At 39.1% G+C, this 144179-nt stretch overlaps 5 protein-coding genes across 8 annotated transcripts in view; 1 reads left to right on the forward strand and 4 right to left on the reverse strand.

Annotated features, from left to right (window-relative positions):
• Positions 1 to 10151: 10151 nt before the first annotated feature.
• FNIP2 (folliculin interacting protein 2) lies at positions 10152 to 87767 on the reverse strand. Its single transcript, XM_083367883.1, has 18 exons — positions 87464 to 87767; positions 58857 to 58983; positions 52599 to 52721; positions 52038 to 52138; positions 51877 to 51948; positions 49538 to 49632; positions 47125 to 47196; positions 44741 to 44864; positions 39540 to 39741; positions 37990 to 38078; positions 33503 to 33649; positions 33243 to 33412; positions 30464 to 31679; positions 27760 to 27916; positions 25210 to 25410; positions 21412 to 21527; positions 15597 to 18103; positions 10152 to 10267 (listed from the first exon to the last, which is right to left on the reverse strand). Exons 1-17 carry the CDS (start codon positions 87574 to 87576, stop codon positions 18025 to 18027), a joined length of 3204 nt encoding a protein of 1067 aa, XP_083224009.1. The 5' UTR covers positions 87577 to 87767; the 3' UTR covers positions 10152 to 10267; positions 15597 to 18024.
• A 9085-nt stretch (positions 87768 to 96852) lies between these two features.
• On the forward strand, positions 96853 to 108492 carry PPID (peptidylprolyl isomerase D). Its single transcript, XM_083367951.1, has 10 exons — positions 96853 to 96996; positions 99923 to 100063; positions 100887 to 100993; positions 102133 to 102321; positions 102798 to 102920; positions 103262 to 103368; positions 105355 to 105493; positions 107358 to 107444; positions 107756 to 107798; positions 108248 to 108492. Exons 1-10 carry the CDS (start codon positions 96912 to 96914, stop codon positions 108334 to 108336), a joined length of 1110 nt encoding a protein of 369 aa, XP_083224077.1. The 5' UTR covers positions 96853 to 96911; the 3' UTR covers positions 108337 to 108492.
• A 192-nt stretch (positions 108493 to 108684) lies between these two features.
• ETFDH (electron transfer flavoprotein dehydrogenase) lies at positions 108685 to 124543 on the reverse strand. Its single transcript, XM_083367950.1, has 13 exons — positions 124256 to 124543; positions 121183 to 121329; positions 119804 to 120033; positions 119335 to 119416; positions 116481 to 116599; positions 116218 to 116295; positions 115559 to 115705; positions 114986 to 115126; positions 113139 to 113282; positions 112788 to 112956; positions 111807 to 111989; positions 109779 to 110000; positions 108685 to 109616 (listed from the first exon to the last, which is right to left on the reverse strand). The coding sequence occupies exons 1-13, from the start codon at positions 124287 to 124289 to the stop codon at positions 109453 to 109455; spliced, it is 1860 nt and encodes a 619-aa protein (XP_083224076.1). The 5' UTR covers positions 124290 to 124543; the 3' UTR covers positions 108685 to 109452.
• A 3349-nt stretch (positions 124544 to 127892) lies between these two features.
• RXFP1 (relaxin family peptide receptor 1) lies at positions 127893 to 128747 on the reverse strand (the record flags this gene model as incomplete). Its single annotated transcript, XM_083368070.1, is given in 4 exon segments — positions 127893 to 128240; positions 128437 to 128520; positions 128524 to 128575; positions 128671 to 128747. Coding segments are annotated over 4 exon segments (561 nt in total).
• A 6002-nt stretch (positions 128748 to 134749) lies between these two features.
• Positions 134750 to 144179, reverse strand: part of TMEM144 (transmembrane protein 144) — a 23337-nt gene continuing 13907 nt past the window's right edge. For 3 of the 4 annotated variants that reach the window (XM_083367339.1, XM_083367338.1, XM_083367340.1), the window contains 6 exons: positions 142952 to 143037; positions 142596 to 142714; positions 140949 to 141068; positions 140082 to 140179; positions 137723 to 137776; positions 134750 to 137155 (listed from right to left, as the gene is read on the reverse strand). In XM_083367339.1, coding sequence (XP_083223465.1) covers positions 137072 to 137155; positions 137723 to 137776; positions 140082 to 140179; positions 140949 to 141068; positions 142596 to 142714; positions 142952 to 143037 — 561 coding nt within the window. In that variant the 3' untranslated portion in view covers positions 134750 to 137071. The remainder of the gene's footprint in view (positions 137156 to 137722; positions 137777 to 140081; positions 140180 to 140948; positions 141069 to 142595; positions 142715 to 142951; positions 143038 to 144179) is intronic. The other variant, XM_083367341.1, reaches the window with a different exon arrangement.

Here is a 144179-nt window from a genome sequence, read left to right on the forward strand (position 1 = left end):
ACAAGAAGCATATTCTTGCTTTCTGGGCCAAATAATTGCTTACTGCTTATCTTGTAGATTTAGAGGAAGAATTCTGCTGAATTTGATGCATGAAGCAACATAGAAAGTGAACAGTAAATTGCTATCATTAATTTCATTAGTTGGCTAGAAAAATTAAGAGAGCAAGTACAGGTTTATTTTAAAAAGCAGAATTAGCAGCTTGTTCTCTACAACAGGGTTTAAGAATGTCTTAAGAGGCATTTTTCTAGTTCTACTATCATATTTGAAAATGAGAATGATTTGGAGAAAGATTATTAATAGCAAAAACAAACAAAAAAACCCAACCCCTAATTATCCCAGGGAATAATAAAGCTACCATCTATCACTAGGATCATCTCATTAGTGACCACTTCCTGGGATAAAATATATATCTTTCCTTAAGCAAATATTAGCTGCTCATAAAGTTGGGGGTGGGGGTAATTCAAATCTATTTTTTTCTATTGAATTCTATTAGTAGCTATCATCCAGTTTTTCACTGTTCAGAGTGGAGAAGCTTTTGTTCTCCTTGTCCATTCCTAATAAGCATGTCTACTATTAATAAAAAACTAAAAAGAAAATTATTACCTAATGATTATTTGATGTAACTGTTGTATTTCCTGTAGTACTTTATACGCATGCTAAGATTCAAATAAAAAACTTAATTCTTTACATTGAAATTTATTATTTCAAATACAAGGTTTCAATGTACCAAACAGAAGACAATCAAAACCTTCAGCAGTCCCACAATTACACTAATTCTGTTCTGCTTTTGTGTGCCCAATTCTCATTTGAAGGGAAAAGATGATTTAAAACACATATGGGCACATATACTGCACCTGTCAACAATTCCACAAAGCTTTTATCTTTTTCTGGTTACATGCCAGCAAACACTTGCTCCCATGAGATTTACAGGATGTGCTAGCAGAAGTGACATGTGTGCCTCCATATAATCCATTTCTTTAAACAAATTGGACAATTTCAATATTCCCACTGATTCTACTTTCTTCAAAAGATGGGTAGAGAAAGAAACCCATTTTAGCTATGTTCTTGGACTAAGATGATTAGCCAACCGTTACGTGCTATGCCACTCTGAAATACATCAGAGCAAATCTTTGAAAATCTTAAAACCTAAGTTCACACCTGTGTATATAGCACTGATACACAAATAATACAGCAATAAATCTGGAGTTTAATATGGATAGTGACTTGAAACAAATTAAGGTTGAAACTTTGTCAGTGAACAGATTACTTTTAATTTACCTTTAAATTAAACCCAGTTTAATAAATAAATCTGATTAAAACTCATACTGCAGTTCTACTCTTATATCTGACCAATACATAATTAATATTATAACTACTGGTGCAAAGTTAATGAAATGGAGACTGATAGACTCCCCAAGTTATGCCTACTAGAGCAAATAAAACTACAATCACCAATCTCCTGGATCACCAAACTAACAAATTTTGTAAGAAGCTGTGGCCTTCCCGTCTCTTGCGTAACAGGAGAACAATCCAAAAAAAGAGTTGCCCAAAGAATTAAGGATATAGACACACAAACTGATATAGCTATCCTTGTTAAGGTGGGTAACTTGAAATGGCTGAGTAAATACAAATGAACTTTTCAAGTAGATAGTTATTTGAAGTCACAACTCCCAAAACATCTCAGGGAGATATTTACACAAGTGAGATTCAAACAGCTTGACACAATGGTCAGATATGGGAGATTTCATGCTATACCGTACAATGAACGTCTCTGCATTTGCAGAGCAGCAGAGGTAGAGGACCTGGCTCACATCCTATTTGACTGTTGCCTGTATAAGAGGGTGAGAGACAGGTATCTTGGTCTATATACCAAACGAATGACCCATTGGGATCCCCATATCAAAACAACTTACTTTATGTCTGGCCAGAACTTGAAAATAACATTTAACGTAGTACCTAAACAAAATGGTCCAGTTGAGATCTGCATATGTGGGGCTGATTGGGGTAGATTGCAAGGGCGACTCCGAAATATAATTTTATCATATTTTATTTCTATCTTAAATTATTGTACATTATTACAATTTTATTTTAGATTGTATTTTATTACCATTTCACTTTAAATCGTATTTCATTCTAATTCCATTTTAAATTCTATTTTATCAAATTCTATTTTAAATTGCTTGTATCAAATTTTAGTAACAATTTGTGCTGGAAATTTGCACTTTGATATGGCCCAAGGGCTAATCAATAAAGTTGTTGTTGTTGATAATTAATATATATTAATAAAACCTCCCAATCACAAGACATTAGCTCTATTCTTATTCTTCCACTCTGCAGTTTGAATATAAAGTATAAAAGACTAAAAAGAGATTTTTGTAGACATCCCAGCCTTTGAACTAACCAAGGAAATGAAACAGCAAAGTTTCGCTGTCGGGAAAGCTTCCACGCCAGCCGCCTTTCTTTCCTCTCGCTTTGCCTCTTTTTAACCTCACACACACACCACTTTCTGTAAGGGGAGGAAAAAGGATCACTCACCCTCCATGTTTATGTGTCTCCCACCACCACCATCAGCTTCCACACCCCATGGTCCAACCCAGCCAATCAAGCCATGCTCTGGCTGTGGTGCTTCGGTGCCTCATGGCTCCTCCTAGAGGAAGCAGACAGTGCAGGAGGGGACCCCGGTCACACCGTACCGCCAGCAGGGCATTTTCAAAAGCAAAGAAGGATAGGAAAGGCAACAATAGGAAAAGAATGCAACTCTGGAAAATCCGTTGAAAAAAGGTGCCGGAACTCCATTCCAGTTTGTTCTATGACAAAAAAGGCCTATTTTTATATATGGCGTATTAATTAATTTTTCATTTAGACTGCAACCCAAAAAACACTTCCTGAGGTGGACTTTCTCTTTTTAAAAATAGAACAAAAAAAACCCCAACTAAGAAAAACAGGAAAAAAGCCACACGCAAGTATGTGTAAGTGTAGTTTCTCTCTCTCTCTCCATCCATCTGCCCACCCACTCACCCACAAACTAGTTTCAATAAAGAATAACCATATTTTATTTTAACTGTCCTTGTATAATTTAGATCTTTAAGCATCTTCTTCATTATTGTAACAGGTCTTCGATCCACTGAGTAATTTGGGCTGTAAATTTCCCTTTCCATTGTTAAAGGGCTAGCCTTTTAGCAGTAAATACAATGAAACTCCAATTTTCATGTAACGTTTGAAAAGAATATGAATGTCTAGAAGTATTAAATCTTGTCCTAAGGTCACATTAATATATGAATCTATTTCTTCTCAGAACATAAAAACTTTAGGACATTGAAAACCATGTTTCAATTAAGCATCCAGTGGGATGGACCCATGCCATGCAATATATACCTGAAATATTTTTTTGCTATATAACCTTAAATATGGTGAGATTTTGATATTCAAGTTACAATATTTTCCCATTATTTAAATAAAATAGTGGTTCAGTTCCCTGTTCCATCCAGAGTTTATATCCAACCAGTATATTGTTAACAAATATTTGTAAAGACTGTGAGCTTTTGGTCTCATGTGATTTAGTGATCCACTTTAATAATGCAAATGTCTATGAGTCTGGAAATACACCAGCCCAAATCAAAATATTAATGTAACTGTAAATACAGCTAGTAGGTGACAACAAACACTATGTATATTTTAACACCAAAAATGATTAAAACTCATCATTATTATCCAGTGACTAATAAAAGGAAAACTCCTAGCATCCATGCAAATTTTTCATATAGCTATTTCTCCATCAATTCTAAGATCTAAATTATCCCATACAATTTAGTGTAGAAAAAAGTTCAAAAAACATTTCATAACATCACAAATTTCAAAATAATATAATAGTGACAGAAAATATATCATCTATTGGATTTTGAACCTAAAACTGTGCAATTAACTAAAACACCTTTTTTTAATAAAAAAAATGTAAGACTTTTAAAATACAGTGATAATAATTCATATGATTTAGTTTAAGTGCTCAAAACCTGAAGCATATCTTAATATAGAAAATACATTTTTTCTGGCATTTAGTAACGAACTGTTTTTGTTAGAATTTACCCAGAAGATTCCCATATGATGTAGACTTTTGGCAGATTGTTGTAAGACTAGATGTAATAAATCCAATTTATTACTAAAGATCTTAACTTTGCTAAATTGCTCATTATGTGCATTTCATTATCTGCAATTCTTCAAAACATCCACGCCCTCAGCATTAGCTTAGGGGCCCAACAAGAAACAGATGCATGTGATTTAATGAGTTTGCCAGCATACAGATTACTAATATGTCATTAAGCTAATCTTATGTCCTCCTACAAGTAGGTCAAAGCTCTTTAACTCTGTTGGTCAATCTGAAGCTTTTTTCCCCTCTGCAACAATCCCATCTTGCATATTTTAGTTTCATTAAGTTTCTTTCATGAATGCAGTAATAATACAAAGCCTCACTTTTACCTGTTGATCATTCATTGGCCTAGCATGTGATTTTTCTGTTTTAGATGTTAAATGTATATGTTTTAAAGAAAAAAAATGATATTAATAAGCTGAGGTCTATCAAAGCATATTCATTATAAACTAAATTGAGGCATTGTTAAAATCTTTTTAAAAGAAATTCCCATAAAGCACTAGATTTTATTGTGTAAGCCATTATACTTCACTGCAATTTTCTTCTTTCCAAATTATTTAAGTGGCATCAATCACACTCACCATGAAATATCTATACAAATTTATTTTAAAATGTAGTACACACAGTAATACAAATAGACATGACTGATAAAAAAAAGAGTTGGCTGATCTTTGCATTCATATAAACCTGGGGTGTCAAACTGCCGGTCCGCGGGCCAGACGTGTCATCCCAAAACCGCGCCCACCCCATTGCTGGCAATGGAGAAAAAGCTCCGATACATTGTGCGACATCACGTACATCACGAGTTTGACATGTCTGATATAAACAAAAGTGTATAGTAAATGATCCGCCCTCATCTTTTGGGAGGTATCGAAGGGCTGACCAACGACCTCTCCTGTGGTGCGCTTGCGTTGCGTTTCAAGACGAGAGGAGCAGGACAAATTTGGGGATTATGGATTCGCTGAGTGATTCCTATTCTTCATTGCTGGATGAAAGAGGGCACAGTAGTGCTGATGATATTTGTCGCAGTCAGGATAACAACTGTCCTAGGTGTGCAGAAAAAGTGGCACCAAAACCAATGAGAATTCCACTGTCTCAGGTGGATGATGAAGGAAATGACAATGGCAGAAACACATCCACCAGTTTGGAGAAATTTCCTTTAGATCCATTGAAATCTGCTTTTGATGAGACTTGGAGAAGCATGCCTTTCCCTGAGGTAAAGAAGTCATTCTCTTCTTTGACTGACAAATTATCGGCAAGCTGTGGAAATAGTGATCCAAGGTTCCATGGAGTGGATGTCTCTACTTTGGCATTTAATTCAAATACAATTTTTGGAGACAACCTTTGGAATGTGCCACAGAATTCCAGGAGTTGCTCACTATCTATCCTGGATAACAATTATCCTGTCCAGCAATGTGAGGAAACTGCAAGACCACACAGTGATAGTATATTGAGTGGACATGTGACTAAGAGAAAAAAATGTAAAACAGGCTTTCCTGCTATATTTGGAAACAACTTAGACACAGAAGTCTCAGACATTGATAAGCTGTAGGTGACAAAAGAAACAGGGTCTCTTGTTAAAGAGAATCTTGAAATCAGTCATGTTGGTAAACTTATTGCACTGAGCACCAAAGGTGAAAGCTGTATAAAGATCAAAGCCAATGAAACAAAACCCCTGGAAAATGATAATGCTGAAACAAAGAACACAATGTTTTTATCAGCTTGAATAATGATAATAATCAAAGACCAGATGTTGCAATGTCAAAAACCCGTGAACTGAACAGTAGTAAGATAAAACTTCCTAAGTCTGCCTGTCATGTGGGAAATTCAGATCATGATAGGAAGGAGAACTGTAGTTCCCAACACTTAGGCCAAACAACAAGAAACAGAAGAACCTTTGTGATAGAGCCAAATGTAAATAATTACACAACTCAAGAAATTGAAAAAGGAATATTCTTGGAAAAAATGAACCATTTGGAGAATCGATCCCAATGTTCAGAGTCTAGATCATTAAGCAATGAAATTCAGCAAAATGAGAAAAGCTGTAGTTATAGTACAAAATGCCTTAATAAAACCAAAAATTGTAGAACCATTTGGTTAACGACGGCATTGATTCTGAGCCATTCCTTCAAGGTCCAGGGGAATGTGAAATCACTCAAACCAATCAGACAAAATGGAGCTGTCTTCAAGGAAAACACTATTTCTGCAAGAGAAGAGAAGGATCACACAGAAGTGTTGGGAAAAACAAGTTCAGAAAATGCAGCCCTACAAAGTACTGAAAGATTTGACCAATTCCAGCCCTTCTCCAATATGTCCAAGTCAACGAAGAAAAAAAGGATGTTTCCATTGTAGAGCTTAGCCGGAATAGAAAATTGAGGCTGCTGACCCTTTTACAATTACCGACTGCCAAAACAAAAAATAAGAAATTGACAAAAGGAACTGAAATGTCCAGGAAAACCAAGAACATTAAAAAAGGAAATTCAGCCTAGATTTAGTAATTAGTCTTTAGACAAAGAGCAACACAATTGTTTCCTAAATATAAGTTTTTTCTTAATTTACCTAGTTTTAGCTACTTAATTTTCAAAATAAAATTCTTTTTTACAAATAAAAAAGTGTATAGTAAATGAGCACAAATACTGGGCTGCCTTGATTTATTCATTCTACAATACTTAACATCCATACAGCATCTACTCTTCTTAATACATCTCATCTCAGACTGCACTTGGGGGTTCAATCAATCAGAATAGAGTTGGAAGGGGCCTTGGAGGTCTTCCATTCCAACTCTCTGCTTGAGCAGGAGACCCTGTACAATTTAAGACAAGTGGCTGTTAGGTTGAATGTGGTCATTAAATACTCTCCCTCCTATGAAGGGCTAAGCATTCGAATGAGACAAACAAGAGGGCTTTTTCCCCACATAATGTTTTGACAAACCAGTTGAAGATCTGATGGGAGAAATAAATTTAAAATACACTTTCAATTTAGAGCAAGTCAATGATGTGATACTACTACTCAGCTCAGACAGTCTGTTTGCAATTTAATGTCTATACGTCTGATTTTCGGCACTTCTGTGATCAGTTTGCACCTGTGCTTTACATTCTGACTTCTGACTACTGAGGAGATAGAGTAGTGAAGACTTATAAACATTGAATATGTGGAGTTTTACTTTAGGTAACATTTCTTAATTTATTAACAATGTAGTTCCTTGCTTGGCTGCCATAAATTATGAAACAATAGAAAATGAAGGATCTATTCCATACACACCCTCACACACCTGTTAGAAGCAGGTAAAAAATAATCCCCTTCATGGATTACTGCCTTGTCGTGGCGAAGGGGCTTGTGTAATTCAATGAAGCTATGAGCTATGCTGTGCAGGGCCACCCAAGACGGACAGGTCATAGCAGAGAGTTCTGACAAAACGTGATCCACTGGAGAAGGAAATGGCAAACCACTCCAGTATCTTTGCCATGAAAACCCTATGGACAGTACCAAAAGGCAAAACGATATGACGCTGGAAGATGAGCCCCTCAGGTCGGAAGGCGTCCAATGTGCTACTGGGGAAGAGCAGAGGGCTAGTACTAGTAGCACCAGAAAGAATGAAGCGACTGGGCCAAAGTTGAAAGGACGCTCAGCTGTGGATGTGTCTGGTGGTGAAAGGAAAGTCCGATGCTGTAAAGATTTTTTCTCCATAGGAACCTGGAATGTAAGATCCATGAATCAAGGAAAGCTGGACGTGGTCAAACAAGATGTTCTGAACCAGCCCTCTTCTCGCACCCCTAATCAAAAGAAGAGTCTGGAAAGCGTCCAAGACCAAAAGGCTTCTGCCAAGTTTTAATTACACTGTTACAAGAATACAAGAGCTTGACTTCTCAAACGGAAAAGTTGCTTTCAGCAACCAGCCCCTCCCCAAACACTTCTTTTATAGAGAGCTCAGGGCGTGGTCTCCCTGTGCCTCCTCCCGAGGAGTCCCATAGCCTTTCTTTGTTTGTCCCTGCTCGTCTGCCTCCTGCGTCGGGCGTCCTTGAACAGGGCCAGCTGTGGGTCATCATCCTCCGCACTCTCGGGCTCACACAGCTGAGAAGAGGTTCCCGGCTGAGGACTCTGCAAAGTCTCCAAATCATCATCAGCCGGTTCGTTTCCCTCCTCCCCCACATCTGAGTCCTCCGATACATCGGACCCGGCTGTCGGACCCACAGGCTGGCCCTGAGTCACAACACAAGAGATGACAAGACTGAACATTGACATCTTAGGAATCAGCGAACTAAAATGGACAGGAATGGGTGAATTTAATTCAGATGACCATCAGGTATACTACTGCGGGCAAGAATCCCTCAGAAGAAATGGAGTAGCCTTCATAGTCAATAAAAGAATAGGAAAAGAAATACTGGGATACAATCCTCAAAATGACAGAATGATCTCAGTTCGAATCCAAGGCAAACCATTTCATATCACAGTAGTCCAAGTCTATGACCCAACCACCAGTGCTGAAGAGGATGAAATTGACCGTTTCATGAAGCCCTGCAGCACCTTATAGAACTAACACCAAAAAATGATGTCCTTATCATCATGGGGGATTGGAATGCTAAAGTAGGAAGCCAAAAGATAACTGGAATAACAGGCAAGTTTGGCCTTGGAGTACAAAATGAAGCAGGGCACAGGCTGATAGAATTTTGTCAAGAGAATACGATGGTCATAGCAAACACTCTTTTCCAGCAACCCAAGAGACGGCTTTACACATGGACATCACCAGACGGTCAACACAGAAATCAGATTGACTATATGCTCTGCAGCCAAAGATGGAGAAGCTCTATACAGTCAGTAAAAACAAGACCAGGAGCTGACTGTGGCTCAGACCATGAGCTTCTCGTTGCAAAGTTTAGGCTTAAATTAAAGAAAGTAGGGAAAAGCGCTAGGCCAGTCAGGTATGAATTAAATCATATCTCTGTTCAATGTACAGTAGAGGTGACAAATAGATTTAAGGAATTAGATCTGATAGACAGAGTGCCTGAAGAACTATGGACGGAGGTTCGCAACATTGTACAACAGGTAGCAACCAAAACCATCCCAAAGAAAAAGAAATGCAAGAAAGCAAAATGGCTGTCTGAGGAAGCTTTGCAAATAGCTGAGGAAAGGAGGGAAGCGAAAGGCAAGGGAGAAAAAGAAAAAGGAACAATTAAATGCAGACTTCCAAAGAATAGCTAGAAGAGGTAAGAATGCCTTCTTAAATGAACAATGCAAAGAAATAGAAGAAAACAATAGAATAGGGAGGACCAGAGACCTTTACAAGAAAATTGGAGAGATGAAGGGAACATTTCATGCAAAAATGTGCATGATAAAGGACCAAAATGGAAGGGACCTAACAGAGGCAGAAGAGATTAAGAAGAGGTGGCAAAATTACACAGAAGAACTATACAAGAATGAGCTTAATGTCCCTGATAATCACAATGAGGTGGTCACTGACCTCGAGCCAGACATCCTAGAATGTGAAGTGGGCCTTAGAAAACCTGAGCAACAACAAAGCTAGTGGAGGTGACAGTATTCCAGCTGAGCTATTCAAAATCTTAAAAGACGATGCAGTAAAAGTGCTACACTCAATTTGCCAGCAAATTTGGAAAACTCAACAGTGGCCACAGGATTGGAAAAGATCAGTTTACATTCCAATTCCAAAGAAAGGCAGTGCCAAAGAATGTTAAAACTATCGCACCATTGCACTCATTTCTCATGCTAGTAAAGGTATGCTTAAAATCCTACAAGCTAGACTTCAGCAGTATGTGGATCGAGAACTACCAGAAGTACAGGCAGGATTTCGAAGAGGCAGAGGAACTAGAGATCAAATTGCCAACATACGCTGGATCATGGAGAAAGCTAGAGAATTCCAGAAAAACATTAACTTCTGCTTCATTGACTATGCTAAAGCCTTTGATTGTGTGGATTATAACAAACTGTGGCACATTCTTAAAAAGATGGGCATACCAGACCATCTTATTTGTCTCTTGAGAAACCTATATGTGGGCCAAGAAGTGAGAACTGGACACGGAACCACTGATTGGTTCAAAATTGGGAAAGGAGTCCAGCAATGCACACCCACACCCCCAAATTGAGACATGGTAACTGTCTATTTCTGTTCTGAACCAGCCCTCTTCTGGCCTTGTAGTAAGGCAAACCCCTATTAAGAAAGAAGAGACTGGAGAGCGTCCAAGGCTAAAAGGCATCTGCCAAGATTTAATTACGCAGTTAACAAAAACACAAGAGCTTGTCTTCTCAAGCGGAAAAGTTGCTTTCAGCAACCAGCCCCTCCCCAAACACTCCTTTTATAGAGAGCTCAGGGCGTGGTCTCCCTGTGCCTCCTCCCGAGGAGTCCCACAGCCTTTCTTTGTTTGTTCCTGCTCGACTGCCTCCTGCGTCGGGCGTCCTTGAACAGGGCCAGCTGTGGGTCATCTTCCTCCGCACTCTCGGGCTCACGCAGCTGAGAAGAGGTCCCCGGCTGAGGGCTCTGCAAAGCCTGCAAACCATCATCAGCCGGTTCGTTTCCCTCCTCCCCCTCATCTGAGTCATCCGATACATCGGAACCGGCTGTCGGACCCACAGGCTGGCCCTGAGTCACAACACTATCCCGCACCGCAGGGCCCTTCCCCCGGGTCTGCCGATCCGGATGCGGTCGGGATGGGAACTGTTCGTGAAAAGCAGTCACCAACGCAGGGGCATGAACGGCGGTCGCGTCTTCCCATGTGAAGTCCTCCGGCCCGTACCCTTTCCACTCGATCAGGTACTGGAAGCGACCTTTCAGCCAGCGGGAATCCCTGATGCTGGCGACCTCGTACTCGGGGGTGCTGTCGCCATCACGAGGTCCTGATGGGGGAGGTTCCGCTTGGCGAAGTGGACAAGCCGGTTGTTCGGGGACCAACAAGGACCGATGGAAGACGGGGTGCACGCGCAGGGAACGTGGCAGAGTTAAACGATAGGCGACCGGGTTGATGACGGCCTCGACTGGGAACGGTCCAAGGTAACGGTGGTCCAGCTTCCTCGCCGGCCGAGTGGATGGTAGGTTCCTGGTGGACAGCCAGACCCGATCCCCCACCGATAATGGAGGCGTATCCCTTCTCGACCGATCGGCGAACCTCTTGTAGTCGGCCTTGGCCTTCTCCAGCTGCCGACGCACCAACCGATGGATCGCCTGTAATTCCGCCATGAATTCGTTCGCTGCCGGCTCCGGTGAGTCCACGGGAGAAAGGGGGAAAAACCTGGGGTGATAACCCACGTTGGCCAAGAACGGTGTCATCTGCGTGGAGGTGTGCTGCGAGTTGTTAAAGGCAAACTCGGCTATGGCCAAATAGTCCACCCAATTGTCCTGCTGCAGGTTAACATAGCAGCGCAGATACTGCTCTAAGATGCCGATGACCTTCTCGGTACCCCCGTCGGTCTGAGGATGATGCGCGGACGAGAGGCAAACCTTAATGTCCAATGCCCGCATCAACTCCTGCCAGAAGCGGGCTGTAAACTGGGCCCCCCTATCGGAGACGACCCTATCGGGAAGGCCGTGCAGCCGGAACACCTGTTGGATGAACATGCGACTAGTGGCGCGAGCTGACGGTAAGCCGCGACAGGGGATGAAGTGCGCCATCTTGGTCAACATGTCCACCACCACAAACACTGTCGTGAAGCCGGAGGATGGGGGTAGGTCCGTCAGAAAGTCCATGGACACAGCCCCCCAGGGTCTCTTGGGCGTTGGCAAAGGCTGCAGTAAACCAGGCGGGGCCCCTGTCGCTGACTTGGCCTGCCTGCAAGGAATGCAGGAGGTGACATAAGACTGGACATCGTGTCGGACTCGGGGCCACCAGAAAGTACGGGAGACCAAGTTCAGAGTCTTGAACAGGCCAAAATGCCCCGCAGACGGGTTATCATGACACTGGCTGAGGACGAGTCCCCTGAGTGGCCCTCCTGGAACATAGAGCCGGTCACGATAATACAGGAGTCCATCCGCGACCGACCAAGGCGAATCTGGCCCCACCTCTTCCTTCCGCTGAGCCACCCACGCCTCCTGCTGCTGCGCCTCCCGGATCCGAGCCCGTATATCCACCGGCTCCCGCACCGCAGCAAAAGACTCGACGGGGATCACTGTCCTGGGCGGAAGCTTGTCTTCCGCTCGGGTGTATTCGGGCTTTCTGGACAGAGCATCCGCTCTCTGGTTGTGCCCGCTTGGTATGTACCGCACTCGGAAGTCAAACCTCGCAAAGAAGAGGGACCACCGGATCTGGCGTTGATTCAAATTCCGAGCGGTCTGCAGGCTTTCCAGATTCTTGTGGTCCGTCCGGACCTCGATCTGATGCCGCGCCCCCTCCAGATGATGCCTCCAAGCCTCGAACGCCGCCTTGATGGCCAGCAGCTCCTTCTCCCAGATGGTATAGTTGCGCTCCGAGGGGTTCAATTTCCGAGAGTGATACGCGCAAGGGAAAAGGGTACCGCTGGGCGTCGTTGCCTGGAGTAACACGGCCCCAATGGCAATGTCGGAGGCGTCCGCCTCCACGACAAACGGCCGTTGCGGGTCGGGATGTTTCAAGATGGGCTCCTTCATGAAGGCGTCCTTCAAAGCCTGGAACGCCTGTTGTTCGGGGGCGTTCCACTGGAACCGAGTCTTCTTCTGCAGGAGCCGGGTGAGGGGGGCTGTCAAGGCAGCAAAGCCAGGGATGAATGTCCGATAGTAGTTGGCAAATCCAAGGAGTCGCTGAACGTCCTTCACGCGACGCGGGGGTTGCCAACTCTGCAACGACTCAACTTTACTCGGCTCCATGGCGATGCCCTCAGGAGAAATGCGGTGACCCAGGAAATCGATGGTCACCTGGTAGAACTGGCACTTCTCCAACTTGGCAAACAGCCGATGTTCCCGGAGGCGCTGCAGGACCTGACGGAGATGCTGATGATGCGCTTCACGCGACGGGGAGTAAATCAGGATGTCGTCCAGGTAAATCACGACAAACTGGTCCAACAGATCCCGAAAGATATCGTTCATAAAATGCTGAAACACAGCGGGGGCGTTGGTCAGGCCAAACGGCATCACCGTGTACTCGAAATGTCCATAGCGAGTACCAAACGCCGTCTTCCACTCATCACCCGGCCGAACACTGACGAGGTTGTAAGCTCCACGCAGGTCCAGTTTCGTGAAGATCTTAGCCTCCCGGAGTCGGTCCAAGAGCTCGGGGATGAGGGGCAGCGGGTAGCGGTTACGCACCGTGATGGCGTTGAGTTTCCGGTAGTCACAGCAAAGCCGTAACTCGCCCGACTTCTTTTTGACGAAGAGCACGGGCGCAGACACTGGCGAGGACGAGGGCCGGATGAAACCACGAGCCAAATTCTTTGTCAGGAAGTCCCGCAATGCAGCCAACTCGGGCTCCGACATGGAGTACAAACGCCCCACTGGGAGAGGCGCATCAGGGACTAGGTCAATGGAGCAGTCGTAGGGCCTGTGCGGGGGTAACTGGTCCGCCTCTGACTCGCTGAACACGTCAGCAAAGTCGGACAGTTCGGGAGGCAAGGAAACCCCTGGGGAACCCTCCACCTGGCCGGCACAGATATGGCGGGTGTGGTCCACGCACTGCAAACTTGGGAAGGTGACCAAGTTCTGAGACCAATAGATCTGTGGATCATGCGCCCGGAGCCACGCCAGTCCCAGGACCACGGGGAAGTGCAGATCCGAAGTGACGTAGAACTGAATGGCCTCCACATGGGTACTGATGGCCATACACACGGGTTGCGTGGCGGCCGTAATAGGCCCGGACAGGAGCACTCGACCATCGATGGTCTCCACAAGCATGGGCGGATCCACTGGACACTGGGGAACAGCCCATTTGGCCACAAAGGCCGAATCCATAAAGTTAGTGGTAGCCCCAGAGTCAATTAAGGCATGGACCGGAATCCCCTCTGGCTTGCCAGGAAGGATCAGACGTGCCTCCAGAATCAAATGCCGTGGAGGTTCACAGGCACCGTCGGAACGGCGTCGCTCGGCGTGGTCGTTGTGGGTCGCCCGATCTTTCACACCGTCTAGATCGGGCTCGGGCCGTTTCCCGACAGCAAAGCAGGGGACTTTCTCGGGGCAGGCTTGGTCACTGACGCCCGCTGACGCTTCTTCGGGCAAGAAGCAGCCAAATGTCCAGGGTCCCCACAGTAAAAACACAACCCCTCCGATCGTCGTCTGTCCATTTCCGTCACCGATAGACGGGACCTGGCGGCACCCAGCTCCATTGGCTCCTCCCTCTGGACTGGGGGCACACGCTCAACAGGAGCGGCAGGGGTCTTTGGGGTGGCACGGCGACTCTTTCGCTGCTGCAGCCGGGCATCGATCCGCAGACAAAGATGGATCAGCCCATTCAGGTCTGAGGGAATGTCCACGCGGGCCAGCTCATCCAACATCTCCTCTGACAAGCCATCCTGAAAGGCATCCACGAGCGCAGCCTCATTCCAGGCGGAATCCTGGCTAAGCAACCTGAAATCGCTGATATAGGCCTGTAGAGGGCGCTGACCCTGCCTCAAAGCTTTCAGGCGTCGGGTGGCAGTCTGCGCCTTAATCGGGTCCTCGTACATGAGGCGCATATGGTCACAAAACCCCCCAAAGTTATCCAACAAAGGGCTAGGCTGTGCCAACAGAGGCGTGCCCCAACGAGCTGCATCTCCCGACAGAAGGCTCAACACGAATCCCAACTTATCTCGGTCAGTGGGGAAATCAGCTGCTCTCACGCTGATAAAAAGCTGGCATTGTCCCAAGAAGGCAGGAAACAGTTCTGGAGTACCAGCAAATTTATCCGGCATAGCTATCTGACATTTCCTCCTGGGTGGGGGTGCAGCATGTACCTGAGCTTGCAGTTGAGCCACCTGAGCTGCCAGCAAAGTGAGTTGCTGGGTGAGCTGGGCATTCTCGGCAAGAAGCTGCTCCATCGTAGTAATAAGGGGTGGGTGGCTGAAAGCAAACTGTTCTGAACCAGCCCTCTTCTGGCCTTGTAGTAAGGCAAACCCCTATTAAGAAAGAAGAGACTGGAGAGCGTCCAAGGCTAAAAGGCATCTGCCAAGATTTAATTACGCAGTTAACAAAAACACAAGAGCTTGTCTTCTCAAGCGGAAAAGTTGCTTTCAGCAACCAGCCCCTCCCCAAACACTCCTTTTATAGAGAGCTCAGGGCGTGGTCTCCCTGTGCCTCCTCCCGAGGAGTCCCACAGCCTTTCTTTGTTTGTTCCTGCTCGACTGCCTCCTGCGTCGGGCGTCCTTGAACAGGGCCAGCTGTGGGTCATCTTCCTCCGCACTCTCGGGCTCACGCAGCTGAGAAGAGGTCCCCGGCTGAGGGCTCTGCAAAGCCTGCAAACCATCATCAGCCGGTTCGTTTCCCTCCTCCCCCTCATCTGAGTCATCCGATACATCGGAACCGGCTGTCGGACCCACAGGCTGGCCCTGAGTCACAACAATTTCTAACCAAAATAAGAAGCTTCTAGTTAGTGACCATACTCACATGTAGTGCCTGTATGTTCTTTGGAGATATCCTATAGAATGGTGTGTCTTTCCTTAATAAATAACATGTTACTTAACTCAAGTAATTCAGTTTATTGACCCAATTTGTGAAAGAGTTGTTGCGCTTGGAAAAGCACAACTGTTATGCTGGCATTTTGAAAGTCCATTTCTCTTCAGCAATTATCAGTTCCAGAACAGTTCCATTTCAGATGAGATTCCCAGAATATGGCAAGTCTTTAAATATTAGACATAAACATACAAAAATTTTAAATGCATTCATTTATACAGGCAGTCCTTGACTTACAATTCATTTTGTGACTGTTCAAAGCTAGTTTTCTGCTAAAAGTGAACTATGACTGTGTTTCACACTTATGACCATTGCAGCATCCCCATGGTCACATGATCAACATTTGCGTGCTTGGCAATTAGGTTATATTTATGACGGTTGCAGTGTCCCAGGGTCATGTGTTGACCTTCTGCAACCTTCTGACTTGTCAAGTCAGTGGAGAAGCTAGATTCCCTTAACAGCCGTGTTACTAGCTTAGCAACTGCAGTGATTCACTTGACAACTGGGTTAAGAAAGGTTGTAAAAAAAGAGCCATGGTGGTTAGAATGCGGTATTGCAGGCTAATTCTGCTGACTGCCAGCAGTTTGATTCTCACCAGCTCAAGGTTGACTCAGCCTTCCATCCTTCCCAGGTGAGTAAATTGGGGACTCAGATTGTTATGCTGACTCTGTAAACTGCTTAGAGAAGGCTGTTAAGCATGACAAAGCAGTACAGAAGTGTAAGTGCTATTGCTAAAATGGGGCAAAACTCACTTAACAAACATCTCACTTAGCAACAGAAATTTTGGGCTCAGTCGAGGACTACCTGTATTACAAATTACTTATCCAGTTTAAAAATAGGCTAACAGTGTTTCTTTCTGCTTCCATTTAAAAAAAAAACATGCATGCTTTGTGTTGGAAAATATAATGTATGGATATCTGAAAATATATGGCCATAAGCTTGCTTATTTTTATTTTACATATAAAATACTGTTATACCGTTTAAAAACTTGAGAATCTTTTGAATTGAGGACATTATTTCCTATTATTCCCATATAGCTGAATTACAAGTTTCAGCATCCTTCACTAGAGGCAATGTTGATAGGGAAGCTAGAGGATAACAACAATGGAAAGGCTACAGGGTTCTAATCCCCAAGCCAAGTAAAATCCTAGATTTGAAACCCATGATGCACAAGCACAGAGATGCATGTATTACTTTAGACAACTAGGGATGGATGCCATTTATGCCTGGTCTCATGAGTTCCTCTAGATTCAGAACAGTGGAAGGCACTGAAAACCTAGTATAAAATGTTCCATAGGATTGTTCATGTATCTGTAGTTATCCTAATTAATTACTGAGTGACTGTCATTATATTTACCTTTCTCTTCCCACATGACCATCTGGAATTTCTTCTGAACAGTTCAATCATTTACCTTAAAGGTGAATCCTGTTTATACAGTTTAGCTAGAGTTATCAGGGCAATGATACAATTACCATTCAAAATAAGCTATCCAGTGTTTATGCTTTTTTTTGCTGGTAACACAGGGTAAATTTCCACATTTCATCTACTTTTTCACATACCCCAGAAATTAGAATTCAAGATAAGGCCTTCAAGAGGTAGCATTTGCAATAAGGCAAATTTGAAGCAGACTTATGCCAGTTTCAAGAATTTCCCCCCACTTTTATTTACTGATGACACAAAAGTTATTTTTTCTTTTTCTCTTTCTTTCTTTCTTTCTTTCTTTCTTTCTTTCTTTCTTTCTTTCTTTCTTTCTTTCTTTCTTCCTTCCTTCCTTCCTTCCTTCTCCTCTTCCCCCATCTTCTTTTTGAATAAAACTTAAAAATCTTTTGGCTTTCTTTCCCCATTTGAAAAACTAGCCAGCCAACCAAGTTGTTACCTAATAGCTGAATTCTGAGCCCTTCTTCTAAAGAGAGGCAGTTCTGTGCAGACGGATATATTGGTTTATCATATTATTTATATAGACACAGGAAAATATACATTCAAACTATTTGCTTAGACCCCCTTATTGAAGAAATTCAGAAAAATATGACAAATGCCAAAAGAAGAAAATTGTATTTTTTGATAGTCTGTTTAGTTAGCTGCTATATATAAACAACATATCCATCATTAATGTTTAATCCTTCCATTCATTAAAATACAAGGATGCATGAACAATATAAAAACCCTGAATCTCTTTTACATCATGTAAACTAAAAATTCACTGATAAATATCCACAGAAAAGGCAGGAAACCAAATGAGACATAATGAACTGCTGTCACAAAATCTCTTCTTTTGTGTCTATTATTCACTCCCAAATCTTTGAGAGATTAGAGTTTATCTTTAACTTAGAGGAGTATTTGAGCTACATATGCTGAATGAGTACTTGCTATAGCAGCCAGCAGTGGTAAGTCATTGGATTCAATCCTAGAAATGAAAATGAGAAAGTGTTAATATTTAAGCTACATAAAGTTAGTTAGGCATTCCAATGAATTGGGACTGAGTAACACTGTATTTAAAAAACAAGTCTTCCATTCTATACGTACTCACCTTCTTGAACATCATGAGTGTCTTTTCTTTAAAAAAATTATGTTCATATTTTTATTGATCTGGGATCATAAATAATAAAGAAGATATTCACATTTAAATATTCTAAAGCAGGGGTCTCCAACTCCCGGTCAACAGTCTGTTGGGAACCAGGCCACACAACTGGTGGGTGTGCAAAACCATTCCCTCCCCCCTCCCTCCCTACTGCTGCCAGTCTGTGGAGCCGGAAAGGTTGGGGACCGCTGTTCTAAGGCTTTTCAAATTATATCATTGATAATCTCTGTACCAGTAATAGAGATGAGAACACATACTGGGGAAGAACAGAAGTCAAATTGAGCCATTAAACCAAGAACAGATATCTTGCAGCCCACTCCCAGACCACTGATTCTGTTTATGATTCTGTTGCCAAATTGTTGCTTTTAATGTGCCTAGGAATTAAACACACAGGCAGTGATCACAATAATTGTATTCAATTAGCTTATTATATCTCTAACTAAATTAAAAACAAATCAAGTTTAGGATTTATGTACAGAGGAAGACTTCATACTGATGGTAGAAAATGCTGTTGATGTGGCCCAATACTGGGCTAGTATCATTTAGTTTTAACTCTATTTATAGTACAAACTTTTTACACGTGCTTTTATAATCTATTTTATATCTGTTTGATTTGCTCAACATTGAAAAGTATATGTCTACAATTTGACAGTGCTTCTGACATGAATAAAGCATTTATACTGGCACCACTCACTTTTTTATGGGGTGTGTGTGGAGGTGGCCTTCTGGGATACTATATAAAGGTCAAGTAAATATTGGGCTTCCAAGTAGTAAGGACTCATGGCAGCAGGTTAACCATCCCTACGGGAAGTGCCATAAGTGGGAATGACATTTTGGTGGAATTGCCAGGTGGGTTCTGGTGGACAAAAATTTCTTCAGAGGAAGGAGAGATCATTGGAATAATCTATTTGTACTCTGAAAGAGCTGCTCCAGGTGAGGAGACCATAGGAGTTCAGCTGCTTATGGTCAATAGCAAGTTGAGCAGGTTGGGAGTTTAAGGGATTTACAATGTGTCCTTAAGTGCTGTGCAACTTCAATAGAATTTGACTGGCAAAAGTCTTTCTTAACCACTTTTAAACTTAATTACTTGATAACCTAAGAAAAATATTCCAAACAGCAGTGAAGATCAAGGATACATGGTGAATGCATTTTTTTTTAGATTTGAAGAAAGGGGAAAAGTTATTTTAAATAATTTTAACTTAAAAGCAAAAAAACTTAGCAACACTGGAATGCAATTTTTTTAAAAAAAAGATAAAGGGGATGATGTAAACACACACACACCTAAAAAAAATTTCTGGTGAAAATGCTTTTGGAAATAGCAATAGCAATTAGCTTAACAGACTGGATCTTTGTGGGAATGCTGATAAGTTATTAAGGACAGTACAAGTAGTCCTCAATTTATGAGCCAGAGTTTTGGTTATTGAACAAAGCAGTCATTAAACGACACAGCCAAGTGACCGCTTTACTAAACGACTGCAATCCCATCTCTCACTGCTGCAGTCATTGAATGACCACATGAGTTGTTAAGGAGGCAGAGTAAAAGAGCTGCCTGCTAAAAGAGGGAAGGTACCTTTCTTCTGTGTGCAGAAGAAGGACCTCTTCTGGTGGGCTGCAGAAATGAAGCTCAGATTTTTGGGATTCAAGCTTCATTTCTGCAGCCCCTTGGAGAGGTGTCCCCTGTCTGCGTGTGGAAAGGAACATGCACACTGGGCTGGAGAAACAAAGCTCAGGTCTTCACAATCCCTGCTTCATTTCTGCAAGAACTGCAGGAATTCTTCTCCTCTCCTCTCCATGTGCAGCAGGAAATTCAAGTGCTGGGCTAGGGAAAAACAAGCAGGGTTCCTGAAAATCTGAGTGTCAGACTGGCCACAGTTCACTCCCTAAGAAAGAATGACCCTTGACTTCATAGATGTTAGAGAAAAGGTACTTTTACTAGAGATACTGAGTGCAGCGTGAGGCAAGCTCTAAAGAAAAACCACGCAAAAAGCATATAATGAAAGCAACCACCAATGTCCAAAGCCCTCCCCCTGGCCAGAGTAGTCCAATACAATCCTGGTCCGATGTTTTGTGAAACTGGTGCCCCAGCAAATTCCTTTCCCAGGGCTGGCATCCTTAAGGGCAGGCAGATGGCTTGGTTTGGCACCTCTGGTTCCTGTTAGTGTCCATACTCCCCAAATTCTCACAGCATTCTCACACCTTCAACGCTCTTCCCCTTCCAAATGTCCCCTCTCCCCCGGTTATGGCAGTTGCTAACAAGCTTCAAAGAAAGCGAAGTCAGGCATTTGACACGGAGCTTCTTTTCTGTAGCCTGACAAAGGATTTCTGCTACCACCACCCTCAATACATGGAGGGGAAGGAAAATTCTTTGGCAGGTGGCAGCAACTTGCAATCTTCCCTGCCAGAAGGGAAACCTGAAGATCCAATCCTTGATCCTCTGTTGTACTGAAAATATCGTTAGTAACCATGACTAAAATTATTCCTCTAAGATGCTCTTAGGACAATGAAAAGAACATCCTCCCCTTTTAATTATTCAGAAATAAAAGTGCAGCAATTATTACTTCAGGTCAGGAATATATAATGCTGTCTGATGAATATTACACTACACCTACATCTCCTGACATGCTTAAAAACAAGATTTCTGATCTTAAAGACAGAAAAAATTAAAATGGATACATTTCCCCTTCTCAATCCATTTTTAAATTTATATATTTTAATTCGTTAGACTTGTTGCTTTGCGTGAACAGTATTGATCAATCAATCAAAATGAAGTAATGGGACCGACCCTCCAGTGGTCATCAGCTTTCAGCTTAATAGTCTGTGATCTAATTATTATTTTTTTCCGATGTTTTGTCAGGAATTGTGGCTGGCATCTTCAGAGGTGAAAGTCACCAGTTCTGTAGTGGACTTGTTGGCAATTCACAGGCAACTCCTTCCTCAATTCAATATTGACAGAGTGCTCTACATATGAGAGAGTCCTTGAGAGCATCTGCCTTTTAAAATTTCATTTTATTGAGAAAGTAAAGGAGGACTAGAAATTTCATTTAATATAACAGCTCAGTTTGATTTCCAGATGGTCAATGCAACTTTTACAGATATATAAACTAGCCTTAGTTTTTAACTTTAGTAGTACTCACCCCAATACCACTCCAAGCTCTTTCACATGAACTCTGGTTTGTCCTCGCAGATATTTAGATAGCATTGTGCTTTTATGGTACATTTCCTGTAGGCGATCCTCAAGGTGCATCATACACTGTAAATGGAATGAGAAACCCAGAGATAAAATCAAATACTTTATAATAAAATCTGCAACTTATAAATATAAAAATACTTTGTTGAGGCCACATTAAAGTCCAGTATTTTATTGATTTCCCCTTCATGGACTACTGCCTTGTCGTGGTGAAGGGGCTTGCATAATTCAATGAAGCTATGAGCTATACTGTGCAGGCCACCCAAGACGGACAGGTCATAGCAGAGAGTTCTGACAAAATGTGATCCACTGGAGAAGGAAATGGCAACCCACTCCAGTATCTTTGCCATGAAAACCCCATGGACAGTACCAAAAGGAAAAGACGCTGGAAGATGAGCCCCTCAGGTCGGAAGGCATCCAATATGCTACTGGGGAAGAACAGAGGGCTAGTACTAGTAGCGCCAGAAAGAAAGAAGTGACTGGGCCAAAGCCAAAAGGACGCTCAGCTGTGGATGTAATCTGGTGGTGAAAGGAAAGTCTGATGCTGTAAAGATTTTTTCTCCATAGGAACCTGGAATGTAAGATCCATGAATCGAGGCAAGCTGGACTTGGTCAAACATGGGATGACAAGACTGAACATCGACATCTTAGGAATCAGCGAACTAAAATGAACAGGAATGGGTGAATTTAATTCAGATGATCATCAGGTATACTACTGCGGGCAAGAATCCCTCAGAAGAAATGGAGTAGCCTTCATAGTCAATAAAAGAGTAGGAAAAGCAATACTGGGATACAATCCCCAAAATGACAGAATGATCTCAGTTCGAATCCAAGGCAAATCATTCAATATCACAGTAGTCCAAGTCTATGCCCCAACCACCAGTGCTGAAGAGGATGAAATTGACCGGTTCTATGAAGCCCTCCAGCACTCTATAGATATAGAACTAACACCAAAAAATGATGTTCTTATCATCATGGGGGATTGGAATGCTAAAGTAGGAAGCCAAAAGATAACCGGAATAACAGGCAAGTTTGGCCTTGGAGTACAAAATGAAGCAGGGCACAGGCTGATAGAATTTTGTCAAGAGAATACGATGATCATAGCAAACACTCTTTTCCAACAACCCAAGAGACGGCTCTACACATGGACATCACCAGACGGTCAACACAGAAATCAGATTGACTATGTGCTCTGCAGCCAAAGATGGAGAAGCTCTATACAGTCAGTTAAAAAAAAGACTGTGGCTCAGATCATGAGCTTCTCATTGCAAAATTTAGGCTTAAACTGAAGAAAGTAGGGAAAAGCACTAGGCCACTCAGGTATGAACTGAATCATATCCCTGACGAATTTACAGTAGAGGTGACAAACAGATTTAAGGAATTAGATCTGATAGACAGAGTGCCTGAAGAACTATGGAAGGAGGTTCGCAACATTGTACAAGAGGTAGCAACTAACACCATCCCAAAGAAAAAGAAATGCAAGAAAGCAAAATGGCTGTCTGAGGAAGCTTTGCAAGTAGCTGAGAACAGGAGGGAAGCAAAAGGCAAGGGAGAAAAAGAAAGATACGCTCAATTGAATGCAGAATTCCAGAGAATAGCTAGAAGAGATAAGAATGCCTTCTTAAATGAACAGTGCAAAGAAACAGAAGAAAACAATAGAATAAAGAGGACCAAAGATCTCTTCAAGAAAATTGGAGAGATGAAGGGAACATTTCATGCAAAAATAGGCATGATAAAGGACCAAAATGGCAGGGACCTAACAGAGGCAGAAGAGATAGCAAAATTACACAGAAGAACTATACAAGAACGAGCTTAACGTCCCTGATAACCACGATGAGGTGGTCACTGACCTTGAGCCAGACATCTTAGAATGTGAAGTGAAGTGGGCTTTAGGAAAGCTGAGCAACAACAAAGCTAGTGGAGGTGACAGTATTCCAGCTGAGCTATTCAAAATCTTAAATGATGATGCAGTAAAAGTGCTACACTCAATTTGCCAGCAAATTTGGAAAAGTCAACAGTGGCCACAGGATTGGAAAAGATCAGTTTACATTCCAATTCCAAAGAAAGGCAGTGCCAAAGAATGTTCAAACTATCACACCATTGCACTCATTTCACATGTTAGTAAAGTTATCCTTAAAATCCTACAAGCTAGACTCCAGCATATGTGGATTGAGAACTACCAGAAGTACAGGAAGGATTTTGAAGAGGCAGAGGAACTAGAGATCAAATTGCCAACATACGCTGGATCATGGAGAAAGCTATAGAGTTCCAGAAAAACATCTGCTTCATTGACTATGCTAAAGCCTTTGCGTGGATCACAACAAACTGTGGCAAGTTCTTAAAGAGATGGGAGTACCAGACCATCTTATTTGTCTCTTGAGAAACCCAGTGCTTTTTTTGTAAAAGAAAAAGGTGCCGGAACTCACACATGTCATACAACCTGCCTTGCCTACCCTACAAGGTTCCATCCAAAAATGGTGCTGGAACTCCGTTCTGAGCATTCTATGAGAAAAAAGCACTGGAGAAACTTATATGTGGGTCTGATTGGTTCAAAATTGGGAAAGGAGTCTGGCAAGGTTGTATACTGTTGCCCTGCCTGTTTAACCTATATGCAGAGCACATCATGAGAAAGGCAGAGCTAGATGAATCTAAAGTTGGAATTAAGATTGCTGGGAGAAATATCAACAACCTAAGATATGCAGATCATACCACTCTAGTGGCAGAAAGTGAAGAGGAACTAAAGAGCCTCTTGTTGCGGGTGAAGAAGGAGAGTGCAAAAGTGGGCTTGAAACTTAACATTAAGAAAACCAAGATCATGGCATCCGGCCCTCTCAATTCCTGGCAAATAGATGGGAAAGAAATGGAGGTAGTGACAGATTTTATTTTCCTGGGCTCCAAGATCACTGCAGATGGGGACTGTAGCCATGAAATTAAAAGACACTTGCTCCTGGGGAGGAAAGCCATGGCAAATCTAGACACCACACTAAAAAGCAGAGACATCAGCCTGCTAACAAAAGTGTGTATAGTCAAGGCTATGGTCTTCCCAGTTGCAATGTATAGCTGCGAAGGTTGGACCATAAGAAAGGCTGAGCACCAAAGAATTGAGGCCTTTGAACTATGGTTCTGGAGAAGACTCCTGCAAGTCCTTTGGACTGCAAGGCGATCAAACCGGTCAGTTCTAGAGATCAACCCTGACTGCTCTTTGGAAGGCCAGATCCTGAAGTTGAAATTCAGATACTTTGGCCACCTTGTATTTGTCACCATTTTATCTTTATATACTGTAATGGCTTATTGTTACATAGTGGGTTTTTTCTTTTTGATCTATCTTTTTTTATGCTTTATGCTGCCCAGAGTCGTTATGAATGTATGTATGTTTGTATTTAGGACACTATCCAGCGGCTGAAACTATTTATTTATTTATTTATTTTAATTCCATTTATATCCCGCCCTTCTCCGAAGACTCAGGGCGGGTAGCTCACATGATATAAAAGATGTGGCCACCACAGGGCTAATGTCAGAAAAGTTCCTGAAGAACAGTTATCAGTTCTTCAACAATTGCCAAGGTGAACTTTTAGATTAACATAGTTAGCGTGTAGGAAAAGAAAGCATTAGTCACCACAGTGCCTCATCTAAGTCTGAAAATCAGCGCAGAAATACATGCAGTTCAAAAACCTGGAGCACATCTTATCTTTTCTCTTTATCTATTTTTATTGTACATGAGTGAGTATAATAAATGAGTACTTACAAAGTCAGCAGAAAGATTAAGCTTGTAAAGTTGTAAAACAGACTGCAATAAAGATGATACTAGGCTGGAGACGAGGACATCTTTGCCTAGTTTTATACTGTCAGCCATCTTTTTCTGGCTAGTAGCCACCTGAACTGTCCATTTATCAGCATCTGCTATAATGTAAACAGCTTCTGCTATAGATTCATCTAGTACAGGATGCTGTAAAACAAAACAAAGTGAAGCAAGACATTTTATTTATGTATTGTTAAAAAATTTATAGAGCTGTCATCTTATGTCAAAATCTGGATGGCTCCTGTTTTCAGAAAAATGCCCTGTATTAAGGGTTATTTTGAATTCAAACTTAAGAATAAAACCTGCATTCTATCTAGCATAATAGAAGAAATATTTGGCAGCCTGTAAATATACTTAATTAGTCAGCTGTTATCTACTGTTTCTGGAAAGAATGTGCTCACAGCCAAATGAAGTGATAAGCTTGAGAGTAATTTATTCAATGATAAACCTCTACTGCCTAATAATAATAGATGTCAATGCTGCAAACATTGACATGTTTTTGCACTGACAATATACGAGACAGCCTTTTGTTTAAACTGCTTCGCTTTGAAGAGAGGGAAATTAATTAATATAAAGAGAAATATGCTTTTAAAATTAGAGTATCTTTTCAGATATATTTTGTGCTAGAAGGTTTGTTTCAGCACAAAGATTAGATACCTATATGAACAGGGGCCCTCTGTTTAACTACACAGGGCTGGAAATCTACATGGATATGTAGTGATTTCTGGACCAGTAGAAAGAGGGTAAATGCAGAACATACAGACAGCTACGCAGACTAGAAAGAGGCACAACTGAAAGCATGCTTTCTAGGCAAAAAGCAAGTTTTCATTTTCTAGCTGTTCCAATTAGGGATAGGAAGCCAGCTACATTGCCACAAACTAGTCACGACACGATTAGCCTAAATTAATACACACTTTTGACTTCAAATAATTAACATTCTGATTCACTTAAATTAAATCTCAATATTTTTTTTAATTCCATTTATATCCCGCCCTTCTCCGAAGACTCAGGGCGGCTTACAAGCTTAGCAGTAGCCTTCATTCTATGTATATGCCTGCTTATTAGGGCTTTCACACACACCCCAAGCGGCATTATTACAAAGTCAGCTTAATTGCCCCCAACAATCTGGGTCCTCATTTTACCTACCTCGGAAGGATGGAAGGCTGAGTCAACCTTGAGCCTGGTGGGATGCGAACCTGCACTAATTAATTTTAGTTAGACTAAACTGCAAACTCTAAGAATCAGGTTTGGATTGTAAAGGGAATCAGTGGTGCCTTTCTTCACTTGATCCAGTTCAATGTACTTTCTAGGCGCAGAGAAAGTTTGGAATCAAGGAGTTTCTTGATACTTTCCTAGAGAATTTTCTAGAGACATGCATTCTGCATTATAACTCTTAATATGACTGAATTAATATATCATCACTTAATATGACTGAAAGGCAAGGCAGACATGCTACATCTAGGAGAATTCCTCCTCCAAATTAAAATTTTGGAATCAGAAAGAGTTAATCTTCATTATTTGTTCCCAGTTATAAGGCAGATACCTTTGCAAGGTCACAAAGACAGGCCTGAAGGCAAGTGACTTTACTAGTTTGTTTCCAGCCTAAAAATATTCTTTCTTTCTCAGAGATGAAGATTTTATTTTGACTATAATTGACAAAAGGCACTTGCAGACCTATTCTATATCAGGTGGTTGAATAATTTAATCAATATTTTATTTATTCATTCCTGAAATTTATAGACTGCTCAATAGATCACAATTCTGGTGGCTTACAAAATAAAATGACACAAACAATACACATAACCTTAAAAAAAAGTCTGAAGAAACACCACCGTTTAGTAGACTATAAATAAGATCTGTAATCTACTCTAACCCAAGGTCTGAAGGAACAGCCAGGCTTTAAGAAAACATTTAAATAAGATCAGGATGAGAGCCAAAAAATCTCATGAGAAATGATGTTCCAGAGTCATGGCAGAGTTGGCACCCAGAGCATGCCAACTATGTCAGAAGATATGGCATGGATAAGAACTATTGAAGACAGGCAGCCTTTCAAAAAACAAGGCTTATGCCATGAAGGACTTTAAGGTGATAATCAGCATCTTGAATTTTGTTAATTGAATTGAACCAGTGCACTTCAAAAATCAGAGGTGTTACATGAGTATACCATGGTATAGTTATAACTGCCTAGGCTTGCTGCATTCCAAACTGCCGCAGCTTCTGTGTGATCTTTAAGCCTTAGGTAGAGTGAATTATAAGATTAACTATAAGATTTACAATTATAATGAAATGACTGCAAGAAAACAGCCAAGCTGAGACAGCACCAAGGACTCTTGAATTATAAGAGCCCAATTATGATGTAATCAGAATGTAATTATTCTTCTATCTACAAATAGCAAAAATTACAATTAATGTTACTAATCAAACAAAACCAGTAAGTTTTCCCTTCATGTTCTAAACATTATTCTTAAAGCTTTGCATAGAAATGGACAGACTTACATTTATGGCGTGATTCAACTCAGCTGATAAATGTTGCTTAAGTTGTTCATCAGAACTTATTCCATGCAGCACTAGATCAGGCATATAAGAGGTACAATAGCCCCCCAAAAGTGACCTTCCAAAATGTATCATGCTTTGAGTACTAACTGTGCAAAATCTGAAAATCAAGAATTTACTGTTTACTGAAAACATCTCCGCGTCCTACAAAAAATAATCAGCATGTGCAGCTATACTGGCAAGACTGTAACATGATCTGAATGGATGACATTATGATCTGCTTTGTTTTTCAAGGTTACAGCTCTAGAATGGCAATAAAATACCATTCACTCTGATATGTAAACTTCTATATTACTGAATCTTTCTCACAGAAAACTGAACACAATTGAATAGAATTCTAATGACTTAAAACAATGTCTCCAAAGTTCAGTCAGATGTAGCCTACATGGATCACTGTAACAGTATGTGTATATACAACAGTAATTCCATTAAATAATTAGATTTAATCATAGAAGTAAATTCAAAGATCTGTATCTTTCATGTGAGAACAGTTACTTGCTAATTACCCGATTCATCCTCTGCTATCCTCTTTTCAGAAGAAACTAATGATTTACTAAGACAAATTTCACACAATGCATAATGCATCCGATTACAATACTTCCGTTTCTGAGTTAGTAACAGCATAATTTGTCTATCTCCCTTCAAAGCCTATTAAACCAGTTCATAAATCCAAAAAATGTATCCTCATTTTTATAGTGAAAATTTTTAACGATCATTTGAGTCTATTAACAAAAAATGGAAAAATGTAATATAAAAACATGTACTTGAAACATATTTAAGGAAAGATGATGTCTTATCAATGTAGTGGAACATTCCGCCCCCATATACACATATATGAACATGCACAATTATCAACATACAGAATAATATATTAGTATTTTTTTTCCGGTCAAATTACATTCAGACAGCAAATCTTACATATAGTATACAGGTAGTCCTCGATTTATAAGTTCATTTAATGACCATTTGAAGTTACAATGGGTCTGAAAAAAATTATGTATGACCATTTTTCACATTTATGATCATTGCAGCATCCCCAAGGTCATGGGATCAAAATTCAGATGCTTGGCAAACTGACTAATATTTATGACGGCTGCAGTGTCATGCGATCCTCTTTTGTGACCTTCTGACGAGCAAAGTCAATGGGGAAGCTAGATTCACTTAACAACCATGTTACTTTTAACAGTTGCAGTGATTCACTTAACAACCATGGCAAGAAAGTACATACAATGGGGCCAAACTCGCTTAAAAAATGTCTCAATTTACAACTAAAAATTGGGGCTCAATTGTGGTCATACATTAAGGACTATCTGCAATGATAAATTAAAACAATTTTTAACATTACTTAATATTATTTTAATAACAAAAACAAGTAATCCTGAGTGCATATCGGTAAACTATATATACTTCCTAATAATTTGATGTGAGGATCATTACGTTGGCTTGCAAAGCCTTTCCAGATTAGACGTATTAGTTTGGGCTAATTATGATGAGCGTCCTTGGGGTAAAACTGAGTTTTGGTTACACTACAGCCTACTAGTCAAAATGTACTAAACTGACTAATACTGGTCTTACCATTATGTGGAAGTACTGTATGTGGCACAGACAAAGAAGGCTGGTCTATACTTTCAGTTACTAAAAGTATTTTGTGGTAACCTCAATGATCAAAGCCATAACATTGATACCAATAGCATCCGGTGAGGTTCATTGCATTTGTAAGACTGGATCATGAAAAATTAGTAACATATGGGAATTAACAAATGAAATGCAAGAAGGAAAAACAAGTATAAATTTTCATATAGTGTATGGGAATAAAATAAAATGTAATGAAAATGAATTATAGTAGAACTTGAGTAATAGAGTTGATGAATACTTGTAGGGAAATGATGGTGTAGATTTAATTGTATATGAAAAATGTAAATGTATGTCAGAAAACATAAATGGACATCCTGGCCATCATAGGTAGGTATGAAAATAGGAAATCATAGATAACATTGCTGAAATAAGTGCAAATAACTATGTATAGGAGTGAACTCTGTTTACTCTGTTATGAGGCAGTGATGGTTGGATATGTCAGGAGAAACATAAGTCAGTTGAATGTAGAGAGAAAAGGGTACCTAGACAATGTGTGCGATAATACAAGAGATAGTCAAGAATACCTGGGAGCTAAGTGTACGTGGATTAAACTTATAAGGACTTACTGAAAGCAAAGATACAGGATATGGTGGATTATATTAGTATAAAACAGTCTCAGCAATATTCTTTGATTTTTGTTCCTGCCTTTGATTTCTTTGGCTTACTATTTGTTCCTTCTTTTTTGCACTTGATACAAGTGTTTCTTCTCCAGAAAGGAAATAACAAGATGGAGCAGCATGTATGTAAAAGTAACAATAATAAGCATACTCATGTTATTAAGATTGGTATATATTAAAAACTATCACTATGTTACTCAGGTAAATGCACCTTTCCACAGCTTAAGATTGAAGTTTAATTTTCCATTGTTCTGCCTAAGCATCAGTTGAATCAGGTGGAGATGATTAAAAAAAACAACAGGTTACATCTTATATTGCCCATGCATCTCAGAACGGTGCAAGAAACAAAAACTAAAACAGCCCTCAGAGGTTCTGGTTATTATTTTTTTCTTTACCTTGGCAAAGCAAGTTCCACTTCTAAAAATTCTTCAGGTCTACAGTTAACAAGAGTGATTGACTGCTTGTCTGGAATGTACATGCAACCTTCATCATCACTGTCCCCAAGAGCGCTATCAGAACTTTCGTTTCTAGGAATGTTCTCCTCCGCTCTACAATGGAATTCGCTTTCGACATCCCCACAGGAGATTTTCTTGGTAACTGCTTGGCCAGACCTCTGCACATCAGTAGAACCTCCTGAATCGTAGTCAAGAGAATTTCTCTCAAAGTTTTCACAGCTTGTATTATAAGCTTGATCTGGTTTTCCCAGGTTTACCATTCTGTCAAGAATGGCAGATTGTGGAAGTGACAGCTGCCAAGGTGCCCCTGACATTTGTGTTTCACTAAGTTTCTGGCTAGTGCAGGTTTTAAGACATAAGTCAGATTTCTCTTGTGAGACCCTAGATGTTACATGTAATGGACTTGACAGAGTACATAGAGATTTAGCTTTACTTCTGCGTTTCTCCAGAGTTTTGTTTATTTCCATTCTTTGGGTTTCGGAATCGGATTCTGGTGAGGTGGAGCTTCCAATTTGGAAGGTAACTTTTTCCAGTTGAGAACACACCTGGGCAATCTTCTTGGAATGTGGAACAGCTGTCAAGTTTTGAAACAACTGCCCTGTAACACTGTGCTGCTTGTCCTCATTCATTCTTGCAGTTAAGTCCTCTAATAAACCATGCCTTCCACGTGCAGTGTCTGAATTAACTGAAGTTTTCCCTTTCTTAATTTCTCTTGCAATTCCTTTTGGAGAGCTAACTCTGGAGAAGCAAGGGGATGCTTCAGAACTGCACTTGGCATTCAGCCTCTCATGCTTGCCCTTGAAGCAAGCAGATTCAAAGCAGCATTCATGTTCTGCAGCAACATCAGCACCACCACCACCACTCTTTCGAGGCAGGACAGGAGGCACAAGAGCAGGTTCATTCTGAACTGTGACAACCACGTAATCAGATTCTTCAACTTCTCCCTTTTCTAGAGTCTTTATGATTTTCTCTCCATTCACAGCTTGCTCTCCTTTGCCAAGCTGCCCATTCCACAACAGATGATTCTCTTGCAACTCAGAGCACCGTAAGAAATACGTAAGGACATAGAGAATGCGCTGAACAAAATCCTTATGTTTTCCAACAATTACTGTCCTTGCCATTCTGGCTGGTGAACCTACAGCACCATATAAATCACCTAAATAAATACAGTGAGCAAAGAAAAAATAATTAATTAAAAAATTAATATACATCAAAGACCAAGGCCAAATATCTAATCTATTTGTTTAACCTAACCAGGGCTTTTTTTCTCATAGAACGCTCAGAACGGAGTTCCGGCACCTTTTTTGGATGGAACCTTGTAGGGTAGGCAAGGCGGGTTGTATGACATTTGTGAGTTCCGGCACCTTTTTCTTTTACAAAAAAAGCACTGAACCTAACTATAGAAAGAATGAAATCATTAAGATATTATTACTTCAGTTTAAATGATAAACCACACCTCAATAAAATGATCCTCTTTAGTAACTCAATTTTATTATATTTATTTCAGTAGAGGAAGATTAACACTCAACTGAATTTAATTTTCTAAAAATACTTTTTGCCAAATTATGCAAAGAACTGCATATCTCAGTTATGGCAACAAGATGAGGCAGCTAAAATCAATTGTCAGCATAGCTATTATGGTAGCAATTTCTAACTGCTGCTAAAATATAATCTTCTGATTTAAATACCAATAGCATAACTGTGAAATTGAGTTCTGGAAGATCTGAACAAGTCTATTTATCTAGAAATATTGAAGATGAAATATATTTGATATCCATTTACTTTAGGTAATTTATGATCAAGCCACATAATTTTAGACTATTTACAGAAAAAAGCTGAAGTTTTGTCAGGTATAATGACTGGATGTTCCACCGTTTAATTGTTGCACAGAAACATCCTTTTACTCTACTTTTATAAGCATAAAAATTGAATGCCTAGTCCAGATTGGGAGAGGGGTAATTAAATAATGTGACTTCCCATTTAGGATCCAGAATGATCTAATGTATCTGTCATGATGTTTTTACTAGGCTCTGAGATAAATTATTAATACAGGTCATGGCACTTAATGTGATTCAGATTATGTCTCTCATGAAAATATGTTTTGGCATTTATGTTTCATTAATAAGGATGTCAAGAGAGAATTAAACCCAATTTTGTAGTGTGCAAGCTATTTAGTAACCACTAAAGAGCATGCATCATGATAAAAACAGTCTGACTCACAAGACAACCTACCGTACTTTTATAATTTTCTAATTGGAAGGAACAAGCCATTATATTTGATACTAGATATTTGAATTTTGTTTACAAAAAAAGTCTGGAAAAGTGATTTATAATTGTTCAGTGGATTTCTGAATGATCTTCTGGAATATCATTCATAATAATCACTTATTACAAGTACATGCATGATCTACTTTAAAGGGATTTATTTATTTATTATTAAATTTATTGGTCTCCCATCTTACCACAGGGTAACTCTTGATTATCAAACCAAAAAAGACAGTCTTTCAATCAGAAATTGACTAAAAGCCCCGAATGTATGTTTGCATGTTTTTATGGCTGATTCTATTTATTTTTAATGTTGCCTTCTGTCATGAACATTTCATAGATTTCTAACTGTGGGAAATCCCACAGGATTTGGTGCCATAACAAATTAAAATAAATAAACATTTGTGCATGCCTAAGAGTCATCTTGATTTTAGATATAAAGTTTTGTACTGACCAAGCTGTGCCCAAAGTGGATTGTACGGATGTGATTTTGCCAGCATGTTCACAGATGGCGAGGCATGTTTCTCAGAGGAAACACTGATGGAGAGATGATCAACTGGCATCACAGTAGGGACCCAGGCCAAGTGATAGGTTAACACTGCTGTTAACAGAGCAGCAAAAAACCTATAAAAATAAGAAGCAGAAACAAAATTATATCTCTGCAATAAACCGCCCGTTCAAACTAGAGGAGCAACACAAAACAATATTACTCACTGGTTTTTGCTGCTCTGTTCTATCAAAACAGCAAATTCCTTGAGAAAGTGTTGGCATAACAGATTCTTTTCTGAAGCACAGGCCATCATAGTAAGCCACACAGGTTCTGCAATCCTTGGAACTGTGTATAAATTCCATATTGTGGTCCTACCAAAAGAAAAGGATCTTGTTAGCTTAAACAAGAGGACATGGTTCAAATATAAAAGTATTTTGCCTGCTCTTCCTTTGAATATGTATTTTTCAATTTATCATCATTCATTCTCTCTGTATAACCAAAACACCTCAACATACTTCTTTCATACCAGCCACTCACTTTTCGAGATTTATATTTATGTCTTAATTTTTTTTTAAATCCCATTTATATCCCGCCCTTCTCGGAAGACTCAGGGCGGCTTACAATCTAAAGTACAAATCTGAAGCTTGGCACTCTTGCCAAATGAATGACATTCTTGCCAAATTCTTGCTTTTCTTTCAACTCTAGTAGCTTCCCACATTGTACCAGAGGTGTATTTTGTGCTCAGCAGGGTAGAGACCCAGATTGATCTGAGGGTTCTGGAGCTCCAGCAATGCAAGTCTGAATGCAGTCTTTTGGCCAGGTAGTATTCCTCAGCTCTATCTACCACAAAAAGCAGCTGCTGAAATGGAAAAATAGGCAGTGCTGTGGATATCGCACGGTGCTCCTGAAGAAAAGGTGGCACATAAATTGTTAAGGGTCATTAGATGCCCTGTGACCCACTGGGTCATAGTTTCAGAGACATTTTCTGGGCAAATTCCTCAACACTGGCAGTTTCTAATATGCTGCCTTTGCTGCAAAAGTTTATAAAAATTCAGGGAGATATTCAGAAGAAGTATCTCCCTGGAAAATAGCCCACATTAAAATATATAGCATGGTCAAAAATCAGGAATGGACCATAAGAAATGTTTTATGAAAGTTTGTATTGTGTGATGAAAGGTTTTATGATAATATTTAGGTCATAAAACATTTTATAAAATTTCCCTGGATTTTGGACACATATTGTAAGTTACCCATTTGAGGAACTTTGATTCAAAAATTGTTTCTCTATAATGCACCATTTTGCCCAGTTAAAAGTTACCCACACACAAACGGGAGAATTTTAGTACTATATAGATTTTTTTTTATTAAAAATTACATTTACAATAGTAACAATGGAAAAAAATAAAAATAAAAATTAGAATGTGCAGAAAATAAAAAAAACATAAAAATATAGTAAAGAAAAAGGAATATAAAAAGTGACCTTTCTCCTTCATTACGAGTATAAACAATTTTAATAACTCATCACCTTCTCTTTAAATACAGCAAATGATCTTTTCTTCCCATGTCCCATCTATGATCTATAAATAAATCCTTAAAACCTCATTTTAGTCCTGATCATCTAAAGACCATTAAAGGTTACCAAAGAGAATAACATATCTACTTAAATCTTGATTAAATAATCCAATTTTATATTCTTGCCTTTTACTTCTAATTATCTTGATCTTTAGTTTCTTCAAACTATTTATTTAAATATGTCCTAGAACTTGGTTTTTCACTTTTTCTCTGTCCCTTCACAAATTCTTCAAAATTTCTAACAAGCCTCTTTTCAAAATTCAATGTACAAAAATTATCCAGGTCATTCTTTTGTTTTGTTATTTATATACCCCTTTTAATTATAAAAACATCAGTTTCTTTTGTATGTGCAGTGCAACTTTTTTTTACATGTCATTCTTATAGCTTGACATTTTCAAATCAGTTTCGATCTTGTCAGGTAAAAATTTGTTCCTCTTCCACAATATCTTTTAAACAAAGTCTTAGACACTCTTAAAGTTAACTTCTGGATCCACTATTCACAAATATTCTTCAATATTCTTCACTCTGTAATTGTAAATTGAATTTGAGTGTTCTCCTTTAAATGTAATCTTAATTCATTCTACTTCGCTTTAGTTTCCAATTTTTATCTTTAATTTTTTTTAAAATCAAAACAAAAACATTTTCCTATGGAAAGGATACTTTATAATTAATTCCAAAATCTTATTTCAAATTTATCTGAAATCTTAGTCCATTTGTAACTTTCTAAAATCAAAATCACTATTTTGCTTTTTATCCCATTTTTTTAACTTGTTAAGCTTGCAGTTAAAACTTCTTTCATTAAAGATTGAAGAAAACTCAGTCAAATTTGTCAATCCAAAGGTTCCTAACAGCTAAAAAACAGTTTAAAAGCAATTTCTGGAAGTGACTAGAAAAGCATGCAAATTTAATATCTTTTCAAAGGTGACGACCATGGTTTGAGCTATGACTATTTTCCTTGACTCCCAGAGAACTCCACTCGAGACTGCGATCTTGCGGTTTTCTCAACAGAACCAGCTGTCTGGAACACTGTGAACTCAAGTCCTCTCCTTCTCCGGAGAAGAATTATCAAAGACCCAGTCTACCTGCCAGCTCTTATTCCACTGCAGTTATCAGCTCTGCTTTTCATTTTCAATCCATCATTTGTTTCCTGAAAGTTTTAGGAACGGATCTGTGGAGATTCTCAGTCATCCAGTTCATAGTTATCTCAAAGGTGCTTTTTTCCTTCAAAAAGAAACTGGACTGGACTGGGTTTTTTCCTTGAGGAAGAAGAAAAAAATGTTTCGTTTCTCATCCAAGAAGGTTCATCATCCCCCCACCATCAAAACTGACAAAGCTTCTTGGGCGAGAAGCTAAATGTTTTCTTCTTTGTCTCCTCAAGGAAAAAAAAAACAGTCCAGTTGCCTTTTGAAGAAAAAAAGACACCTTTGAGATTTCAGGAAAGTGGCATATAAATCTAACCAGCATTGTGATAACTTGAAAAGTTACAATTACTCAGCTGCAACTTACTATTATTAAACATGCTACTGAAGAATTGCTAATCAACTATTTAGGCAAAAATGCTACTGGCCTCTATTCTATACAACTGTGTACCATTTATTTCTGGGACCAGAATGGCCTAACTAAGGGCTTAGAGCATGCATCTTGGGAAATTCTGGAAGCTGAAGTCCACACATCCTAAAGTTGCCAAATGTGAAAAACAATGGCTTAAAATATATACAGTAAAAAAAATGTTGACAGTGATCCCTTGACACTGAAGCATTTATCATAGTATAAATGCATAATGGAGACACTTATTATAACCAACCAACATATATTTAAGGAACAGCAGCTTTAAATTTTACTTTAAAAATTCTATCCAATAAAAATAGGAGCATCTGATAGACTCTAAAAAGGCTAAACAGAACTGGACCTCACTAATACCTGGACGGGAAACCATTACAAAATCCCAGGAATATTGGTAAGTAAATACTCAAAGGTGGCAATGGCAAACGACTTCTGTATTGCCACAAAGTAAATTGCATGGAAATATCCATGAAGTTATGAGGGTTGAAGTTAACAAGGCAGATTTGCTTCTTCAAAAACTATTCTATCCTGATATATTATAAAGCTATGGATATTCTGCTATAGGCAAAGGCAGTGGCATGCTGATATTTAATAATCAATTCTGGTAATTCCATTGCTACTGTACCATTTGTTGCCAAAAGTATATATTGCATGCTAGATATTGTGGCTCAGCTTTGCTTTTAATGCCTAAAACTTTTAACAATCAGCTCTCATAAGCCAATACTGGATAAAGGATTATGTTTCTGAACTGCAGATATATGTTGTGTGTGTTTCAGGAACAGAAATGACATCACCATCCCATAAATCACCATCCACCAATGATCTTTTGCCTCTTTCAGAAAGTAATGTTGCATACAAGATCATTTCTAGCATAAGTTAGCCTGAAGGATTTGAAGAAAAAGAGAAGGGGGAGGTCAACAAATAAAAGTAGGAATTCTCTATTTATTATCAACTTATTACAGAAATCAAGTTTGAAATATTTTCATCCTCAGTACCTGCACTGTAAATGTTTAGTTTCAAGTGAAGGAGATTCAATCTTCACTAAAATCTACACAAATATACAGTTAGTCCTCGACTTACAACAGTTCATTTAGCAGTGACTGTTCGAAGTTATAACAGCATTGGGAAAAAAAATGACATGACCATTTTTCACATTTACGAGTGTTACAGCATCCCCAGGGTCATGTGATCAAAATTCATGGCAACTGACATGTATTTATGACAATGGCAGCATCCCGGGGTCATCTGATCACCTTTTATGACCTTCTGACAAGCAAAGTCAATGGGGAGTCCTGATTCACTTTACAACTATGTTACTAATTTAACAACTGCCGTGATTGACTTAACAACTGTGGCAAGAAAAGCCATATAATGGAGCAAAATTCATTTAACAACTGTTTCGCTTAGCAACAGAAATTTTGGACTCAATTGGTCATAAGTCGAGAACTATCTATAGATTAGTGCAAGGACAAGAGTAAAAAAAAAAAGAACAGGTCTGAGTTGTGAAATAGATTAATCTTAAGAACAGATGCATATCTTGTCCATGCCAACAAAATTTGATGTAACAATAACTCACCTAAATTCATCCAGTGCATCCATAATACAGCTAATGTAAACTTGCACTTTTTGGTTTGTTTCTGTTATTTTTCTACATGTGATCATAGCCTTAGGGGGGAAAAATAAGAATGGGTTAAAAATAAATGCAAAGATGGTTCTTTCTGGATGTCTATTGAGACATCAAACCCGAGATACAGGTTTTTACACTTTCTTCTTTCTGGTATTTGCCTACAAAGAAAAGAATTCTAGAGCAGGTGCGTGCAACCTAAACCTTTAAAAAAAAATCTAGAGCTCTTTTGAAGCAGAAAGTATCCAAAAACTACAGAAGTAGGCTAGCCCCCCAAATGAAAAAAAAACCCGAAAAACTAGAAAATTTCAGCCCCACCCAAAAGTATGATACAGCCTCAACTAGTCTGCATTGTTCCCTTAACCATCTCAGTACAGCCCTTAGAACAAGGGTAGGCAACCTTAGCTCTTTTATGACTCGTGGACTTCAACTCCCAGAATTCTGGTAGTTGAAGTCCACTAGTCATAAAAGAGCCAAGGTTGCCTACCTCTGCCTTAAAACTTTCCCCTCCCGTAAAAAAGGAAAGGAAAAAGAAAAAAAAGTCAAGTAAAACATTTGCCACCTAAAAATGGACAGTCAGGTAGATGCATCGAAAATTCTGCTCAGGAAGCACTACCACAAGTCATGCACTCAAATAAAAAGGCTTTAAATAAACCTAAGTGGAGGGGAACACAATAGGACTTATTTAAAAATGAGGAGGAATGCTGGGTGCAATTTAAACCTCCTTCAGATTTATCACCGATATATCGTACGAAAGCACAGGAAAGGGGTATGTCACCAGCCCAGCCCCGGCCAGGCATGATTCACTGTCCTATTTTTTAATGGCTATAAGTACAATGCACCCATCTAGAACAAATGTTTTGTAAAGCTATAAATTTCTAATCTAGAAATTTGCTTGCATAGGAAACATATTGAGGGATATGCACGTACTGTTAATTCTACATGCAAACCCTTCTGTCAGTTATTTGGACTCTATTCACAGCATTCAGGAAAAATAGATACTGAAATTCTTAGATAGATAATAGTTTTTGGTAATTCAGCATGTATAGGAAAGAGCCTTGGTGGAGCAGTGGGCTAATGCCTCCTTAAGTAACACCAGCTGCCTGCAATTATTGCAGGTTCGCATCCCACCAGGCTCAAGGTTGACTCAGCCTTCCATCCTTCCGAGGTAGGTAAAATGAGGACCCAGATTGTTGGGGGCAATAAGCTGACTTTGTAATAATGCCGCTTGGGGGTGTGTGTGAAAGCCCTAATAAGCAGGCATATACATAGAATGAAGGCTATTGCTAAGCACATTGGTTTGTGCTTAAATTGTAAGCCGCCCTAAGTCTTCGGAGAAGGGCGGGATATAAATGGGATTAAAATTAAAATTTAAATTAAATTAAATTAAACTTCTGAAGAATTGAGTTACAAACTTTCTAGAGATAACCTAATACGTTATCTCTCATTCTTACTCACTTAGGGGTTGTAGGCACAGAAACTAAATTTGTTCACTGCTTTACCATTTCAATTGCCCTTTTCAGCTTGCCCATATGGGATTCCAATAAGGGGAAATGAGAGAAGAAGAAATCCTGGAAATTTCTCTGGGCCTCTTCTTTCTCAGGAAGGGTGAAAATGATGCTGATGGCAATTTTCTTCCTTCGAATCAGTGCAGGATTGAGGCCACAGCTTTCATCTGCCATGCTGAACGTTTCTTCAACTGACCTATTGGAGAAGAAAGTTGCACTCTACGTTCAGTTGTTAGCAAATGCCTGAAGTGTTTTAATTGATGCATAGTAAGGCGTCACACTCAGGAATTCCATTCAGTCAAACAGAACTGGGTCTTGATAAGCCATTATTTGTCTTAGACATGATTCATTCAATAAAGACTAATCAATAAAGAAAAACCATAAAGGCTAGGGTTCCACATATATTAAGGCAAAACTAAACCAATCACAGTGTGAGCTTAGAGAAGCATGAACCTAGCTGGAACTATCTCAGCCCTGTGAACATTTCAGTCAATTTCAACATTTCAGTTTATCTCATTTTCTTTTCAATATGTATTTCCTCTTCTTAAAAAGCAGTGAAGAAATGGCAATCTGATCCCCATTGCTTGTCTAATAAATGGTCAAAAAGGGAAATAATAATAATGGGGCACCTAGGATTGAAAGGACCGTGATGCCACCTGCACTTATTCTGTAAATAAACGATCTTTCTTAAGATAGGAACACAATTTAGATGTTTAGACCAAATTCAGAAACAGAGATTTTTTCCCTTTCATTTTTTTTAGAAGTCTTACCTGTTAGCTCATACACTCTATTAGTTATTATCCTAAGATTACAAGAAAGCATTTTATAGCAAAAATCATGTTAATTGATTTTATTATCATCGCCCTGATGTCTGTACTGAATGTAGATCAAAATCATTTTAATACTTTTGCAATATATATGATTGAATATATAATTATAAATACCAATAGAAATCAATGAGACTACACATATTGAAATGACTGATATTTAAAAATACTGTGTAATCACAATTTGCTTAAGATCCTAATACTAAAACATTACTGTATTTTATATATTTTATAGAGTGCTATGTCTACCAAATTCCTCTCAACCAGTTATTCAGTATTTTGTGTGTTTGAGAGTCTTACTAAAATAATCAATCCCACAGATTACTACCCTTTTCCTCTCTTTCATTAGGGATGAATGACACGACAATAAACTTGAAAATAATATCAAGAGACTATGAGCAGCTCTGCAAGAAAGTTAAGTATTAGCAGCACAGGTGGTGTTTTCATCTGTACTTCCAACAAAAGGTAATAAAGGATTTTAGAAACAAACCACTGGCTTAAGGGATGCTGCCACCAAAGAATTTTCGATTCCTAGACCATGTTTTGCATTACCTACATAAAGGATTTCTAGCAAGAGATGAATTGCGCCTCACCAGAACTGGAAAGAATGCATTTGGAAAACTACTGGCTCAGCTTATCCAAAGGGCTTTAAACTAAATCTGAAGGAGGAGGGTAACTAATGTTTGGGATCTTTAGCACCTAATCCCAAACATAAACCCCCCCCCCCCGAGACCCCAATCAAACAAGGAAGTAGTGAGTGATGAGAAGGAAGAAAAACTCAGATATAAAACGGGAGATGTAGGAAGCATACCCAGGGTCAGCCATAAAGGACTCAGATACCTATACACAAATGCTCAAAGTTTGAGGAACAAATAGGGTGGACTTGAAGTACTGGTACATGAGGGCAGGTATAGTGTAGATGCCATTATCGAAACCTGATGGGATGATACGACTGGAATGTACTGCTGGAAGGATATAAACTGTTCAAAAGAAACAGACCTAACAAATGAAGAGGGGGATTTGCATTATACGTAAAAGACCACTATACAACTACAGAAATGCATAAAACCAAAGATGAAAGCCTTTTTGAATGCATATGAATTAATGTAAGAGGAAAAAGAATGACATTGCCATAGGTGTATGTTATAGGCCACCCAAACAAGCAGAGGAAATAGATGAACTTTTTGCTAATCAGTTAACAAATGTATGTAGGAAACCTACCACGGTAGGTCAGCTACCCTGACATCAATTGGGAGATAAACTCTGCATCAAATGGGAGATCAAACATATTCCTTATGATCCTAGCTGACAATGTTGTTATCCAAAAGGTAGAAGAGGAACTAGAGGGTCAGCTATATTGGATTTAATTCTTACTAAAGAGAAGAAATGATAGGAGTTGAAGTTGCAGGAATTTTGGAGGAGAGTAACCATGTCACACTGGACTTCAATATAATGCAGACATAACAATAATCAAACTAGTGTTTCAGACTTTTAAAAAGCTGATTTCAACAAAGTTACAGAGAGTTTGGGAAGGATTCAATATATATGAAAATCTTAAAGGGAGAACAACTGAAGAAGCTTGGGAAACTCTGAAAAATATTATTATAAAAGTGCAATCCAGCACAATTCTTCTGAAAAAGAAAAATAGGAAATCCAAGAAGAAACCAGGATGGTTGCACGAAGAACTCTCTGATAAACTGAAAGACAAAAAGTATAAGTATAAAAAATGGAAAGAGGGACACATTGCTAAGGCAGAATACTAGCATAGAGCATATAGTCCGAATTTGCAAAGATGAAGTCAGGAAAGCTAAGGCTCAGACTGAAATGACTTACAATAAATGTCAAAAATAATAAAAAGTTTCTTTCAACATGTAAAAAAAAACAAAAAAGTCAAGGAAACAATCAGTCCACTAATGGGAGAAGATGGCAAGGAAGTGACAAGAATCAGGGAGAAAGCACTGCTGCTTAATTCGTTCTTTGCATCTGTCTTCACACAAAAAGCAAAAATAGCCCAACCTACCAAAAATAGAACCGTAAAATAGAGACTAGGAATACAAATTAAAATAGGCAAGAAAATAGTAAGAGAACACCTGTCTGCTTTAGACAAGTTCAAATCACCAGGATCAGATGGATTACATCCCAGAGTTCTAAAGGAGCTGGCAGACATGATCTCAGAACACTGAACCCTATCTTTCAACATCATGCAGCACAGAGGAACTACCAGAGGACTGGAAGAGAACTGATGTAGTTTCCATCCTAAAAAAAAGAAGCAAAAAAGGACAGATCCAGGAAACTACAGGCCAATCAGCCTGACATCAATACCTGGGAAGATCCTAGAAAGCGAAGTTATAACCAGAAGCTAATATGGGTTTGTCAAAAATAGATTATGCCAAATAAATCTTATTTCATTCTTTGACAAAATGACATCGTTTGTGGATCAGCGAAATACTGTGGACATAGTATATTGGATTTCGTAAAGCATTTGAAAAAAGTAGACCACAACCTTAAAAAATTTGGGATAGACAGCAACATCACTAAATGGATTTGTTAACCAGTTGAAAAATCACACTCAATGGTACTACATTTACATGGAAGGAAGTAAGCAGTGGGGTACCACAAGGCTCCGTCTTAGGCCCAGTTCTCTTCAATATCTTCATAAATGACGTAGATGAGGGAATAGGAGGGGAACTCATGAAATTTGTAGAAAACACTAAACTGGCAGGAATAGCCAATACCCCCAAAGATAAGCTCAAGTTCCAGAAGGATCTCAACAGACCTGACCATAGGCCCTATCTAACAAAATGAAATTCAATTGAGAGAAAAGTAAGGTTTTACATTTAGACAAAATAAAAACCCCAAATATAAAGAATAGGTGAAACCTGCCTCAATAGTAGTAACTGTGAGAGAGATCTTGGAGTTTTAATGGACAATCCCTTAAATATGAGCCAGTAGTGTGCCTTAGTAAGACCATATCCAGTTTTGATCACCACAATATAAAAAGCAGTGGCTTTTAAGAAGAGAGTGGACAGCCACTTGTCTGGAATGGTATACGGTCTTCTATTTGAGCAGGGGGCTGGACTAGAAGACCTCCAAGGTCCCTTCCAACTCTGTTATTCTGTTATGTTAACCAGCAGTTCCTGATGGGATGATAAAAACAGAGATAAGACTTTTAAGCTTTGAACAAGGGATTTGAAATAAATTGATCTAAAATGAACACAATTCTGGCTGAACAAGTAAAATGACTACAGAGAATATTGGCAGTATCATCCCATTTTAATTATGTTATTTTGTGTTGAGTTCAGACTTTTTCCCACTAACTCATAGAAGATTCCAAGATAGTGTTTGCATCTCAATACATGATTCAACTAATGACAGGCTAACATATTTCAAATGAGGGTTGAGTCTACCAGGAATATAATAGCAGAGCCTTCATAGCAATTGGGTGTTAATAATTACACATGAAGTATATGAAACACATTTCACTATTAGTGGTATTTCTTCCCATTAGATTGTTCATAGAGTTATAGGGTTGGAAAATAGATCTTTAGAGGTCTTGTAATCTAATTACCTGCTAGAATCTCATTGCATCCCAGACAAATGACTGTTCAACCTTTTCTTAAAAACCTTCAGTGATGGAGCATCCATGGTTCCAGGATGGAGACTGTAGCTCTTAGGACTAGGAAAGTCTTCCTTATTCTAAGTCTGAATCATCTTCTACAAAGCTCCACCCAAGTTGATGGTTTGTTAACCTCTTATGTATTTCATTCCTTATTTACCTTGAAACCTGGCTAATTTCCGTTGTGTTAGTTAAGCATTACTAATTACCGTAGTTCAAGGCAGAACAATTTACTAGGTCACCTAAAGTTCTGTTAATTAAAAGGTTCTCAACATATTTATTTGTAGCATCTTGTGCTCAAAGGTTCAGTAACCCTAAATCTGGATAGTGAGGAAAATTGCTGAACGACAAAAAAGTACTGATTCTATCTTGTTTAAAATGAAGCTCTTCCATTACAAAGTAGTGCAATTCCTTAAAAACAGAAAGGCAGCTTTACACTACTGAACTATGGTCCTTTGCCATAAACAAGATGAGCATAAAATTTTCATCTTTTCCTCTGCCCCGCCCTTCTTCCAGGGTGGATTGCTCTTTAGAGTAAATTTGCATATTTTAGCCAATATATGTGAACTTTCATGTAAACTCATTTAATTAGAGACATGAACAGGAAAATTAAAAGTATGGTAACTATTGTGCTGGTTTAGAGTAGTCCATAGCTTTGAATGCCCAAGACCGTGAGACCTATTTATTTTTTTAGACTGCAAATATAAACTACGTACATCTGTATTACAAGAAGAATGTTTACGTTAACCCACCTTCTAACTGTAGGTGTAATACCATTTTCAAAGCTTGTGGTTTGACTTCGAAGCCAGCGGCGCTGGTAACTTGAAGAGGAGCTGGGAGATGGTAATGGAGTCATCAAGAGACTACTCAGGGATGCTGTCAACAAAGCAAAAATGTCAGTAATTTTATCAGAATGCAATTTCTTCTGAACTTGAAGGTGGCCGAGCCATGCTTCTATTATAGACAGACAATAAATTTTTATTTTACGGACTGAACATAAGAAAGAACTGAATACTTATCTATACATGCAGTTCTCTATGTAGATCCTGTGAATTTATGCGCATAAATTAGGCAACATGGATTAAACAATTAGGAAATATAGCAATAGTTTCTGAAAAAAAATGAAGGTCTATTAAAGAAAATAGCCAATATTATTTCCTGTTTTAAATGAAAACTAGGGATTGACTTGGGAAGGGAGGAAATATTTTTGCTGAAGGAGATATCTCTTGACATAGCACTGAAGCTATCCTAGAATCTAGCAACAGATAGGTGTAGCTTAGACCAAAATTCAAGGCAGTAACTTTGGAAAACATCAAAAAGAATCCAGAGGTTATAGAAGACCACGTACCTTGAAAATAATAGAGTAGGACCTGAACTATTAGTTTGGGGAGCATATCAAGGACAACAATGCTGCTCTGAAAACAGCAATGGAGATAGGGCAGAAAACCCTTTCCATTTCAAATACATACACCTGATGTATTTGTTGAACTGAAACCACAAGTAGTTCTGAAATGAAATACAACATCTACTGACTTCAATTGCAGTCTGTTGAGTAAAACCTATGAACCCTATCCAGTCTTATTGCTAAAGAAAATATCCTCACAAAAGGATATTAATCTTAGCTTCTTGAAAAACCAGTAGTACAGAACCATATGTGGTGATGCAAGTTAATGGAGAAATTGTAACTTTAGGTACTGAATTAGCTGCATGACAAACTATCTTCAATTTTTACTTGAAAATATGTTGTTTCTATCTGAAAGATGTGGATTATTTCTCTCTTGTCCTCTGGTAAATGAAAGAGAGAAGCCTTCTCCTAGAAAGACTGAGACTACGCCATTCAAGCTTCAAAATTTGCAATCTGGAAGAAGTGAGCTCCTGAAGAATGAAGTTCATATCCAAGTGTCTAATCTGCAACTCTATGTACTGATTCAGAGTACTGTTGATGATGAGAACCAGATTGTGATGTTTCAGTTATGATAGTGTTCAAGGCATAGTGTTGACATAACAGAGATATTCCTCTTCTTTTACTCTATGTCTCTCAATGCAATAAGAAGTTAATAGCACCCAGCCTTTTCTTTGTGGGTAGAGAGGATTTTGATCAGTATTTCAAAAAAAAGCAAATACCGTTAAGTCTCATAACAGTCCTGGAATATAATCTCAAATTTAGAATTAAAGAGCTACAACGGCTTTAAAGACAGCTGTCTTTAGAGCTTGTTGCCAGAGTGGTTTGCAAACAGGAAGAATGGCTAGAGTAAGTCTGCTTCATAAATGGGTAAATGGCACATTCAGAAATTAAAATTTGTTCCTACAAAGTAGGCATTTGCAAATGGGAATCTTTAAGATCCAGAGTGAAGGACCAATTCCTGCAACAAGCGGAAAAAACAGAACTCCTTGCAGAAATCTTAATAACAACAGAAATGATTATAAAAGGAAAAGGAATAGTAGCCACAAGAGATCTAATATTAAAAAGAAAGAAAAAGATGGAAATAAGAGAATCATGACCATGTTGTAATTCTGGGAACTACAGTAAATGAGTAACAATTAAATGTATATGCATTGCAGCAAGAAGGGAACGTTACTATAAATAACAATGTAAAGCCTCATTTTGTCTTTGTTGTTGTTGTTGTTAGTTGCGAAGTCGTGTCTGACCCATCGCGACCCTATGGACAATGTTCCTCCAGGCTTTCCTGTCCTCTACTATTTATATGCTTGTAGCACTAAGAACCTGAAGGTGGCATAATGATGACATTTACATTTATCTCAAAATCAATAAACTGTAAATAGTAGAAAATCAAGACTGGCAAGTCTCCAACAATGAGTTTGGAAAATATCTAACAGTGGACATCGCACACACACAAAAAGATCAAGATACTTTTTGATCTATACCAAGGGTAGGCAACCTTGGCTCTTTTATGACTCGTGGACTTCAACTCCCAGAATTCCTGAGCCAAGGTTGCCTACCCCTGATCTATACTAACAATAAAGTGACAAGCAAGTAATTCCTGTTTCTAAACATACTATCAGTATTCAAAGGAAGAATGTATGAATTTCATCTCAAAATTAAATCTGAATCTACTGAGTGATATTTCATTACAGTGTTTTGATTACATTTCTGAAAGGAACAAAGGATAACCACCTGATCGAGCAATGCCACTGTCTCTGTCTTCATTTTGACCTCTACTCGGCATGTCAACAGGAGTGCTGTGTGCTGAATTAAAAATATCAAAGTTAAAGCATATATCCAAGTTATCTTTTCAAAAGATAAATCCTACTAGCAGTCGGATTCAAAAGTACTATTTTTAAAGCTCCAGAACATAGACAGGACTGGTCTGTTAAGTAGCAAATAATATACTGAAACTAATTTACAACAGTAGGAAGTATCATTTGAAATATCACATTTATTATCTTCACAGGGTTAAAGTGAGAAGTTCTTTGTGCTTGGTTGTTTTCTTGCAGATGTTTCATTACCCAACTAGGTAACATAATCAGTGCTAATGGGCATGGGAGTAGCTCCTTGTTTATGTTTACCTACACTGGCAGGGCAAGCTATTGTATATAGAAAATTAGTCTATAGGTTTGTAAGTCTTGATACTTAGAAAGCATCAAAGGCTCCAGAGAATTACTAATTTCAATGCTTATGTTGCCTCAAAGTTCTGTGAACGGGGCGTTCGCTACCAGTGAATTTCAAATTTCAAAATTGCTTTGACAGTGTAATCCATGAAGACTGCAAATACATATTTTCATGGAATGATCCTTAAGCATGGGAACCTGGCTGCTAGTCATGGTAGCAATATATTGCCTTCAGAATAGACAAGACAGTGCAACTGAACTTATGCTATCCACACGGTCTACACTTTGATATTTGTGGTTAGCCACTGGAGGAGTCGTCTTTGGTTTGATCCAGCACAACTAAAAGATGTATCTCCCTCATCATCAACCACATTTTAGAAAAACAAATGCCGACCACTTTCAGGATTTACAAAGTTTCTAAAAGCTCATAGTTAGAATCAATTACTTTGTTCAATTTATCAATTTATCTGCATGGAATACTGTTTAGAAGGAATATGTCACTTTGCACTGTTCTACAAATGCTTTAATGTGGTGTTTTTAATAAATTCTCTAGAAATTCTCATATTTTTACAAAAGTTGCAAGGTTGAAAAATATAATTAAAATTGAAAACAAATTCTTAAGGCATTATAGCACTTAACAGAATTAAGATATTTATTGAAGCAAAGCCTTTCATGTATGGGTTCACATATAACCTTTTCTTTATAAGCTACAAAAATGTACATGTTTAGGGAAAATTATTTAAATTAGATGCAACATTTTAGATACTATAGAATGTTAGCACATTTGCACTCAGCAATTACCTATTTTCAAAAAGCTTCTGGTTCAATAATCAATGCTAGGAGAGCAGCAAGTTGCAACACTCTACATGAAAGAAATATTTAAATAAATATAAATTGATATTAGAGAGATTACTAGATTTAGAGAGCATATAAAATTTGTGATCCTTCTAAGATTAAGTCACACACTTTTATAATTTGTCCACTTCCAAAATATTATTCCTTTATTAAGTTCATTACAGCTCATTGGGTGACTTTTTTAGTTGAAGCAAGGAAGTGGGAATCACAGAAGAAGTGTGGAAAATAAATACGCTGGCATTTATTGTATGTGCAAGAAAGAATAACTTCAAAAAAATAACCTGGAAAAACAATTCTCAAAACTAGAAAAACACAATTTTTAGCATCACATAAGTGCTATTTAAGGGACACGGTGGCTCAGTGGGTTAGGACGCTGAGCCTGTCGATCAGAAGGTCGGCAGTTTGGCGGGTGAGTGAGCGCCTGTTACTCGTCCCAGCTTCTGCCAACCTAGCAGTTCGAAAGCACGTAAAAATGCAAGTAGAAAAATAGGGACCACTACGGTGGGAAGGTAACAGCGTTCCGTGCGCCTTTGGCGTCTAGTCATGCTGGCCACATGACCATGGAGACGTCCTCGGACAAGCACTGGCTCTTCGGCTTTGAAACGGAGATGAGCACCGGCCCCTAGAGTTGGAAACGACTAGCACGCATGTGCGGGGGAACCTTTACCTTTTTAAGTGCTATTTCACTGAAAAATACTGTTGGTGAAGGGATTCAATTAATGTAGCCCAATATTTTAAGATATCTATCATTAGAGGCATCTTTTGCAATTTCATTCAATAATAAAAATAAGGACCAATTGTGTCATTCTACTTATAGAGAGTAGTTATTAATCCCATGGGAACAGATATTACAGCATCTCAAAGTGTAAATAGGTGCATCATGCTGTACTCAACACTGCACACAAACCTGCAAAGAAAGCACTTGGATGAGCCAGAACGCCCCTCCTTCAGGTATACTATGAAGCAACATGTTGCTACATGGTGGTAACACACCTGAAGTGGGCAATATGAGAAATATACAGTTCAAGGATCAGAGAAGCCTGAAATGTGAAGAACCAACCAAAGGATACGATCTCTATGCAGTTACCCCTGCACATCTGCTAATTTTAATTTGATATATTTACCTAGAGTACTTCCATTCTGACACTGGCCCAAGCCATTTGAATGCAAATTCAGCCTTGATTGATCTTGACTGATGTATTCAAAACTACCTTGCAAGCTTGAAAAAGAAAAGGCCATTCAAGAAAGGTATTAAACTTTCAACAAAACTTAAATTGCTAAAGAGAATTTTTCACTACTAATCGTAATTATAAAAACTGATGATTTTGCAAGATTTCTACTTTATCACCTTAAGGTAATCTATAAATTTTCTCTTATATGAAAAATGGAAATAAAAATTAAGCAATTGCATCAATTATATGCAAAAGTCTCTTAATGGTAATCAAATTTAGTATTCTCACTTGTAAAACATTCTGTATTGTAAAACATGGGCTAAATCCTCTCTATTGTTGATCCACATGGAGTGGCATTGTTGCTTAATGGAAATTTAAAAAACTGCCTAGGCAAAGAATACAGTGATTGATTTTGGCTCTATCACAGCCATATAAATATGCCAAAGTTACATCTTTTTCCCCCTGCCTGTTTCTTGTGGATTCAGCTGACCTAATTCTATTTTTGTTTCTCTTATCTGAGGGAACTATAATGGAAAATAAATTCTCACACTGTTCATGTTGCATTAGAATATATTTCTCCAATAATATTAGAAAATGTTGTGATAAGCAGTATTCACTTAACAAATGTTTTGCCTAGCTAGAGAAATTTGGGGCTCAATTGTGGTCATATGTCGAGGATACCTGTATAGTATACTTGGACATGTTTTGCAACTTGGCAAGAGAATTTTTGCCTTTCCTGGAATTTTAAAGTTTCAATTAGTACATTTTAAAATTTATACTAACTCAATTGTCTAGTTTAACCCCTCTTTTCTTTTGTTCCTTCACTTAGCATTCTATTTTAATATCATTTTTTAGCCAAAGCTGTTTGTATGTACTTTGTTTAACTATTCTAATCTTGTAAATTCAGCTTCGTATACATATCTACATATCTATTTCCTTTGTGCTGGTTCAGACATGTCAAACACAAGGCCCGGGGGCCGGATCCGGCCCGCAAAGTGGTTGCATGTGGCCCGCGAAGCCATCCTGGAAACAGTGAGGGAACGGCCCCCACTGCCTTGGCCCTGGCCCAGAGACCCTTCTCCTGCCAGAGACCCTCAGATCTGTCCCACTCCTGCCCAGGCCCCCATAGGCACCCTTGATGCGAACGATGTAGAGCTGGCCACGCCCACCCAGTAGGCCATACGCACTCTAGCCACGCCCACCCAGTAGGCCATGCCCACCCAGGCCACGCCCACCCGGCCCCCTGAGAGCAACCGCAATGCTGATGCGGCCCTCAATGAAATTGAGTTTGACACCCCTGTGCTGGTTAATGAACACAGTAAAGTCTTGCGATTTTATTCTTTCACTGGGCAATCTATTCATCAATGTATAGCTGCTTTTAATTTACCACATTCCATAATGACATAGTGAATGATTAATGTATTTAATTTATTTGATTCTGTGGCCAACTATAATAATTAGAAAACATAAATAAATATACAAACCTATAAAAATATACAAACCTATAAAAACTATCAATAAAACTACACTAAAATAAAAATTAACCATAGTCAGCAGCAGACGTCATCACTAGATGAGATTCAATGCAACCACTATGGAAGCTCTCACTATTATCAGACCCCCAGGCACAATGGAAACCACGAGGTGGGGTCCTAAAGGCTAGGTGGATCAGGGCTAATGCAAGATCTAAACTTTTTTTTTTAGGTAGGAATTTTTTCAGTTGTACTTTTTTGGTATTAGAGTTATAGTATGGATGATTTCAATCATTATGAAATTCCTTTCCCTGAAGAAAATTAGAAAAAATATCTACTTAATTTCTCTATCCACAAATTTGGTGAAGAATTTGAAAGGCCATTTCTCCTGACCCCATTTTCTACATATAAGGGGAAATATGATAAGAAAGGAGTATTAAATATGTTCACCATCTTCAGTAATTTATAAAAATAATAAAGGTGGGATTAAAATAAATTAAAATAAAACATTGTGTTCCCTTCTGTAGATCTCCATATACCAATGTATATTCCAATTCCAATCAAGTCAGTTAATATGTCATTTTAATCCTGGGCTAAATTTAGAGATTTTATATTATTACAAGTGTTGTGGTTCTGGACAGAAGTTTTGTTCTTCCTGTATATTGTTGATCTTTATTCTTATAAATAAAATTACAGTATACTTTATTATGAACTAGTTTTAAATGTTACTTTTACAAATAATATAAACTGAACATCCAAGGATTTTTTTTCTTAACAGTTAAGAATCTGAAATGAAACAGAAAATAAAGGTCGCCTTACCTATTCATACTTCCAGAGAAGCTGCCTACTCTAGCAGAAAACACTTTACTCATCATAAGTTGTGGAGGAGAACTGAAAGGATAAACAATGCCTTGAGTCAGTAATTCCAAATACAATTCCAACTCTGATATAATAACACGGAACTGGAGACACCAGCTCACCGTATGTAGTGAATTTTCAGTGTTGAGCCTTTGTAACTCATTGCTACCGAACCAAACATCATCTCACCCAGCATGTTGACGTCAGAAGCAGGCCTGACATACTACAAATAAAGAAGACAAGGGGTATACATGTGTCATAAACTGTAATATTCTAATTCTACATTAACTCAGCTTTACTCTACAAGCACATATTATTGCATGCCAGAAGAAGCAAACGCAAAGCGGGATTTTCTGAAGACTCCTCGCATTCTGCTGGATAGTCACCACCACTATGAGCTTCATTTATTTAAGACTTTTCTTCATTCTGATGGAATACATGTATACTTCTTGCCACATAGGAAATTAAGACACATATTTATGCGAAAATACATTTAACCTTTTATACTGCAATCCCAAATATAACAATTCATACATATTCCGTCCCTGCACCCATGCAAATTATAAAGCTCTTTTTTGCTATTATGGTCTTGTGGCAATAGGTAGAAATTCAATGTAAAGATTAATTTTCAGTTCATGCAAATTGGACTTGTATATGGATTTCAGCTGACACATTCAGGCTACCTGATATCTAGGAATATCTTCCTTGCCAGGTTGTCTGCTGTCCACCGAAGGGCTATGGGGGTAAGCTGTGTTAATACCACTGTTTTTTTGGCAGCACCCACCATCGGTTTTTCCAGAGGCATCCTAAGGGATTGAATGAATAGTAAAGATAAATCAGGTGCCAAATTGTGATTGGAGGGGGGGGGAAAGAAGGATAATTAGAACATTTGAAATTTGAAAGAAACTTCTGCTTACGTATAATGGTTATGAGAGAATGACCTTAGGAAATGAGGAATGGGATACTGCTTAGGAAACAATTAGACAAGATAGAGGGGAGTCCCCAGTAGCTTAATGATCAGAGAAAGAAACTTATGAAAGTTTTTACCCTAATTGATCAGTTGGTTAAAAGTGGTAGCAGGATTTTTGACTAGCAAGATTCTGTTAATGTAGCCTTAAAAGTACAATTAGAATACCACGTTGCGTTTTCTGTCTTATTTACTTGGGAGGACTGACATTACCCTTATAAAAGACTGTCATACAAACCCTTGTCTATTCATTAGTCATGGTAGATATCACTTATAATAAAATGCCCACCTACAGAACAAGTGAAGTCACTTTCTTTTTTATTTTATTTATTTTATTTTTTTAACCTCCCAAGCCACCCCACCCCACCCCTAAGATCAAGTGAAGTCACCTTCTGCTAACCACTTCAGTCCCCCAGGAATCTTTTCAATGCCCAGCTTGCCTTTGTGTTTTCATGAGCAGGTGGGCCTGCTTTCAAACAAAGCACTGGAGTGCATATTTATTCTCTAAGAGTGCACCTGGGACCATGTTTGAACCAGAAGAACGTCTATAAGTAAAGATGCTACAAGTTGTTCTTTTGCAACATGCCACCTCCAAATGTGTTTTGTTTTTTTAATAAAATGATCTTTTAAAAAAATAGCAAGCAGAATAGAAAGCCTAGTAGATACCAAGGAGGTGTTCATTGACAGCCTAACATTGATAGGGATTTCAGAACATCAAATCCAACTTCTACAAGTACTAGTCACTTCAGCAGTATTTTGCCACTGAAAAATAATAAAAATGAGTTGCTTGCAATTTTTTCTTACCCAAAGTATATGAACTGGGCTGAATTTAATATTGGTCAAAGCAAGCACAGGTAGTCCTCGAGTTACAAATGTAATGGAGACTGCCCATTACATTCATAACTCAAGGATTTGTAGGAGTGAATCTCATACCTTGAACACAATCACTCCCAATCACTAATTTAATATGTGGGCGAATGCACGGCTCGTTAAGTGAACATGAGGTATTTCACAATGGGGAACGCCATGGGAGGCCTAGTGATGGAACAGACCACCTGCTTCAGACAACCCAAGGCTGTTCCTGACCCACTGAAATACCTATTTTTCTCTCCACTGGGGTCCCCACAATTGCTCTACCCCCCCCCCCATCCTGCCCTGCTTGGTCACTTACCTTGTGAAGATGTGTCCCTTCTCCACCCTGTTTCTTTGTCTGCTCCCACGAGAACAGAGGGAGAGCAGGACAAGTGCACCCTGCTTGGCTTCTCTGGTTCACCGAACTGCCGCTCACTTTTGGAGTGGCAGGCAGCTTCGATGAGTCTCCTCCAAAGGCTTCCAGGCTCAGTGCGGAAAAGCGTTTCCACACTGAAGGGAGGTTTGGGGCAACAAAATCACATTGCTTCAAACCTCCAAACACTTTTCATGCAGAGCCTGGAAAGTTCTGGATGCCCTAATCTTGCAGGAAGTCAGGCATCCATTCTCTGCAAAAGTGGATGGGTGCCTGAGCACAAGATCATGGCCCCCAGAAGCTTTCAGCCTCTGGCCAAAAAGTGTTTATTCTGGAAAATGCCTCTGGTGCCCAGAATGGACCTCCGAAGCCACATGGCTGCCATACCCAACCTCTGTTCTGGGCAGCAGAGACATGGAGGAGGCATCAGATGCCCAGAACAGACCTCCAGAGCCATGTGGCTGCTGCCAACCTCCATTCTGGGCAGCAGAGGCCTGGAGGCCTTCAACGCCTAGAACTGATAGCCAGAGCCATGCAGCTACTGCCCCCGACCTCCGTTCTAGGTGGCAGAGGCATGGAGACCTGAGTAGACCTCTGGAGCCACACGGCCGCTGCCCCCAATCTATTCTGTCCCAGTGTCCACAAATACTGCTCAGCCACTTACTCGTGAGGAAAAACCCCTTTGCGTGGAAAGAGGCAGGGCTTGATAAGATAAATCCCTTTTATTTTGACACAGCCTTTATGGAACAAAACTCCAACCAGTCCTTTAGCTGTTGAATTGAACAAGATCAGTCTCTATGAGTTCTCAGCTGGAATGCTCAAGGTTTAAGTCACTCAAACACACAGAAATCTGAAAAAAGCCATAGCATGAACGGTTGCCTTCGGCAACCAGCCCTTCCCATGCCTCTCCTCTTTATAGTCCAGCCAGGATGTGGCTTATTAGTCTTTTATTTTTCCTGAAGGGCCACCTCACCACCCTTCACTATTCTGCATGCCTTTCCCCCTGTGCATCCATGCATCTGGAACAGGCCCCAGTTGCTCCTCCTCTTTGCTCAGTTCAGGCCCCCAACCCAGCTGTCTCTCTGCCTGAGCTTGAGTAGATGGGCCTGGTGTCACATCTAGCTCTGAGTCTTCATGAGCTTTCCACAGACTCGGATGTGACCCAGGCAACCTCTCCCCCTCATCCGATTCATCTAACTTGGATGCCAGATCTGCTGCCAGGCGAGGACTCACAACACTATCCCTCACCTCAGGATCCTTCCCCTGGATCTGCTGGGCCGGATGTGGCCATGAAGGAAATTGTTTGTGGAACGCTGTCACCAAGGAAGGAGCATGCATGGTGGTTGTGTCCTCCAAAGTGAACTCCTCCGGTCCATAGCACTTCCACTCAATCAAATATTGGAATCGGCCTTTCATCCAATGGGACTCTCGAATAATGGCGACCTCATACGCGGGAGCGCTGTCTCTGTCCCACTGTTCTGGTGGCGGATGTTCTGATCAGAGAAGCAGGCACGTCGGTTGCTTTGGGACCAAGAGGGACCGGTGAAAGATCGGATGCACCCGTAACAAACGTGGCAATGTTAACCAATAAGCGACCAGATTAATGACGCCTTCAATAGGGAAAGGGCCTAGGTACTGGTGGTCCAGTTTCTTGGCAGGTTGGTCAGATGGAAGGTGCCTGGTTGACAGCCATACCCTATCTCCCATAGCTAATGCAGGCATATCTCACTGTGACTGATCGGTGACTTTCTTGTAATCCACCTTGGCCTTATCTAATTGCTGTCACACCAATTGATGGATAGCCTGTAACTTGGTCAGATATTCAGTAGCTGTGGGAACTGGCACGTCGAGCTGCGAGAGGGGAAACAACCAGGGATGATACCCCACATTGGCCAGGAACGGTGTCATACGTGTGGAGATGTGCTGTGAAGTCTTAAAAGCAAACTTGGCTACTGCAAGATAGTCTGCCCAATTGTCCTGTTGCTGATTTTTGAAACAGCACAAATATTGTTCTAGGTTTCCGATTACTTTCTCAGTCCTGCCATCTTTTTGCGGATGATGCGCCAACAACAGGCAGATTTGTACATCTAGGGCAGGCATGTCAAATTTGTGTTATCACATAACGTCGTGTGACGTATCATGACTTTTCCCACATTGCCGGCAATGGGGTGGGTGCAGTTTCAGCATGATGCATCCGGCCCATGGGCTGGCAGTTTGACATGCCTGGTCTAGGGCCTTCATCAGCTCTTTCCAGAAATAGGCCTTAAATTGAGCCCCTCTATCCAAAATGACCCTATCAGGGAGGCTGTGCAGCCGGAAAACATGCTGGATGAACATGCAAGTGGTGGCACAGGCTGACGGCAAACCACGGCAAGGAATGAAATGTGCCATCTTGTTCAGCATATCCACCAGCACAAACGTTGTGAAGCCAGAAGACAGGGGCAAGTCCATCAAGAGGTCCACGGACACTGCTCCCCAGTGTCTCTCGGGTGTCGGTAAGGGCTGAAGTGGACTTGATGTGGACCCTTTCGCTGATTTGGCCTGCCTACACCTACATAAGACATGATGTAGGCCTGGAGCTCGTATCATACTCGGGGCCACCAGAATGTATAGGAGACTAAGTTCAGTGTCTTGTAAAGGCCAAAATGCTCCGCTGCAAGATTATCATGACACTGATTGAGAATAAGTCCTCTGAGTGGCCCTCCTGGAACACAGAGCAAATCGCAATATTTCAGGAGTCCATCCATGACAGTCCACGGGGAGTCTAGCCCCAACTCCTCCCTTCATTGAGCCACCCACATGTGGTGCTGTTTTGCCTCCTGAATCAGCCTGTAAATCTAGTGGCTCCCAAACTGCAGAGAAAGACTGCAGAACCATCCTAGGCAGAAGCTTGTCTTCCATATGGGAGTATTCTGGTTTCTTTGAAAGAGCATTTGCTCTTTGGTTGCGACCGCTTGGTATGAATGTAATGCGGAAATTGAACCTCGCGAAGAAGATAAACCACCAAATCTGTTGTTGGTTCAATTTCCGGGTGGTCTGCTAACTTTCCAGATTCTTATGGTCTGTCCGGACTTCAATCTGATGATAAGCCCCTTCCAAATGATGTCTCCAGGTCTGAAACGCCACCTTAATGGCCAGTAGCTCCTTCTCCCAGATGGTGTAGTTGCAGAGGCCTGGAGGCCTCCGATGCCCAGAATGGACATCCGGAACCATGCAGCCACTGCCGCCGACCTCCATTCTGGGTGGCAGAGGCCTGGAGGACAATATCAGCCTCCAAGCGCTCACTGCCTCCTGTGCTGGCCAACCCCACCCCCTGGGTTTATTTTGGGGGTAGGGCTTATATTATGTGCACCCTAAAAAATCAGGCTAAAGCTTATTTTCTGGGTGGGTCTTATTTTCAGGGAAACACAGTAGAAGGCATTTTAAAGATTTGCATCTGAATAATATGATGTTGAAGAACGGAACTGAAATCTGGGCTATAAATGTTATTGTTCAAGAAAAAAAATAGAAGGAAAAGAGAACTATAAAACAATTCTGAGATTTCAAAAAGGTAAAGTTTGAAGGTATACGTGGTATAACTGGAGAATAGTTATATTGTTTTGGAGTGGCTGTGAAACTTCTTTAGCATAGTCATTTCCCCCCGACAACTGGAAGAATACTATTATTGTTCCCTAGTGTAAAAGTAATAATAAGACTGGATGCAAAAAACAGTAGGGGCATTTAATTTGTTAAATATCTTAGGGAAATTGGTACAATTCTAATTTAAAAGGTACAATTTGAGAATTAAGAATGAATAATATTTGGGAATTAATGCTATGCAGACTAGGCATTCCAAGTTTTGGATGGTCACTGAGATACATACGAATTTGCAAAAAAAAACCACCTACATTTGTAGATTTAGAGAAAGAATCCAATACTATAAAGAGGCTTGAAACATGAAATATTCTGCTTGAATATGAAGTTGGTTGCTTGCTGAATGTGAGAAGACAATATATGATGGAAGTAAAAGATGCATGATACTAAATGAAATGTTCCGTCAACAATTCACCATTGGAACAGGAAAAAGACTTGTGATGTCTTCTTGGTGTTAGGTATGTTAAAAGGGTTGTGAGTATGTTTGTCTTTTGCCTTGTCGGTGATGCCAAGTTTTTGACCAAGAACCTGAATGATTTATAGTGAATATTAGACAGCTTATATTTTGTTTTATTATGACTGAATATTAATACATTTATACTATTAATAAAGCAAAATCTCTAGGAACAGCAATAGCACTTAAGACTTATATACCGCTTCACAGTACTTTAGTCTCTCTAAGCATTTACAGAGTCAGCATATTGCTCCCAACAATCTGGGTCCTCATTTTACCAACCTCGGAAGGATGGAAGGCTGAGTCAGCCTTGAGCTGCTGAGACTCAAACTGCCAAACTGCTGGCTGTTGGCAATCAGCAGAATTAGACTGCAATACTGTATTCTCACTACTGCGCCACCAAGAACTATATATCACAAACTAAAGACAATGTGATTTAATTTAAAGTTTGCTGTCAGCTTTTTAAAACATACAAATACTTTAATTTATCTTTATTCTGTAACGTTTTTTCTAATTCTACATTATTTGTTCCAATTTCATATTTAAGTTTTACTGAGGGCAGGTTTCATTTCTCTGATAAATCTTGATAGATCAGATACAATAAAAGATTAATTAAAATTGCAAAATAATTTTTATCATATAAAAAAATTATAAAATCTTACCTGAAACTGTTTCTCATCAGTCTTTCGGACAGCTGTAGAATCAAACAAGACTTGTCTGCCCCGTCTTTCACAATCTTGATACACTATCAAGCGGATTTCATTTAGATCAAACCCAGAACAGGACCAGCTATGAGTTTTTAGAACAAAAAAAAAAATGAAGAGAATTATGCAAGATTCTTTTTCCCCTAGCAAATCCATCAGTCTGCAGTGAAGAGAGTTAATCTAAGGAATGTGAATTCAGAGATCTAGTTAACAGTAGAGAAGATAAAACACAACGATGCCATCAAATATTGCAAAGAAATTGCAAAAAATATCCAAGAGTTATATCTCAGACTCTACAAGCCTCAGTTAGCATGTTATATGTTTAAATTCATCACTATACAATTAGAAAACGACTGAACAAGTATGGCTTGTTTGAAGGGTTGTCAGGAGAAAGCATTTTCTCTCTAAAAAGAATGTGGTAGCATGCCTTAGGTTTGCAAAGTTGCATTTGAAATAATCACAAGACTTCTGGAACACTTTCCTTTGGACTGACGAGACCAAAGTGAAGATGTTTTCCCATAATGCACAGTGCCACATTTGGTGAAAACCAAACACAGCGTATCAGCACAAACATCTTATACCAACCGCCAAGTACAGTAATGGAAGGATAATGATTTGGGCTTCTTTTGAAGCCACAGGATCTGGGCACTTTGCAGTCATTGAGTCAACCATGAACTCCTCTGTATACAAAAATATTCTAAAGTCAAATGTGAGCCATTTGTTCAACAGCGAAAGATTGGCCAACATTGGTTCATGCAAGAGGTTCCCAACCACACCAGCAAATTTACCACAGAATGGCTGAAAAAGAAAAGAATCAAGGTGTTTAAATGGCCCAGTCAAAGTCCAGACCTCAACCTGACTGAAATGCTGTAGTAGGTCCTATGCATAAACAAATGCCCACAAACCTCAAAGAACTGAAGCAATATGGTAAAGAAGAGCGGGCCAAAATTTCTCCACAATGATATGAGGGACTGATAAAATCATATAAAAAGTTGATTACTTCGAGTTATTGCTGCTAAAGGCGGTTCTACAAGCTATTGAATCATAAGGTACACTTAGTTTTTCATACATGGTTTGTCCATTTTGGCCTTCTTTTTGTAAAATAAATGATAACATAGTGTAGTATGTCATGTGTTGCTATTCATCTGACATTGTATTTATGTACTTTTAAGAACTGCTAAGGACCAGATGGTTTTTACTATCGTATGTCCTGATATGTAAAACCAGGGTATGCTTTCTTTTTCACATGACTGTACCTATATCAGACAGAGAATGTGCTACAGCATCTTCAATTCTTCATTGCAACTAGTATTTTATTCTATTTTGTAAGTATTTCTATTCCACTAAATAATGGTCATACAAAGAATTTAAAATAGATATGCAATAATCATCTAGTTATTTTGAGTGAAAGTACACTGTCCTAGCTATTAGAATTTCTGAGAGTTGCTAGATGCATTGAACGCTAGAATCCTTAAACTAGTGATCAGGAATTATGTACAAAATAAAATACACTACAGTTAGTCTACTTATTTAGAGCTTTCAAAGTATCATTCAAAATATTTTATAATCATAGGATAATATATTTATTAGAACAATCTGTGAACAAAATGTGATTTACATTTTAATGCAGATTTAGCAAATCCACAACCTCTAAACCTGGAAAATTTAAAAACATATTGTTTGTTATTTCTGCTTCTGAATTTTTGTTCCTAAGCAAACAGTAAATATGTATGGATTTTCATGCAAACACAAACTGATGCAGAAATGGAATGGTATAAAGATTAAAAAACAGGCAATTCAACAGAATTTGCACAATAATTTAATATTTAAAAAATCCTTTTAGTACTGAAAAGAATCACAGATGATTGCCTAGAACAGGGGTCGGCAACCTCGGCTCTTTTATGACTCGTGGACTTCAACTCCCAGAATTCCTGAGCCAGCTATGCTGGCTCAGGAATTCTGGGAGTTGAAGTCCACGAGTCATAAAAGAGCCGAGGTTGCCGACCCCTGGCCTAGAAAGAACACGTGTGATAATAGAAATGCAAAAATGTGAAACTGCCTCCCAGACCACTCAAAGCCAGTTTTATATTAAACTTTCATACCTTTTAGATAGTTCTCCAGTAAACCTCTTTGAAAATTTGGAACTCGTTTCTGCCACAACTGATTTCTTTGCCTTATCCACTCTTGCTTTTGAAAAGCTATTCACTAGTGAGGTAGGGGAACAATGACTTGACTTCTGTGCCTGGTTGCCTGTACTGTTAGATGATTTTGATGTAACTCCACACATTTTCGATTCACATACATGCTGTTATAGGCATGATTTCTTCAAAATAATGATTTTATATTTAAATATCCCCAGGGATTACTGTGTAACAAGTTACTGATCAAAGAAATGTCAGACAAAAATTGGCTAGCACTGATTTGGCCTTTTTAAGAAAAAAAAATCACAGCTGAATATCTTCTGCAATCAGTATTACTTCTTTAGATAACATTTAACCAGTATTAAAAGTTATAGCAATAACTTCTTTAAAAACATAGAATAACTTGCTTGTTCTTATAAATGCTGCCAGTTTTGTTGCTATCAAAGAAGAACTCTGATAGTCGTGCTTCCTGGTTTGTTTCTGTAACTAGCAATTACTATTTGATCACAAGACCTAACCAGATGGCCTTCAACGGAGAGGTAGCTGCTTTCTCACTGACTCCTCAGTTGCAAACTTGTTTTAAACCAGGAGGCAACACCCTCTTAATGGTCTCATGTGAGCAAGTGTCATCTGACAGCTCTTAGCAACCTTGTGTCTCAGCACCATCTCTTCAAGGTAAACAGGAACCTGCAACCAATGCTACAGGTTATCTGTAAGAAATGATTAACACAAAAAAGAGACCTTCTGCCGCATTCAGACTTTATCAGTAGCAAAGAACAATCTGAATACAGTAAGAAGAAATCAAAAACTGTTCTTTGTTTCATTAGTTCTGAAGAGGTGTAAGGAAAAACTAACCATTTACGCTTAAATGATCTTAAAAACAAACTTGCAAGTAAACATGAGTTATGAAATTTAGAATAATTGGTCTTGTTTCCGAGCCGCATATACACACATGGATGGAATGCAAATTAAAACACAAGGGTATTTGCAATGGGGGGGAGTCCATTGGCTGGGAATGAGTATAAATAACAACCTTTGTACATGTGGCATATCCTATGTATGTACAAAAGAGAAGAGCCTGCATTGCAACAGGTCAATGTTGCTTTCATGTTTTGATAAAAAGTGTTTGATTCTCCAAGTATCTATGTCAGCAATACATCAAAAATGTGAACAGAGTTGTTCAGTAACTGCTTCTGCCCACCACACTTAACTATAACACTGTTAATTGGTGAATAAGGACAGTCACAATGTTTTTGAAAAATAATTAAACATTTAATCTCAACTTTCTGCATGACTTTCTGCATGATGCAAATCACAGAGTATACCAAAGTGTTATACTAGAATTAGCAACTGTCTCATTTAGTGACCATTTGCAGTTGTGATGATGATGAAAAGTAACTTTATTATCAGTCCTCACATAAACAACCTTTGGAAGTCTATAAGACAAGAGAAAGCTGAAGTAAGATCGTAAGCAAAGACATGGTTTCACTTAGTTTCGCTTAACCAAGTTGCTGGTCCTGATTATTGTTGCTAAATGAGAACTATCTGTATTTAGATGACCTGCATAACCATCCTACAAGCCAGCTACTTTAAAACAAAAATTACTCCAAATATTTCTAGGAAGAACCAACAATTGCGCAGGAAAGCTACTGAAGAATATGCTAGTCCCAAACTATGTTATGATTAAGGCTATATGTGATATTCAAATGCACCCAATTAGTTTCTTCAAATACAAGTAAAATTAATTGCTAGCTTCGTGTTCTGTTCTAAGGATAAAAGTTGAGAATCTAGGAAGGATTCACCAAATGAAAGCTAAGCCTAAAGCTGAAAAACAAAGTATACTAGTTTAGCACATAACATTACTGAAGGGAATAGATTACCGTAACAGTACGAGATCACAAGAAGGTCTAGGCCAGGGGTGTCAAACTCAGTGTCACATGACGTGTCGTGATATATCGTGACTTTTTTTGCATTGCCGGCAATGGGGTGGGTGTGGTTTCGCCATGACGCATCTGGTCCGTGGGCCGGCAGTTTGACACCCCTGGTCTAGGCAATCAAGGAAAAGTTTGGTCAAAGCTGCACACAAAAGAAGACTTCAGTTGTTAGCAACCCTGTAGTAGGCAAGTCTCTATGCTGACACAGAGTTTTCCTAGAAACTCTACTATTACTAACTCAATTAGAAAATGGAGAAATTGTTTATCTTGCAAGCCCTGTGTTTCAGGCATAGGTTATTTGCTCTCCTCTTTTCTTTCCCTGATACATTCCATTCATTCGTTCTACTATGAATCCAGCAGCTTCTTTTCAACTCTTCTTAGATTCTTTATCATCTCATTTTCTCTGAGATGAAAATGGTAATTTTAAACTCTGATTCCAAAACCTCTAACAGATGCTGGACAGTCTCTATAATATATGTATATTGAATAAAAAATACTGTGAGATAAATCAAATTCAATTTTACAATCTATAAGTTTTAGAAACTGCACCATATAAATTTAAAGCAATTTTTCCAACAACTGTGGTGTATGCAGTGAAAAACCTTTAATAATGCACATGGCATAGAATTATTTAACAGTATATAAATTCACGAGAAATTATGTAAAATAATGTAAATTACTTTTGAGGTTAAACTGCTAGTTGAAACAACTTTGTGGGAATAAAAATACCCCAAAATCAGAACCCAAACTATATTCCATATACTTAAGCAAGTCCAAATTATTAGCAACTCTAGGAAGATCAAGTCTAATTCATTCCAATATTTATTTATTCATTTATTAAACAGATTTATATACAGTGAGGGGAAAAATTATTTGATCCCCTGATGATTTTGTACATTTGCCCACTGACAATAAAGAAATGATTAGTCTATACCCAATTCACACACAGTGACAATTTATACAGTATTGTAACCTGAACTAATATGAAGCTTTATCACTATCTCAAACAAGAATGTTTGTGAAAATGAACTTCTGGTTTATCTATAAAATATGTAGATGATACATTTTATAGATGCCTTCCTTAAAGCCTTTAATATTTTCAGCATTCAAGAGTTTCTAAAGCTATGTTAAAAAGGAAAAACAGTAAATTTTGACATGTTTAAAAATATCAGTTCAACCAATGAGAAAGCGTGTTATTTGTAATTAAACATAATTCAAGGATAAAATATATTAATGGAAATATTAAATGCTGGGAAAACCAATCTGGTTCCATATCAGAAACCTCCAAGAAGCTACATCAAAGGGATTCCAAATATTCTGAGTCAAAGTAAATTCATCAAATGAAAATATTTTATCCAGAATTTGATGGCCTCATGTAAATCTAGTCTAAATTGGAATCACTGTTCCATTAATATCTACCAATTGCTGGATACTTATTAGTACCTACATTAATCAATGAAATTTCCCTATAAACTGGGGATGTAATTGGAAGAATCCTCAGTGGATAAACATAATAAAATAGGAGATAATATATATATGAGCTAATCAACAAGGCTAGGATATTTCCCCAATTTCATAATTCAATTGGTCATAATTTCTTGGAAAGAGAGGTGTTGTGAGATTAATCATTCAGCCTTATGATTGCTGTAGTACACTCACTATTAAAAAAAATCATCTGTGGATGAGTAACTGAGACTGTACCATTTGGTATAAAATAAAAAAATCCAATAGCAATAATAGATTTATAATCAGTGCATAGTTTCCTAAACTTATCACGAATTAAGGATGCAGTATTGATTTATCACAAATATACATGTTTACATATATTATATTTATAGAAATCATGTATTAGGGATGACGTATTGTAAAAGCGCATCAGGTGAAGTGTGTATAACAATACTTACATAAATTGCATAGGACAATTGTGAAAACTACTTAACATAATTATAGGTGTAATTTGGATTAAAAAACATGATTTACTGAGAAATTAGATAGAATACTGTATTGTATTTTTGCATGCAATACTGACATGAATACGATTTCCACAAATCTATCCACTGCTGCTTTCCCATATAAAACAGTCATGTACAGATTCAAGGATTAGCAGAACTTTCAGAAATATATATTTGTTAATATATAGCGTTAGTGTTTTAAGTCTGCTGCATCAAAATTAATGTTTTGTTATACATAAGGATCAATCAATTTATTTCTACCTAAGAAATACATAGTTAATTATTAACCTCAGTCCATCATTGATATGTATCTGATAAAGTGAACTCTAAGGCACAAATGTTTTGGCAATACACGGGTCAGTTTTCAATCCTTAGAAACAGACTATGAATTCTACAATTAAAGAAAACTAATTTGTATTTAACTATATATAAAAATTTTGGAACTATTTTCCTAATATTTTAAAGATTACACAGCTTCAATAAAAAATGTTTCAACTTTTTCTTGTAAACATATGAAGATCTGGAGACACATAAAAGTGGTTTTCCTTGCCATAAGAGCAGAGAGTCACTCAGCCATTTGACTTTCTGCTTATTCTGCACATTTCTATAGACATAAAGTTTTTTCAATAAAGCAGATGCCAGCATCTGAGACAAATGAAGGATCCTATTTCTTTCAGATGATTCCTCATTTCATATATATATATGGCCAGCTAAGCACAAAGGGACGCAGTGGCTCAGTGGGTTAGGACGCTGAGCTTGTCGATCAGATGGTCGGCAGTTTGGCGGGCTGAATCCCGAGTGCCACGTAACAGAGTGAGGCCTGTTACTCGTCCCAGCTTCTGCCAACCTAGCAGTTCAAAAGTACGTAAAAATGCAAGTAGAAAAATAGGGACCACTACGGTGGGAATGTAACAGCATTCCGTGCGCCTTTGGCATCTAGTCATGCCGGCCACATGACCACGGAGATGTCCTCAGACAAGCGCTGGCTCTTCGGCTTTGAAACGGAGATGAGCACCGGCCCCTAGAGTTGGAAACGACTAGCACGCATGTGCGGGGGAACCTTTACCTTTACCTAAGCACAAAGTGCTCAGCAGAATGCATGTCAGGCTATATCCAACTGGAAGTTTTTTTGCCTGTCATTGAAACCTGGCTAGGTTTTGCCGTTTTTGCTCTGACCCCCTCTTCTTTCACTCCTGAATCTGTGACCTTGGCTGTGTATTTCAAACAATAACAATAATGCCTCATTCTGCATTGGTTAGATTTCAAACGCCCTTCCTGGGACAGTACAATGACGAATGAAAACATCCTGTATCTCTAAATGTACATAATACAAATTCCATTTCTGTTTTTCATTACAGGCTGATGTCAGTGCCTAACCTCTGTGCTACATCTGGAATATCACAGATCAATCTTCCAGAACACACCTAAGCATCCTGAAAAAATGTGCTTGCTAATTTTTTGGCTTGTAGTTCATGGTTTTTATACCCTTCTTCAGGAAGAGGCACTAGAAATTTAATCTATCACTATGTCACAGACACCAGAATCATGGTAATTTCTATTACAGTTGTCTTTAATTAAAAAAAATGTGTACAATGGCCAGTTCAACTGAAACTCTTGTTTCATCATCCTTCAAATGAAATACGTAAAATGTTTAATTAAAAATAGTCCCAAGCACACCTTGGTACAAAACTTAAAAGAACATATACTACAATTCAGAGAGTATCTCATGAACTATCTACTAAGCAAAAGAACCCAAACAGTGGTCCATAATCCAAATAGATAATGGTTGCTGGCTATATTAAATACTATGAGTGAAAACAGATATTATAATGTAATTGAAAGAGAAGCCATGGAAATTTAGCCATGAATTAGAATATTTATTTTGTTTCAATCTTTTTGGGTTTGAATTTGATATTAAACATACCACAATGCTTATCTTTTGGGGGACTGGCTAAGGTTGACTAAGTGCTACCAACCTGCTGTGGCCTAGAATATATTGATCCTGTGAAATGCATTAAACTGCAACATAATTACGGTAATATTTTGCTTCCCTGTTCTGAAAGAAGTTGTCCATTTGAATGACAGTTTTCAAAATACAAAACTCTAATTTAGCCTTATCCAAACTGGTACCTTCAAATGTGATGACTGAGGGGTTATATGAATTGAAATGCAATAATTCTGGGGAGTGTCAGGCTGGTGAAGATAGCTCAAAATTACAACATCCCTTTTATAGCTTTCCTAAATACACTTAAGGTGCATTGTGTCATGGAATTTTAGGTCTTCCAACTAAAATCAGTGCTGCAAAAAGTTAGATGTCCATCAATTTATATAAGTATCCACACACATATTCCATGATCCCAAAAGGACAAGAATGTTTCAGATCTATTAACTCCAATATTCCCTACTGATAAAATGGGAATAATACCATATTAAACTTAAGGGGATTTTTTTTAATATTTCAGATAACTAACCTCCTGTCACACCCAGTTTTAGTTGTTTTTGTTAGCTGCGAAGTCGTGTCTGACCCATCGTGACCCTATGGACAACGTTCCTCCAGGCCTTCTTGTCCTCTACCATCTTCTGGAGTCCATTTAAGCTCACGCCTACTGCTTCAGTGACTCCATCCAGCCACCTCATTCTCTGTCGTCCCCTTCTTCTCTTCCCCTCAATCTTTCCCAGCATTAGGCTCTTCTCCAGTGAGTCCTTCCTTCTCATTAGGTGGCCAAAGTATTTGAGTTTTAGCTTCATGATCTGGCCTTCTAAAGAGCAGTCAAGGTTGATCTCCTCTAGAACTGACCGGTTTGAATGCCTTGCAGTTCAAGGGACTCGCAGGAGTCTTCTCCAGCACCATAGTTCAAAGGCCTCAATTCTTTGGCGCTCAGCCTTTCGTATGGTCCAACTTTCACTGCCATACATTGCAACTGGGAAGACCATAGCCTTGACTATGCACACTTTTGTTGACAGGGTGATGTCTCTGCTGTTTAGTGTGCTGTCTAGATTTGCCATGGCTTTCGTCCCGAGGAGCAAGCATCTTTTAATTTCTTGACTACAGTCCCCATCTGCAGTGATCTTGGAGCCCAGGAAAATAAAATCTGTCACTACCTCCATTTCTTCCCCATCTATTTGCCAGGAATTGAGAGGGCCGGATGCCATGATCTTGGTTTTCTTAATGTTGAGTTTCAACCCAAGTTTTGGTAAAGGTAAAGGTAAAGTAAAGTTTCCCCCGCACATGCGTGCTAGTCGTTTCCGACTCTAGTAGGAAAGGCCAATTCAAAAATATAACCAATAGAACCGAATCCCAATGCTAAGTCTACTGTGCTCACTCCAAAGAATTCATTAACATATTTCAAAACAAAACCAAGTCTGTTGATGATGCCAATACTTTTAGTCATACTGTTTACCCTGGTGTTTTTAATTTCCCTCATAATTATATACATTTTCTTATGGCCACTTCTCCACACTCATGTCTTTCTGAAACTAGAATTTATCACATTGTCCTTACTTTATCTATTTTCTAAAGGAAAAAAGAAAGTTTTACAATTTTAACATATTTAGAGCAAGTGTTTTATACACCAAATATCTTAAGATTAAAAACAAGCTGGTTTGTCTTAAGCCAGAATTTAATTGTGATTGCATTGTAAGACACATTGGCTTTATTGATTGAATCTGCATACTATAATAAGCAAAAAAATACATTAAGGGCTAATGTGATGTGCAAAACCAGCCTCAGTATTGCCTAAGTTGCAATAAAATTCATTTACAGCTCTCTTTTCTTTTACTGGCAATGAAGAATTGCCAAATACTTAACGAAGTGTTCTCTCACATATGGTTTTATTTTACATGGATAGAATCTCTAAGCATGACAACATAGCCTGAAGAATAATTTGCAATCAACTGCCAAATGAATGAACTCATTTACTGAAGCCAGTTACTGTTAACAGCTACTGAGATAATGCACAGTTAGCAATAAAACATCCATTTAACTGAAAATGCTACAAAGAACCGGAATGAAGTATTCAAGCTAAAGTTATTTAGTGATTGAGCCTGTCCTCTCGAGCTGTTTTTTTTACACAAAGCTTTATTTCAAGCAAACGTATTATAGAGTCTTTCCAAAGTATTTTGAGATTTTACTTCCCTTATTTATTTTTTCAGGTTTATAAGCCACTTTAATTGCAACCTATGCAAATCAAATATTAAAATAATAAATTACACAAATACATAAAAGTTATTAATCCTACTGAACTGAACACAGTAATCACAAATTGCAAGGAACATCTACTTCATTCCCTGAAGGCTTCTTGGAATAACCAGGTCTTAATAGCCTTCCTAAATCCTGATTAGGCTTAAACTGAAGTTTAGGCTTAAACTGAAGAAAGTAGGAAAAAGCACTAGGCCACTCAGGTATGAATTAAATCATATCCCTGTTGAATATACAGTAGAGGTGTCAAATAGATTTAAGGAATTATGTCTGATAGACAGAGTGCCTGAAGAACTATGGACAGAGGTTCGCGACATTGTACAACAGGTAGCAACCAAAACCATCCCAAAGAAAAAGAAATGCAAGAAAGCAAAATGGCTGTCTGAGGAAGCTTTGCAAATAGCTGAGGAAAGGAGGGAAGCGAAAGGCAAGGGAGAAAAACATAGATATGCAGAATGCATACTTCCAGAGAATAGCTAGAAGAGATAAGAATGCCTTCTTAAATGAACAGTGCAAAGAAATAGAAGAAAACAATAGAATAGGGAGGACCAGAGATCTTTTCAAGAAAATTGGAGAGATGAAGGGAACGTTTAATGCAAAAATGGGCATGATAAAGGACCAAAATGGCAGGGACCTAACAGAGGCAGAAGAGATTAAGAAGAGGTGGCAAAATTACAAAGAAGAACTATACAAGAATGAGTTTAACGTCCCAGATAATCACAATGAGGTGGTCACTGACCTCGAGCCAGACGTCCTAGAATGTGAAGTGAAGTGGGCCTTAGAAAAGCTGAGCAACAACAAAGCTAGTGGAGGTGACAGTATTCCAGCTGAGCTATTCAAAATCTTAAAAGACAGTGCAGTAAAAGTGCTACACTCAATTTGCCAGCAAATTTGGAAAACTCAACAGTGGCCACAGGATTGGAAAAGATCAGTTTACATCCCAATTCCAAAGAAAGGCAGTGCCAAAGAATGTTCAAACTATCGCACCATTGCACTCATTTCTCATGCTAGTAAAGTCATGCTTAAAATCATACAAGCTAGACTTCAGCAGTATGTGGATCGAGAACTACCAGAAGTACAGGCAGGATTTCAAAGAGGCAGAGGAACTAGAGATCAAATTGCCAACATACGCTGGATCATGGAGAAAGCTAGGGAGTTCCAGAAAAACATCTACTTCTGCTTCATTGACTATGCTAAAGCCTTTGATTGTGTGGATCATAACAAACTGTGGCAGGTTCTTAAAGAGATGGGAGTACCAGACCATCTTATTTGTCTCTTGAGAAACCTATATGCGGGTCAAGAAGCAACAGTGAGAACTGGACATGGAACCACTGATTGGTTCAAAATTGGGAAAGGAGTCCGGCAAGGCTGTATACTGTCGCCCTGCCTATTTAACTTATATGCAGAGCACATCATGAGAAAGGCAGGGCTAGATGAATCAAAAGTTGGAATTAAGATTGCCGGAAGAAATATCAACAACCTAAGATACGCAGATGATACCACTCTAATGGCAGAAAGTGAAGAAGAACTAAAGAGCCTCTTGTTGCGGGTGAAGAAGGAGAGTGCAAAACTTGGGTTGAAACTCAACATTAAGAAAACCAAGATCATGGCATCTGGCCCTATTTCCTGGCAAATAGATGGGGAAGAAATGGAGGTAGTGACAGATTTTATTTTCCTGGGCTCCAAGATCACTGCAGATGGGGACTGTAGCCAAGAAATTAAAAGACGCTTGCTCCTCGGAAGGAAAGCCATGGCAAATCTAGACAGCACACTAAAAAGCAGAGACATCACCCTGTCAACAAAAGTGCGTATAGTCAAGGCTATGGTCTTCCCAGTTGCAATGTATGGCAGTGAAAGTTGGACCATAAGAAAGGCTGAGCGCCAAAGAATTGAGGCTTTTGAACTATGGTGCTGGAGAAGACTCCTGCGAGTCCCTTGGACTGCAAGGCGATCAAACCGGTCAGTCTTAGAGGAGATCAATCCTGACTGCTCTTTAGAAGGCCAGATCCTGAAGCTAAAACTCAAATACTTTGGCCACCTAATAAGAAGGAAGGACTCACTGGAGAAGAGCCTAATGCTGGGAAAGGTTGAGGGCAAGAGAAGAAGGGGACGACAGAGAATGAGGTGGCTGGATGGAGTCACTGAAGCAGTAGGCGTGAGCTTAAATGGACTCCAGAAGATGGTAGAGGACAGGAAGGTCTGGTGGAATGTTGTCCATAGGGTCGCAATGGGTCGGACACGACTTCGCAGCTAACAACAACAAAATCCTGATAAAATCCAACCTGCATTATTTTGATAAGAATTCTGTTCTATAGGCTGAGGCAGCAATGGAGGCAGCTGCCAGATGGCGTCAGCCCAAACAATCAGAATAGAGCTGGAAGGGATCTTGGGAAATCTTCTAATCCAGCCCCTTGCTCAAGCAGGAGACCCTACCATTTCAGACAGGTGGCTGTCCACTCTTTTCTTAAAAACCTCCAATAATGGAGTACCCACAACTTCTGAAGGCAAGCTGTTCCACTGATTAATTGTCCTCCATGTTAGGAAGTTTCTCCTTAATTCCAGGTTGTTTCTCTCCTTGTTTATTAGTTTCCATCCATTGTTTCTTGTCTTATGAGGTAGAACAGATCAGGAAACTGATTCCATAGGAAGATTAGAACTATACTTCATTGAAATAGTCTAAAACATGGGTGTCAAACTTGCTGTGTGAGATGATGTGTCGCGATGTATCATGACTTTTTTCTCATTGCTAGAGCTGGGGTGGGAACAGCCTCCGCATGATGCAATCAGCCCATGGGCCGGCAGTTTGACAGCCCTGGTCTAAAACACCAGAATCTTGAAAGTCTGATTATGCTTTTCCTCCCCTCTTTCTTATACAGGTAGTGCTCAACTTAGGACCAGTCACTTAATGACCATTTGAAATTATGACAGACTCCTCAAAAGCTACTTACAACTCATTTTTAAAATTACAACAGGTACAAGCACAAACACACACGTCCTAATCATGGGTGGTAGTAATGAACATGTTGCTAAAGTTTATGAAATGTCATTAAATTTAAATCTGGAAAATGAACCAGTAAAACACTGTATGATTCAGTGGGCAAGGAATTTTGGGTGTAATGCTTGAACAATGGGAAAATATGTGTAATAAAGGGTTAACATTTACATTAAATTATAATCTAAAAGTAAATTTTTACAAGATGATGTACCATTGGTACTTAACACAAGTTCTCAAAAATGTATAACGGTATTTCAAATTGATGTTGGAAATGTAAAGAGGGGACTTTTTACCGCTTATGGTGGATGTGTGATAAAGCAAGAAAATAATATGTTAATACAGAAAATTCTTAAACTAAACATAGAAAGAAAACCAGAGACTTTTCTCTTGGGGCTAATGGACAAAGACCTGGAAAAAAAATACAGAACTTTGATGTTGTATATGTTGACAGCAGCAAGATTACTCTACACTCAAAAATGGAAGACTACATCGATTCCCACAACGGAGGAATGGTTACAAAAACTGATGGAGCTAGCAGAGATGGCTAAACTGACTGTATTGATTAAAGAAAAGAATACGAATACTTTTATTGTTACATGGAAACTACTTCTAGACTTTGTGCTTGAGGTGGAAAAAAGTGAAATTCTGATTTTGGGCTTTATCAATTAGATGGATTTGATGTTATTGAAATGGCTAGTTTATAATATTTTGTAAAAGTAAAAAGCTGAGGCTTGAAGTTGATACTCTATTGCACCAAAGGAAGTTGGAAGTCAATGCCTTTTTTCCCCTCACTTCCCTCACTTCTCTACTCCCCTTTCCCTTCCCCATCTTTTCTGCTATTTGTTTTTGTATTTCCATTGTATTGTATATTATAAACTAATAAAACTTTCTAATAAATATATATATAAAATAACATAATCTTGAAAGTCTGATTCTGTTTTTCCTCCGTTCTCTTTTATACAGATAGTGCTCAACTTAGGACCGGTGCTTAATGACCATTTGAAATTATGACAGACTCCTCAAAAGCTACTTACAACTCATTTTTAAAGTTACAACAGCTACAAACACACACACACACACACACACATCCATGTCCAAATTTTGGATGCTAGGCAACTAGTTCACTTTATAGCCGTTTGCAGCATTCCATAATCACATGACCACAATTTGCATTTTTTTTAAACCAGTTACTGGTGCTTACTTCCAATTTCTGGCAAAAAAAGGCCAATTGGGGAAAATTGATTTACTTAGCGATTGCTGCAAAAATGTTTTAAAAATGCACTGTTTTAAAAATGTCACAGTGCAAGCATGGCTGGATGGGAGGTGGGTGCTGCAGACTGCAGGAGGGTGCAAAGGTAGCTGCTATGACATGACACAAGTATCATCCATCACGATTGCCATTACAGTCTCTGTGTGTTGTTCTGTGCCTGACAGTTACATAGTTCAGAGTTAAATAATCTGCAGTTATAACAGTGATAAAAAACTAACTTCATGACTAAACTTCATATTTATGACCTCTGCAGGTCTATAAAGCAAAGCAAAGCTGAAGTAAAATCAGAAGCACAGTTGTGGTTTCACTTAGCAACTGCTTCACTTAAGGACTGAATTTCCATTTCTAATTATGGTTGCTAAAGGTGGACTATATGAACAAATCTGGTTATTCCATGATTCTGATAGGCAGACTATTCATGGCCCTTAGTACAGGTAGCCTCAATGAGTGGCCAGTTTTGATTACGCTGAAAGGGGGGGCTTACAATCGGTTGTTGTAGCTGCTGCAGTGTCTTTGTGGTCATGTGATCATGATTCAAGTACTTGGCAATTCACTTGCAATTATGAAGCTGCAGTGTGCCACAGTTTTATAATAATCATTTGTGACATTCACTGCCGGTTTCCAAAGCGCAAATTCAACCTGGCATCATAAACAACCATTTACAGACTAGCTGACACAATTGTCACAATGGAGATTACGTAGCTACAGAGTGTTGCAAACCATGCAAGCTTCACTCAACATCATCAGTGAGCTCTGCTGCAACTGCCATTGTGAGTCGGCACAGTGACATGACATCACATTTTAGACTATGTTGCTTAGCGACAGAGTTGCCAGACTCAATTACTATACTTAAGTGATGACTACCTGTAATTGGTTCTACTTTAATATTTAGATTCCTAGTCTATCAGTGGTTGTATTAAGATGCCCGATTTTATTTCTGATTTACTGTACAATGTTATGTTGCATTTTATTTTATTTGCTTTAATCCAAGTTACAGATCTGTTGAGTTATATGCTGCTAAGGTTTGGCTGATTAGCATGGTGTATATGCCCTGTAAATAATAAAATAGGAATGCCATGATATTAGAAGCACACGAACTGTCATTAGTATGTACTAAAAGCAAAAGTTTTTCAAATGCTCCAATGTGAAATTTTAGATGTTAAAAATATGTGTTTTTTGGTTTTTTTTGGCAAGGGAAAAAACCACGAATTAAAGTGAAATTGCTACAGGACTTTAGAGAAAGGGGAGGATTTGGACTCCCAGACTGGAAGTTATATTACCAAGCAGCTATTTTAACGTGGATTAAAGAATGGATAACACTTAGAGACAAAAGACTACCATACCTAGAGGGGCATGACCGGCAGATTGGCTGGCATGCTGTTCTGTGGAATGGGAAGAATAAAGAGCATAGATATTTCCAGAAACATGCTATAAGAAATGCACTTCTCTTAGAATGGGAAAAAATAAAAGAAAAAATTTATACTAAGATACCTGAATAGCTTTCAACAATGGAAGTTTTTGCTTACCCAAACTTAATTAACTATGATAAACTTGTAACATATAAAGACATACTGGACAATGAAGGAAGATTAAAATCTAGACAAGACTTACAACAAGGTATTGACCTAACATGGTGGCCATGCCTACAAGTCCAATCAGATATGAAAAAGATGTGAAAACAACAGGGCTCTATGAGAAACAGACAGAACTTGATTTTATATTGTTAAAAACAGATAAAAAGCTGATTAAAAAACTCTATAGATTTCTGCTTAACTTAAAGATGGAGGAGGAACAAGTTAAAGAAACAATGATAATATGGGCAAAACACGTTGGACATACTATAGAGCTTGAAGAATGGGAAAAGTTATGGGATAGAAATATTAGATTAACCAAAGCTGTACCATATAAAGAAAATTTGTATAAAATGTTTCATAGATGGCACATGACACCAGTGAGACTAGCGAAAATGTTTAAAAATACTTCAAATGTGTGTTGGAAATGTAATCAAAGACCAGGTACTTATTACCATATCTGGTGGTCATGTCCTAAAGCTAAAAGGTTTTGGCTTAAGATACACTTATGGTTGGAGAAGATGATTAAAAAACAAATAGAATTTAAACCAGACTTGTTTCTGTTAGGAATGATAGGTCCCAACTATGACAAGAAGAGTGGATACTTAATGTTACATGTATTGACAGCAGCAACAATCACGTACGCCCAATATTGGAAAAATGAAAAGTTACCAACTGAAGAAGTATTAAGAAAATATTGGTTTGTGCAGAAATAGATAGATTAACTTTAGAGATTAAAGAGAAAGAGCATTCAGTTTACTATAGAACTTGGAATAAATTTTATCAATGGCTAGATAAGCGAGTTAGAGCGAAAGGAATGTGATATGCAATTTTGAATTTATTTGAGTAAGAAAAATACTATACATTGAAAACTTAGTATTGTTTATGATAAACTATTATACCTATCATTGTTATCAATTATTAGCTTTATTACTTTTACATATTTATCCAGACAATATGCTGTTTGCCAAATATTGAATGTTATTGGGGGAAACTCCAACCCTCACCCCCAACCTTTCCTGTACCCTAAACCTAATTCCCATCCCCTTACACCCCTCCTTAACTGTATAAAAACTAATAAAATCTTTTTTAAAAAAATGTGTGTTATGATTAACAAACCTTTTCCTTCATTACTTTCCATAATTTTTGTTGACATGCTCATCAGCGATCTATCCATATAACTTAGGTGGTCCTTGAAATTAAATACCTGAAGATGTATGAATTACAATAAGGTCATGAAATCTACATTACACAAAGCAGAGTTAATTTGAAGCATTTATATACCTGTAATTGTAAAGATATGTTCCTTCTGTTAACCTCTTCATTTGATATTAAAAGACATTCTATTTTAATTGAGGATATGTAAGATGTTCATGAAAAATCTGAATAAAATCTGAAATGGCAAATTGAAGAATTAAATATTTTATTTGCTAAGCATATTGCATTGTCAGAAATTTGAAATGTAGATTATATTTGGGTCATCTCATTCTGTTTGCAATATTTTTAGGAATATTAGTAAACTACAGTGGAAAAAAATCTGGTTTACAATACCAAACAATCTATACCACAACTAGCTGGACTGGTTTGTTTACCAAGTTATAAGGAACTAAATGAATGTATGTTATTATGCCCTGCCCTTCCCTTCCTTTCACCATAAGCAAAAATATATATTAGCTACATGTCAATATAGGCACACCAAAAGAAAAAGGTGTATTAGCTACATGACAATATAGGAAGCCTAAACAAAATGTTGAACCAACAAGTCTCAAGTTGCCATATAATTCTTTCAGAGAAGGTACAGAATAAGACACAAACTTGGCTAAATGTCTTCATAGAACCTAAGAAGACAGAAAACTTACAAAGAAAAATGTATATTCATTTATTTATTTATTTATTTGTTGAATTTATATACCGCCCTATTCCCGAAGGACTCAGGGCGGTTCACAGGGCAATTAAAACAGTACAAAAAGAATAAAATAGAATTAAATTAGTAAAGCCCACAATTCCTAATAACAATAAAATTAAAATTTTAAAATTAATTTAATATAATTTAATTAAATACTTTAAAATTTAAAATCCCTCAGTCCAGGCCAGACAGTTCGAACAACCAGGTTTTTAAGTCCCGGCGAAAAGAGCGAAGGTCGGGGGCAGTCCGAAGCTCCATCGGCAGTTCATTCCAAAGGGCGGGCGTACTCACAGAGAAAGCCCTCCCCCTGGGAATGACCCGCTGGAAGACAATTCAGCTCGCGGAGAAGAGGTGTTAAATGAGAGTATCGGGACACTCCCATTACTACTCGTGCGGCTGCATTCTGCACCAGCTGAAGCCTCCGAGTGGTCCTCAAGGGCAGCCCCATGTAGAGAGCATTGCAGTAGTCTAACCGGGAGGTCACGAGCGCATGAGTGACTGTACGTAAGGCATCCTGGTCCAGATAGGGCCGTAACTGGCACACCAGGGGAACCTGGGCAAAAGCCCCCCTGGTCATGGCTCCTATATGATCTTCCAAACTGAGCCGTGAATCCAGGAGGACGCCCAAGTTACGAGCCCTATCGACAGGGGGTAACACCTCACCCCCCATCATTAAAGATGGAGAAGAGTGGTTCACTCGAGATGCCGATACGCACAGCCACTCAGTCTTGGCAGGATTGAGTCGGAGCCTGTTTCTCCCCATCCAAACCCGAACCACCTCCAGGCAACGGGACATCACATCGAGGGCATCACTAAGTTGGTTTGGGGTGGAAAGAAAAAGTTGGGTATCATCAGCGTACTGATGATACCCCACCCCGAAACCACGAATGATCTCACCCAGCGGCTTCATATAGATGTTGAACAGGAGGGGAGAGAGGACCGACCCCTGAGGAACTCCACAAACGAGAGGCCTCGGGGTGGGCCTCTGCCCTCCCGTCAACACCGACTGCGAACGGCCCAGGAGGTAGGAGAACCACCGTAAAACAGTGCCCCCCACTCCCAACCCCCTGAGATGTCACAGCAGGATACCATGGTCGATGGTATCAAAAGCCACTGAGAGATCTAATAGGAGTAGGACAGAGGAACAACCCGTCCCGAGCCCGCCAGAGATCATTCATCAGCGCGACCAATGCCGTCTCCGTGCTGTACCCAGGCCTGAAACCTGATTGGTACGGGTCCAGATAATCAGTCAGCTGATTATAGCCTTTTTGAAATTGGCTTAAATCCATTTTCTCACTTTAAAACCCGATACTGAAAATCAAAGGAATAGCTTGTATGAGTAGTCATGTGTGAAATGTCACAGTTCAAAAAGACTATTGTAAACTTCCAAAAAATGTTTGGCCCCTTTCGGGCTGAGGATTTGAGTGCACTTGGACCTATAGATGTAGACTTTGTATGGATAAATATAATGAAATATTGGACTCAATTTATACAAAATGCAGTAAAATTTTTTTTTAAAAAGATAGGCATATGTATTATAAATAGGTATTTGAATAATAACTGCATTATATAATTAAAGTATTATAACTATGTGGTACTAAAATGATATACCCTTTTCCTTTGTATTTTTTCACTTTTAAAGCATTTTCTACATATTTTTTCTTTGACAAAGTATTTTTATCTGTTTTTTTCCCAGTTTTTTGTTATTTTAAAATGTACAAAATAGTACAAAATAATTTTTAAAAGGATATTGTAAAGCTATAAAAGATGTAGAAAAGAGCAAATGTAGCTCTTTAGAGTAGCTGAAGTAATTCTTTACAAAAAAATCATATAGCAAAACAAGCTATTAACAGGACAAAGAATTCTCTAGACAGAAAGTTCAATAATAATAACAATAACAAAAGTATTAAAGCCATGCAAGACATAGATAATATTTATATTGAGATGTTTTATCATGTTAGATAAAACATATTAGAATTTGAATCATTCATTAAAGTTAAATATGCAAAGATTTAAGACACATAAGATACATTATGCCTACAATAGTTAAGTTTGAGACTAGATCCCCAGATGTGGTAATGTCACTACTATAATTTCAATAGTTTAAAAAACGAATTAAGAAAAATTTGTAAGAAAAAGGAAAAAAAAACATTTTTCATCTACTAGATGCATCCTATCTTTCATGGAATATAGAATACACAGCCAGACAGATCAAAACGACAGATTCTGGCAAATGGATCACAAGACAGTCGCAAAGAATGGAATAGGATGTCATGTGAAAATGTGTTGTCTACACATGTGATGTCATCACTCTGGCCTTGACTACTTTTTTCACAAAGGAAATGAATAACCAAATTCTGAACCACTTATTTAGCAAATACAAGGGAAAAGGAAACAAGAGACAAATATCTGAAAAGCATAGGTTAACAAAAATAGTAAGCTTGATTTGTATGTATAACCAGAATTCTAGTTGTTTATGAACAAGCAAGCATGTCAGTTATGCCCACCTGACTGCTTTTGCCAATGAAAGCAACTGAATAAACTATGAAGTTGTTGTCATTATCTCCGAATCAGGAGCCCTGGCTTGTATTCTTTTTAACAAAGATCAAACATTAGAATTTGTTCTTAGCTTGCTTCAGCTAAGACCCAAGTTTAATATCTTGGCTTGCACATTACAAGCAAACCATTAAAGCCAGCTTCCTCAACTGTTCATCCATTTCAACTTGCAAGAAGACCCTAGCACAGACATGTCAAACTCGCAACGTCACGTGATGTCGCGTGACATATCAGAGCTTTTTCCCCTTTGCCAGCATGGGGTGGGTGCGGTTTCATCGTGACACATCTCACTCGCGGGCCAGCAATTTGACACCCCTGCCAGAACAGGGCTGCTGTATTTTATTTATTTATTTATTTTATTAGATTTATATACCGCCCTTTCCCGAAGGACTCAGGGCAGTTTACAGGATATTTAAAACAACCAGTACAAAAGTTAAAACAAATTTAAAAAGATTAAATCATCCCTAAAATTAAAAACCCCAGTTAAAAATTCTCAGCCCAGGCCGGAGAGCTCGAAGAGCCAGGTCTTCAGGTCCCAGCAAAATGTGCGAAGGTCGGGGGCAGTCCTAAGCTCCACGGGCAGCTGGTTCCAGAGGGCAGGCGCACCTACACAGAAGGCCCTTCCCCTGGGTGTTATCCGTCTTTCATCGGCGGTACCCTTAGAAGACCCTCCCTGTGGGAGTGCACTGGACAATGGGAGCTTGATGCTGGCAGCAGGTGTTCCCTCAGATCCCCGGACCCAAGCCATTTAGGGCTTTATAGGTCATCACCAGCACCTTGAATCTCACCCAGAGGGCAACTGGAAGCCAATGCAGCTCAGGGAGTAGAGGTGTTACATGGGAGTATCGGGAAACCCCCATCACAACTCGCGCAGCCGCATTCTGCACCAGCTGAAGCCTCCGAGTGGTCCTCAAGGGCAGCCCCATGTAGAGAGCATTGCAGTAGTCTAGACGGGAGGTCACGAGCACATGAGTGACTGTGCGTAGGGCATCTCGGTCCAGATAGAGTCGCAACTGGCGAACCAGGCGAACCTGGGCAACCCCCCCGGTCATGGCTCCTATATGATCTTCAAAATTGAGCCGTGAATCGAGGAGGACGCCCAAGTTGTGAGCCCTATCAACGGGGGGGTAACACCTCACCCCTCATCGTTAAAGGTGGAATAATCTGGTTAGCCCAAGATGCCGATATGCACAGTCACTCAGTCTTGGCAGGATTGAGACGAAGCCTGTTTCTCCCCATCCAGACCTGGACCGCCTCCAGGCAACGGGACATCACGGCGAGGGAATCGCTGGGTTGGTTCGGGGTGGACAAAAATAGTTGGGTATCATCAGTGTACTGATGATACCCCACCCCGAAACCTCGAATGATCCCACAAATGATCTCACCCAGCGGCTTCATGTAGATGTTGAACAGGAGGGGAGAGTGAACCAACCCCTGAGGAACTCCACAAACGAGAGGCCTCGGGGTGGATCTCTGCCCTCCAGTCAACACCGACTGCGAGCGGCCCAGGAGATAGGAGAACCACCGTAAAACGGTGCCTCCCACTCCCAACCCCCTGAGACGCCGCAGAAGGATACCATGGTCGATGGTATCGAAAGCCACTGAGAGATCTAATAGGACTAGGACAGAGGAGCAACCCCTGTCCCGAGCCCACCAGAGATCATTCACCAGCGCGACCAATGCCGTCTCCGTGCTGTGCCCGGGCCTGAAACCCGATTGGTACGGGTCGAGATAATCAGTTTCCTCCAGGAACAGAGGAAGCTGATGCGCCACCACACTCTCAACAACCTTCGCCAGAAAGCGAAGGTTGGAGACTGGACGATAGTTATTTAAAATAGCCGGGTCCAGGACTGGCTTTTTGAGGAGGGGGTCTCACCACCGCCTTCATCAAGGCAGTGGGGAAGACACCCTCCTTCAAAGAGGCAGTTATTACTGCCTGGAACCAGCCTCGTGTCCCTTCCCGAGCCGCATAAACCAGCCAGGAGGGGCACGGATCCAACAAACAGGTGGTGGAGCTCAGCTTCCCCATGATCCTGTCCACATCATCAGGGGAAACAGGATCGAACTCAGTCCAGATAACATGCTCAAGACCGTCCGATTCCTCCACATCTGACTCCACCCAGTCAGAGTCCAAGCCAGCCCGGATCTGAGCGATTTTGTCCGTCAGATGATGACTAAACTCCTTGGCCCGTCCCTGTAAGGGATCCTCCCTCACCTCCTGGTTAAGAAGGGAGCGAGTCACCCTAAACAGGGCGGCCGGGCAATTATCTGCGGACGCGATGAGGGCAGCAAAGTAATTAGCCCTCGCCGTCCTCATTGCAGCAAGATAAGACCTTATAAAGGTTCTTAGCTGCAATCGGTCAGATTCGGAACGGCTGGACCTCCAACTGCTCTCTAGACCCCCTCTCTGACGCTTCATCTCCTGGAGCTCCGCAGAAAGCCATGGAGCCCAACGGGATCTGCAACGGGTCAGAGGTCGCAAGGGTATGACACAGTTGAATGCCTCAGTGGCCGCCTTTTCCCAGGCATCCACCAAGGCATCAACTGGGCTGTGAGTGAGGGCGATAGGTATAGACCCAAGCGGCATCTGGAACCGTTCAGGTTCCATTAGGTGCCTGGGGCAGAACCATTTAGTTGGTTCCGCCACCCAGCGGCGGGGGGTGGCATAATGGAAGACCAGCCGCAGGAGATGATAGTCGGACCATGACAGGGGAATAATGTCCGGTAAGCCCCCTCCTAAATCATCCAACCACTGTCCAGATAGGAACACCAGGTCGAGAGTGTGCCCCCCCACGAGTCGGGCCTTGAATTACCTGGGTCAGGTCCATGGCCGTCATGGAAGCCATGAACTCCTGGGCTAAGTCCGATGACCCTCCCAGGGAAGGCAGGTTGAAGTCACCCAGCACTATAAGCCTGGGGAACTCCACCGCCAACCCTGAGAGGGTGTCGAGCAGCTCGGGCAGAGCTGTTGCCACACAGCTGGGCGCCAGGTATGTAAGCAACAAGCTCATCTGAACCCGAGAACCACATCTCAGGAGGAGGGACTCACTCCCGCCAATCTGGACAATGGTGGTCTCCCACAGACATAAAGTCTCCCTGATAACCACTGCCCCTACCCTGAGCCCATGGCTGGTATAGCACACGGAAACCTGGGGGCATAACCCGGTCAGAGGGACCCCTCCCTGAGAGCCCAACCAGGTTTCCGTAATACATGCCAGATCCACGCATTCCTCCTCGATCAGGTCACGAACGAGGGGAGCCTTATTAACAATGAATCTGGCATTAAAATACACCAGCCTAAGCTCAGGGGCCTGATCACTCTCACCCCCGGGGCAAAAGGGTGCTAACCGGAGGGTCAGAGCGTGTCACCGCTCGCAAGCAACGGGGGCGCGATCCCAGATGTCGATACGGCCCTCCGTGCACACACCTGCTGCCATTCCCTATCGTCGTGGGGATTTGAAGCCCCACCCCAACACATCCAGAACCAGCCGCCTCTGACCCAAACCTCGTCCCGCCGGGACCCCAAACCAGCCCGGACTGAGTGCCGGTTAATAATTCCCTTCCCTCCCTCACCCTCCGTATCCTATTAAAATAACCGGCTAAAAAGTGAATCAGAGGCCTCTTAATACGGCTCCGCTCGAGGCCCCTATCTAAGCCCAGCCACCTCTCGGGGTCCCAACAATTGGGCCCGTCATTAAGGGGAATGTACAAAAGGGCAGCAGGTTGAACCCAGGAGGGAGAAACCCCCCTGAGGGCATACAAGTCGGCTCCAGAGTAGTGCAAGGGAGCCATACAATAATAAAAGATGTCCGCATAGGGCTGATGTTAATAATGGGTGGATCGATGGTATTGATAGCAAAAGTCCGGTAGATTTATCACAGTCCAATTAGTCCAACTCAGCTCTCACCTGGGTGGAACTCAGAAAAAGAAACCCCAACCGTCCTCTCACTACAGCTGAGGTATCTAGCCTGTCATGGACAAAATGAGGAATCCCAAGGTAAACCTACCCCAACTGGTCTCTCACACCAGTGGGGCGGTTGATTTAACAATCCCAGACCGTCCTCCCACCACAGTCCAGTCCCAGGTCCAATCCGGAAAATTAATGGGAAGCACTAGCCCCCACTGGGCATTAAAGCGTAATCCTGGCCGATCTTGGGGCCATAGTAATTCCTGCCAGCCAGCATAGGGAGAAGGGCCAAGCCACGGCCGATCTTCAGGCCGCCGGCCATTACCGCCATTCCAGGGAGGGGGGGCAAAAACATCCCCCCTACAAACACCGTACAACAACATTCTTGTTTGCTCATTCAAAATGGTAGTTTATCATGACATGAATTGAGCTGCAATATGAAAACAATAGTCAAGTTAACTGTTTAAACTTGTTATACATTTCAGAAACTGCTTATGTTCTAAAAACAGAAATACCTTTATAACAGAAGTTACAGTAAAAATTGAGCAGTTCATTCTCCTATTCCTAAAATGCACAAAGCTATACCATACAAAACTTCAGCATCCAAAAGCTATTGTGTGAAAAGTCATGGCAATTCCTGTATTGATTCCATACTGTATGTTGTTCAATGAACATACAGCACATGGACAGCATTATACTTTTTTTAAAATCCCATTTATATCCCACCCTTCTCCGAAGACTCAGGGCGGCTTACAATTTAAAGCACAAATCAATGTGCTTAGCAATAGCCTTCATTCTATGTATATGCCTGCTTATTAGGGCTTTCGCCCCCCCCCCAGCAGCATTATTACAAAGTCAGCTTATTGCCCCCAACAATCTGGGTTCTCATTTTACCTACCTCGGAAGGATGGAAGGCTGAGTCAACTTTGAGCCTGGTGGGATGCGAACCTGCACTAATTGCAGGCAGCTGGTGTTACTTAAGGAGGCATTAGCCCACTGCTCCACCAAGGCTATCTGGACTGTATAATTTCTAATAGACAGGCTAACTTCCAGCATCTAAAATGTGTTCTTTTTATTAGACTGCATCCAGTACAACTCTAATTAGGGAACTGACTGCTTACTTTCGAACGTGTGTTCAGTCCTTTTAAACAGAAATACTCATCTGATCGTCCCATGCTTTTTTCACAGCAATCTAGTTTAAGTAGGAAAAAAAGTTTCTTTGTTTCTGCTACTGTTAAACTATCGGAAACATCACATAGCCCCACTCATCTATCTTCCTCCTACTTCTGGTTTATGCAGCCCTTGTTTATTGCTTTGTCCCTAAATCTGATACTACATAGTGCTTCTGTGAGTGCATGTAAGGAGAATATAGACTTACGACACATATCTTTATTATAGGCTAGAAGACAAAAACTGAATTATGCTGTTTCTTTTTTATTTGATATTTGATATTCCATTTGTTTCACGAATGTGTGTATGCATATTTATGCAGAAGGAAAAAAATCAATTATTTGTCTATCTTTAGCATGTTAGTTCCAGTAAGTACAGCATTCAACAAGTATGATATTAAAAATAGAGACTTCTTACTATTATCTAGTGTTATCCATCACTCTTACAGGCTGTTTTTATCCCACACCCATCCCTATTTTCATTTATTGGACCTAAGACCAAGACTTTCACAGTACAACTGCATTTAGATGACCATGTCTATAAGAGACTAAAAATAGGGTGCTATTATGGATGTAATATAATTACAAATAAAATACAATAGTACGGTAATTGCCAGCCTGCCTAATTCAGATATTCTTGAATGTTTCTAGATTGTTGAAATATACCAATAGTAAGCAGAATTAAGACGCAATGCATTCAAAAGCATCTTACTTTTACATTCAAGGAACATATAGAACAGGGGTGTCAAACTCAATTTCATTGAGGGCCGCATCAGCATTGCGGTTGCCCTCAGGGGGCCGGGTGGGTATGGCCAGGGTGGGCGTGGCCTACTGGGTGGGCGTGGCTAGAGTGCGTATGGCCTACTTGGGTGGGCATGGCCAGCTCTACATCATTCGCATCAAGGGTGCCTATGGGGGCCTGGGCAGGAGTGGGACAGATCTGAGGGTCTCTGGCAGAAGGAGGGTCTCTGGGCCAGGGCCAAGGCAGTGGGGGCCGTTCCCTCACTGTTTCCAGGATGGCTTCGTGGGCCACATGAAACCACTTCGCGGGCCGCATCCGGCCCCCGGGCCTTGTGTTTGACATGTCTGATATAGAAGATAAAAACAGATGACAGAACCAGAAAATTTAAATTTTTAAAAATAATATCACAAAATAAAACATGCACATATATTTATAAGAAATGAATCAGGAAGTACATTTTATCATTTTTTCAAAAATAACTTTATAACATCTTAGGGGGATATTTACGACAGCGAGATTCAAACAGCTTGAGACAATGGTCAGATATGGGAGATTTCATGCTATACTGTACAATGAGCGTCTGCATTTGCGGAGCGGCAGAGGTAGAGGACCTGGTTCACATCCTATTTGACTGTTGCCTGTATAAGAGGGTGAGAGACAGGTATCCTAGTCTATATACAAAACGAATGACCCATTGGGATCCCCATATCAAAATAACTTACCTTATGTCCGGCCAGAACTTGAAAATAACAGTTAACGTAGCACAGTACTTAAACAAAATGATCCAGTTGAGATCTGCATATGTGTGACTGATTGGGGTAGATTGCAAGGGTGACTCCGAAATATAATGTTATCATATTTTATCTTTATCTTAAATTATTGTACATCATTACAATTTCATTTTAGATTGTATTTTATTACTATTTCATCTTAAATTGTATTTTTATCAAATTCCATTTTAAATTGCCTTTATCAAATTTTAGTAACAATTTGTTGTTGGAACTTTGCACTTTGATATGGCCCAAGGGCTAATCAATAAAGACTTATTGACTTTATATAAGCCTGCATTTCTTACTATTCATTGAAGCTACAACTTTAAGCATAATTGCATAGGAGAATAGTCTAGTAACCACAGTGGGACATATATTTATAAAGGAATGGTTGTAAAACACAGTAATCATGTAGCAGTACTACCACAGGAAAATTATAATCTTATCCCAAACTTCTTCAAGGAGTCAAGAGAGAATCACATGTTCTTTCTCTGCTGTCCCTTGCCTTGGCTTTTTCATTTCAAGGATGAGGAAAGCAGGGAACCAGGACAAAGTCTCGTGTTTGTTAATCACATCACACTGCTTTGAATCAGGCCAGCCATCCTCATCCTGTTGCCTTCCAGATGTACTGAGCTCCCATCATCCCCAGCCAGAATATCTATTGTTGAGGCTCACTGGGAATGATCAAGTGATTATCCATATTTTGAGGGGACTACTCCAGATTGGAAAAAAATTTTCTGAAGTTCATTGTAGAACAAACTCAATAAAAGCACAATTGTATGTATATCTATTAAGCAATCTTATTGAATTAAGACTTCTCTATATATTATAACACTTAGTTTAATTACTTTAGAGGACAGGAGATGCCCTAATAGTGGTCATTCCAAAGAAACAATTCTAACTCCCCAAATTATCCATGAGACCATACACTACGGTTACTGAACATGTGCAACACGTTTTAACCATTTAGGAATCATTACAAAGAAAAAATCCTAAACCAACCCAATTTTTTCTTGGCTTAGTACTCCACTCTCTTAAACCAAAACAACCAGGAGGAAATTACAGTACGCAAGGTCATCTTTCTCTTTTTGGGGTTAGGATTTAGACTAATTTATCGAAACACACATTGCACTTTGAATAATAAAAGTAAGACTCTCGAAGAACACGGTCCAGAGGATAAAAAGAATTAAAGAGATGAGGAAAAAGTACTCCCCTACGCGCTCCCGGGTCTCACGTTTTGGGCAGCGGTTGCTCTATCGCAGGGGTCTTCAAACTTGGCCCTTTTATGACTTGTGGACTTTAACTCCCAGAATTCCTCAGCCAGCTTTGCTGGCTGAGGAATTCTGGGAGTTGAAGTCCACAAGTCATAAAAGGGCCAAGTTTGAAGACCCCCTGCTCTATCAGAATGACCAACGCACCAAGGAAGACTCAAGATAACAACTGCATTTCCTCACCTGAAGGCTGAGCATTCCTTGGACGGTCTAAAAGGGGGAAAGCTTGAGTCGCCACTACTAAGCCGGCCGCCGCCCCTTTTGTTAAACAGCTTCTGGAGCAGCGTCGGAGCCATGCTACTGCGCTTCCTCCTGAGCCGAGCGGAGTGTGGGAGCGGAATCGGGACACCCCAGCGACAAGTCACTCCGCCAGCCACGATCAAGAGTTTCTGCCGCGGCAGCGTCGGTCGTAGCCCCCATGCCAGCAGCTACAAGCTGGACATCCAGACTTCCGCTAAGAAGAGCTTAATTCATTCCCTCTCGGAGAGCAGCGCCGTCGCCTCCCTCTTTTCCTAGACGGGCATTCATGGAGCCTATCGGTCATATGACTGGGGAAAAAAAAGCTGAAAGTCTTCGTGCGGGCTCACGCGTACCGCGCGTACAGCGCCCCCTACCTTCGGCCCTTGGCTGCGATTTTCCGAGCTCGTCAGTTCAATCTTGCAACCTTTCCGAATGCGCAACGCCCATCCCGTGTTTGTCACTGGGATTCTACTAAGCTTTTGCTCAAGCTGGGCGCAAAGCTTTGAGAAAGCTTAGTCTTAAAGGTATGCGAGCGCCTTTCTTAGTGTCTTTTTTTTTAAAGGAAAAGTTCTGCAATACCTCGAAAGGAATAAAAAATTATGCCAAAGATGCTTATTTTGCGCTTTTAATATTTTGCAGTAACGAGTCACGAGTGCAACTGGGAGTGGCTGGTTCCAATTTTTCAAGGTGAATACTTTTTAAAAGGACACATTTCATAACCCTTTTCATATTGATGCAGATTCCCTTCGTAAATTCCATATTGGTTAGGAGGTAACTAGAACAAGAACTAGAATATCTATGTGAATTGTGAAAACTAAAAAAAAAGTTATGCAATACCTCGAAAGGAATAAAAAAATTATGCCAAAGATGCTTATTTTGCGCTTTTAACATTTTGCAGTAACGAGTCACGAGTGCAACTGGGAGTGGTTGGTTCCAATTTTTCAAGGTGAATACTTTTAAAAAGGACACATTTCATAACCCTTTTCATATTGATGCAGATTCCCTTCCTAAATTCCATATTGGTTAGGAGGTAACTAGAACAAGAACTAGAATATCTATGTGAATTGTGAAAACTAAAAAAAAAAAGAGCCTTGGTGGAGCAGTGGGCTAATGCCTCCTTAAGTAACACCAGCTGCCTGCAATTAGTGCAGGTTCGCATCCCACCTGGCTCAAGGTTGACTCAGCCTTCCGTCCTTTCGAGGTAGGTAAAACGAGGACCCAGATTGTTGGGGGCAATAAGCTGACTTTGTAATAATGCCGCTTGGGGGGGGGGAAAGCCCTAATAAGCAGGCATATACATAGAATGAAGGCTACTGCTAAGCTTGTAAGCCGCCCTGAGTCTTCGGAGAAGGGCGGGATATAAATGGAATTAAAATAAAAAAAAATAAAAAATAAGAAAGTTTGTTTATTGTCAGTAGAATTTTCAAATAAGTTACAAGGATGGAACTCAGCTTTGGTCTGCAAACTATTTGATTGTTAGATACTGGTAGCAACAGAAAAATCTAATTCTTTGTTGTCATCTAGTGATGGTCAGGATTTTAGAGCTCAAGTTTTAATGGTTTAATTTGAAAGAAAAAAAACCAGGCCTTTTCTGCAATATTATTATTTCAAATCAGGGCTTCTTTTTCATTTTTCATCTATCTTTTGAGTAATAACTAGGATAATTAATCCTAATTTTAAAATAAATTGCCTTAAAGGTAATATGATGAGTCTGTACTGCCAGCAAGTATCCCTTGTTCAAAATAATTTTGCTGGCTACAAGGTTACAGAGAATCAAGGTATGATGGTAAAGTGCTGAAAAATAGTAGAAAAAAAAATCACAACCCAAAACATTGGTCCTGGGACGTGTTAGCAGGGCTGATAAGCAAATCAAGCCATTCTTAAATCATTTTCACAACATTATAATGAGATCTCCAGTATATAATTTGCTCTCTATTCCATCTACACACACATTCAAAAATTACTAATTTAGGATGTTTCAACAGCTTCAGCAATCAATTGCTTAGGACTTCACTAACTTAAATGATATGTATTTATAAACTATCATATGGATATACAAATAAAAATGCAATTATATGTGTGCTTATCAAGGTTATACCCCAATGAATCAGTTATTTTTTGAAAATTTATGTATAGCATAGCATGAATAAATTAAACTTACTAATCTTTTCATATTTTCAGTCTACATTTTACCTGGCAATGGTAACTTTAAACTTTAAAGAAACATAAAAATAGATCTGCTATATCAAGAAAAGCTCCTTTAATCCAGCATTTTATGTGTCATTGTGGACAACCACATACCTCTGGTTTGCTTGCAAGCAGAAAAGAGAGATGTATCTATGTTGTTGTTGTTAGTTGCGAAGTCGTGTCCGACCCATCGCGACCCTATGGACAACGTTTCTCCAGGCCTTCCTGTCCTCTACCATCTTCTGGAGTCCATTTAAGCTCACGCCTACTGCTTCAGTGACTCCATCCAGCCACCTCATTCTCTGTCGTCCCCTTCTTCTATTGCCCTCAATCTTTCCCAGCATTAGGCTCTTCTCCAGTGAGTCCTTCCTTCTCATTAGGTGGCCAAAGTATTTCAGTTTTAGCTTCAGGATCTGGCCTTCTAAAGAGCAGTCAGGGTTGATCTCTAGGACTGACCGGTTTGATCGCCTTGCAGTCCAAGGGACTCGCAGGAGTCTTCTCCAGCACCATAGTTCAAAGGCTTCAATTCTTTGGCGCTCAGCCTTTCTTATGGTCCAACTTTCACTGCCATACATTGCAACTGGGAAGACCATAGCCTTGACTATACGCACTTTTGTTGACAGAGTGGTGTCTTTGCTTTTTAGTGTGCTGTCTAGATTTGCCATGGCTTTCCTCCCGAGGAGCAAGCGTCTTTTAATTTCTTGGCTAGTCCCCATCTGCAGTGATCTTGGAGAGCAGGAAAATAAAATCTGTCACTACCTCCATTTCTTCCCCATCTATTTGCCAGGAATTGAGAGGGCCAGATGCCATGATCTTGGTTTTCTTAATGTTTAGTTTCAACCCATGTTTTGCACTCTCCTTCTTCACTCACAACAAGAGGCTCTTTAGTTCCTCTTCACTTTCTGCCATTAGAGTGGTATCATCTGCATATCTTAGGTTGTTGATGTTTCTTCCGGCAATCTTAATTCCAACTTTTGATTCATCTAGCCCTGCCTTTCTCATGATGTGCTCTGCATATAAGTTAAATAGGCAAGGCGACAGTATACAGCCTTGCCGGACTCCTTTCCCAATTTTGAAGCAATCAGTGGTTCCGTGTCCAGTTCTCACTGTTGCTTCTTGGTCCGCATATAGGTTTCTCAAGAGACAAATAAGAGGGTCTGGTACGCCCATCTCTTTAAGGACTTGCCAGAGTTTGTTATGATCCACACAATCAAAGGCTTTAGCATAGTCAGTGAAGCAGAAGTAGATGTTTTTCTGGAACTCTCTAGCTTTCTCCATGATCCAACGTATGTTGGCAATTTGATCTTGGTTCCTCTGTCTCTTCGAAATCCTGCCTGTACTTCTGGTAGTTCTCGATCCACATACTGCTGGAGTCTAGCTTGTAGAATTTTAAGCATAACTTTACTAGCATGAGAAATGAGTGCAATGGTGCGATAGTTTGAACATTCTTTGGCACTGCCTTTCTTTGGAATTGGAATGTAAACTGATCTTTTCCAATCCTGTGGCCACTGTTGAGTTTTCCAAATTTGCTGGCAAATTGAGTGTAGCACTTTTACTGCATCGTCTTTTAAGATTTTGAATAGCTCAGCTGGAATACTGTCACCTCCACTAGCTTTGTTGTTGCTCAGCTTTTCTAAGGTCCACTTCACTTCACATTCTAGGATGTCTGGCTCGAGGTCAGTGACCACCTCATTGTGATTATCAGGGATGTTAAGCTCATTCTTGTATAGTTCTTCTGTGTAATTTTGCCACCTCTTCTTAATCTCTTCTGCCTCTGTTAGGTCCCTGCCATTTTGGTCCTTTATCATGCCCATTTTTGCATGAAACGTTCCTTTCATCTCTCCAATTTTCTTGAAAAGATCTCTGGTCCTCCCTATTCTATTGTTTTCTTCTATTTCTTTGCATTGTTCATTTAAGAAGGCATTCTTATCTCTTCTAGCTATTCTTTGGAATTCTGCATTTAATTGGGCATATCTTTCTTTTTCTCCCTTGCCTTTCGCTTCCCTCCTTTCCTCAGCTATTTGCAAAGCTTCCTCAGACAGCCATTTTGCTTTCTTGCATTTCTTTTTCTTTGGGAGGATTTTGGTAGCTACCTGTTGTACAATGTTGCGAACCTCTGTCCATAGTTCTTCAGGCACTCTGTCTATCAGATCTAATTCCTTAAATCTATTTGTCACCTCTACTGTATATTGAACAGGGATATGATTTAATTCATATGTATCTATATTCAGCTGTTATTCCCTTATGACTAGTATTTGGAGGCATGATCTTCTAATTTAGAGCTAACATTAAGTCTTCAAGATCATAGCCTTCATAGATCTTTCATACTGTGCATATATCTAATGCTAAATAATAAATTATATTTCTCAAGCTTTTAAAAATTTTGAACTCCAACTCCATCCTAACTATTAAAATATATTTAAGCTCCAGACCCTAATGTTTGAGAGGTTAAAAAAAATCCACCTTTGATACTCTGTGATTAATAATTGTATACATTTCAGTCTAATCTCCCTTGTTTGCTGTTTTCCAAGTCAAAGTCTTACATATTATAGAAAGTAGATCTTATAGAATTTTATAGAATTATTATAGAAAGTAGTCAACCTGCCCCAATCATTTTGATTGCTGTCTTCTACACTTTTCACACTTTAGTTCTAATATATGCTTTTTAAAAAACGTTATGCCAATCAACCCCTTCATGGATTACTGCCTTGTCGTGGCGAAGGGGCTTGCGTAATTCAATGAAGCTATGAGCTATGCCGTGCAGGGCCACCCAAGATGGAAAGGTCATAGCAGAGAATTCTGACAAAACGTGATCCACTGGAGAAGCAAATGGCAAACCACTCCAGTATCTTTGCCATGAAAACCCTATGGACAGTACCAAAAGGCAAAACGATATGACGCTGGAAGATGAGCCCCTCAGGTCGGAAGGCGTCCAATATGCTACTGGGGAAGAGCAGAAGGCTAGTACTAGTAGCGCCAGAAAGAATGAAGCGACTGGGCCAAAGCCGAAAGGACGCTCAGCTGTGGATGTGTCTGGTGGTGAAAGGAAAGTCCGATGCTGTAAAGATTCTTTCTCCATAGGAACCTGGAATGTAAGATCCATGAATCAAGGAAAGCTGGACATGGTCAAACAAGAGATGACAAGACTAAACATCGACATCTTAGGTATCAGCGAACTAAAATGGACAGGAATGGGTGATGACCATCAGGTATACTACTGCGGGCAAGAATCCCTCAGAAGAAATGGAGTAGCCTTCATAGTCAATAAAAAAGTAGGAAAAGCAATACTGGGATACAACCCTCAAAATGACAGAATGATCTCAGTTCGAATCCAAGGCAAACCATTCAATATCACAGTAGTCCAAGTCTATGCCCCAACCACCGGTGCTGAAGAGGATGAAATTGACCGGTTCTATGAAGCCCTACAGCACCTTATAGAACTAACACCCAAAAATGATGTCCTTATCATCATGGGAGATTGGAATGCTAAAGTAGGAAGCCAAAAGATAACTGGAATAACAGGCAAGTTTGGCCTTGGAGTACAAAATGAAGCAGGGCACAGGCTGATAGAATTTTGTCAAGAGAATACGATGGTCATAGCAAACACTCTTTTCCAACAACCCAAGAGACGGCTTTACACATGGACATCACCAGACGGTCAACACAGAAATCAGATTGACTATATGCTCTGCAGCCAAAGATGGAGAAGCTCTATACAGTCAGTAAACACAAGACCAGGAGCTGACTGTGGCTCAGACCATGAGCTTCTTGTTGCAAAGTTTAGGCTTAAATTAAAGAAAGTAGGGAAAAGTGCTAGGCCAGTCAGGTATGAATTAAATCATATCCCTGTTCATTATACAGTAGAGGTGACAAATAGATTTAAGGAATTAGATCTGATAGACAGAGTGCCTGAAGAACTATGGACAGAGGTTCGCAACATTGTACAAGAGGTAGCAACCAAAACCATCCCAAAGAAAAAGAAATGCAAGAAAGCAAAATGGCTGTCTGAGGAAGCTTTGCAAATAGCTGAGGAAAGGAGGGAAGCGAAAGGCAAGGGAGAAAAAGAAAGATATGCCCAATTAAATGCAGAATTCCAAAGAATAGCTAGAAGAGATAAGAATGCCTTCTTAAATGAACAATGCAAAGAAATAGAAAAAAACAATAGAATAGGGAGGACCAGAGATCTTTTCAAGAAAATTGGAGAGATGAAGGGAACGTTTCATGCAAAAATGGGCATGATAAAGGACCAAAATGGCAGGGACCTAACAGAGGCAGAAGAGATTAAGAAGAGGTGGCAAAATTACACAGAAGAACTATACAAGAATGAGCTTAATGTCCCTGATAATCACAATGAGGTGGTCACTGAGCTCGAGCCAGACATCCTAGAATGTGAAGTGAAGTGGGCCTTAGAAAAGCTGAGCAACAACAAAGCTAGTGGAGGTGACAGTATTCCAGCTGAGCTATTCAAAATCTTAAAAGACGATGCAGTAAAAGTGCTACACTCAATTTGCCAGCAAATTTGGAAAACTCAACAGTGGCCACAGGATTGGAAAAGATCAGTTTACATTCCAATTCCAAAGAAAGGCAGTGCCAAAGAATGTTCAAACTATCGCACCATTGCACTCATTTCTCATGCTAGTAAAGTTATGCTTAAAATTCTACAAGCTAGACTCCAGCAGTATGTGGATCGAGAACTACCAGAAGTACAGGCAGGATTTCGAAGAGGCAGAGGAACTAGAGATCAAATTGCTAACATACGCTGGATCATGGAGAAAGCTAGAGAGTTCCAGAAAAACATCTACTTCTGCTTCATTGACTATGCTAAAGCCTTTGATTGTGTGGATTATAACAAACTCTGGCAAGTCCTTAAAGAGATGGGCATACCAGACCATCTTATTTGTCTCTTGAGAAACCTATATGCAGGCCAAGAAGCAACAGTGAGAACTGGACACGGAACCACTGATTGGTTCAAAATTGGGAAAGGAGTCCGGCAAGGCTGTACACTGTCGCCTTGCCTATTTAACTTATATGCAGACCACATCATGAGAAAGGCAGGGCTAGATGAATCAAAAGTTGGAATTAAGATTGCCGGAAGAAACATCAACAACCTAAGATATGCAGATGATACCACTCTAATGGCAGAAAGTGAAGAGGAACTAAAGAGCCTCTTGTTGCGAGTGAAGAAGGAGAGTGCAAAACTTGGGTTGAAACTAAACATTAAGAAAACCAAGATCATGGCATCTGGCCCTCTCAATTCCTGGCAAATAGATGGGGAAGAAATGGAGGTAGTGACAGATTTTATTTTCCTGGGCTCCAAGATCACTGCAGATGGGGACTGTAGCTAAGAAATTAAAAGACGCTTGCTCCTGGGGAGGAAAGCCATGGCAAATCTAGACAGCACACTAAAAAGCAGAGACATCACCCTGTCAACAAAAGTGCGTATAGTCAAGGCTATGGTCTTCCCAGTTGCAATGTATGGCAGTGAAAGTTGGACCATAAAAAAAGGCTGAGCGCCAAAGAATTGAAGCCTTTGAACTATGGTGCTGGAGAAAACTCCTGCGAGTCCCTTGGACTGCAAGGCGATCAAACTGGTCAGTCCTAGAGGAAATCAGCCCTGACTGCTCTTTAGAAGGCCAGATCCTGAAGCTAAAAATCAAATACTTTGGCCATCTAATGAGAAGGAAGGACTAACTGGAGAAGAGCCTAATGCTGGGAAAGATTGAGTTCAATAGAAGAAGGGGACGACAGAGAATGAGGTGGCTGGATGGAGTCACTGAAGCAGTAGGCGTGAGCTTAAATGGACTCCAGAAGATGGTAGAGGACAGGAAGGCCTGGAGGAACATTGTCCATAGGGTCGCGATGGGTCGGACACAACTTCGCAACTAACAACAACAATGCCAATCAACTCTATACAGCAGGAGTCCCCAACCTCCGGTCCATGGACCAGTACTGAGGGTTGTGTGTGTGTGTGTGTGTGTGTGTATGTGTGTCTGTGTGTGTTCCTGTATTGGCTAATGTATTTTTGTTTGATTAAATTGTATCCTTTTATTGGGGTGAAGGGGGTTTCTCATCACCAGCAACAGGGCCGCAGAAACAAGTAAAGCCCCATCCACAAGATCCAGGCAGCACACAAAATCACGCATCCTCTGGTCTGCAGAAAAACCTCTCCACAGAACTAGTCCCTGGCGCCCAAAAGGTTGGGGACCTATGCTATACAGCATTCCAGATGCACTTGTATCATGAATTTGTATAATTAGTGTTAGCACTTTTATTTTCAAACACTTTCAAATGATCCCTACCATCCAATTTGCCTTTTTTCTTAGGTTCAGTACACCAAATACATCTTCTTGGACTTATGACCTATGACTTCAAAATGTTTTTTTCCAGACTGGTTACCCCGCAGCTCATCCTCCATCAATGTCTATGAGATCTGATTTTTTCCCCCCCTACAACGTGCATCACTTTCCTTTTATCTTGCTGGCTAGATTTTGAAGGGAAAATAGTCAATCCTGCCATGTATTGCTTTTGGTGCAAACGAAGCTTTGGGTTGCTAATGGATGCTTCAGACAAGCTTATAGTGCTAGGTGAAATGAAATTACCCAATTTCCTGTGTTCACCCAACACGCAATCCAAAACCAACCAAAGACACTGAAGCCAGGAAGTGGGGCGGGCTTCGAGAACATCTTATTTTTTCCCCCCATTATCAAAAGCTTTGGTGAGGGAACACAGATGCAAGAAAACCACGATGTACTTGACCCTATAATCCAGGGGTCTTCAAACTTGGCCCTTTTATGACTTGTGGACTTCAACTCCCAGAAATCCTCAGCCAGGCACACTGGCTGAGGAATTCTGGGAGTTGAAGTCCACAAGTCATAAAAGGGCCAAGTTTGAAGACCCCCTGCTATAATCAGTTACTAACCGAAGCTGCAATGTTTGCTGTATATATATATATATATATACCCGGAAACAAAGCCACGCCACTGAAGAGCTAGTAACCGAAAGCACCTCCTTGGCAACAGAGCGGTTCTTGCCTTTTTGAACTAAAAGAGCGGGCAAAGGGCCGCGGTGCGTCCCGCCTCTCTCCAGGCCGGAAGGCGGAGCCAGTTGACTGAAGCCCGCAGCTGAAGGCAAGAGCGGCAGAGACTGGGAAGCGGCAGGCAAAAGTGGGGGTGGCGCTTCTGGTTCAGCGATAGCCGGCACCGACATGTCGCACGCTTCTCCGCTCTCGAAACCGTCCAAGCCGAGCAACCCCCGAGTCTTTTTCGATGTGGACGTCGGGGGTGAACGAGGTGCGGGTGGCAGGAGAGGAGGAGGCGGGGTGGCCACGCGCGTGCGGAGGTTGGAAAGGTGGGGCTGGCAGCGGGATGGCCGCGCCGCATCGGACCCTCGTGCCGAAGGAACGCCTTGCGCCCCAGTCTTCGGGCGAGGCGCCTCTGGGCAGAACCTGAGCAAATAGCGGTAAACGATGAAGACCTTTTCCACGGGACGGGCGCCGAACGGAGGGCGGGGGGGGGAGAGCGGGGGGGAAAAGGAGGGGAGGGTGTGTTTGTGTGAATGCGCGCTGCTTTCCGGTTGTCTGCACCGGAGAATCAGTTGGATGGCTCCGGCGCCTTCGTATTTTCTTTTGTAATGTCTCCACCACCCTGCGCGCTACCTTGCCGCCACACGCGCCCTGCAGAAGTTTCTCGAAGGCCTCAGCCTTGGAACTCAACGCTGAATGTGAAGCAGCTTTCACAAGAGATCGATGGGACGTTAAGGTGCTTCCAAGTAAAATAGGCAGAATGCAGAAATGCAGTCATTATGAAGCTTTATTCATCGATAGGTTATATATAAAAGAGCTATATGGCATGGAAGCATCCATGCTTGTATGATAAGAGAATGCATGCAAGTGAGAAGATAGAAAAAGAGAAGCAGAACAAAGAAGCAGCCCCTGGGCAGAGGTATTTATGGGGGGTCTCGGCCCCTCCCTAGCCATAAAACTCTCGCCAATGGGGCTGCTGCAGGGGAGCAAAGAAGCCTCTTTGCTCCATCTGATGACTTATTTAGGGAACTGCCATGGGCTGGCACAAAACATGTAACACTGAAGGCCGCGGTGTTCCTTGCGGTAGTATCACGGTGGTCTGCGCTTCGGATGAGCGGCTCAGCTAAGGTTACGGGGGGAGGGGTTTCCCCCTTCTCCCATCCTCAAAGCGCCTGACGCACGCAAGCAGAGCAAAATAGGTTTATTAACCACAACGTGAGGGTACTCGCTTCTCGCCTCTGCAACCTGAAGTCCTGTTGGTGGTCAGATAAAATGTTCACACTCGGTTCTCGAGGTATGAACTGATTTTGGTAGCCTTAAGAAAAGGAATGTGCTGTGATTTTATGGGTGGTGGCCCGAAGGTTAATGCCCTGCAGAACTATTGTAAAATTATATCTTCCATTCAGTCACTTGCAGATCAATCTCAGGTGTGTTTGTTGTTAGCTGCGAAGTCCTGTCCGACTCATCCTGACCCTATGGACAACGTTCCTCCAGGCCTTCCTCTCCTCTACCATCTTCTGGAGTCCATTTAAGCTCACGCCTACTGCTTCAGTAACTCCATCCAGCCACCTCATTCTCTGTCGTCCCCTTCTTCTCTTGCCCTCAACCTTTCCCAGCATGAGGCTCTTCTCCAGTGAGTCCTTCCTTCTCATTAGGTGGCCAAAGTATTTCAGTTTCAACTTCAGGATCTGGCCTTCTAAAGAGCAGTCAGGGCTGATTTCCTCTAGGACTGACCGGTTTGATTGCCGTGCAGTCCAAGGGACTCGCAGGAGTCTTCTCCAGCACCATAGTTCAAAGGCCTCAATTCTTTGGCGCTCAGCCTTTTTTTATGGTCCAACTTTCACTGCCATACATTGCAACTGGGAAGACCATAGCCTTGACTATATGCACTTTTGTTGACAGGGTGATGTCTCTGCTGTTTAGTGTGCTGTCTAGATTTGCCATGGCTTTCCTCCCGAGGAGCAAGCGTCTTTTAATTTCTTGGCTACAGTCCCCATCTGTAGTGATCTTGGAGCCCAGGAAAATAAAATCTGTCACTACCTCCATTTCTTCCCCATCTATTTGCCAGGAATTGAGAGGGCCGGATGCCATGATCTTGGTTTTCTTAATGTTAAGTTTCAACCCAAGTTTTGCACTCTCCTTCTTTACCCGCAACAAGAGGCTCTTTAGTTCTTCTTCACTTTCTGCCATTAGAGTGGTATCATCTGCATATCTTATTGATATTTCTTCCGGCAATCTTAATTCCAACTTTTGATTCACGTGTGTACTTGGCAGTAAATCCCACTGAAATCAGATACTGTAGACTTATATTCTGGGTCTCTTAGCTTAATAACTTATATCAGTCCCAGTAATTCTGGTTCTTGAGCAAATTCATATTTAAATACGACAACTATCATAAAATATAAGCTCCTTCATCATGCTACCTTTGTTTCTTTTGTTAAGCTAAACCTTAGAAGACACCTAGAAATAACATAAACAATTTTAATTTACTACTTTCTGTAGAAATTCATAATTCTCCCTATCTTACTTTAAAAAAGAATTTTAAAATAAGTGCTTGAAATTTCTATCACTAAAAGTGTATTATAACATGGATGGGTACCACAATAAATTTTCATAATATGGAATATACTAATTGCATCCAGTATATAGAAGAGAACAGAATAAGGGACCTTGGAGGTCATCTATTCCAACCCTTTGCTTAGGCAGGAAATCATATATAATTTCAGAAAAAGGGTTGTCCAATCTCTCCTTAAAAACTTCCAGTGTTGGAGTATTCACCACTTTTGGAGGCAAGTTGTTGCACTGATTAATTGTTCTAACTGTCAGGAAATTTCTCCTTAGTTCTAGGTTGCTTCTCTGATTAGTTTCCATCCATTGCTTCTTGTCCTGCCCTCAGGTGCTTTGGAGAATTGGAATACTGCTATCATGTTACCCTTAGTCCTTCTTTTCATTAAACTAGACATACCCAATTCCAGCAACCATTCTTTCTATGTTTTAGCCTCCAGTCCCCTGATAAACTTTGTTGTTCTTTTCTGCACTCTTTCTAGTGGAACATCAGAGTTCAAGAACCCTTTATACACTTAAAGTTGTATTAATACTGGCAAAATTTAGTGAATTGAATCCTGGATTTATTGAAAGAATGGTGGGATACACATTGCTAAAATAAGTACAGCTACAGATTTCTCTCGTTCCAGTTGGTCGAATGGTATTAGAACTGTTTGCAGATATTGTACCTAAAACTGCAGAAAATTTTCGTGCATTGTGCACTGGAGAAAAAGGTATTGGGCCTACAACTGGAAAACCTCTTCATTATAAAGGATGTCCTTTCCACAGAAGTAAGTAATTGTTCTTGTATGAATGAATAATAAATTATAGTCAAAGCACCTAAGAATAAATATAACAAAGAAACAAAATAGCATACATTTCATGAGAAAGAAGTCCTTCCATCAAGTGCTGTAGTTTCTTCCTATATCTAACTATAGCAGCCAAACATTTGGCAAGCACTATAGTGACATTTGATTCTAGAGTCTTGTATTGTTATAATTTGGGATATCCAAAGCACTGATGTTGGTATCTTATTTTAGTTTAACAGAAAATTGTGTACCTTTTTAAAAAAAAAACAATAAATAGATGACAGTTCCTTGTTTGTATCCATTAAAACACTGAGCTACTGAAAAGCAATTAAAGTTGCCCAATGCATGCATATAATAACAGTGTTCTTGGTGCAGAGCATATTATATGTTGATTTGGGAGTCCCTTAACACTTGAGTATGTTTAGGGAGATATGAGAGGAACTAATTTGGAAAATAGACAAAAATAGAATTTTATGTCTTTACATAAAGTGCTTACTACAATTGATAATAATTCACCCTCAAAACAAAATTATTGGAGCATGAATGTTTGGATCTTGGAATAGCTTATTTTGTAATTGTTCCCTATGATCAGAACACTAAAAATGCTGTTTGGAATGCAGAGTATTTTTTCCTATCAGTTTGTTTTTTTCAATCTTAGAACGTTTTCATACCTCTTATCAAGTTAGATTGCTAAAATGCTGATTTGCACAGAGAGAGAATAAGAAACAGTCAGTAATGGAAAAAAGGCAGTTGATTTTAGATAATTAAGATCTGTTTCAGCTTTTTCACTTTGGTTCAATTGTAGTTATCAAGGAATTTATGATCCAGGGTGGAGATTTTTCAAATCAGGATGGAACAGGTGGAGAAAGTATATATGGAGAAAAGTTTGAAGATGAAAATTTTCATTATAAGGTAATAGGTGTTATAACTAAAATTTCCAGTGGTCACAATTCTGCTAATGAATGTTGGATTTGAAGGAAAACCAAACACCATATTTAAAGCTCTTGAAGGAGGTAGAAATCAGGGAGAAGCACAGCTCCACATACCTTCCAAAGTTTTTGTTCTTTTTTCCAAATCTGTTTTAAGAAGATTTCTATGAAAATGAAAAGAAATAATTAAATATATTCATTTACACCATGGGCTAGTACAGTGGTGGCGAACCTATGGCACAAGTGCCAGAGGCGGCACTCAGAGCCCTCTCTGTGGGCATGCCGTCACCCCAGCCCCTCCTCACCAGCAGCCCCCCCGGAGGAGAGTCACCCCAGGTGCGGCTCGCAAGGAGCAACCCAGCCAAGCACATGGCAGCTGAGCAGATGATGCTGCGGGGTGTAGGCGGATGGCATGGCCACCATGGTGCTGCAGGGCCACCTGGGCGATTGCAGCGGGCCGTGGATGGCCCTGCAGGGTGGGGGTGGGTGGGTGGAGCAGGGGCAGGGCGGTTTTTGGGCACTTGGTCTCTAAAAGGTTCGCCATCACTGGGCTAGTATATCTCTGCTTTTGGTTTGGAGCAGATTTAGGGATCTTTCACAAAATGCTTTCATTTCCTGCTGAAATGCCACCTTTCATGTAGGATGACGGAATTACTGAGAATGAAGAGTGCTAACACTTATTCTGCAGTGATATATCCAATATATAAATGCTTTTCTTTCTATTAACAACATACAGCATTTATATTGCATTTATGTGTACATACATGATAGTGTAAATAGGACAGTTATTGCTAAAGAACAAGTTTTGGCTATCTTTATTGAGCGAGATTTCAATCTTTCAAGTAAAATTAATTTTATCTCAAATTCTTAGATAAATATTAAATGCTGGAGATACTTGTCTTTTAAATGTCACAACTTAAAATCTTATGATCCTACTTTTAACTTTATATTATGTATAAATTTTAAACATGGGTATGCAGCTTTTTGACTGGGTGAAAGTTTTTCTTAGCTATGTATCCAAATATACGATATTGCAGATTACCTGTTCAGTAAGTTATGTATGATTTTCAATTTACCAATGAATCATTCTCATGAGAATAACAATAATGTTATTTTATTTAGCATGATAAACCAGGTTTGCTGAGCATGGCAAATGCAGGATGCAATACAAATGGCTCACAGTTCTTTATCACAACTGTGCCCACCCCTCACCTTGATGGGAAACATGTGGTTTTTGGGCAAGTGATCAAGGGCATGGGTGTTGCAAAACTTCTAGAAAATGTTGAAGTAAAAGGAGAAAAACCTATAAAGGTAAGCTAAAATTGTCAGGGTATATTTTTCATATTATAATTTTTTTAAGATAATTCAAATATGTTTTCATTCCTCTTAAAATATGAATCAAATTTTTCAATAATGAAATTTGTTTGCTTTGCTGGTTATTATCTTTTCTACTAGAATAATTTTAATAAATGAAATATTTGCTGGGTCCCTCTAGATGTTGGTTAATTTCAACTCTAGCATACTGGAACATGTTGATTAGGGTTGCTGGGATAGCTGGCAAAGCAAGAATTAAGCTTTTTCCATGTCTATCTTAGACTAAACAGGAGTCAGTTTGCGGTGTAGCTACTAACGTTCAAGACAGTTATGATTATTTTTACTTTTGAAGTAAAGTTGAAAAAACTAAGTTTGAGGCTTTGAAAACATTTGGAAAAAATGACAGGTGTGTTTTCTGAAAATTGAAACGGGTTGCTATTGAAAAAGTTGCATTTTATATATTTCTTTTATAGTTGTGCATTATTGCAGAATGTGGAGATCTAAAAGAAGGAGAAAACTGGGAAATCTGTCCCATGGATTGTTTTGGAGATACTCATGCAGACTTTCCTGAAGATTCTGACATAGATTTAAAGGAAGTAAGTGTTTCATTTATTTCCTATGTTAATATTAAAGAATCTTTGTTACAAGATCATTTTAAATTATATTATTGATCTTTTTAAAGTAGAAAACATGTTACACAAAGTTGTCCTAGTCTTGTTTTCTGTCTTGATATTCTGCAGCTTCCAAAGCTTTAAAGCTAGATGGAGTACTCTATTTATTCTTCTGACATGTTGCTGCATTGCAACTCTTAAATATTATATGCAGTTATATCCAATGGTGTGTGGGAAACTGCTTCCAAGCTGTTTTTCCCCAGAATTCTTTATGGAACAAAATGAAATGATATGCTATGCTCAGTGCATTTGCTTCTTTTTTGTAGGTTGACAAGATTGTGACTATAGCTGAAGATGTAAAAAATATAGGCAATTCTTTGTTCAAATCACAAAATTGGGCAATGGCAGTCAAGAAATATAACAAGTCTTTGAGGTAAAATTATATACTGTCCTTAAAAATATACTGTACCTAGGGTTTTCAGGTCTGAACTGCAAACATCTGATGACTACTGATAGGCAGCAGAGATGCAGAAAATGTAAGCTGTTTGGTGCTATCTAGTGATAATCCAGATTTTTGCAGTCCAGATTTGATAGCTCTAGGTTTTACATTTTTTATTAGAAAGTGAAATTATGAATAGACAAAAGTAGCCTTTCTCATTTTTAATATATTGGTGGATAGCATATGGCCCATATAATCCCTGAAATAGTACCATCAAAAAAACAGTATTTTTTCTGCATAAAAATAAAAAGAGAGTGTAAGATTTTGGAAAGGTGTAAAAGAAGTACAAAAAGACAAAAGAACATCCCCCCCCCCAAAATATCCGTCTCATTTATTTGCAAAATTTTACTGCACTTGTTTTGCTCATTGCAACATTTGATCACTAGATTTTTTAAAAATTAGTTTATTTCAAGATTCTCTTATTTCATTCATGTAACGTATGTGCACTATATTCAATAAAATGGGGGTGAGGAATGGGGAAAGATAACTAGTTTAAACAACACTAAATTGTTTGAATTTAGGTCCTGTTTAAATCATCTTAAGGATTTGCTTCAGTATTTAGTGAAACTTGACTTAAACAGGTCATGTTTGTCCAAACTCCAACTGTAATTATTTAATGTATAACACTGTTTCATCCACTCCGGCCTTATGGAACCAGCTGCCGGTCGAGCTCCGGACGGCACCGGACCTTCGCTCCTTCCGACGCGGTCTGAAGACCCACTTATTCGAACAAGCTGGCCTGGCCTGATGGGGGGATTTTAGGGTTTTTAATTGGTTTTTATACTGTATTGTTTTATTGGGCGATTATTTAATTCTCTTTTTAATTTTTGTATTTGTTATTTATATGTGCCCTGTTCACCGCCCTGAGTCCCTCGGGAAAAGGGCGGTATATAAATTTAATTATTAATAATATAATAATAATAATAATAATAATAATAATGATGATGATGATGATGATGATGATGATGTAGCATGGCCTCTTAATCAGAATTGATAACTTTCCTCTGGTAAAGTGTCTTATCTAGAGCAGCAAACATCCCCATTTAATACTAGCTCATGTTTAAAAAGTTATTGATTTCAAACGCCATTCTGTAATATGCTAACTATGCTTTAGTTGTCAACTGGGGAAATACAGGATGTGGGCTAAAATAATGCTGCATATATTTATTAGCTGAATGTCATAGGACATTGTGGACTTCAACTCCCAGAATTCCTGAGCCAGCCGAGGTTGCCTACCCCTGGTGTAGGATGATGTATAAGCATGTTGTTTAACATACACATGTAGTCTTCAAAATTGAGCCCAAAATTTCTGTTGCTAAGCAAAATATTTGTTAAGTGAATTTTGCCCATTTTTCTTGCCACAGTTGTTATTAACATGGTTGTTAAATGAATCTGGCTTCTCCATTGGTTTTGCCTCAGAAGATTTCAAAAGATGATCGCATAACATAAATAGGTTGCCAAATGCCTGATTTGATCACATGACCACAGGAAAGCTGCAATGGTTTTAAGTGAAAAGTGGTCATTAGTCACTTTTTTCAGTGCCATTTTAACTTCAGTCACTAAAGGAACTGTTGTAAGTTAAGTACTATCTGTAGTGGTTATAATCTACTTTAATTTGCAAATTATTGATTTAATATGGCTAGTTGATAAATTGTATAGCCTATTTTTAGCTACAATATATCCTGACAAAATGGAGAGAGAGAGAGGAGGAGAAGGACACTGCAATTATTGCTGCTGTTTCACTTAAAGTTGACTCATGCAGTTTAATCTGTCAGGTGCAGAAATTTAGAAATAAGCGTACGTATTGGTCAGAAAATGCATATACTTTTTTTTACTAAAGTTTATTACTGTTGTATTTGTGAATGGTCACATCCCAGGTAGGACTACTGTGCTGTAAAATTCCCATCTTATTTTATACAGATACCTTGAAGCTTCAAAAGCTGTGGCAGAGAAAGAAAGTTCAAAGCTGAATTCGGTAGCGTTGACATGTTATCTTAATACTGCTGCATGTAAACTGAAATTATTGGAGTGGCAGGATGCAATTGAAAACTGTGCTAAGGTAAATATTTTTCCATAAGGTACGTTCTGTAGCTTTCCTTGAAGCCACAAATATTTTAAAATAATTTATTTATCAAATTTAAGCACTATTCATCTTGCATCAAGGCTGTTTTATAGCAAATCAAAGTAAAACAGATTATTGAAATTACACAGAAGTGTACATGTCATGCTCAGTTCTGAGCATCCGTATCTGCCCATGCCATATATATGAGTCACCTCTTTAAATCAATCCCATCTTTTCTTGCTATTATATGACTGCTGCTGCCAAAGGCCAGGAAGATATATAGCTTTTTAGAGGAGCTCCTGGCAGGTGTTTCATACTCAGAATTCCAGTCAGTTTTGAATTTAAATTGCTGCACACCCCAGTATCTTACTCAAGTGTTTGCACTACATATTTAAAAATTGAGATTATACTCTTAGGTTTGCCTGTAGTATAATATTTGTTAAAAAAAACCTATGTAAATATTCAATAGAAGTTTCTTTATGCATTCTGTGTGCTATCCCATTTGTGTGGTGTATAATCATGCTGCAGAGTATATTCTCAGGAATTTATGTATCCAGTGATCAGCATATGGTGTATATAGCAGGCATGTCAAACTTCCGGCCCACGGACCGGATGCATCATACTAAAACCACGCCCACCCCATTGCTAGCAATGGGGGGAAAGTCGCGATATGTCGCATGACGTCACGTGACGTTGCGAGTTTGACATGCCTTGTGTATAGCAACAGCTTTTTAGGAATGGCTAAATAAGCATAGAATATTTATGCAAATATACTAAACCCGCAATTTAGCATAGATTGTCTCTTAGGCAGAATATTTATTAAATCCAAACGAAAGTTTATACATATGTAATATGTGAATAGGACTTTATGCATTTTATACATGGACAAAGTGGCAAATAAGAATTTAAATCTGCTTAGTGTACAGCAGACATGTCAAACACAAGGCCTGGGGGCCGGATCCGGCCCACAAAGTGGTTTCATGTGGCCCGCAAAGCCATTCTGGAAACAGTGAGGGAACGGCCCCCACTGCCTTGGGCCTGGCCCAGAGACCCTCCTTCTGCCAGAGACTCTCAGATCTGTCCCACTCCTGCCCAGGCCCCCATAGGCACCCTTGATGCGAACGATGTAGAGCTGGCCACGCCCACCCAGTAGGACATACGCACTCTAGCCATGCCCACCCAGTAGGCCACGCCCACCCTGGCCACACCCACCCAGCCCCTTGAGGGCAACCCCAATGCTGATGCGGCCCTCAATGAAATTGAGTTTGACACCCCTGGTGTACAGTATACAGATTTTGTCTTTTGTGCCTGAAGTCTACTAAACCAGGATCTGTTAATTATACAAAATGTCCATTAACTCCCAAATTGATTACTTCTGGAAAAGAGAATTTGTTAATTCTAAATGTCATAAATTCAGATATATGCAATTGACATTTTTATAATTTTGTAATTTATGTCAGTTTATATAAGTTTACACAGTTATTAGTGTAAAATCAATAATGTAACTGCACCAATGATGTAAAATGCTGTTTCAGAAACAGTGGACCTGGATCTACCATTTAGTCTGTTATATCCAATTTTTTTTAATGGGAGTCCAGAAAATTGGAGTTTTAGTGTGCAGATGGTAAATGTTAGTGATTTACACTGCTAGGTGCTTTAAACTTCATTTTGCATTAACTTCAATTTCAAATTGATTGAATCCAATTGACTATGGATTATGGTCCACATAACAGAACTTCTAGAAAATTTAGTTTCCTAAATCCTGATTGAATTTGTTTACATAAAACATCTAAATCAAGTCAATAGCTAGAAATGGGTTTTATTGACACAAAATATTATAGCTAATGTTCTCACTTTCTAGGCTCTGGCCATAGACCCCACTAATACTAAAGCACTTTACAGAAAGGCCCAAGCTTGGGAAGGAACGAAAGATTATGATAAGGCATTGGTAAGCATAAACATTTTTATCATTAATATTGCAATAAACATTTTATTTTTATCACTTTATTACTATAACTTGAGTTACTTTATAAATAACTCAAAGTAGAAAACATACCTGATAATCTTTCTTCTTCCTATTTTCCCCACAACAACCCTGTGAAGTGGGTTGAGCCGAGAGAAAATGACTGGCACAGTCACTTTTCATGCCTAAAATGGGATTAAAATTCAGTCTTCTGATTTCTAGGCCAACACTTTAATCACTATACCAAGTTGGTTTTCTCATTTACATATTGCTCAATTATTTATTTAACTTTACAGGTTGAGCTTCAGAAGGCTCAAGACATAGCCCCTCAGGATAAAGGTAACACTACCAGATTATCTTCGGTGATGAATTGGCCTATTGCTATTGATGACTAAAAGTACTGTATCTCATGATATACGTAACCCAGTATCACAATATTGGTGGAGGAGGTCAGGGAAAGATATGGAACGCACATGAGACTATCTAAATTTATATTTGCTGTCCCCTGCTCCTATTCTGTGGCATTCTGAACTGTTTATAAATAGTAAGTGCCTTCACACATCATGCTAAATTGTAATGTATCTTGTATGGTTTTGAAATAGCATAGTGTGGGACTCTTTTGTTTGAAACACCATTTATAGACATTTTCTTTAGACAAAGGGTGAAATAACATGATTTTTTTTGAATATTTGCATTCGTAGTATATTGCTTATGGGGAAAAAACATGTTGCATATACACATTCAAAGTGACACTAAATGTGTGATCTTATATTTTTTTACATCCACAGCCATCCGAATGGAAGTACAGAAAGTCAAGCAGAAGATAAAAAATGATAAGGAAAAAGAGAGGGCAGCATATGCAAAGATGTTTGCATGAATACAGTTTTTCTCTCTGTTTATACATATAAAGGCAGGATTAATGTGAGTCATTGTGGCAGCACACTTACAACTTTCGTGTATCATATATTTACATTTTGGATTTAAAAGTAATACTTTCAAACACTTGTCAGCATAAAAACGCTTGTGGTTGTATTTTAGCTTAATATATAAAAAAAACTACAAAATATCAGAATGATGCTGCAAAGAGCTTGTACAAGAACAGTGACATACTACCATTTTACATGTTGCAGATTGTTTGTATCCCTTCAATTCTTCTAGTAACTTCCAGTATGATTGCAAAGTGTAATTTGTTACAGAAGTTGAAGAAATAAACAAAATTTCTAACTCAGGTAGAGAATACTTTATTTTATTATAACAAATGAACTTATAGCAGAGGTAGTGTTGCTCTATTCATTTTTTTGTAAAATAACTAAAATATTCTTCAGATTAATCTTGAAAGATCTATTTCCCTGAAACAGGGCCAAGAGATAGATACAATAGTTACAGATTTACAAATATCCTGTATTCTGGATTACATCCATTATTAGTATGACAATATAGAATAATCAGGATAAAATTAGACCAGAATATATTTAAACTCATCTTACCGGGTATTTTCTGAATAGAAACAAATACATGCAACTAAAGCTTGTCTATTTACTAATTAAGGCACCATCACATTCAGGCTGTAGAACACTAACCTCAAAGCCGATGTGTCCAGTTCTGGTCAGCCTGGTTACAGTGTAACATTTTAAAACACTCTGACCTCTAAGATGTGTCCACTGATGATAAACACCACAGGCACAGGTTAAAGGGTTGGGTTTTTTTTGCATCGATTTTTGAGTTGGGGGAGGGGTAGGATTTTAATTTATGGAAAAGGTCAAAGTAGAACACATCCATTTTTATATTTGAGTAAACATTAAAGTTCATGCATCCAAGATCCATTTTGCTGCTGAGCTTTAGTACCTGTAGCGTGATCTGAGGACATGTGGCCTGTAGATTACTCTAGCCTTCATAGAGAATGGGCTCCTTAGACCACATAACTTTTACAATAGTAAATTCCAAGTTGTATTGTTTTGTAGCATTGCCCACATACTTAAAAAATGGATTAAAACTACATTCCATTATAAGCTGGTCCTCCTCCACCTTCAGGTACAACCCAGTTAATATTCTGGCTGGGATCTTTAATATCACATGTCTTACAGTGGACACAGTTCTGAGCATTTATCTGTAATCGCAATCCTTCTCCACTTTCCACGGGAACATACTCATAAACTCCTGAAAAATAGAAAAGTAATTTTAGTTCAAGGGACAATAGAACTCAATCAGAAAACTTCTTATTAATGAGGGGGGGGGGAAAATCACATTTGTTAAAACAATTTGAAAGCAGAGTGAAGTTGTCTGTTTAAATCCTTTGCTTCTCCCAAAATTGGTAGTTACCTGCTGGGCAGAATCGCTGCTCAGGTCCATCATATATAGCTAGGTTATAGTTGACAGGAATACTATCATCTTTCAGAGTTAAATGAGGAGGCTGGTCGTGTTCATGGTTTGTACCACTCAAAGCTACTGATGAAAGCAAATCAAAACTGATTTTTCCATCAGGTTTTGGATATTCAATAGGTGTACAATCTTTGGCTGGCTTTAGCTGTTTTGCATCTGTTCCTGAAATAACGTAGAGAAAAATTTGATAAAAAAAATTGAGTACACGTAGGTGACAGTATAAAAACCTTTAGTGAGCTGAGAGAAATGCCATTTTAAATAGCTTTGTTGTCTTTGAACACACTGCTTGAGATATTCTGCACTTCTATAAAGAAGAATTTTAACAACTATTTTTGTATTGCATAATACTAAGATATATTTAGGGGAAAATACATTTCAATTGCATTGGGCTAAAATAAATCAAATGCATAAACAGTATCTTTTTAATTACCACAAATGTCGCTCAGTTTTCTCTATTAAGATTCTAATTAACTTGCAAGACTGTTGTCAGCTTTACTAGGTAGACCAGACTGGAAACATGACCAGCCAAGCTAATTCTATTTATTGTAAAGCTACATAAGCAGAATCTCAAACATCTGAAGCTACTGTTCTACCATCTCTTTTATAGCCAGAGAAACAAGGGTGGGTCTGTTCTGAGCCTCTTGCCCCACCCACTATCCACCAGCTGTTCCTAGGCAGTATCTCTTTGCTGCCAAGGTCTTTCCCGCTACCATTACAGTAAGACACACATAATAATAAGTAATGAAAAATGGGGGGGGGGGCTTTCTAAGAGAAGTTGGGGCGGTTGCATTTAGAAAACGGGACTAAACAATTTAGAGGTATTTTTCCTTTTATGGAACAAATGTCATATTCCTTTGGAACATTTATATGGCACACAACTGTAGAAACAGGCTACCCTTGTTATACCCAAAACAGTCATTTTGATAACAGGCTGGCCATCTTTGCAAGACTGGTAGCTTTCTGCCTTCTAGCACTTTTTTCATGGTACATTTAAAAAGTTGAGACAGCTTGTTTATATTTATTATTAATTAGATTTCTATACCACCCTATTCCCGAAGGACTCGGCGGTTTACAGGGCAAAGTTAAAAACAGTACAAAGGTTAAGATAAAGTTAAAATTAAAATAGGATTAAATAACAATAGCCCAAATTTAAATTTTAAATGTAAAATTAAAAAATTTAAAACCCCTCAGTCCAGGCCAGATAAATCAAACAACCAGGTTTTAGGTCCCGGCGAAATGAACGAAGGTCGGGGGCGGTCCAGAGTTCCACAGGCAGGTCATTCCACAGGGCAGGCGCGCCCACAGAGAACGCCCTCCCCCTGGGATCACCGGCCGGCACTCACTGACCGGCGGCACCCTAAGGAGGCCCTGTGGGAGCGCACAGGACGATGGGAGATTGATGCTGGCAGCAGATGCTCCCTAAGATAACCCGGACCCATGCCATTTAGGGCTTTATAGGTCATCACCAGTCAGTAATAGTATAGTATAGTCAGTAATCATGGACAAATGTTTATGTTCTCTACCCTCTCATGCACAATCACTTAGGAAAAGAGTATACGCAGATTTTTAAATTATTATGTTTAGCATTGGCTGCCTTTGTATATCATGCTAAATATAATTAAAACATCTGCCAAATTAAAATATTCAATTAATATGCAAATAATTTAACGGTTTTTCATCACGTATGGTTATTACAAGCATGGATGTCTTTCTAGATAAAGTAGGCAGAGCTCATAAAAGGGAGATTTATCAATGATTGCCAGTTAATGCACTAGAAGAAATACCCACACAGACACCATGCTTCTAATACTTTATGCCCTGTTTGAATCATAAGTGGCTTACAAAATCATAGACTATATGGAATGTGATGGTCAAACCAAATACGTACGAGCCTAATTCATTTTTTAAAACTTATTCTGAAAGATCTTACCAACTTGTACGTCAAAAATAAAAGTTTTAGAAATTTACCTCCGTGGTTTAGGGTCCAAGGTTCGAATCCTCTTAGTATCCAGTAGAAAACACCAGTGTAAATCATTCCTCCATATACACCCAAGATTCCATGACAGGAGGGGCGAATATTCCTAACTCCATAAAGCTCTTTCCACACCCATGATTTTTTCAGATTTTCTTCATATTCAGGCACATGAAGGCCTAAGAATAAACAAATAATTACTAAAAGGCATTGCAAATTTTTTCATTTTGAAACTATTTTTACCCTGGGAAAATGTAAATTTAAAGTACAGTGGACATTGGAAAGAGTAGGATAATGCTAATATAACCTGGAACATGCTCATGATTATCGTGGTGCAACAAACTCCAGAGCTATCTCTGCTTCTGCACCCAGAAAAGGCAGATTGAAGTACCCCAGGTCTGTAATTTTGGGGAACTCCACTGCCAGCCTGCTAATGGAGTCAAGGAGCTTAGGCAGGGAGACTGCTACACAGCACAGGCTGGTACAGTGCAATAGTCCCAAATGAATTCTAGAGTGCAATTTAACAAATAGGATTTCGCACCTAGCAATCTGTGGAACACTGCCCCTGGAATCCTCCCAAACATTTTGGATAACAACTGCTACTCTCTCATTTTGGTTGATGCCACACATGAAACTTAAGACACACCTTCCCCTCTGGCTCTAGGCAGGGTTCAGTGATACAAGCTAGATCAGTCCTCATCCACAATCAAATCACAGGTGCTCATGACTTTATTATTGACTAACCTGGCATTTAGCAACGGCATCCAAAAGCCCAGGGCCTTTTAGTTTAAAAGAAAAAAAATCTTGCATGTGGTGTATTTACTTTTTCACATTATCTTAATTTATTTGCTTTTTAAGTGCTCCACCTACATTCTATTCATCTGCGGTATGACATCGATTAAAGCAATAAACTAGTGGTAAGTAGAGACTTTCCTGAATTGCCAAAAGTACATGTCTTTTAATCATACCCCTCTTACCTATTGTTTTTGACTGGAGATTTTCGTTGATTAGTTGATTGAAAATGGCTTCCGAAGCCAGCATTCCGCTTTTCATAGCAGTGTGTGTACCTTTAATTTTGGGAACATTCATGAAACCTGGGCTACATCCAATAAGAACACCACCAGGAAAGGAAAGTTTGGGTATGGACTAAATGTGAAAAAAATCTATTAATTGGACTGTTGCAACAATCCATTTACAATAAACATTTTTGTAACTGAAACAATGGTTTCTTTATGTCAATTTAAGCAATTAAAATCTTGATCAATTAGTACCAAGTGTGTTTTCCCAACCCACCCAAATCCAAGAAAGTAACCTTATATCACTATTACCTGATAACCCCCTTCATTAAGAGCTCGGGCACCATAAGCAATCCTCTTCCCTCCTTCAAAGGTCGGTTGAACACTAGGGTGATGCTTCCATCTCTGAAATTCTTTAAACGGGTTCAAAAAAGGGTTTTGATAATCTAAACCAATCTAGAAAGACATGCAAGTAAAATCCAAAATGAACAAACATGTTTCAGTCAAAAAATTACTTGAACACATCCATTTATTTATTTATTTATTTATTTATTTATTTATTTATTTATTTATTTATTTATAATGAGACTTGTATGCCGCCCTATCTCCTGAAGGACTCAGGGCGGCTAACAACAATAAAATACAAATGAATACAAATATTAAAGAGAATTAAATTATGTCAAAGTCCCACTAAAACCAATAAAAACATTTAAAATCATAATTAAAATCCCCATTATCATCAGTCCAGGTCGGCCTGTTGGAAAAGATATGTCTTAAGGTCACGGTGAAAGGACCGAAGGTCTGGGGCCATCCGGAGCTCCCGGGGGAGTTGATTCCACCAAGCAGGTGCCCCAACAGAGAAGGCCCTCCCCCTGGGGGTCGCCAGCCAACATTGTCTGGCCAACGGCACCCTGAGGAGGCGCTCTCTGTGTGAGCGCACAGGGCGATGGGAAAACGTTCCTGGCAGCAGATGGTCCTGCAAATATCCCGGGCCTAAGCCATGTAGGGCTTTATAGGTAAGAACCAGCACCTTGAATCTCACCCGGAGGGCAACCGGTAGCCAATGCAGCTCACACATATTAATTGGTGAATATGCACACCTTACTTTGGGATACAAAGATACATTTTGTAGCAATAGAATAATTTCTTGTGATTCTCACATTGACCCATTTCAATATTGCGAGGTATGTTATGATGAACATAATTTAACATGCAATATATTTTTACAAAATAATTTGTTTCTGAGAAGAAAGTCAACTAAACTAAAATACTTATATCAAAAATTATATCCAAAAGAAAGAAAAACTTTTATGAAGGGAAATAAAGCATTCAAACAGCATATTAAGACATGGCTTACAAATCAGAATAACTAAACCTAAACACACTACACTGTGTCCTAAGTGTTTGGTGTGAATCATATCATGGTGCTAAGGCTAATTTGCCCTTTCACCTATATTTTCTCCTTCACTCACAGCTTGACACAAAAGGGAGGGTTGGTAGAATGAAATGCAATAGTGGGGGGATGGTATCCAGACAACCGAGGCAACTATGGAAGTTTTCAAAGACACAACGTGGCTTGCCGTTTTTTCGTAACAAAATGAACAGAAGTGATTGGTGAATGCAATGGACTGTGGGTGGCTCGGAGGGAAAGGGGGAAATTCAGAGCTGGTTTAGCTTCTGTGTCAATGTAGTTTTTCAGTAAAGTATTATACTCTTGATAAAATTATGTACCAGGAATTTCTTTTTCTGGAAATGCCAACTGGACAGCTGACACATGGTAACAGTGACTGGTTGATTTCTATTTGCCATGCTACAAGAACATAGACCTCTGATGTGTAAACCATGGTTCCCAGTTTAGAAATAATTAATGTGTGCTTAGAAATTGAAATGCTTAAAAAGAAGGCTGTACCTTGGAACTGAAGTTTCATTGAAGACAAATATTTCCTCACATAATAACATCTACAGTGAGCAATCATGAGTCAGAGATTGCTTTAATTTGCAAAGAAGCTAGTTTTACAGGGGTAGGCAACCTAGGCTCTTTTATGACTCATGGACTCGGCAGAGCTGACTCAGGAATTCTGGGAGTTGAAGTCCATGAATCATAAAAGAGCCAAGGTTGCCTACCCCTGATTAACTTACAATAAATATAGAATACTTACTACAAAGCCAACAGCTATTAATGGTTCACCCTCATTTAGATGATAAAGAAATGATCCTCCATATGTATGCCTGTCCAATGGCCAGCCAACAGTGTGTTCCACTTTTCCTGGTTTCCATTTATTTTCATCAATAAGCCACAGCTAGAATATCAAAATTATATTATGAAGTTCATAATAGGCTGCTAAGTACAGCACTGAAAAGTGCACTCTGTGCAATTTGCATAATGCAGAGCTGATTAGTGAAATTTTAAAAAAATCAACAGTTTCAGCTTTATAAAATTTTAAATAAAAGTCTTTTATTTGAAACCATAATAGCATACATTCACTTTATAATTCTGACTGAATAACCGAGCTATCAAATAAATTACAGTACAGGAATTTGGTAAATGTGCAAGTGTGAGCAAGTAGGAAATGCGCAAATAGGAATATGGATGTTATTATATATTGCAATATCACCTTGAACTAGCAAAGTACTAAACAGTTTCACCTAAAGAAAATTACTTTCTTATATACTAAGCATCTACAAGATTAACAGAACAAGAATTATGGTTATAAGTGTATAATATAGCATACCTCTTTAAGTCCAATGCCATAAGTCTGTGGTTGACAATTCTCCCTCAGATTACACTTGTTGTACAATTGTTTTGCAAGGTGACCATGACAACCTTCTGCAAACACTGTAATTTTGGCATGTAACTCTAAACCTCTCTCAAAAGTACCCTATAACAATAAAACATATCATTATATAGTATGCATTTTAATTTTACGTATAGTCATAAATACACATCTGTGTGACATGTTTTCTTTGTGCCACAGACAGTTTTCCATATTGCTCCAGAGAAATCCATCATCGCAGGAAGTTTGTGGATAATCAGAATCAGAATAGAGTGGGTTCTCAAACACCCAGTCAATAATAATTAAAGTATTTTATGAATTACTGGGCTTTGACTTGAGATTTCTATTTTAGGCAAATCAAGTGGATATTCTAAAACAACAAACACATAAAATCAGCAATGATTATGCTGATCTCAACTCTGGCACTTGATATTTATTGTCATGGTTTAAAGTCAATATTAAATTAAGAGGCCTAAATATTTTCTACAACTTTATATTAATCACTTTTTAAAATATTAAAATAATCACTTTTTACAATAATAATCATTTTTTACCAGTCAAATAATTTCAAGCACCTCTGTTACAGTAAATGTGTTAATAAGAAATTTAACATTTACCTTAGGTGCACCATCTTTTTGGATGCCAACATCATTTGTAGCAATCCCTTTTACGCTTCCATCCTCATTGAAAAGAACCTATAATAATGTCAAATACATATAATTTCAGCATAATTATAACTTATTGTAATTGTTGATTTGCTAAGATTCAGCAGAACTTTTTATTCTTCAAATAATACAAAATACTGATTCATTTCAGATATTATATGAAATGTACTGCAAGTTCAAGAAATTTCATAACTGTACATAAAATACGTCATTACCTCAGCTGCAGCATAGCCTGGATAGACTTCAACACCAAGTGCTTCTGCTTGTTCACCCAACCAGCTCACAAAATGTCCTAGACGAACTATGTAATTCCCATGATTAACCATGGGAAGGCCTAGTTAAGAAAGAAATAATCAGAAATGCTTTTATTACTTAACATGACAACAAATTATTTTAAAGTTTATCTTTTGCCATTGAATTTGAGATGATAAGTAGTCATTATCATTTACTTAGCTGAATAAACAGCTATGTGCATTAGTTCACAAAGCTGTCATGCAAAAGTATTGTAGGTAGTGCTCATTTAACAACTATTCATTCAGCAACCATTTGAAGTAATGACTACACTGAATGAGATGTAATTACAACTGTTTCTTGTAGTTGCAGTTGTTGTCACACCCTGCAGTCACATGAGGGCACTGAGTCTGAGAAATCAGATGAGGAGGAGGGGCCTGGAGTGACATGAGAGTCAGAGGAAGGCTCTGAGAAGCTCCAAGACTTACAGTTGGATGAGGAGCCTGGCCCCTCCACTCACACTCAGGCTGAGACACAGCTGTACTGGGAGCCTGAGTTGGACAGTGATGAAGAACAGTTGGGAAAAATGGATGCCCAAATGCGCAGGCAAGAGAAGCGAGTAGGACAGAGGAATGCAATGGCGTAGGAGAAGGCATTAAGAAGCCACGCCTTGGCTGAATTATAAAAGGGAAGTTGTGGGAGGTGCTGGTTGTCGAAGGCAACCCTTCATTGAGGATTGAGTTTCTGTGAACTGTGTTTGCCTTGGACATTGACTCAGGTCTGTGAGAATAAAAGGGGTTGTTTTTTTCTTTCAGTTCCTGCCTGTTTCTTGGAAGAGGGGTTTCTCCTTGTGAGCATAACAAGGATTTACGTAGGCTGGGACAGAACAGTTGGTGAATTAAGATATTGTCTTCATTAGTGTTTTATAAATACAGTAATACAACACTGTCAATATAGACACATTACAGGTAGTCGACTTACAACAGTTCATTTAGGGACCATTCAAAGTTATAACAGCACTGAAAAAAGTGATTTATGACTGTTTTTCACACAACTGTTGCAGCAACCCCATCATCATGATTGGCAAATGACGCATATTTATGAGTTACAGTGTCCTAGAGTCATAAGATCACCTTTTGCAATTTCTCATCAGCAAAGTTAACGGGAAAGCCAGATTTACTTAACAACTGTGTTACTAACTTAACAACTGCAGGGATTCACTTAACAACTGTGGCAAGAATGGTCATAAAATAGGGCAAAACTCACTTAACAAATGTCTTACTTAAGAAATTTTGGGCTCAATTATGGTCATAGGTCCAGGACTAGCTGTACTATTTTCTTGAGTAAAGGAACAATTCAGGGGGGCTTTTGCCCAGGTTCGCCTGGTGCACCAGTTGCAGCCCTATCTGGACCGAGATGCCCTACACACAGTCACCCATGCACTCGTGACCTCCCGGTTAGACTACTGCAATGCTCTCTACATGGGGTTGCCCTTGAGGACCACTCGGAGGCTTCAACTGGTGCAGAATGAAGCCACGCAAGTTGTGATGGGAGTTTCCCGATACTCCCAGGTTGACTCAGCCTTCCATCCTTCCAAGGTAGGTAAAATGAGGACCCAGATTGTTGGGGGCAATTAAGCTGACTTTGTAATAATGCCGCTTGGGGGGTGTATGAAAGCCCTAATAAGCAGGCATATACATAGAATGAAGGCTACTGCTAAGCTTGTAAGCCGCCCTGAGTCATCGGAGAAGGGCGGGATATAAATGGAATTAAAATAAAAATAAAAAATAAATAAAAACACCTCTTCTCCGCGAGCTGCATTGGCTTCCAGTTGCCCTCCAGGTGAGATTCAAGGTGCTGGTAATGACCTATAAAGCCCTAAATGGCTTGGGTCCGGATTATCTAAGGGAACACCTGTTGCCGGCATCAACTTCCCATCGTCCTGTGCGCTCCCACAGGGAGGGCCTTCTCAGGGTACCGCCGGTTAAGGAATGCCGGCGGGTTATTCCCAGGGGAAGAGCATTCTCTGTGGGTGCGCCGGCCCTATGGAACCACTTCCCACAGAACTTAGGACTGCCCCCGACCTTCATTCATTTCGCCGGGACCTGAAAACTTGGCTCTTCGAACTGTCTGGCCCAGACTGAGGGGTTTTAATTTTAATTGGGTTTTAGTTTTAAATTTTGGGGACTTGAATTAATTAATTGTTTTAATTGATTTTAATTTTTGTATGTTCTGCTTTTAATTTTCCCTGTAAACCGCCCTGATTCCTACGGGAATAGGGCGGTATATAAATTCAAACATATATGTAAATTATTCAAATTGCTCATAAAGAATTTGGGAGGCTGAGATGATCATTTCGAACTTATTATGTTCTCATCAGTCAGTTATACCCTTCATCTGAGATTCGAACCTGGGCTGATTATATATTAGGCAGTTGTTTTAACTTCCTGAGCCACAGGTTCTTTCTCTCTCTTTATTAGCTAGAAGGCAAGGGAAATATGTGTTAAGAATTTGTCAAGGCTTTTTTTTTTGAATGCACCTTGCTAATTAACTCTTTCTTTCCTGCTTTGGCCTGACTCAAGGCTTATCCACAGGATATAGTCAACTTATGACAGCTGATTATTTGTGTAAATTATTCAAATTGCTAATAAAGAATTTGGGAGGCTGAGATGATCATTTCGAACTTACCTATTATGTTCTCATCAGTCAGTCATACCCTTCATCTGAGATTATATATATAGAAAACAAATATATATATATAAAATATATATATATATATATATTACATCCCAATTCAAATGGCAGTTTGCATTAAAATAGATTTGTATTCAACACTACCTGGAAGAATGGGAACTGGAATTCTATAGTTCTTTGTTAAGATTCCAAATCTGTCTTCTGTTACAGGAGTATGTAGCGGAGCCTATGGAAAAATAATGAGATATCATGGTTTGAATGAAGAAACATCCAACTTCTTTAAAATCACTTAAATATTTTGATCTTTACAGATATTCTTTAAAGTGGAAGATTTCATATTCTGTCTGAAATAAAAAGTTATAGAATATAAAAATGCACCTCCTGAATGAACAAACAGGAAAATAAACTAAAGTCATTTTTATTCCACTACTGAAGATGTACTACTGAAGGCAGTTAGCTAAAAAATACTGTTATTTGAATTGCACTGATAATGATTGTTTTCAAATACTTATTCTTAGTATTCAAAATATATCAATCTAATAGTAACCTTCAAATCATTAATCTGTTTTGTAAATAATATTAAGTAGAGATGAATTAGAACAGGTGAACTTACTCCTCGTTCTTTCCAATCTGGAAAAAGTTCTTCCAAGGCACGAGGTTCAAGACAAGCTCCAGAGAGAGTATGTGCACCAATCTGAGCGGCCTTCTCCACTAGGCACACACGGATTTCTTTGCCATGCTCGCTAGCTAACTGCTTGAGTCGAATAGCTGCAGAAAGTCCGGCAGGACCTGCTCCAACTATAACAACATCAGCTTCTTCTACAAATCTTTCCATGCTTATCCCTTTCATAGAGGAAAATAAAACCAATAGATATGGTGTTAAATTAAAACTGTTCCATTCTCCTTGATCTAAGGCATTAATAACAAATTCATATAATGAACTAAAATAAGATAGATGCATACTAGAACTTTTGTTTTGTCTTGCTGGAGAATTATTAAGTGGCAGCCTCCATCTATTACAATTGTCGTGCTTAACTTAGCAAAATTTACATAATACTGTAGATTCTAAAACCCTGTTTATGTTGAATGTAAAAATAAATCAGTTACAGACCATAAAACATGTTGCTGGAGAAATCTAGGACAATAACTTAAAAACTATTAAGATTGATAATTACAGAGTCCACAATACAACTTCAAACAAAATAGATTTACATTTCTGCAAGCCTATGTTTACTTTCAGAGTCATAGGGACACACTAATTATTGCAAATGTTCTCTGCCTTATCTCTACTTAGAAAAATAATTATATTTAATTTTAATTCAATATGTCAAATAATCATATTTAATTTTAATTCAATATGTCAAAAATAAAGATAAGGTATTAATAAAAGAATGTGAAGTTATTGTTACATATTACTACTGATTTATAGGATATCCTCCCAAAATAAAGGTAGTCCTCAACTTACAAACATTTGTTTAATGACTTTTCAAAGTTATGATGGTGCTGAAAAAAGTGACCCTGCATTTACCACCTTCACAGTGTCCCCACAGTCACATGATCAAAAGCATTTAGCAACCAGAAGATATTTATTCGGCATCCTGGGGTCATATGACTGTCTTTTATAACTCTACCATGGGGCTACCAACAAGCAAAGTCAATGAGGGAACACATATTTGATTTACTATGTGATTCACACAACAGCTGTGATTATTCACATAATGACCACAGGAACCAGATCATAAAATTGGGTGTGATTCAACTAATGACTGCATTGCTTAGTGACAGAGGTTTCAGTCCCAACTGTGGTTGTAAGTTGAGGATTACTTTTATAACTAGCCAATCACAATTATTTGTGATTGGCTAGTTATAGATTACACACATCATGCATATATTATGTAATTGTATTTGTTAAACATTTTACTCTTTTCACTTCTAGGTTACTCTTTGATTATGGAAAAAGTATATATGCATCATTTAAACATTGCCACTTACCTTCCCACCGTTTGTCTTTCTCCCGGGGATGAATGGTATAGTGAGTGGTGATACGAGGAACTGTGGAACCAGAAGTCCATCTTGCTGCATATAAAGGTAGAAGACTGTCTTTTCTTGCAGACTTAAAGGCATACAGAAGATGAAGTGCTGAAGTAAAACAACAACACTTATTTTGTAAACAAATTTTATTTTAATGGTTGTTTAGATTGGATAAGTGCTTGAACACTCCAGTATTATTTGAGAAAGTATGCATGCAGTCTTTATTTAGCAATCACAGTTGGGACCAGCATCTCCCTAAGCAACTTGGTCACTAAGCAAAATATCAAATGACCATGAGAAGTTTACAATCTCACATTTGATATTGCTGGTTAAGTAATAGTATCGTACTGAACAATTAAGCTGTGTCTCATTCTATAATTTTATTGATTTCTATTTTATAATGGATAGCATATACCATAGCATATTCTTTAAAATGTATATTGTAAAGAAAAAGGACTGCTGTATTTCTTATACTGATTATTACAGTGAACCATTGGATTTTCAATTTATTATTACAGCCAAAGACTGAACCACTGGGTTGGTTCTTGAGGTCCTTAAGTTTGCATCCGGTAAACGACTCACAATGTCAAGGCTGTAGGTGCTATGGGTTTACTGATGGCATCTAGTCTATTGTTTCATTTTTGTTTGTTATGGGCCTGTTGTTTCATTTCTATTAGTTTGAATCTAAGTTTTGTTAACCTTCCTCATACTTCAGCCAATTTTCTTTGCAGCTGAATGTTGTAATTTCCAACCTAAAGTGTGTGTTTTCCAAATTAAAGGGACCATGCAGCACATGTGTACAAACACTTCTGAATTTCTTGTAGTACCATGGATTGGTTGCAGTACCATTCTTTGTTTCATTTAGTATTTGATCATAGATTGAAATCTCTATTATTTGTTAATGTATCTGGAAAACTTTAAACTTCCAAAATATTATGAAGCAAAGTGAAAGATTCTGCATCATAAAGTAGTATTAATAGTAGCAATGACTAATACTTTTCATTTTGATAGCAATGCTTTATGTTGTTTTTTTGTCAGAAGCCTATGTTGTTTTTTTGTCAGATGCGTCATGCCAAAACCATTGCAAGCAATGGGGAAGAAGTCCCAATAAGCTGCGTGACGTCATGTGACATTGCGAGTTTGACATGCCTGCCCTATATCAAGTACTCCAAAGACTGAGGCAGTTTGATTAATTGTTGATATCAGCTGTGGCAGACATTTTTTGTTTTTGGACAATTATTTAAATTTATAGGCTGCTCAACTCCAAATGAATCTAGAATTTCTGTTGCTAAGCAAGGCAACTGGTAAGCCACACCTGATCTTACAACTTAAGTGAATCACCACAGTTGTTAAGTGAATCATATAGTCGATAAGCAAATCCACCTTCTACCATTGACTTTGCTTGCCAAAAGCTGGCTGGGAAGGTCATAAATGGCAATCATATGTCCAAAAGAAACTCATGGGTTGCAAATAGCCCTCAGGTTGTACACTGTCTTGCCCTGTAATTAGAACAGTAGTAGTGATTGCATTCCATCCCCACCAATCAGAGGATGTAGCTAGTAACTTGAAAAAATGATTCTTTCTCATGTTTTATTATTTGATGGATAGCAAAAAGAGAGACTACAGCTGGCCAGATAACAACTCTGAGAGGCATTTCTATTATCACCAGAGGAGTGCTTCAGTTTGCCTACCTCTCAACTTCTTTTTCTTTGCTGTACCTCTGTGTTGGCTTGGCTGGGGCGTGCCAGGATCAATAACTTTGAAGGGGATGAAAGTAAATTTGAGGAAATGGAACCAAGAAAGCCTGGGCAGCAGAATAGCAGATGACACACAAGGAAATCTGCAGGAAGGGACAATACAGTAAGTAACTGGGCAGCAGCCAAGCAAGGACTAGCTGCCAGTTCTCTGTATTCAGCTGTTGGGCAAAAAGGGATAGTGATTGGTTAGTTATTCTCTGCATGCCCTAATCTAAAATGCTCTTATTTCTAAAAAGGATCTGAACTAGACCAAATAGTATGAAGTAGTTTGAACTGAAATTGGAAGAATATGGGAATAGAAAGACTGTCATCTTAAGAGTTCCTCCAAACAGATTCTTTCTTCTCACTAGCATATTCAGATCTCATGTTTATTACCTTCTATGCAAGTTTGTTTTGCATTTTTTTTCTTCATTCATCATAATTACACTATTACGAATACATAGGTCCTGCTAATATGTTGTTCCACAAGACTGATCTAATGTTCAAACAAAATTACAGTATGTTGTAAGCCAGTAACCTTTGCCCTAATTTTTTTTCTGACCGATAGGGGGAAAGGAAAAAGAAACTTGAGGTTTGAGAATCCTGTCAAAGAAATCCTTTCTGATGGCCACCCAAACCCCATCCCCAGATGACTACCATTTTTTTCATGAATTGTTTAATTATCTTATTTATTCCCATGAATTTTGGTCTGCCAAGATCAGAACTCTGTCCATTTTCCATGTTGATGACATTTGAATCAAAACCCTGATTATGCTTACAAGTGCAAGTGTGACTTATACATTAATATTTATTCATTTTATACTCTTTATCCATCTACATTTACAACTGCATCCATCTAGTTAATGTATATATTAGCAGTCTGCCTATTTTCCACTGACAGCTGTCAACACTTCTCCAGAGAATATTTTGGTGATCGGGACTTGTACCAAACTGGAACCACACACAGATAAAACCAGGAACGTAGCACAAATAAAAACCGCACATCTTTTCTGGAGAAAAATTCTTGGCTTTTGTTCTCTATTTCTAGCCTTAATTCTTACTTTGAGCGGGAATCGAGAAAGTGCACTCTGTAACGGAAAACTTTCCTTTCTTCCCGAGCTTTAATGCAAGCGTACCTTCAACGGGCAGAACGATTTGATGAGAATTAAACGATATGCGTTAAGAAGAAAGAGAGAGAGAATGAGAGAGAGAGAGCCAAAGTCAATGCAGGAGGGAAAAGTTGCAAAACCCGAAACCCTTGCCACTCTTCAGAAAACAGATCGAAAAGATTATTTCACCTTGACGTGAAAGCCCGCAGGTGGGAAACAGCATGGTGCTGAGTGAGGGTACCTTCAGGCAAACCAGAGAAGCAAGTGCCGTAATTCTCCCTCTGGGATTTCCAAGACACTCCTTCCTATTGCCTTTGTCCACAGCTCAAGGGAAAATCACAAGCGGGTTTCCATTTCCCCCCACTTCTTCAGCTAAAAGCAACACACGCGCCCCCACGTTCACGTCGAAATCGCCGCGCTCGCAATAGAGCTTGGAAAATGGAAGCTCTACAATAGAGCAAAGAATACATCCATTAAACTATCCTTCCCAGCATGCTCCGCAGGACGGGCCTTCCTGGTGTTTACAAGGAAAAGCGGCGAAGCGCTTTCTGGGAGGAGTAGTTCGTAAGCGCCTCAGATCATGGTCACCAAAAACGAACGGACGGGCTACAGCAGGTAGCATAAGGCTGGGGGGTTTTTTTGTGTGTTTTTCTTTAGTACAATAGAATTGGCTTTCCAGTTTAGCTCGGAGAGTAACGAACCCTTTTCAGATCTCCGGAGCACATTGTCAGAACTGCTTGGAATTTTGAACGAGCGTTCAGACCAAGGCACAGCCTAATCATTTTCTATTTTTTTTATATATATCTTTAAAGGCGCACTGCGGAAGCCGAGTAGAATTAAAAAGGCGGGTGTAAAAATGCTGCAGGGAGCATTGATTGGTTGGAGCGCGCTGGGATTTGGTCTACCGGGCCAGGGGTCTTCAAACTTGGCCCTTTTATGACTTGTGGACTTCAACTCCCAGAATTCCTCAGCCAGCTGGCTGAGGAATTCTGGGAGTTGAAGTCCACAAGTCATAAAAGGGCCAAGTTTGAAGACCCCTTGTAATTTTGCGCTGCGTTTATCCGTAGGAGTTATACTTCAATTGCATTGGCAGACGGACGTCATTTAGGCAAGTTGTTGGCAACGTCCTCACTAGAATGGGAGCGTGATTCTGAACTGCCCACGTGCGGCTTTTTTTTCTATTAGAATTTTTTTAATCATTCTGTATATTATAGCGTTTGAAGAAAATAAGAGCAACGTATTTTTGTTTTTCTGAGCGCTCGGTCCAAATGCATTATGCCAGATTTCAAGTCACCCCTAACAGAATACAACAGTTTCCTTCTGTATAAAAAGCATTTTCTTACTTTGAGGTCAATGCATGAGCTTTACGGTTTTGTTTATCTCTTACTTGACTGAAATGTGAAGAAACTATATTATAAGTAAGTATATAATCTGCTTTCCCCCCCCCAATAGAGTGACATTGAATCTGTAGACAAATCCTGGCTCAGGGTTACAAGCAAGTCAATTACTGTATGCAGCATTTGATAATTTAATGCAACTATGATGATAAAAATACTGGAATGGCTTATTCTTTTTCAAGCAGTACATAACATAACTACATACAGGGCTTTTTTTCCTCATAGAACGCTCAGAACGGAGTTCCGGCACCGTTTTTGGATGGAACCTTGTAGGGTAGGCAAGGCGGGTTGTATGACATGTGTGAGTTCCGGCACCTTTTTCTTTTACAAAAAAAGCACTGACTACATAACATTGAGTAACTTTGCATTGCTTTAAACTAATATATAATTGCAATTTTTGTTCAGAGGGGTGTTCAGAGTATAGGAAATAAGATGTGCATGAACTCTTGTAAAGAAAATCAAACATTTAATAGAGATAATGGTGACTGACATGGCATACATAACTGAAATAAAGGTAGCCCTCGTCTTACAACCACAACTGAGTCTGAAATTTTTGTTGAGGCATTTGTTAAGTGAGTTTTGCCTCATTTTACGACCACTTGACACAGTTGGTAAGTTAGTAACAATAGGTGTTATCTGGCTTCCCCGTTGACTTTGCTTGTCAAAAGGTTGCAAAAGGTGATCACATGGCCTTGGGACACAGAAATGGTCATAAGTATGAGTCAGTTGCCAAGCATCTCAATTTTGATCACATGACTATAGGGATGCTACAAAGGTGGTGTGAAAAATGGTCATGAGTCATATTTTTCAGTGCCATTGTAAATTTGAACAGTCGCTGAATGAACTGTTGTAAGTTGAGAACTACTTGCATAGGGCTGTTTGTACTGTATGTGGAAAAGGCAGTCCTTGCAGGTATCTTGGTGCGGAGTTATACGGGCTTTATAGATTAAAACCAGAATTTTGAATTGCACCTGGAAAATTACTGGAGACCAGTGAAGCAACCACAGAATAAAGATTACATGATTGATGCAGATTTGATTTGATTTGTAGGGCCCTCCATTTTGTACCAGTTACTCTTTTGTGTGGTCTTCAGAAATAGCCCATACAGAGAGCCTTGTTTAATTGAAATAGATGGCAAGCACTGCATGAAGCCCGAAGGCCTCATGCCCCAAATAAATTCACAACAGGGTACCTGCCAAAGCTGGACCATGATACCCACATCCACCAACACAAGTTACGGCTTTATCTTGCCTAATTAGCCATAACTATGCATCCAGGAGAAACCTGTATCACAGACCTGTTCTTTCACAGTGAATGGACCACCCTTTGCACAATCGCCAGACCCAGCAGAGATCCTTCTTCACAAACTTTAGTCCATCTTGCTTGGGTTCAGCCTGTTTTTATCCCATCAAGATACGAAAAGCCTCCAAGCACCAGTTCAATACACCCTGGCATTTCTGGTGCAGCCTCGGGTAGAGACTTCCTAGTCTCCACTGCAGCCTAGATATTCTGGAGCTCTTTCACCAAAGTATTAACCAGGCTTGATCTTTGCTTCTGAACCGATAGAAGAAGAGCTAGGTACTGCTTTAGAAAGTGTATGTTAAAAAGTAACGTGTCAGATTACTCATGACTACCTTGTTTAAATGGTATCTATGAGCATGTTCAGGCTTAGAATCTCATAATGGGACCAAAAAAAATTGAAAACTAGGCAGAGGCACTGGGGGGGGGCAGGCCATCTGGACATGTTGTGTGGCCACCTGGCTTGCGGGAGGCTTGCACGGCAGTAGGTAGAGGCAGGGGCACGAGGAGGAGGCAGGTGATCCCAACGCACTGCGTGGCCACTTGCCCCAGCACAGCCGTGAACAAGCTGAGACACAGTAGGATAGAGTGCATTGGGATCACCTGCCTCCCCCCAACATGCCTCTGCCTCCGCCTGCTGCCAGTGCCTCCTGCAAGCCTCCTAATAGCCAGGTGGCTGCACAGTGCATCCAGATCACCTGCCTTCCCCTGTGCCTCTGCCTCCACCTGCTGCTCAGGCAGCTGCACAGCGTATGAGAATCCCCTGCCTCCCCCCTTGCCTCTGCCTCCACCTGCTGCTGGTGCCACTGCACAAGTCTCCTGTGAGCCTGGCGGCCGCACAGCACATCCAAATCACCTGCCTCCTCGCCTCTGCCTCTCCGCCTCTGCTTCTGTGCTCGGACTTACCTGCGCTGTATGGGCTGCGGCTGCTGCCTGAGCCCCCAGGGCTCATCACCTCCTGTGCTGGCCATGACCCCCCAAGCTTATTTTTTGGGGTAGGGGTTATATTAGAAGCACACTAAAAAATCAGGCTAGGGCTTATTTTCTGGGTGGGTCTTATTTTCGGAGAAACACAGTGCTTTATCTACAAAATTGTGTATGACATAACATTTATTTATAGTCTAGTTAGTTCAAGTATTCCAAAATTCAGTAAGCATTAAAAAGTACCCAACAACCAAAATAGAAATTGTCTTGTATTTTCCAGGCCTGAAGAATCTAGGATAAACTATGCAACTGCATTTTTCCAAAGTGAGACAGGTTAATAAGAAGACTGACAAAGGTGTTTTTTTTTTCCAAAAAACATCTGGACTGATTTTTTTGATATTTTTTTTGCGTCCATTCCAGGAAGCTTTATCAGTTGTATTGGATGGTGTGGGAGATGGAAAGACGGTTACTGACAGCTGAGACGAGATGATGGGGGGATGGAAGGATAGATTCTGACAGGATGGTGCGGGTGGGTGGGTGTGAGAATGGAAGGATTGTGTTTGTTTGCAGTCATCTGGTCTTAACACTCTGAGCCATTGAGGCTACTTGGGGCTTTATCTGTGCCCTCAGGGTCACCTGAATTAGAGGTATGGAGTCTTCTTGGAACAGCATTGTAAATTGGGAATAGGTGGTGTTGAATTCCTCCCTCACCTGTTGAGGGAGGACTGTTCAGTTCTAACATAGATGGACTGTGGCGTGCAACTTGTTCTCTGACTGAATATAAGGCTGCATGCAAATGATAAAAGGTTTTCCAAAGCAAGTAATAGATATAACTCAGATGAATACTCTCTGTATAATGCTGGCTAACAGGTTCTCAAAGGATGAGATGCTACAATATTCAAATTTTTTAAAGCATCTGGGGGGAAAACAAGACTTTTCTGTATCAAACTGAAACTTGTGGAATGGAATACTTTATGAAATTACATTATATATTCGGTAAGTATCAATAGGCGCTTGCTGTTTTCATAACAATGATGAAAGTGTTGCATTGTAAACTGCATCTTTCATCATGTGTGTGATGTCATGACATATGTACAAAATGGACAGTATTGCAATGCCACAATGCTGCTTTTGTCATTTTGACCCCAACCCAACCCAAAATCCTCCCTCTTTGAGGATGCCACTAATATTACATAGTAAAATCTAAATTTACATCAGTTTTCTGGGATGGGTAAATAACATTTCGCTGGAGCAGCTTTAATGTACATGAATATTCTAGCTAGGATTTTGTATTTGTTGAAAAAAAATTCATTTCCCCAAACTATATCTACAGCCTTCTGTAAGTATTTGAAGCACTAACCCGCTTCTTTATATACAAATGCCTAACCACCCCTCCCCCAAAATGCCATACAACTTTCAATGTGTTTCGTCTTTGTAGGTATAGAAACATCCCAGCATCACTCCTATTCTACAAGTGTTAATCTGTGGCATATTTCAGGAGGTTCTAGAATAAACAGATGCAGCAAGGAAAGAGTGCCTTTAAGCAGAGAGTATCTAATTTGACTAAATAGAATATTTCTTTTTATTTTGTTTTTTAGGAATATGGATTAGTTTTAAAAACAACTGCTGGATTCAAACAAAAACATCCCTGAATAATCTCTCTCTCTCTCTCTCTCTCTCTCTCTCTCTCTCTCTCTCTCTCTCTCTCTCTGTGTGTGTGTGTGTGTGTGTGTGTGTGTGTGTGTGTTAAAAAATCTTATGGCCTATGCAATAGCTTTGCCATTAAAGCTTTCCTTATCTTCATTCCGCCCCACAACTTTAGATGTAAAGGTACATAAAAAACCAATTGAGCCTTCTATATATACCAACTGTTCTTTATCTCATAAATCTCCTTCTCTCACATACATATAATGTTCCTCCTTCCATCAGAAATAGCAAGAAAAGAGGAGGAGAAAGGAGATTGAAGCAAAAGACAGGTAAACTTGGAAGGGTAATGTTAATTAACTTGGAGGCAGATGAGGAAACTGAATAGGTCATCCCCATTTAGGTGTTAAATTTAGCAAATAAGGCATCTTTCTCAAGTCATAGCTAATTGTTGAAAATATTGACTTCTCATGTGTCTTCATCCATATGTATCCTCTGGCTTTTCAAAACGTCTACTCTTATCAGCAAAGTTAAGACAAATCCTCAAATTAATCATATTGGGGAAAATCCTAATCTTCCAAAAATAAATGTTATATAAAATCTTATAGTGGGGCTTACTCATATACAGCTCACTTTTGTCATCTGGTGGAGTTTGATAAGTCCCAATCACTTAGGTATTAGGATAATTACTAAGTTAACATAATAAGCATCAGGGCAAGAATTCTACTCATGGCTCTTTAAAAAAATAAAACTTTTACATGTTATGCAACATATATAGGCATATTTTTTCATTATAACATTTCCATTTTTTTCTAAGGCAAGAAAAATATATTCAATAAAAATTATTACATATCAAATAAATTCTTAAAAGACTTTACAAATGTGAAAGGTCTTTCAGATTGTTAAATATGGTTGGAGGAAGTTATTCAACCCTGTTGTTAGCTAGGTCTCTATGAAAGAAAAACCTACAAACATAGTTAACTGTCAGAACCCAGTTCTTTTAGGGAGAGATTTTACTAGATGGGTCTGGGTCTTTTCCTTTTTCCCTCTGTGGGTTCTGCCATACTCCTAGGGGGAGGGGAAGGTCTTTGGGGAATTGCTATGTATCTTGTCCTTTTGCTTAGCCGCTACAATGTATCTTCTCCGCTCCCTCTATCTGCTTGCTCTTTGAACTATTCTCCCCTTGATGCCAAGCTGGGGTAACAAAGGAATGTGCCTCCAGCCATCTGGCTTATCTCTGGCTGCAGAAGAGAAGGTGCAAATACCCAACAACGTTTTCACAGCCTTGGGAATGGAGTCCCACAGCGGACTTAATACCTGAGGATTGGCCCGTTTGAACTGACCAGATGAACTATTGGGGTGGGGTTTTCTTTTTGGTCCTTTAACCTGTTGATTTGAGCGGGAAACCCTCAGATCCTGCCTTCTATGCCTGCTGTCAATTTCTCCTAATAAAAGTTCCTTTTGGGATGAATCTGTTCCAAGATTTCTGCTTTCTTGGGAAGAGGTTTCGTAGTGGGTCCTTACATTAACAGTAGATTGTGTCAGGTCTGTCCTAGCTAGATCCCTAGGAAAGAAAGACCCTCAACTCCATTTCATTGAAATGATAGGCTCTTTTACTAAGGATTAGTGGTTGCAGCAAAAGCAAGGCTAGAACTGAATATTTCCATGTAGTTACAAGGTTTTCCCCCTCTGTGGCCCTCCCCCCCCTTGACCAGATCATCAGTGTCCAACAGCATCCCATTACGATGTTTTAGGTACCGCTTTGATGTCAGGCACATCTTGAAAAGGTTTTTTCCCAGGCCACAACTTCCCCAAATTCATTTGCTCACTCCCTCCATTTATGGCAGGATGCCAAGAAGCTTAGTGAAGCACAGCAAAGATGGCAGAGCTGACTGATTATTTGATTATTGTCATAATTTCTAATCTAAGGTCCATTCAGATGCTGTATTGTTTCACAAAAAATGGCTTATATTGTTCCATATATTTGTGTTTTTCATTCTGAATTATACAATGCACTAAGTTACTTAGTTTTGTTTGTAAAATGAGCTGGTTATTATGATGTATAAAAAATGGCTTAGTGTCTTCTGCAGATAACCAACTCTGGCTTATTTAATTAACCATGGTTAAGGGAATAATGATTTGTTACTATTTTGAATTCAACCATATTGTCAGTTATGTCATATTTATTTCAGAGGGGTATATAGGTGTCTGATACTGCATTAGGAAAAGTAGTCCTTTTTATTTTTTTATTTGTTGTTTTATTGATTTTTTACAATAACAACCTAGTTTGCCTTTTGCAGTATTTTTTTTTGGTATGTTGTGATATAATTTTTTTGTGTGTGAAGACTGATGCAGAGAATGAATTAAGCAGCTCTACTTTCCCTATTGCTTATTACTTCCTTGCCTTCTTCTATCTTTAGTGGACCTACGGTTTCCTTGACTTTTTTCTTGTTATTAATATATTGAAAGGAACTTTTTTATTATCCTTGATTTCTGTTGCAAGTCTTTGTTCATTCTGAGCGTTTGCTTTCCTGACTTCATCTTTGCATGTTCTGTCTGTCTGCTGATAATCGGCCTTAGTTATGTGCCCCTCTTTCCATTTTTGTACTTTTTGTCTTTTGGTTTGTCTGAAAGATCTTTGTACTGCCATGCTGGTTTCTTATTGAATTTCTTGTTTTCTCTTTTTAAGTGGTATTGTGCTGGACTAGACTTTTATGATAGCATTTTTTAGTGTTTCCCATGCTTCTTGAGTTGTTTTCCCCTTTAGGATTTTCATCCATGGAATCTTTCCTAGGTTCTCTCTGAGTTTGTTAAAATCAGCTCTTTTGAAATTTAAGACATTGGTTGGATTATTTTCTATTGCTTGTGTTTGCATTATATTGAAATCCAGTATGACGTGATCACTTTCCCGCAAGCTTCCGGCAACTTCAACTCCCTCTATAACTTCTTCTCTGTTAGTAAGAATTAGGTCCAGTATAGCTTTACTTCTAGTTCCCTCCTCTACCTTTTGGATGACAAAGTTGTTGGTTAGGAATCTGTTTGATCTCCTGCTTGCTGCAGAGTTTGTCTCCCAGCTGATATCTGGGTAGTTGAAATCTCCCATTACTACTGTGGTATGCTTCCTACATACATTTGTTAACTGGTTGGCCTGTAGTATCCCCCTTTTATATTGACCCATGTAGATTCTGGAGGGCTTTTATCTTTGATCATGTGCATAGATATGTAGTATTCTCTTACATATAGTGCAACTCCCTGTCCTCTTTTTGTAGTTCTGTTTCTTTTGAACAATTTGTATCCCTCCATCAGTTCATTCCAGTCATGGGGAAAAAAGGAAGGAAGGAAGGAAGGAAGGAAGGAGTTAAACAGATGATTATGAACATATCCCATACGCCAAAGTGTATTGCCACAAGTAAATTTGCTTTATTTTGGATAATAATGTTTTATGATGATAGGGCATATTTATTATCTTCTGAAAATATTATGAATTATGTATTCTAGTTGGCAAGCGAAGACTACTTTAAAGAACCAAGAGGATACTTTATTAGGAGCCACTTCTGGTCATGCTATTTTTGTCTCACTAGTAAGTGTGGAGTGGCAGAATATGAATCAGAGTCAAACTAGTGCTTGCAAGTAATCTGGATCCTGTCCCTACTTGCATCGCCATTTCTTATTACAATCCATATAAACAAATGATATAATCTTATATATTGTAATTTGTGTTAATTTACAAAAAGCAACATAAGCATTTTCTCTGAAACTTAAATGGAATCTAAAAAGCATCAGGTTCCTTAATTTGGATGCTAACTGATCAAATATCATAAAGAGCCAGAGTATTTTGAGCTGAATTATGTGGCAAATCAGTAACCACTGAATGGATTATTAGTGTTGCATAGCTAAATCTGCTTTTTGGGACCATTAGAATTTCCAAGTCACCTTCAGCCCTGTGTTGAATATATTGCAGTAATTTAGATATAAGGTAGCATTAGTCAGCAGTCAGGGTTTTTAGTCCAAAAAGATCTACAACTGGACACCAATTGAAGCTGAATTGGCATGGAAAAGAAATATGTGTGTGTGTGTGGGGGGGGAAGAGTCTGAGAGAGGGTCAGTGACAAAAATCAAAATAGTTCTGTGGTAGGTAAGGCAATAATATTCAAGAGGATCTTGGATTTGGGTATGAGCTTTTATTTACTTATACTTTCAGAAATTGTTTTTTTATAGATTATATATCTTTTTATTAGTTTTCTCACTATGTTTGTCAATAATTTCAAGAGTATTCTAAGGGACCACAAAGAAAGGAGTTTGGAGACATATGCAATATATGCCACTTGCTTCCACTTTAAATAATGTTAACAGAATTAACTTGGAGGCATTGTCCCTGTTGATCTCTAGGGTCAGAAAATCATAAAATCATGTTTGTTATAACCAGAGCTGAATTCACTAAAATTATGTCTCATCCAGAAAAAACTGAATTGGTCACAAACTACATACATAAAACTTAATCAACATAATAGAAAGGTTCTAGAAAATACCGTAGATTACATTGAGATATGGCCCCTGCTTGAGCCAAAAGTAAATACTGTCAGGTCTTTATTTATCAAACCATTAATACATAAACTCAGTGGGGTAACAGACATGGCAGATGGTATTTTTGTTACCTAAAAGTTGCCTGAAATATAATTAAAGACAGCAGATGGGCTAGAATTGGAAATGGGATAAATAATGTGCAAGGAGTATAATTTTATTTATTATGTGTGTTGCCCTCTTCTTTCAGCTCTGTCAACAATTTGTCCAATGTTGTTGTCTAAATCAGAGCTCAATAGTTTTTACTTTGCCAAACATCCAGGTCAGATTTAACAAGGGGAAACTTAAATCAACTTGAATTAGAATTGAAAAATTCAACAGCAGAGTTCCTGGTAGGCCAGGGTTAGGCAACCTTGGCTCTTTTATGACTCGTGGACTTCAACTTCCAGAATTCCTGAGCCAGCCATGCTGAGGGGAAAGGGAGAGGTTTCCAAGCTGAGCCATGCTGGCTCAGGAATTCTGGGAGTTGAAGTCCACGAGTCATAAAAGAGCCAAGATTGCCTACCCCTGTGCTAGGCAGTCCCAGCCTACTGACCAACCCTGCCTCCCTGGCAACTTTGCCCAGAAAGCCTGGTATCACCTCATGAGGTGCCCAGTGCCCGAGTCTTGCTAGACAGCACCCTCAGCTCTGATAATGTTGCAAACTGCAGAAAATGATATGGAGGGCCACATGTTTGAAACCACTGGTTTAAGACTTAATATTTCTTCAGTGTTACTATTACCGTTACATGAACAGTAATCAAAAACAAAGAAAAACAGCAACTGCAGCAGCTACACACTTCACAAAAAAGATCCAAAGAAAATATGAAAAACAGAAACGTGAAACTCATTTTTAAAAAATAATAAATGTTTAATAATTTGAAATGGTTTCCTCTGCACATATGGTTAGGCACCTTAAATTGTACTAAAGTTTATAATTTGTATTTATTTATATGTATATGTATAAGCTATATCTGTTTGCTACGACAAGTGAGTCTATTCAAATTTTAAAAACCTTACTGACCTCATTTGCCTTTGAACATATTTTCTCTATATTTTCTACGTGCTTTCTGTTTCAAAAGCTTATCAACCCTTTAGGTAATTGGTTTCATTATTACATTGCTCTATTAAGTTTATTTTCTTCCTGTTAGCCTGATCTGTGGTTTCCTACACCAAGATCTGCTTACATCAGGGTCAGGAAATTTAGTTTTGGTCCTATTTTACCAAAATAGGAGTATGGAGTCTCCTGCAAGATCATGGAGCTGCTTTATTACAAATCACCAACAACTTTATTGATTAGCCCTTGGGCCATATCAAAGTGCAAAGTTCCAGCAACAAACCATCACCAAAACTTGGTAAAAGCAATCCAAAATGGAATTTGATAAAATACAATTTAAAATGGAATTTGATAAAATACAATTTAAAATGGAATTTGATAAAATACAATTTAAAATGGAATTTGATAAAATATAATTTAAAATGGAATTTGATAAAATACAATTTAAAATGGAATTTGATAAAATACAATTTAAAATGGAATTAAAATAAAATACAATTTAAAATGAAATAGTAATAATATACAATCTAAAATGAAATTGTAATAATGTACAATAATTTAAGATATAAAATATGATGACATTATATTTCGGAGTCGCCCTTGCAATCTACCCCAATCAGTCCCACATATTCAGATCTTAACCGGATCATTTTGTTTAAATACTGTGGTACGTTAAATGTTATTTTCAAGTTCTGACCGGATATAAGGTATTTTGATATGGGGATCCCAATGGGTCATTCGTTTGGTATATAGACCAAGATACCTGTCTCTCACCCTCTTATACAGACAACAGTCAAATAGGATGTGAGCCAGGTCCTCTACCTCTGCCGCTCCACAAATGCAGAGACACTCATTGTACAGTATAGCATGAAATCTCTCATATCTGACCATTGTTGTCAAGCTGTTCGAATCTTGCTCTCGTAAATATCTCCCTAAGATGTTTTGGTATTACAAATCACATTACTGGCCTGTTCCCATTATTTCTATGCAACTTGCTCGTTTTCTTTTTCTTTGGATCTGTACTTGTAGAACCACAATCCTCTTAGACTTCAATCAAATATTTCAGTCAAAGGGCCATGGTGAGTTCTCTGCACAACTATACATGGCCTAAGACAGTGATGGCGAACCTTTTAGAGACCGAGTGCCCAAACTGCAACCCAAAACCCACATGTATTGTCAGGTGCCGGTTGACATTGGGTGGGCGTGGCTGCGGTGGTAATGGCAAACTGGGTGGGACTAAAAAGTTCAATCAATCAATTCCAACTTTGTGTAATCTTTTTTTTCCCATGAGAAGTTGAAATTAATTGATTGAACCTTTTTTTTTTTTTTGCACACGACGGTGGAGGCCTAAAGTGAAAAGGTTTTATAAAACCCAGCTGAAGGCCTAGGACTGGGCCAATGGCGTGCGTGCCCAGAGAGGGCTGTGTGTGCCACCTGTGGCACCCGTGCCACAGGTTCACCACCACTGGCCTAAGATATTATTTATTTAATCCATATATTTTACACCTGTTATATAAAAAATCCATAATACTATAAACAAGAGTTCTCAGATAATATTGCATAGGCCTGCTTAACGTCAGGAAGGCCACTTGATATTGAGTCTCAATGTAGCTAGCTGTTCGAGGATCTAATGTCAGCTTGTAAGAAAACAAAACTCTCAAATCATTCAGGACCAGTCCAGTAATGAAAAATTTGGGGAGGGGGGTCCTCCATTTTTTTATGTAAATCTGTGTACTGAAAAAAACCAAGGAATAGGAAAAGAAAATGCAGGACAAATAAATGGTAAGTATATTTTATTTCTTTTCATTTCTTTAAATATTTCCTATCTTTCCCACCTAGGTACCAGCCACAAGATAAAGAAATATTGCAGCATCAAAATTTTTGAAAAATGTTTGATATCACAACTGAGTTTTAAGTTTCTTTTTTAAAAATGGATTTCTTATTTTAAACAATGAAGACAGACCACAATGAACATTCTTCATTAAGCAAAAATATTCCTAATAAAGGTTCTGTTCTTATGGTGAGAACTAAGATATAAGTGATGCCTCCAAAGATCAGAAGCAATCTCAAAAGTCTTACATGTATTAACTAGTGGTGCCATCTGCTGGATCAAAAGATGTTTCTTCATACTTTAGAAAAAGCTGTAGAGAGGGATCCAGCCAAAATAATGCAGAATGCTATTAAGAGCAGCAGATAGTTTTTCAGTCCCTGCATAGGCATTATGGGATGGAAAAGAGGGAACAAGAAGAGAAATAACATTATTTTGTAGAACTGGAAAACAGTATTAGCACATTTGCCAATCAACACATTTCTGGTAGAATACGTTTTATAAGATTATTAGTGGAAAGATTATTATTGCCAGCTTTTTAAAAATGGCATACACATTTTAGGGCCATATTTAACTTCTGAAGCTGCACTTCTAAAAGTAATAGGTGGAAATAGGACATAAATTGAATTTTAATTAATTTCATATACATTTAAAGGAGATTAAATGTAAGCCTCTTAATCCAACTATTTTTCAGGCATAAACATAATTTTCCCCATGTGTCATGTTCAAAATAAGAAATGTCTTGCTTATCAACATAGATTTTGGGCTCAATTGTGATTGTAAGTTGAGGACAACCTGTACTACTGCTCTAGAGAAAATGGAAGAAACAGACATGCAAACCAGTTATCTAATTTACTGTGCCCATTTATTAAAAACACACCAAATGTCATAGGGAAAGATTAAGGTACTGTGTGGAGGACAACACTGCTTTCATTTGTTGTTCATACCTTTATTTCTTTAAACACCAGCACTCCCCACACTGCAGCTATAAAACCGGGACCCTAGAAGACAAGTTTGATGAACAGTATCTATGAATATACATTTTATTCATGCTTTTGTTATATTTTTATCTATGAAAAAATATTTGCTTCAGTCTTGCTACCCCTAAAATGCAATCATTTGGTAAACGGTTGTACGTTTAAGGCAGGACAAAGCAGAAGAAAACAACAGTTTAGGAATCAGAAAGAATTATAAAAAAGATTTTGGATTATGATTATCTAATTTTTTTATTATTGGCCTCTGATTATATCTTGTATTTTAAACTAGCCGTATTATGTTAGGGCTATGCTGATGTTATGTCTCAACTAAGAACAGAAAAAAAGCAATCACTAAATAGAATGGAGAAAAGAGAAATGCTCAGGTGAAAAAATAAAATGAGGTGACGACCAACATCAAAGGGCGGGGGAGAGAAGACCAAGCCGCAGTTTCCTCCCTTTCTGAATAACCTGAATAACAGCCTTCTTCTAAGTTAGCATTATGTTAACTAAGTATTTAATGGTTTAAGACTGATAACGTAATTAGCTGGTTCTGTTGTTTATAACTGATTTCATCTATATATTTCACCAAGACTACATTAGAAATTCCTGAAAAACAAACAGTTGTAGTAAAGTGTCGATAAAGAACATATAACAGAAATGGTAATGGTCAGATTCTAGAAGTGAAAGATATCCCTCTACTCAAGTTTGTAGCAAAACCAGTTTGAAAAAAAGCTACGTTCTTGCTATACAGTCGTGATAAACATATACTTGGGGCATTTCTTTGCTGTTTTAATTGCTGTCAAAATGGCAAAAAACAAACTAAACAAATATGTGCACAAAAATTAGGATTTTTTTTTAAAAAAACACTCGTTTGCAAGATATTCAATTTCTTTTCTGCTAACAGCATGACCTGAATTTTGTTCTGAACTTAAGATTAGAATCATAATATATATGTGGAAAATAGAAAAAAAGTCAACAGGTTAGCCCAAACATTACACTAATCTTCAAATCCCTCTGTTAACCATCTGCTATTGTATTTAACATGTAGAAAGTCCAAAAATGGCTTTCATCACTTATAAAGATGTCTAGTCCATTGTCTCTAATCAAAACAGTGAATTTTGCCATCTCTGCTTCTGTCAATTTTAAAATCCATTCTTCAACAGTCAACATCTCTTTTCCTATTTTTATTGTCACTGTTATTTTATGTATTGGTAGAATGAGTACTACCACCAAGTTTTAAAATTACTTGCATATATGTATGTGGGGAATGATCAAGATTCTTATTACTTCCCTCCATGGTGTCATATACTTGGAGAAGAGGTGGGAGAAAACAAGGAAAAGTCCTGATCATAATGACAACACAGAGTCTGTCAAGCGCATCAGTTGTGAATGTTGATCCTTCTTGGCTCATGGGAGGGGTGGGAATGCTTGACTTTCCCTCTCTATAATGACTCTGAAAACAAACAGAATTATCTGGTGGGCCTGATAATTGTAGGAGCACTACAGCAGGACTCTACAGACAGAAATGCTACAGAAGGGAATCTGACGCCTTCGGCTTTGACAGACTTTGTGGGTAGCACTTTCTAAGTTTTGAAATCCTGAGCTTGGGAACTCTTCCTTCCAGGCTTCATTGACCCTATTCTAGAGTTAAAAAAAAAAGTAATGAAATACCTATGGATTTTACTCCACTAGTCATTGCCGACTATAGGGGGACGTGCTCATCTCCTTTTCAAGGTCATTAAGCCAGTGCTGTCCAAAGACATTTCTGTGATCATATAGTCAACATGATGTCATGGAGTGCTGTTACCTTCCCATTGTAGTGGTACCTATTTATCTACTTGCATTTGCATGCTTTTGAACTGTTATGTTGGCAGGAGCTGAGGCAAGGATGGGAGCTATCCCTGTCGCATGGCACTCAGGTCTCGAATCTGGGATGCTGGCTTTCCAGTCAACAAGCCCAGTGTCTTAAATGCTGAGCCACTGCGCTGCTCCTGCCCTAGACATAAACCACAACAGAAACATCCAGGACGTTCCCAACACTTACGTCTGCCCTAGCAATGTCAGATAGGCGGACCATGAAAAAAAATATTTGGAACTTTCTTGATTAATTCATTGACTGGAGCCAACTGTCTTGCATAAGCAGAGCCATTTGCATAAGCAGAGCCAGATGAAAGTCAATTTAAAATCTGAGATCAAATAATATTCTCCCAGGAAATAACATAGTACATAATTCATTGCATAGGAAGAAAAGTTGAAACTTCCATAAATGAGATGCTTCAGTAGATGCTCCTCTCCCATTTATTAACCAAGTAATTTCTCTGATACTTACAGCAGTGATTATTGGGAAGCTCACAACAGCACTGAGATAGTGGTTTGCTATAAACCAGCAGCAATTGGCTATTGCCCATAATGTGCCAGAAATAAATCCTGACAAGAGGTAAGAAAAAAGATTACTATAGTATTACATCCTGGAGTGCTCCTGAATATTTTTGCCGGCATGCCATGCCCTTTCAAGGACACACCAAGTCATCCCTGTTCCAATATCTTTGGGATTTCCTTCCTTGATTTCTTTTCCTTATTATTTGTAGGAGAGAAGATGATATTTCTGCAGATCCTGAGCTTTCTCTGTGCACCCAAATATCCTCTCTCAGATCAATGCTATCTGGAGAAAGAATTTATTCTTTATATACACAGAATTTAGGCTGAAAAGCTAGATACTGTAAGGCTGGAGGGCAATTCCAAAGATAAAGAAGCAGTTCATGTTGAATCTTAAGATCATATGTAAAATATAGTACAGAATTGTGGCTTTTGTGTATTTATATGCAAGATTTAGCTCTGATTCTTAAAATGATCTTGAATTAATCTTCTAATCAAGTGATCTAATCCTAACAGGATCTAATCCTGTTTTCTATGTTTCCTAATGATTGACATTAGAATGTGCAAGAATCAATATTTCTGAAGGTCTAGCTCTAGCAGACTGAGCTAAAGGGATTTATTTTTCTACTTAATATCTTTTCTTTGTAAACACTGAACAAGCACACTACATTAATTTAAAAATATTGGTATTTGATCTCAAAAGACACTAGAATCATGCCCAGGATAGCAGGCATCATTAAAAGGTACTTATTGGCAAGATACACATTCCAAATAGATTATAAATCTGAATAAGGACTTTGCTTTTGCTTGAAAATTATACCTGGTATTATAGCTGCAGGATAAACCTTAGGGTTATTTTTCATTGCTGCACAGTAGACCAGAAAGTAGACAGTACTTGTAAGGAAGATGCCACTGAAGTGGGCAAATACATAATCTAAATCTGAAACAAATATAAAAAGATATACAATATATAAATATATGTTTAAGACATACCGTATATTCAGGAACTTCACCAATGTTATTCATTGATGTGATTACTTAGGCAAGGTCACATATTGCAAATCATTCACTGTTTATTAACTGGGAGACTTTTGTTCTAATTAATCAACATTTTTCATATCTCTAACAAAAATAAGCCAAATGTAAATAGAAGACCCATAAAGGTTGGGAACACCATGGGCCACAAGACTTATAGTAGCAGTGCCCACTGAGTAAAAATAATGTCCCATTCCTATTACAACCTTTTCAGAAAACTGTGAAGCAAAGAAATTTTAGCAGCAAAAATCATAGCCTTCAGTGAGTTGCCTCTGGAGAATGGGACCTACTGGTAGTTATAAATGCTAAAGACAATTAAATAGAAACATTACAGAAAAAATATGTATCCTCCCAACTGTCTCCCTGTTTAACTTTTTCTTTATTTTTTAAAAAAGTTTTTTTTAAATATTGAATAATATTTTAAGACAATGCATTTATATACCGAAGCCATTTTATTTTTAAAATTATATCTTAAAATTGCTGCAAAAGAATGTTCATTTCTTTTGCTGAGGATGAGTAGTACTTGCAAATACTACTGTTTCAGAGAGCATTGTGATTTTCACTATAGAAGGGGGAAAAAGGTCTAATGTCTATTTTGCATAGGATGGTGGATCTCTCTCCTCCTGCTAGACTGGCAAGGTTTTAGAGGAAAGAAAATACAATGGAACTGGCAGTCATCCATTGAGGTTTGAGACAGAGATTGCCCAGAGTGCTAAGGAGAGGGCAAGTCTCAAGATTTTGGATCCCCTCTTCCTGACCATATTAGTCTGCCCCTGAAATCCACAAAACAAACAACACAAACACACATAAAGAGATCACTGTACATGTGGCCTTCAGTATCATTACTTTCACTAGCCATACTTTCTTGTATCCAGAGTTATAAAATATATACTGAATGCAAAATCTACAATAAACAGTTTCATTTTCCCACAATTTTTGATGTAATGCCTACAATTTGCAGACTGGCTTTTTACTTATAAAGTACATTTTTTTCATGGTCTCAGTTTCCACAGTCTAGTTATTTGGAGTTGCTTGGCTTGAAGAGATCCTCAGTAAATAACAAGGGCAATCTCTCTCTCTTTTAATTTAATCAGTATATTATACTATATTTTATTTAAATCAGCATATTTTCTTAAGCTGTATGTATCAATAAATTCTTACTAATGTGATATTTGGGGGCAAATCATCCAAATGGCTATACTTTTAAATCTATTAATAAAAAGAGTTTTGAATGTAAGACAATAAATTTAGGATCAAGCCAAATAATATATATTCATTTTTCTAAAGTAAGCAATTGATTTTAGGACATGAAACTCTGCTTAAAAGTTCTGAGGCAAGTAGCATGAGGAATGTAAAAGGAAACGTATGTAAAATTTTTCCCTTCTATATACCATAAATGGCCACAGTTCTCTTCTAGGATATATGACTTTACCAAACTGACTGGCTCCTACATATATAGTCCCATTTCTTCTGCCGTGGTCCTTGATGTAAAACACAGGTATAAAACTAGACCCGTAGAATATCCCAGCTATCATAGCCAAAAAGCAGCCTCTGGCAGGAAAAGAAAGACAGAAATAAAAATAAGTTGACCAAGTCACAACATTAATTGCACATGAAAACAACACTGCTGGAGAATAGCTACTGATTTTCAGAAATTATTATCCATGAGGAAACAGAAACAGTTCTTGACTGCAACCAACTATTTAGCTTACCAACTCTTTTGTCTAACAGCTATCACAGAACGCAAGAGAGGGAATAAGATGGTAGAGAAAGATGCCCTGAACTTACACCATTCTCTTTCCCAATGGAGAAAGGTTGTCCACCCAAGATACATCACTCCTGTTTTCGACTCTGTACTCAGAAGTGTTGACAGACTGTTGATGAAAATCAAAACATTTAATCTTTTTAAGATTTCCAAAAGCATTTGAATGCATATAAAGTTGGACTCAGTCTACACATGATAGACAGAGCTTTGCCTAAGGGAATTAAGTGGTACAATAAAAACTATTTTGTTTTGAAAATCCAGATCAGCCCATTCTCCTGCTTCTTGAAGACTTTATATCACCATTTATAATAATTAGGCAAATTATATATTCTTTTGTAACATTTCATTTCTAGTGGCAAATCAATGTACATCTTTCTAATATGAAAGGACATGAATTAAACTGTTAATGTTTTTTTGTAAAAAAAAAAGAAGTTGGTTATACATTAATGGAAGAAAGTACTGTCCCACTTGTTTCCAAAATAGTTGCAGGTAAATTCTATTAACACATTTGCTGACATTATACAGTTGTAACATAAGAGCTGTGGTGGCACAGTGGTTAGAATGCAGTATTGCAGGGTAACTCTGCTTACTGCCAGGAGTTCAATTCTGAGCAGCTCAGGTTGACTCAGCCTTCCAACCATTCAAAGTTGATAAAATGAGGACCTAGATTATTGGGGGCAATATGCTGATTCTGTAAACCACTTAGAGAGGGCTGTAAAGCACTATGAAACGGTATATAAGTCTAAGTGCTATTGCTTTTGTGTATCCCTAAACACAACCATTTGGTAGCTCTTTTTCTTTTTCTGATGCTGTTCATTGATATCCATAGCCACTCTTGTTCAGCCCAACTGTTATGATATGATATAAATCCAATTAATATATACTATCAATCCTTTCCATTCCTGGAACTATAGTATTGACTTCCACACCTCTTCTACAAATGGTGCTAGAGTTCCTATATGCCTGCCTATCAAATGAAAGCATAGTGTACTGGCAGGTACCAGAATATTATCCTTGCAGCAAAAAGATGTTGAGAACACAGAACTGGCTATTCTCAATTTTGGCTGCTTATCCTAATAAGACTTTTCTAAAACCAGCAGTGCAACAACTTCAACCCTTACAAATCTATAGAGATTATGGTTCCAATCCCTATTCAATCATAAAGCTTCCTGGATGATACTGGGCCACTTATTATTTTTCAGTATTGATTATTTCACATAACTGTTGGAAGTATAAAACAAGAAAGAGGAA

This window comes from Vipera ursinii (genome assembly GCF_947247035.1).
Source record: "Vipera ursinii genome assembly, chromosome: 7".
NCBI classification, from domain to species: Eukaryota; Metazoa; Chordata; class Lepidosauria; order Squamata; family Viperidae; genus Vipera; species Vipera ursinii.

What these genes read in the sequence shown, in the direction of transcription:
- PPID (XM_083367951.1), top strand. Translation starts at nt 96,912, where the DNA reads ATGTCGCACGCTTCTCCGCTCTCGAAACCGTCCAAGCCGAGCAACCCC. An exon ending in GGACGTCGGGGGTGAACGAG is followed by an intron (nt 96,997 to 99,922) that starts GTGCGGGTGGCA and finishes CTCTCGTTCCAG; the next exon opens with TTGGTCGAATGGTATTAGAA. An exon ending in AAGATTATGATAAGGCATTG is followed by an intron (nt 107,445 to 107,755) that starts GTAAGCATAAAC and finishes TTAACTTTACAG; the next exon opens with GTTGAGCTTCAGAAGGCTCA.
- FNIP2 (XM_083367883.1), bottom strand. Translation starts at nt 87,576, where the DNA reads ATGGCTCCGACGCTGCTCCAGAAGCTGTTTAACAAAAGGGGCGGCGGC. An exon ending in GATGCACTGGATGAATTTAG is followed by an intron (nt 33,650 to 37,989) that starts GTGAGTTATTGT and finishes TTCTTTTGGTAG; the next exon opens with GACCACAATATGGAATTTAT. An exon ending in TCCACTTTGGGCACAGCTTG is followed by an intron (nt 31,680 to 33,242) that starts GTCAGTACAAAA and finishes GTATTTATTTAG; the next exon opens with GTGATTTATATGGTGCTGTA.
- ETFDH (XM_083367950.1), bottom strand. Translation starts at nt 124,289, where the DNA reads ATGCTGTTTCCCACCTGCGGGCTTTCACGTCAAG. An exon ending in CAGGCTATGCTGCAGCTGAG is followed by an intron (nt 116,296 to 116,480) that starts GTAATGACGTAT and finishes ACATTATTATAG; the next exon opens with GTTCTTTTCAATGAGGATGG. An exon ending in GCAGCGATTCTGCCCAGCAG is followed by an intron (nt 109,617 to 109,778) that starts GTAACTACCAAT and finishes TCTATTTTTCAG; the next exon opens with GAGTTTATGAGTATGTTCCC.